The sequence below is a fragment of the Clarias gariepinus genome, chromosome 8, assembly GCF_024256425.1.
Source record: "Clarias gariepinus isolate MV-2021 ecotype Netherlands chromosome 8, CGAR_prim_01v2, whole genome shotgun sequence".
In the NCBI taxonomy this organism is placed as follows: Eukaryota; Metazoa; Chordata; class Actinopteri; order Siluriformes; family Clariidae; genus Clarias; species Clarias gariepinus.
In genome coordinates, this window is record NC_071107.1 from 33,801,856 (window position 1) to 33,946,034 (window position 144,179).

The 144,179-nt window shown below is 38.9% G+C and overlaps 7 protein-coding genes and 1 pseudogene across 16 annotated transcripts; 7 read left to right on the forward strand and 1 right to left on the reverse strand.

The window, feature by feature from the left end:
- The first annotated feature begins 3,220 nt into the window (after nucleotides 1-3,220).
- ldlrap1b (low density lipoprotein receptor adaptor protein 1b) lies at nucleotides 3,221-41,885 on the forward strand. Its single transcript, XM_053502086.1, has 9 exons — nucleotides 3,221-3,521; nucleotides 23,711-23,853; nucleotides 24,706-24,818; nucleotides 25,313-25,427; nucleotides 26,595-26,667; nucleotides 29,916-29,993; nucleotides 32,457-32,572; nucleotides 34,851-34,885; nucleotides 40,749-41,885. The coding sequence occupies exons 1-9, from the start codon at nucleotides 3,437-3,439 to the stop codon at nucleotides 40,891-40,893; spliced, it is 903 nt and encodes a 300-aa protein (XP_053358061.1). The 5' UTR covers nucleotides 3,221-3,436; the 3' UTR covers nucleotides 40,894-41,885.
- Nucleotides 41,886-45,490: 3,605 nt separating this feature from the next.
- LOC128528900 (GTPase IMAP family member 7-like) lies at nucleotides 45,491-49,708 on the forward strand. 2 transcript variants are annotated; one of them, XM_053502085.1, is made up of 5 exons: nucleotides 45,491-45,551; nucleotides 45,712-45,800; nucleotides 46,129-46,164; nucleotides 46,312-46,360; nucleotides 46,436-49,708. In XM_053502085.1, exons 1-5 carry the CDS (start codon nucleotides 45,515-45,517, stop codon nucleotides 47,275-47,277), a joined length of 1,053 nt encoding a protein of 350 aa, XP_053358060.1. In that variant the 5' UTR covers nucleotides 45,491-45,514; the 3' UTR covers nucleotides 47,278-49,708. The 2 variants fall into 2 exon arrangements, with proteins under 2 accessions (XP_053358060.1, XP_053358059.1); XM_053502084.1 differs by having other exon boundaries at nucleotides 46,312-49,708.
- A 6,106-nt stretch (nucleotides 49,709-55,814) lies between these two features.
- LOC128529407 (GTPase IMAP family member 9-like) lies at nucleotides 55,815-59,305 on the forward strand. The gene is made up of 5 exons (XM_053502888.1): nucleotides 55,815-55,831; nucleotides 56,622-56,857; nucleotides 57,675-57,763; nucleotides 58,094-58,128; nucleotides 58,206-59,305. The coding sequence occupies exons 1-5, from the start codon at nucleotides 55,815-55,817 to the stop codon at nucleotides 58,963-58,965; spliced, it is 1,137 nt and encodes a 378-aa protein (XP_053358863.1). The 3' UTR covers nucleotides 58,966-59,305.
- A 107-nt stretch (nucleotides 59,306-59,412) lies between these two features.
- On the forward strand, nucleotides 59,413-66,374 carry LOC128528899 (S100P-binding protein-like). 7 transcript variants are annotated; one of them, XM_053502083.1, is made up of 6 exons: nucleotides 59,413-60,790; nucleotides 61,317-61,409; nucleotides 63,404-64,284; nucleotides 65,329-65,423; nucleotides 65,605-65,730; nucleotides 66,004-66,374. In XM_053502083.1, the coding sequence occupies exons 3-6, from the start codon at nucleotides 63,443-63,445 to the stop codon at nucleotides 66,060-66,062; spliced, it is 1,122 nt and encodes a 373-aa protein (XP_053358058.1). In that variant the 5' UTR covers nucleotides 59,413-60,790; nucleotides 61,317-61,409; nucleotides 63,404-63,442; the 3' UTR covers nucleotides 66,063-66,374. The 7 variants fall into 7 exon arrangements, with proteins under 7 accessions (XP_053358058.1, XP_053358051.1, XP_053358054.1 ...); XM_053502076.1 differs by having other exon boundaries at nucleotides 60,286-60,790; nucleotides 65,605-65,704; nucleotides 66,004-66,369; XM_053502079.1 differs by having other exon boundaries at nucleotides 60,286-60,663; nucleotides 65,605-65,704; nucleotides 66,004-66,369.
- An 840-nt stretch (nucleotides 66,375-67,214) lies between these two features.
- On the reverse strand, nucleotides 67,215-78,722 carry LOC128528903 (zinc transporter 10-like; annotated as a pseudogene).
- Nucleotides 78,723-87,083: 8,361 nt separating this feature from the next.
- On the forward strand, nucleotides 87,084-98,784 carry eif3s10 (eukaryotic translation initiation factor 3, subunit 10 (theta)). 2 transcript variants are annotated; one of them, XM_053502075.1, is made up of 22 exons: nucleotides 87,084-87,275; nucleotides 88,028-88,218; nucleotides 89,979-90,115; nucleotides 90,222-90,385; nucleotides 90,497-90,696; nucleotides 90,786-90,994; nucleotides 91,126-91,297; nucleotides 91,791-91,895; nucleotides 91,987-92,085; nucleotides 92,207-92,323; nucleotides 92,431-92,616; nucleotides 92,785-93,132; nucleotides 93,488-93,592; nucleotides 93,838-93,951; nucleotides 94,323-94,445; nucleotides 94,534-94,687; nucleotides 95,267-95,451; nucleotides 96,744-96,826; nucleotides 96,967-97,517; nucleotides 97,615-97,750; nucleotides 97,845-98,023; nucleotides 98,116-98,784. In XM_053502075.1, exons 1-22 carry the CDS (start codon nucleotides 87,227-87,229, stop codon nucleotides 98,295-98,297), a joined length of 3,789 nt encoding a protein of 1,262 aa, XP_053358050.1. In that variant the 5' UTR covers nucleotides 87,084-87,226; the 3' UTR covers nucleotides 98,298-98,784. The 2 variants fall into 2 exon arrangements, with proteins under 2 accessions (XP_053358050.1, XP_053358049.1); XM_053502074.1 differs by having other exon boundaries at nucleotides 87,085-87,275; nucleotides 96,964-97,517.
- A 1,768-nt stretch (nucleotides 98,785-100,552) lies between these two features.
- On the forward strand, nucleotides 100,553-106,521 carry LOC128529159 (interferon alpha-inducible protein 27-like protein 2A). The gene is made up of 6 exons (XM_053502520.1): nucleotides 100,553-100,631; nucleotides 100,769-100,898; nucleotides 101,619-101,693; nucleotides 101,813-101,842; nucleotides 105,525-105,686; nucleotides 105,782-106,521. Exons 3-6 carry the CDS (start codon nucleotides 101,684-101,686, stop codon nucleotides 105,880-105,882), a joined length of 303 nt encoding a protein of 100 aa, XP_053358495.1. The 5' UTR covers nucleotides 100,553-100,631; nucleotides 100,769-100,898; nucleotides 101,619-101,683; the 3' UTR covers nucleotides 105,883-106,521.
- A 5,253-nt stretch (nucleotides 106,522-111,774) lies between these two features.
- emx2 (empty spiracles homeobox 2) lies at nucleotides 111,775-118,301 on the forward strand. Of its 2 annotated transcripts, none has more exons than XM_053502518.1 (3): nucleotides 111,775-113,015; nucleotides 114,464-114,678; nucleotides 117,173-118,301. In XM_053502518.1, the coding sequence occupies exons 1-3, from the start codon at nucleotides 112,568-112,570 to the stop codon at nucleotides 117,338-117,340; spliced, it is 831 nt and encodes a 276-aa protein (XP_053358493.1). In that variant the 5' UTR covers nucleotides 111,775-112,567; the 3' UTR covers nucleotides 117,341-118,301. The 2 variants fall into 2 exon arrangements, with proteins under 2 accessions (XP_053358493.1, XP_053358494.1); XM_053502519.1 differs by having other exon boundaries at nucleotides 114,494-114,678.
- The last annotated feature ends 25,878 nt before the right edge of the window (nucleotides 118,302-144,179 follow it).

The window sequence follows — 144,179 nt, forward strand, 5'->3', positions numbered from 1 at the left end:
TCTGCACATCTAAGGAGTCTTGCACAAAATCACAGAATTTTGAGGAAACACTAGAACCAGTCTGATTGAGGATGGTGATGTTAGTAATAGTGTTTTGAAAGAGGTTTCTTTGTGTGCATCTTTTTTTTTTTCCTCCAAACACACAAGCTTATTCATTTTGGTGTGTGTGTGTGTGTGTGCGCGTGCACCTGGCAGATCACTTTATAAATGACATTTCTGCACTAAGCTACTCTTAATTGCATGTCTGGGGAAATGTATCCAGAAGCACGTTTTATAATTTATGAGTGTTTCTCCACTTCCTTGATCTATAATGTACTTCACACATTCTCTCTCTCTCTTTCACACTAAACTGCAATGCAGCTGTTACAGCACACTATTTAACTCCTGAGGCCGAAACTTGACTTTCAGAGTGAGTGTTTAAATGCAGAGAGAAAAAAAATATTGAAACATTTCGAGTCTTGACTCTGTTTGCCGTACAGAGCCGGCTGTCGGATGAGTTCACATTAAACCCATTTCTGCAAAGCCAAATCTGTTGCAGAAACCTAAAATCTGTCAACACTTTTAAATGACTTGCAAATTTATCTGTACATCATCTGTGTTATCTTTGACATCAAAAAAAAAAAAGCACTTTAACGTTGCACTACATTTATGCTTCTACTCATAATGCTTCTGCTACCTGCTCATAGTGGTGCTTGTGAGATGTAAGAATGATGCAGCAGCACTTTAGTCCTTTTACTGTCAGTTTCTTATCTGCACACACTCACTAACTGAAGCGAGTCTCCAGCACAACAGTGTTAAAACTGATTAGTTTTAATATAATCAGTATTTATTATTATTATTTCAGCCGACTTACATGTCTGCGTGTCTATGTCTAAGTTATTAATACAAAGAAATTAAATTTTATTAAATTATCTTGCGCCTTGTTTATGCCAAATGCCATCCCTGTTCGGTAATCGGAGGGTGAATCATGGATGAGAAACTGAAAAAGTAGATCAGCTCCGCTGTCAAAAATTGCGGTTTATAATCTGACACAAACTGCTCATAACTTCCTTTTTACTTAAAATTTTGTGTTTGTTTATGGTGCAGGTTAAACTTGGGGCAAATACCAAAGGACTGGCAAAGTTTCATTAAATTCTGTCCAGCCAGTTTTGCTTTATGCTCTGACAAATTCTGTCTGGATATCCAGACAGAAAACGTTCTGAGACTGGTTTCTGGTCCTCCAATGTATGAAACGTAAACACATGACTGAAAGAGTGAGTTCTGACTAGTGTAGAGACAAAACCTTTCTGTTATTTATATAGATAAACATTCTCCATGTGTTCCAGGGTGAAGCTTTGTTGGAATGAATATGGAGTGTTGTTTCTTGAAAACTTTTAAAAGTCAAGTCTCTGCTTTAAATCTTAAAAGAAATCTTGGCGTGTGTTGGAGACGAGTCACAAGCACTCAGGAAGGAATGCTGAAGGACCGGATTCCCTCTGCAGCACCTAATGGCCTGAGCTGAACAACAGGGGAGACAGATTCTTCTGTTCTTCATTGCAGAAAGATTCAAGATAATTTAAAGTGTGGCTCGTGTGGGATTGTCCTACTGGACATCTGATTGACGCACACAAGTCTCTTTCTCTAGGATTATAGCCCTGTATTTAGTTTTTTTTTTTTTTTGGGGGGGGGGGATTTTTCTGGAAGTCACTCATGCAGGGTTTTTTTTTCTTTAAATTACAGTTAAGGTCGAGTGGACGGAAGACTTCTGCACGTCTCGAGGGATGAATATATTTAAAGCACCATTTGATCTGAAGTCATGATGTGAATATGAATAACTCTGGTGCATGAGATTTTAGCTGTCTGTACTGGAGATCTCAGGATCGTTTATTTTAGGGTCTTAAATATTTCACGGAAAGGGAAGCTCTTGTTTTGAGGGCGATGTGATGGCCATGACATTTTGTTAGAAATTGTTGTTTAAAGCAACTAAATCAGATAGCAATGTTTATTACGCTGTAATTAATCAAATGCTTAGACACATCGTCCTATTTGAACTTGAACTTGAACTATATTATTATTATTGTAAAGGGCAGAGACAACTAATGTTACAATTACGTCATATGGCGTATACACTTCCTGTCAAAAAAAGGATCGCCATTTCAGAAGGGTCAAATTATCGGGCTGCATCAAGCAAGGAAAACAACGAAGGAGATCTGAAATTAATGGAACTGCGTTCAGGAGCCTGAAACTCAAATGACACAACTTTGTGTTTCTAAAAAAATAAATAAAAAACAAGTCATGAATGGAGATCACTTAAACATTTTGGGAAGTTGCATTGTAAACATCAACAGTAAAAACCATGCTTAAAATGTTTCTAGCTATGTTTAATAGTAAAACTAAGAGCATATATGTGGTGTGTGTGTGTGTGTGTGTGTGTGTGTGTGTATATATATATATATATATATATATATATATACTTTTTTTAAAAAAGTGGAACACTTAGTCCCGGTTTGACTCGACCCATGCATACACATATGAGTGGTGTTCAAGTCAAACTGGGACTAAGTGTTGCTTTCATTTTTTTTTAGCAATATATAATGTGGCTTAGTGTGTTAGGGTTCTGAGTTACATACACAGTGGTGTGAAAAACTATTTGCCCCCTTCCTGATTTCTTATTCTTTTGCATGTTTGTCACACAAAATGTTTCTGATCATCAAACACATTTAACTATTAGTCAAAGATAACACAAGTAAACACAAAATGCAGTTTTTAAATGATGGTTTTTATTATTTAGGGAGAAAAAAAAATCCAAACCTACATGGCCCTGTGTGAAAAAGTGATTGCCCCCCTTGTTAAAAAATAACTTAACTGTGGTTTATCACACCTGAGTTCAATTTCTGTAGTCACCCCCAGGCCTGATTACTGCCACACCTGTTTCAATCAAGAAATCACTTAAATAGGAGCTACCTGTATACATATATGTATATATACTTCAGAAAGAAATAGTATCCTTCTAGAGAAATCCTTCTTTTTACGTCACTGCTTAACTGTGTACGACTGTGTGTGTGTGTGTGTGTGTGTGTGTGTGTGTGAGAGAGAAGGAGAAATAAAATGTCTATTTTAATATGAATGATATGTATATTCATGAACATGCTTATTGACATACGAAGCCCCGCCCACATCTCTGTCAGTTGCGTCATTACGTCGCCTGGCTTATTTGCATATTAAGCCCTGCCCACGGCGTGTAGTGGAGCGTGCGCGTCTATCCAGACTGGATTCGCTTAAAGAGAAAAAAGGGAGGACAATAATCCAGCTGGGGCACACACACACACACACACACACAGTGAGAGAGGAGGAAGAAGAAGTTTGTTTTTCCGGCTGACTGGAGTACAGAAGACGAGCAGAAGGAGGCTGAGGAGGGAGAGCAGACGGCGGAGACTCGGGGATCTGTCCTCCCGCTATGGACGCTTTAAAATCGGCGGGCCGGGCGATAATCCGGAGCCCCAGCATCGCCAAGCAGTCGTGGGCTTCAGGGAGACACAAAAGTGAGTTCAGATCCGGAAACAGGAGAGAGAGAGAGAGAGAGATGAGGAGGAATACAGGACGGACTGTGTGTGTGTGTGTGTGTGTGTGAGTGAATTAGGGTACGAAAGTTTGGTTTCTTTTTCGGCGCAGTGTTTCCAGATCAAACGAACTGTAACAATGTAACAACTTGTAACAACCTGCCGCGCGCTCGCTACAAGTTGCCGCTGATGTTTGATTATTTATTAATGATAATAATAATAATGGAACTTTAAATGCGGTTTGTTTGAATGCTTTAACCTCCACCATCAATCACACTGTTCATCAACAGGATTCAATTTGTTCTCAGCTATTTGATAGTAATATGTTGGTGAAAAAAAAAACTTGTGCCTTATGTTTGGCTCTTGTGTGACGTCAGAGGCACACATCTGACTGATAGGTCTTCTATCAGTGTTGTCTTTGCTTTCACTCCTCTATAAACACTGCTTTTATACTGATAACTCTATTATTATTATTATTATTATTATTATTATTATTATTATTATTGTGATATATCTACAACACTCTGTCTGCTCCAGTTCACTTGCCGTGAGGTTTTTTTTTCCCCTCAGGCTTTCCTGCGACTCTGCCCAGATTTAATCTGATCCTCACTAATCAGATCAAATGTTTAGGCTTGAGATGTCTCTGTGAGTCCGATCCCTCAGTGTCCGAGACACTTCCTGTCAGCTTGGGTTTGTTTTGTTTTCCTTCTTTTCGCCACGTCACTGAAAACGTCCACAGCTGCTGGAGTGAACTCATTCAGCTCCATGGGTGTGTGTGTGAGTGTGGGTGTGTAAGTGAGTGCACGGCTCGGGCAGTGTGTCAGTGTTGCCTGAGCGGTTTTTTTAGGGGAACCTAGCTAACACATGCTTGGAAGAAGAAGAAGGGGGGGGGAAAAGAAGGAACCAAGTGACATCATGATTTGCTGATTTGCGTATACATTGGCTCTATGTGGTTATTTTGCATATCAAACATATGACATGGGAAGGATTTATTTTTTTCCCGGAGGCTTGTTATTATATATCGCAAAGTAATTTTTTTTCTTCAAAAGTGGCAGCGGCTCAAGCATGGGCGGGGCTTGAACCCCCAATCCTCTGACCAGCACCCGAAAGCCTCACCTGCCTTTTGTTGTTGTTGGCCTTTTGGCTGCTCCCGTCAAGGGGACCACACCATAACTTGGCAAATCCCGGGCCTTCCGCATATCAGACAAGAAACCTACCACTGAGCCACCAATGCCCACTTGAAAGCCTTACCTGTCTTTACTTTACTTAATTACATAGCCATACATAAAACCATAGCTTTGTATAATAACGTAAATATACTAAAATCAGTCTTAACGAAAAATACAGCCATGTTCAATTCCAATCTTTTCCATTTGCTACACGACCTGATTATTTATTTATTTATTTATTTATTCTCCAAAATCCGATCATGAGGATCATACCAGTGCCGTGTCTAGTTTACGGTCATGACACCACAAACTATACAATACCAGTCAAAAGTTTGGACACGTCTTCTAATTCAGTGTTTTGTTTAGGGATTCATTTGATACATTCTAGAACAACCACTGAGCCATATGTGTTATTTCATGGCTTTGATTTATTTTCAAAGCTGTAAAATAACACATATGGCTCAGTGGTTAAGGTGTCGGACTATTAACCAGAAGGTCCCGGGTTCAAACCCTTCCACACCACCATCAAGTTGCCACTGTTGGGCTCTTAAACAAGGCCCTTAACAGTCAATTGCTTAGATGTATAATGAGATGAAGATGTAGTGTAAGTCGCCCTGCGTAAGGGCGTCTGCCAAAGGTTGTAATGTTATTTTTAAGACATGAAGGTCAGAAATCACCAATTAACAACCAGCACCTCAGATAAGAGCTGTTATGAAGGCTTTACAGATATCAACTGTTCAAAGGAAATTATTGTATATCTTGGCCTCCTTCAGCATTCATTTACAATGTCAAAGGAAATAAAAAATTAGGAAAGATCATGGAATTAGAAGGTGTGTCCAAACTTTTGACTCAATGTGTGTGTGTGTGTGTGTGTGTGTGTGTGTGTGTGTGTGTATGTAGTTTGACCTTTTGCTGGTGTTTGTTTGGCCGGTGTTGCTTTGGATTTACCTTGGAAGTGAGATATCAGATCTCGGATTTACATAATTTCCGATCTCTGTGAGGGAAAACCAACAAATGGACGCCTTTACTAAATACGTTTATCTTTTTTCATCAACAGTATAGTCAGTGTTCTAGATTTAAGAGCAGAAATACGTCAATATGTTTATTAAACTAAAGCAAGTTCTTGTATATACAGCATAACTCGTATAAAGGAAAGAAGCGCTGCTATGGCTGCTGCTGATGCTGTGAGCCACCATGTTGATTTGGACGGAGTTTGGGAATTATGATTTAAACCCTGCAGTCGATTGCTGCAACCGGTTCAGTCAGTTTTTACACACCCATGGTACCCCGAGTGAACCTGCTCTCTCAACTTGCATAACCAGCAGCTATGAATAAACCCCCTTCAAAAAAAAAGCAGCGTAACCAGAAATCCCACTCAACATTCCTGAAGAATTCCTGATGTTGGAGTGTTAATAATCCCTGGAGACACTGGAGACTCCTTCCACAAATGCCAGATACGCATCTCTTCACTATAGCTTTGTTATGGACCCGGTGAGATATTTTAACGAGCATGTTAATATAATATTGTGATTTTGCTTTTAAAGCCAAAACCTTTGTTTGAGCTTCTGTTATGGAAAATGAATATAAAATCACCACCTTCCAACCAATCAGATTTGAGTATTCATCAGCATTGTACTTTAGGCTGCAGGCCAGCGAACGCCGGTGCTGTTGATTAACACCGGAAGCGGTAATTAGCTTGGCTGCACTGCGTACTCGCTTTGGAATTTTGTAATCCATGGATGACAGACACAACAGATCAGTGTTGCTAGGCAATGTGCTCTGACCTTCACAGCAGGGCAGTGATTTTACTGACGGGGAAGGGGTGCGAATGCGCACGCTTGTCTCAATATGCTATGTTTTTATAATCACCGCTTGAACTCGCAGCCATCCATCACAAGGGCGAATGTGGCCATGTGTAACCAGCGGGTCAATTCCGAGCTGGTAGCTAGCTTGGAAAACACCGCCGTCCCACAGGGTTCAGCCGCGGCTTTGATCTTGATGCCTGCTCGAGTGTGTTTTCACATTCCGAACAGAGATGCATTGCTTTAGTCACGCTGCAGCACGCTTTCACAGAAAAATCCCCACCGTGCCAGGAGCTTAACTGCCCGCCATCCCTTTTGTTTGACTTTGTAAGAGGGAACACGATGGGTCCTCCGAATGAGCAGCCTGTTGCCAGCACCTGTGCCGCTTTTGGGTCCTATCCCATCTTTTGGTTTGCTTTCTTTCGACCGTTGATGAATGACGCTTGTACTGAGATTGTTATCAGAACAGATCGTGGAAGAGAAATAGTTTCCACTTCCCCTGTGTGTTAACACCTCAGAAAACGATACTACAGCTGGCCCTATAACAATGCCACAAGGAACTACAGGAAGTAGATTGCAGCTCCTCATTGTCATCTTTCCCAGAACAAATGGATGTTTGAGAGATGAGGGATGTCAGGTCTTGTTATTTCCCCATCACCGCAACTGTAGAGTTTTGAAACTAGAGTTGCATTGAATCAAAAACTTCGTCGACTGGAATCGTTTGTCTGGTGCATTTCATGGACGTTCAACTGGGTTTAAATCTGGCGTATTTGAATTGCCAGATTAACAACTTTTGCCTGTTAAGCCCCGAATGTCCAAGCATAGGGTCAGCGGTAGCTCGGTGGTTAAGGCATTGGACTACGGTTCATAAGGTCTCAGGTTTAAATCCCATGTCCACCAAGTTGTCTCTGTTGGGCCCTTGAGCAAGGTCCTTAACCTGCAGATGTATAATGAACTAAAAATGTAAGTCGTCATAGATGGTCCTGTCACTAGCATATGCAATTGGCCTATAATTGAGAATCTGTCTTTCAATCCACCGGGCTTGGTGTTAGTAATGTGGCTGATCATCTGCTTTAACAGTATTCTCTGGATAATAAGCAGAAAATCTCCAAACATCCAGCTGGTCCATGCTCCTTCGACCTGTCTGGACCTGTCGGCTCTTTACCTCGCCGAGGTTTTTCATACAGGAGCGATTCAGCCCTTCAGCACTTACAGTCTCTTACCGCAGCACTGGTGTAAACTCCTATATTTAAAAGCTCTATATTTTAAACCACACGTCCATCACCGTTCATTCCAGTCTTCCTGCACTGTCTCTCCTGCGTCTCGAGAGATGCACGAAACGACTAGTTTGAAAGTCTTGGGTGTTTGTGGCGTTCCAGCCGAAAGCGACTTTGCATCAGTCTGCAGCACGCAAGCATAAGTTAGTCAGCTGTGACAGGAAACATTCCACCACAAACGGTTTCACATGTCTAAAAAGTCTTCAGCGTGTGTAGGATGAAGAAATCTGGCCTCAAGTCTACATTACGCGAGCCGTATCTCAGGCGCGAGTGTGATTTTGCAGTTTTCAAAGAAGTACTTTACAGGTCACAGCGAGCCCGTAAGGTAACTCCTGGGTCTCGATCATGGTTTTGTTTTGTCTTTTAGTTTTGGAGGGGAGAAATATGGAGGTATAATCATGTCTCAGGGTATAAGAAGGTGTCTGATATGTTTTTTCCCTGGTTTGAAAAACGACTTCCTGCTCTTTAAGATGCTCTCTATTTTTAGTGCGGCTCTCTATTTTCAGCAAAGTGTTTGTTTAACGCTGTGCGCTTTTCAGGAATTTATATCCGACTTTATATCAGAGTTACCCGATTCATTATTTAAGAATAATACGGCGTTCGAATGAATTGAATTAGGAATCTTTTTTCCCTTTCTTTATAAATAGATGCTTTTCACAAACCTGTATACAATTTTTTTTTTTTCCTTCGCATTTGGTTTGCCAAGATTCCTGTTCCCGTGGCTGCCAGATTCCTGGTTTCTAAACCGTACTGGAGCCACGGGCCATTAGCAGGAATGTGAAAGCCACTGTAGCATCACCGTCCTGACAGCTCGGCACTTCCAGGCTTGTCAGCAGTTCTCCAAACTGCTGCGGTACGATGCCTTTCCTCTTATTAAATTTTTTGTGTCCGTATTTAGGTGACGTCCTTCAACTTCTTCTTGACCTGTGGTGGTGTTTATTTACCAGCGGAGCCTTCGCTCACGCTGTGCAGTATTCATATATTCATTACCTGCGTACTGTAGTGCTCTGTGTTAATCAATAAACCAAATCATCGCAGTTTAATACAGGCGTCAAGCCTGCCTGAAGCATCGATCGTTCCGGCTGGAAAACTTTACCGATATTAACATATCCAACGTGGTGGTATAGTAACTGCCTCAGTTCACACGTGCATTATAATTGGTAGTCAATCATTTACAGGCAGAGGAGGAGAAGGATCTGTCGAGATCTACACCGAGTCAGAATCGAGCCGGAGTTGGCTTATTGCGATAGGATTGCCTAAGATGCCTTATTTAGGGAGCTCCTGAATCTTAATCTATATTTATACATCCTGCGGTTCGACTTGACATCTGTCACATCTGTTTGCATCCGACAGAGAAATTCCAAACAGAAACCTTAAGCCTTACCGAGTGTCAGGTGAATCTGTTTTTAACCCGTAGCCTTACTGTAGCGCGGTGATCTCTGGCAGCTCAAAGATTTATCGTTCATTTAATCCGTCTGGAATGATGTATAGTATATGCACGTTATTATTTAAAGCAGCGAAACGTAAATTAAATCTTGGTAGCAGATTGAGTCAGATTAATCGATGAAGATCCTCTAAGGATCAACGCAATCCGGGCTTGTGAATTTTGCGTCACAGCACGGCAGACCCTCCTCAGACTCTCCCTGCTGTCGTCAAATGTCCTTAATCACAAAGGCCTTCCAGTTTTCATCATGGAACCAAAGAATTGTTGGACACACCTTTTAGTTCCATGGTCTTTCCAAAAGGAATCCAAAATATGCAATAATCTCCTTTTAACAGTTGATACTGAGATGCGTCTACTACTTCTGCTCTGTAAAGCTTTATAAGGCTCTAATCTGAGGTGCTGGTTGTTAATTGGTGATTTCTGAGGCTGGTGACTCTAAATGAACTTCTCCTCTGCAGCAGAGGTACGTTTTGGTCTTGCTTTCCTGGGTAGGTCTTCATGAGAGACAGTTTTATCACAGAGCTTGATGGATAAGAGGAACAGGGATCAGCGCCACTGGAGCAGAAAGGGATAAGGGCCCTGCTCAAGAGCTCAACAGTGTCAATTTGGCAGTGTTGGGGCTCGAACCCGTGACCTTCTAGTCAGAAACCCAATAACCTACAGCCTTAACTGTTTGATCCACCACTGCCTTGACCATATTGTTCTTGCAAAAGGAGCTGACCTTCTTCTTCGAGTCTTAACCCATAAGAGCCCAGGGACATTTCTCCTTTGATGGACATTATGAAGGATAAACTGTAACACAGACCAAACCGACCACATCAAATGGCTTTTTCTCTGACAGTTTTATATAAAGTTGTTCAAGAAATGCAGCCAGAACAGGTCAAATATAGAATCGTAAAATAGGATTAAACTTACTGGACTTTCAGTGAGTAAAAAAAATAACTTAGCTCTGTCACATGTGCTTCCCGGGCGCATCATAATCATAATCATAATCATTTTGGAAATGATGTCATGGGTAGACTTTTTTGTTTTTACAGACGGTCATATGATTGCACCAGGAGGTTCACTTCATGAGTTAAAGCCAAGCATAAAGCTGAATGTGACACCTGTGTCCCCGTGGGTCCTTATGGGCTGGAATAACAACCGACTGTTGGTGTACCCAATTTCATATGTGTTATTTTACAGAAAATTTAAAAATATCTACTACTGAGGGTGTGTCCAGACTTTTGACTGCTACTGCAGTCTGTGATGCCAGGCTTCAATCATTCAGGGTAGAGCATTTGATGCTCCCTGCCTTTAAGTACTGTATGACCAGACGGGGCTTGCATATCGGCGTCACAGACGGTCACGCTGGTGTTTAAACACGGACACACCGCTAGCCGTATTCGCCTATTTGCACCGTGAGAAGGCCAGCAGCAAGCAGTGCACCATATGACCATTGTTTCCAGGAGTGGGATTTAAGAAAACCGGATCATTTCAGCGACTAAAACGCAAATTATCACCGTCTTTGTGGAAGCGCCCGACAGTAACGTCCCTCTCAGAACTCCAAGTGAGAATTCGTCCTTGTGGGATTCGTTCCATCCTTTTGTCATTTGCCATCAACCTGCTTTGTTCAAATCTCTCTCTTTTTTTTTTTTTTTTTTTTTTAGATGGACATACAGTAGCTCTTAGATACACACATTCCAGATAGGACTTGGTTGGGTCTTGTGTCTTGACTTGATAGTACTCTAGTACATTTTCAAACAGAAAAAAAACGCACAAAAGAAGGTGACGTTTTAGCCTTTCTCACGCAAGCTCTCAGTGCTGATAGAGAACATTACATCGACCCACAGCATCTTTATGAACATAAAAATATGCGGCATATAACGCCATATGCGTTTGAAAAAATTTATATATACATGGTTGCATTTTTTCATACCACTGTTAAAAAAAACTAAATAGTCCCCTCTCATCTCACTACATTTTACTCACCAGTGGCTGCCAAGATTTCTGTTCTAATGACTGCCAGATCCTGAGATTTTCTGCGGCGATGGAGCCACGGTATTGTTCGGAACCCAACCTCGTGAACATTGAGGTTTTATATTATTTTTAGGCGGAGGATTTCATGCAGAAAAGCGCAGCAAGGTCAGAATCCTAACCATAAATAGAAGGTTGGTTTAAATAATTACCGACCACGTTGCTAACATCGTGCAGTGTTGTACAATGGAGCTGATATCTACTGGGGATAACGTAAAAACAATAATAACAGTTAATAAAACACAGTTTCGACCAAGTTTATTCATATATTCATCTTCTGTACCCCTTATCCTTTAAAGGGCTGCAGGAACCCTGTATGCTTTCCCAGGAAACACTCTGACCGGGGTGCCAATCCGTTGCACGGCACACATGTACACACCGTACAGTCACACACTACAGCCAGTTTTGGAACACCAATTAGGTTAATCTTCATGTCTTTGGACTGAGGGAGGAAACCGGGAATACCCGAAGGGAACCACCAAGCATGGGAAGAACATGCAAACTCAATGCACACAAACCCAAGGTGGTAATCGAACCCGGACTCTGGGAAAGCAAGACCACCGTGCAATGCGGCAGAGCTTTAATGCGTTCGCTTTTGCTACCTCTTAGTGTCGTCCTCGCCGTTTCATAGATTAAGAATCCGTCCATAACCAAGTGCAACCGCAGCATCTTCTGAGTCTTTAATATCTAACGATTGCACCAACAAACAAACTCCATCTCATATGAGAATTTACTTTAAATCTTTTTTGTAACTCATGAGTCCTTGTTGTACAGTATGTAGTGTGTATACAGTACGCAGTGGATGAAGGTTCTAAAATGAACCGCTAGCATCTGGCAAAACCAACTGTGGAGCTTTTTCCTCCTTTTAGGAACGCGTAATTAAAGGGTTAGGCTTCGATGCCGCTTGTTCAGCACCCTATAAGAAACCACACACTTGGCGCACACCTTCTCACATTCTCATACGCTATAATTTAGTCAGAAGCAGCTTTTAGTCTAACGCCGGATCAAAACCTTTACCAAGTCAGGGCTGTTTTTGTCTTCTCATGACCTGTTTTCATGACCCAGCAGATGTAAGTCTAATGAGTATCTTTATACTCATGATGTGTGTTTATACATATTTGTTACAGAGACTGAAGTTACGCCTAGCTCCAACACTTACATGATACTGAGTCATTATACTGTGTAGATAAAGAAAGTTTATAGACTACTTTTCTCCACTTCTTTCTAGGACCTCGTACGCTTCTCTTTTTTTTTTTCGGTCTTGTACGACTGCGTTTGGATTTCATGCTCGGTGGAGATTGTTTCCAGCCGTACTCCGCTGCCGATTTCTTTGATACTTCAGTGGCTAATACGGGCCAGTGCGTAGTGTGTGTGTGTGTGTGTGAAGACTAAGAGTGCAGATTGCAATCTAGGGTCAGGAAGAGATTTAAGAAAGGTAAAAAGCCCTCCAGACGATCTCTACTGATCGTGTTTAACTTTCTATATTGAGGTTGTTCGTGCAGACCCGGACTGTATTTGGCCGAAGCGCTGAAATCGGAGATCGGTTATCTTCAGACGTGTAAATTATTTAAGTGTTTTAAAGTGCACAGTGTGATTTGATTTCTTTTTGAAATAAAGTAATAGAACGACATATCCTTATACATAGAAATCTCCGTTGAATTTCAATAACAGAAAAATAGTTAGAGGTGCAAATCTGAAGCCCTGAAGCAATACAAGTTGTCCAGTCGGGCCTGTTCCCATTAAAGGATAGGAAGATTATTTATAGAAGGCTTTACGCAAACATATCTGCTTCGTCTCATGTCTCCGCCAGCCTCTTTTGTGCCTCTCCAAAATCTCTGTAGGGAATGTGATTACCAGGGAACAGACGATACGACACTATCACCATCCCATTGGATTTGTAGTGCGATTCTGTAAATATCACAATTTTATAACGATATTTCTTTATTTTATTATTTTTTTTCGATTTCGTCAAAAAACATAAGATGAAACATATGATGAATGCTGTCCTGTCTGCCAAGGTGTAAATAGTTTAGAGTGCACCACCTGTAGGGCCGTAGAGGAACTGCAACCTTTTACCACCTCAAATTAAAACCTATTTTAATTCAAAAATAATTTTTAAATATTAATGTTGGATTTCAAAAATAAATCACCATACCTCACTGAATCAAGTTTTTCCCCACATCTCTAGTACACAGTAACATGTATGTAAAGAGTAAGTGTCTGATCGATTCAGACATCACATACACCGATCTCCGGTTCAGAGCTGATGAATTCTCAAAGCCAGTTGGCCAGAGTTTGTCTGATTGGCTGCACCGAGAGTAGTTTGAATGTTTGTTTTTCTACAAAAATTCAAAACAGAAGGGGTTTTCCTATTTTGAAATTCCCACTCTAGGGTCTATTACTGTGTGAAAAACACACAGACACACACATACACGAACATTTAATTCTTATCTTTGAAAATGGACGTGTGTAATTCAAGATGTTTCACTGAAATCATTACATGGAGAGGAGAGCAAGAAGACCGCAATAAAGTGATGTCATCAGCATGGGACGATGAGACAGTATTTCGGGAAACACAATTAACGTCCTTGTGCTTTGGGAATCACATTTCAGGAATGATTTCTCTCGAAGACAGGAGAGCTAACATCGAGGCAAGGCAGGAAGATGTTTTTACAGAATTTATCAGAATGAATCTGACCACCGACTTTAATACACGCGTCCTAATTCAATTAAATCGAATCAGATTTAACCGGTTACTCTGGGTTTATTCTGAAAGCTTTTGTCTGGATGCTTTTTTGGTATCCGACAACTCAAAACCGCCACTGCGTGTTGCATTTACTGTTTTCAGAGGAAGTGCGAATAGTTCATCTCGACTAACAAATGAATAAAGAGAACCTATAAGTATGCTGTACATTTGTGGTTTTTAAACATGTTGCTGGTGGTTGAAACCGGGTCAGCGATGGAGCCACAGAGAAGCATCGCTGCTATCACGCAGGGCTCTTCAAAATCATGTTTAGGACTGGCATGCTAACTGTAATAATGTAAACCTATACTAGTTGATGGATAAAAAGAAGTTATTTTCTATAACTATACATTCTATATAGTAAGTTATAGTATAACTATATTCTATAAAATATATATATTTATACTATAACGTGCTATATAAAATGTATGTTATAGTATAACAATAAACATTCTATATTGTAAGTTATTATATAACTGTATACATTCTACATAGTAAGTTATAGTTTAACTATTAAAATTTTATATAGAAAGTTATGGTATAACTATATAAAATCCTTAGAGTAAATCATAGTCAAAATATATAGATTTTATATAGCAATAAATTTTATATAGCAAGTTATAGTATAAATATATAGATTTCATATAGTATGTTATAGGATAACAGTATACATACTATATTGCAAGTTATCGAATAACTAACTATAGTATATATATATATATATATATATATATATATAGTTATTATATAGTTTATATAATAAGTTACAGTATAACTATATACCTTCTATACTGTACTATATAAAGTGTATACATATTATTTATGATATAACTATATACACTTTGTATAGTAATTCATAGTATAACTATATACCTTCTATATTGTAAGGTATAGTATAACTCTATACATTTTATATAGTAAGTTATAATAGTTAATTAAAAAGTATTTCGGTAAACCAACATTGTTAAATAGTCTTAAATGACCAACTTCCTTAAAGCTTTTACTGACAGACTTTTTACTTTTATATACATTTACATAGTAAGTTATGGTAGAACTTTATACCTTCTATATTATAAGTTGTATTATAACTATATACACTTTATATGATAACATATAAAGTGTAAATAGTTATACTATAACTTATCATATAAAGTGTATATAGTTATACTATAACTTAAGTTATAGTATAACTCTAAACATATAGTAAGTTATAGTATAACTATATACATTTTATATAGTAAGTTATAGTATAACTCTATACATTTTATAAACAGTAGTAAGTTATAATACAACTATATACCTTCTATATTATAAGTTGTATTATAACTATATACACTTTAGTAAGTTAATGTTATAACTATACACACTTTATATGATAAGTTATATTATAACTATACATTTTATATAGTAAGTTATAATAGAACTATATACCTTCTATATTATAAGTTATTGTATAACTATATACACTTTATATTAGTAAGTTACATATACATTTGGTATAGTAAGAGGACGTCAGGCCACACTGCACCCCTGAGTTGGTAATTATTTTCCCATAACAGCACTAGCATGTCCACAATCTCGCCTTTTCCTGAACACATAAATGTCGACGGTGCAGAATTTCTGGCGGGACGCTGGAATCGGATTAGCCCCCAAAGGTCCTCAGTAAAGCTCGTGCTGTGTTCAGTGCCCAGGCCGGTTTGTGCTTGGTCACGTCGAGTCTGAAAGACACACCCAAATAACGGCAAGTCATACCGCGTCATACTCTCTGAAGATACACGGTGTGGTGTTACGTGTCGTATCCATTGTATGTTCACTCCACAGGTCTACCTGTCTGTCTGAAATATTACACTCTGGCATTTAATTAATTGTAATTGGTAGTTTTTAGACACAGTATTAAATAACACCACATTACTGTAGTAATCAGTGTTTAATCCCATCTGAGAGGTGGAGGCAACGTTGTCTGGTACTCTTTTACGAAGAAAGGGACAACAAAGCCATGGTCACTTTACAGTAGAATGTCAGTTTAATTAAGATTAGTGCTGTGTGATGATGATTAAAGTCTGATCCTCAGCCGAGGCCTTTTCTTAGTAACAATTCAGATTTTTTTTGTAACCTAATGTGACAGATTTTAGGGTTGTTTTTGGATCAGAGAAACCCTAACCCCAACCCTGAGTCACTTTTGATGACGGGAATGCGAACAGTCAGATGAGAATTCATGTGACTTGGGCACTGATGTCATCATTCAGCACCCGCAGTGCGGGGATTTCATAGCAGTGCTGGGAACAGCTGCTAAACCTAGCCGTCTGGCTTTCATCCTTCATCTGGACTTCAACAAATACGGTTAACTAACCACTTGCTATCCTCAAGAGCAAAACCCCAAGAATATTTTTTTTAATATAGCGCGATTGCACAAAATATGACGTGTTTTAATTCAGATAATGTAAGCAAAGACGTATCGATGATGCGTTTAATTTACAGTCAGATGAACGCAACTTGTGATGATAATTTTTTTTTTTTAAAGTGTGTCGAGGTTTTGAGTCGAATAATTGATTCAAAAGATAATTAACAAGTATTTCGGTAAACCAACATTGTTAAATAGTCTTAAATGACCAACTTCCTTAAAGCTTTTACTGACAGACGTTTTACTTTTATTCACAAAGTGCTCACACAATCATATCGTTTAGCAAAATTAGCTTCTCTTCTTCTTTTGAGTTTATGTACAATAGGTGCAATACTGCCACCTACTGGACTGGAGCAGGAATCAAAATATTTGCAGTTAATATCAATGTTAAACAAAAAATAAAACAAAATAAATAAAAAAAAAACAGTAAATATTTTTAAAGAGGAATTTAAATCAGTTTCGTTTGAGTTTTTATGTAAAACTAAACGAGCTTGTTAATACAAAAAGTATTACAGATGTATGGATTTGAGATTTCAACTGCATTGTGGAATAAAAAGCATTACAGACTTTTATTTCCGTAAATAAACCGGTATATAAGGAATAAAACAATTTGTTTCATATCTGCTTTAAGGTGTAGTAACTCTCTCGCATCACACCACACTGTTGTTGATTATTTTCCTCTTATGAGCCCCTATGTGTGTGTGTGTGTGTTTGGCACTGTAGAAACATGTAATTTGATTTGATACGCCAAAGAATTCTCATATCTGTAAAGCAGAATTTTTTTTTTTTTTTTTTTTTAAATGAGGTCAAGGTCAGGATTAGAAGTACTTATCCACAGAACCGCGCAGCTTAATGGGAAAGCCTGACAGATAGTAATTCAAGACGGTGTGTGTGCGTGGTATCAAGTTGTGCCGAGCTGAAAGTAGCATTGTGTGCAGAGCGGGTGGAAGACGGAGATATGCAGGTGGGCTGATGGCCACACACAATGTCCCATTCAGCGTCTGCCGTCATTCCTGCGCTCGTCCCTGCTCTCGTCTGTCACTCGCTCTCTCGGTTTCCTCCTCTTTCTCCGGTCACTGACCTTGTGTGTGTGTGTGTGTGTGTGTTTGGAAGTCGGGTTTCGCTTCCCGGATCCGCACCGCTTCGGGCTGAGTGATTTCATCGAGCAGGGGACGTTCCTCTATCGGAGACATTGTTTGTCTCGAGAGAGAGAGAGAGGCGGAGGAAGGACGAGGCGTAGTTTGTTAGTTTTAGACAATCAGGACTCAGAGATTGTTTTCGAACCCTCTGTTTGTTTCAGAGTTACATCTGTGTTTGTTTGTGTGTCTAGTAATTGACTCACACTGCCAATAACCCACTGATTCACTAAAACACATTACACACACACACACACACACACACACACCATGTGATGAGCATTGCTTCATTATTTTAGCACAGTGTTCATTTTATTTGTCTGTAATGCAGTTAGTGAGTCGTCACTAGTCTAAACGGTTCGTCTAATGTGTGTGTGTGTTGTCTTGAGGAGGATTTCCTCTATAAACTAATTTGCCTGCTCTCACAGCCAGCTGTGTGTGTGTGTGTGTTTCTTCAGGGATTTGAAGAAGGCACCTGCTCCCATCTACCTGGCCTCTCTGGGTTTGAAAGCTTATGTGTGCATGTGTGTGTGTGTGTGTGTGTGTGTGTGTGTGTGTGCACGCAAGTCTTCATCTGACCTGTTGACTGATACACACCCACTGAGATGAGAGAAAAAAAGAAATATCGCTCAGAACAACAGGCAGTTGTTTGGCCTCCTTGATTTCGCCGTGATTCCTCTGACTCGGTTCAGCGACTCGAAAGAGCCTCACGTCCAGCAGCACGCCCTCGGTTTCACATGATAGCACTTCACCTTGTACACACAGAGAAACACAGAAGGAGAGGGGGTGCAACGCTTTCATTTCCCATCTGATCCCAGCTTTCAGGGCCGCCCCAGGGAGGGACTTTGATGTCTGAGGATGAGGCTCGGGTAAAGGAAACAGATAAATCCTGCGATTGATCTCCGTTCTCTTTCTTGCCGTTCGGTCAGGGGTTTGATCTTAAAAGCTTGAATGAATGAATGAATGAATGAATGACATACGTTTGTTCATTCTTGTTCAATCAAGTCTGATAAGTAGAGAGATTCAGTTTCATCATCTGATGTTCAGTGAACCAGATTTTCTTTTGATAATAAACATGTTTTTGTTTTTGTTTTCTGATTAGTCAACATCCTTTGATCAAAAGTAAAACATAATCCAAGTGAAGATTTCTTCACTTCTGATCATGACTTTTAAAATACAGTAAACATGTTAAGTGCATACTTAAAAACAAAACAAAAATAGCAATCAACATTCACAAACGCTCGATCATCAGTAAAAGCTAAACTGTGATCTCATGTCTTTTTTCCCGGCGTCGCTCACGTCCCGGTTCTGCTTTTAGATTCGCTCGTGTTATTTTTAGTCGTCTTGAGACATGTGTTTTATGAGGCTGATAAATACCAAGCAACTGCCAGGCTGCTCTTCACGTGTCATTGCTTTTAAAAGGTCAAAAGGACGACAGGAGCTCACACGCCGGAACACGAAATAACCCGCTTTCTGAGAAAACACATGTTTATCTTTGAAAGTGTGCAGCAGGTGAAAAAGCGTTTCGTAGGTCAGCCGGTGTGAATCCGACCTTCCCGTGAGCTCCTGTAAAGAGAAGCTTTTTATTTCACACTTGGGAAAGAACGAAATGAGGGAAATATGGTATCCTTACTGAGGTTTAAGTCGACTTTGTAGCTCTGTCATTGTTGCCTTGAATCAAATAAAAATGTTTAGCAATTTCACGTGCGAATTTATGAGTGGGTGGATTCCTTGTACTTATTTCATGGTCATAGGACCAAAAGACAACAGTGTGTGTGTGTGTGTGTGGTGATGGGATGTTTAAATCAATTTAGTGACTCGGTTCTTTGAATCTCGTTCATCAAAATGAACGAATCTTTTTTTGAGTCATTTAGTTCATTTCGTTCTTTTGATCAGAAATAAAATAAAATGTTGCATTTTCAATAAAAAAGACCCCTAACTTGTCTACAAACACATTTTTGGCTGTAGTCGCAGTAAGGAAAATATTACGACGCAGCTAAGGACATATTATAATAAACAGAATGAGTAGCTCACCTCTCATATCTTCTAGTCTGAGTCGTTCGTTCTTTTGAGTCTATTGCATCGCCAAGCGTCTATGGGGGTCACGTGACAAAAGAACGAACGATTCGGACCAAAGACTCAAAGGTAACTACTCATTTCTGTTTCCTGTACATAAGCTACGGAGGTTTTGCAATGATTTGCGCATGCGTGCCCAGTAGGAAATGAACAAATCACTCTGCAAGACGACTCATTCTTCCGAGTCACGTTAAAGAATCGTTAAAAAAAAAAAAACTAATTGTTCATGAATGACCCATCACCCTGCCGCATATCTCTTTCCTCTCTTTTTCACGTTGAGTTTGACTCTTGCATCATGTCCATTCCAAAGCAGTTTCTGATAAAATTATTGACAAATATCGACTTTCACTCCGACCGTCTGTTAAAACCGTTCTGGCCTCAAGAGTCGCCTTTTAGGGAATTTTATTTTTAAAACTGTTCAAGCTGCGGTTGGAGTTTATTTATGTTTCGAAAAGACTGAATTGAATTAAGGACACACACAAAAATAAACATATTTATTCTGAACTGGCACAGGGAAACATTTTACATCTACGCTCATCCACGTTGTCTTTTACTTTAAACTGTTACAGCATTTTAAACGTGCAAAGATCAAAAGGCTAAAAGTTTTGAATGTTTAAAATCTGAAAAAGTTATGTAAGGTTAAAGTGTTAAAGCGTTGCCGTGAGATTGCTGTTTCTTGTGGTTGCTATACTTGTGCTAGATGGCGGTTGCGTTATGTGAGTTGGTTACGAAGGTGTTGCCAGGTGGTCGCTATGCTATGCTAAGTGTGTTTCTAGGTTGTTGTGTGGTGGTTACTAGGGATGGGAGATTTGAATCATTTTAGTGACGCGGTCATTTGAATCTCGTTCATCAAAATGAATAAAAAACGAATCGTTCTTTTGAGTCATTTAGTTCATTTCGTTCTTTTGATCAGAAATAAAATAAAATGTTGCGTTTTCATTAAACAGACCCCCAGCACGTCTACATACACACATTTTGGCCGGGTTTCCTCCGGGTACTCCGGTTTTCTCTCACAGTCCAAAGACATGCAGATTAGGCTAATTAGCCTTTCCCAGATTGCCCTGTAGTGTGTGTGTGTATGTGTGTGTGTGTGCGTGTGCGCGCCCTGTCCAGGGTATACCCTGCCTAGTGCCCTAAGTCTCCTGGGATAGGCTCAAGGTCTCCTGCGACCTGTATACAGGATAAAGCGGTATAGACGATGAGTAAGTGAGAGAGTTTTCCAAATTTTCCTTTGTCCCCCTTTGTCTTAGCTTACACTTTTTGTGTAAGAAAACAGAGTGTTGCTCTGTGGCTTTCCTAAATGTACAAACACCCTCACACACCATGTACGTCTTGACCAGCAAAAATGGTACAATTATTTCGATTTGAATAATAAAAAACAAGAAGAATGATTTTATAAACCACAGTATGTTGGATCAGTCACATGGTTTTATGTACAGTAGGTATGGATTTAGGCTGCGTTCACATTACAAGCCGGAAGATTCAATTCAGATTTTTTTTCTTTTTTTTTTAATTTAATCTTAATGTGACACAGATCTGTTTTTTTATTATTATTATTTTTTTATATGTCTGTCTTAATGCACAAATCAGATGTCCTAGAACGGATAAATATCCCAAATGTTGTTATGCTTTTTTGTTGTTGTTGTTGTTGTTGTTGTTTTTTTAGCTAAAATTGCATCCATTGTTTGAAATTAATGAGTTTGACAAATATGGTGTGTTTTAACCCAGATAGGGTGAAGCAAAGAAAATTTCAATGCACGTGTCTACTGTTTCAGACGGCTGTAATTATGAATGTGAACCGTCATTACAAGCAAATCTGATCTGACCAAAAAATTTTAGCTTGTAATGTGAACGCAGCCTTATGTTCCTTAAAGTTCTGCTTTAAATAATTTTCCGGGAACTTCTGACCGCTTTTCGCCTGGTTGTGCTTCTGTAGGGCGCTGCAGAGTGTAGTAATGATCATAATGAAGTGTGAAGTGAGGCTCTGCTTCATGATGCTGTTCGAGAGGCATATTTTATTAAAACGGTTATACATTCTGCTTACATAATGCGTATGCCTTATTTATGTTTTCACATATTTTATTCATTACATGTCAAAATTTGCATCTCATTGTGTTGGAATTCAACATTAATGTTGCAGTGGGAGTTAGTGTATACAGTAGGTTGTTGTGCGATGGTTAAGATCGAATCCCAGGACCGAGTCGTCTGAGCCCTCGAGCTGCTCACGTCTGTGCTGGAACTTTATTCCCAGTCATCATCTGCAGAATGAAGTGCCAACCTGGTTATTACAGAATTGAACTTCTACTGCAAATTCCGTGCGGAGGGTACGAGCAAAAGTGGACGCCCCACTTGTGATTTCCGCGGACGAAGAGCAGCGTGTAGCGATTTGTTTTCTTGTGGTCTGAGGGTGTGCATCAAAACGGTATAAGTTTCTAAAAGAGAATCATCCCTGGGTACGAGACACGGATTCCTTACTATGAACCTGAGAGTAAACGGCAAAGTATGGAACGCAAACATTCACAATTACAGACCAAGAGAAAGTTCAAAGGTCAACCATCAGCTGGGAAATCCATCAACGCTTACAGTTTTCTGGGTTACTCTGGTGTTATTCTCAAGGGCCAGTATTGGAAGATGATCAGGAAAAAGGTTCAACAAGCAACAGTGCTCGTTACACTAAGACGCTTATAGATGCCTTAATTAAGTCGGATTGAACGAGGAGGACGATGCTCATATGCATACTCCTGCCCACACTATCGACACTCTGCAGAAACTTCTTTTGAGGCTTTGAAACGTTCTCACTATAGTCCTGATCTCACTCCATCCATCTTTCACCTGTAGGCAGCCCTACAAGGACCAAGAAAAGTGTATTGAAAAGCACGGCGATGATGTTGAAAGATGATGTGTTTGTCCTTTTTAAAAAATGAATTCACATAAATAGAACAGTGAAGATGAACATAGTGTTGACGTTTCATCACCGTGATGTCTCGGCTGTCTGAAGTGGCCCAAATCTCTGCTCCATCAGAATTACAGTTCCTGAGCTGATGATATTTTTCATTTGCTTTGATGATAAAGCAAAAACTCCCATGCCGTAGACTGATATTTTTTTTCTTTTTTTTCCTCTTTTTTTCCCTTGGCAGTATCAGTAGTGGCATTTCGAGCGTTTTTCAGTGGACCAAAGTGCACAGTATTATAGGGAAGGGGCTGATTTGTGTCCAGTCTTTGACCTTGCTTTGACTCGAGGTGATTCTGCTCCATATATATATATATATATATATATATATATATATATATATATATATATATATATATATATATAAAAAATTTTTCTCATGTTGAGTGAAACCTGTTCGTATCGCTCAGACTCCTCTCTCCATGAGCCGAACAGGTTTTGTCCGCTCTGTTCTAAACAAAACACCTTCCAGAATTTATTTCCTCCTGAAAAAATAAAATGTCCTGAAACATGACTGGAGTACAGTACATCATGTTATTGCTGCTTGTTTTCTCCATCACAGAGTGCCGCCTATGTTCCAGGCGCTACCTCAAACACGCCTGAAATAAAGTTTAAATTGAAACGTTTAGCCGCTGGTCCTGGAGGACGGAGTGCGGCGAGCGAAGCGCCAAAGCGTGCCGTTTTCTTCTTCTTCTTCTTCTCTTTTTTCTTCTTCGTCTTTTGTGCGGAACGCGTTTGAGGTTAAATGGGGTCTTTATGGAATCAAAAGGGATTGTGCTGGAACAGAGGTGCTGATTGAAGCGCGTGCGCGTGGCGCTCGGCTTTGTTTCGTATGTAGATGGTTCCGCTTGTCTTGCACTCCAGTGCTTCGATTGTCAGAGCTGCAGATTTCACGAGCCGATCTGTTGCCGCAGGAGCGGGGACGGATTTAACTTGGTTCTGAAAAAGAAATCATGAAATAAAAATAAATAAATAAATAAAAAAACATCATGCTTTAAATGATTACATGGGAAATCTTCAATAAAAGAGTGTTTAACCAGTCTGACTTTTTTATCCACATAAACCCATCAATGCTATAATTTAGTACTTGTAAAGCAAAAGTGTATTCTCGGTTTTAACAATCGATTTTTTTTTTTTTTCCCCAAACCCCCCCGCAGAGCTCCCGGAGAACTGGACGGATACGCGCGAGACCCTGCTGGAGGGCATGGCGTTCCAGCTGAAGTATCTTGGCGTCACGCTGGTCGAGCAGCCGAAGGGAGAGGAGCTGTCGGCTGCCGCCGTCAAGAGGATTGTTGCCACGGTGAGACCCATGTTCAAACAACCCCCGCCTTCACAAAGTGCCCCAAAATGGGTGCTCTGGGCCTGTGGGGCCGAGCTTACGGTTAAGATCAGAATCGCATATCAGAACTAGAATTAGGCCCTGAAAATATGATGATTGAGTTACTAAAGGGGGAACAGTGGCGTGGTGGTTAGCACTGTCGCCCAAGATTGGCCATAGTGTGTGTGCGTGTGTGTGCGTGTGTGTGTGTGTGTGTGTGTGTGTGTGTGCCCTGCAACGGATTGGCAGCCTGTCCAGGGTGTACCCCGCCTTGTGCCCTAAAGCTCCAGCCCCGCTGTGACCCAGTATACAGGATAAGCACTATAGAAGATGAATAAATGAATTTCTGAACATGATTTCAGAAGTATTGGCAGCTGATGAACGAACGAAATTCACATTTTTACATAATATTAAATATCCATGACCGGGCTTGTGCTGGATAATAAGTGTAACCTCATACAGTATTCACTGAAACAAACGTCCCGAAAGGACTTTAAAAGTAAAAAAAAAATAAAGAATGATTGCTTTTGTTTTTGGAACTCTTTTAGGGCGTCAATAATTTTTGTTACACATATGTACATTGTCCTTATAATAAGGGAAAAGTGAAACGTAACATTTTCTCTGAATGTTTTGTGCTCTAAATCCAGGTGTTTGTCCTTTAGGACTTTTTTTTTGTTCATTTCCATTTCGAGTCTGTAAAGTCCTGATCAAACAGTAGTCAGGGTATTAAAATAGTCTCAACTCCAAACCACAGAGCAGGAGTTTCATCATGGACAACATGAATGTGCAGCTTTGTTAAACACCCCCCCCCCCCTATCTCTCTATCTCTCTCAGGCCAAAGCCAGTGGGAAGAAGCTACAGAAGGTCACGCTGAAGGTTTCCCCGAGAGGGATCATCCTGTACGACTGCGCCTCGAATCAACTGATAGAGAACGTCTCCATTTACAGGTCAGACGGCTCATCCGTTTCCTTTCTCTCCATATTCTGCATGCAGCTGTTCCTCTGATGTCCAGGTGACGGACTGCATTCTCAAATTCGCCCAACGCGAGACATTTGAACCTTTTGTTGTGAAGGAACGGTCAGCTTGAGGGTGGAGGGCGTGTAGACCGCCGCATTAAGTTTTGCTTAAGAATAAAAAAAAAAAAACAGTATATCAGTTGACTAGATGATGAAGAAGAGAGAGGCGTGTTGTCTCTTGTGACGTTAGAGTGCAGAACACAGCTGTGTCTGTGATGTGAGCTCATCGTCTTCTGCTCATTTGTAACTCAATACAAACGCCTTGTTCCCGAAGATCAAATAATAAACTGCAATAGTAGGATGCCGCAAATACAAATAAGCAAGCGGATAAAACAAGAACGAGAGGAAGCTGCTGCGTTTTTCTGTGTGCGATTTTAACTCGCTCGTCTCCGTCTAACTCGGATATTTTGTCCCCCTCTGCGCAGGATCTCCTACTGCACTGCTGATAAGATGCACGATAAAGTGTTTGCCTACATCGCTCAGAGCCAACGCAACGAGACGCTCGAGTGCCATGCCTTCCTCTGCACCAAAAAGAAAGTGGTGAGTTGCTTTCCTTCCTCTTGGCAGACGTGGATGCGCGGTTGGGCGTCCCTCGAGGGATGAGCGCACGGACACGCCCTGCCTTTCCTTCCCTCTGGTAATTTGCTCTAACCCCTGAACACACTTCCTTTCACAAGAGGGCAGAGAGACGAACGATTGAAACCAAGATGGACGTACAGTGCCGTGCCGTGAAAAAGTATATGCCCCCTTTTTTGCATATTTATCACACTTCATCGATTCATATCATAACCGCTGCCTGGCCCAATGTGAAAAAGTAATTGCACCTGCATACTTTATAATACAGCGTTATCGACATACGAATTTTATCCTTTCCAGAGGCATCAGTTCATATTGCAAAACACATTTTCCCATAAGAAATAATGGAAATGCAGATAATCCGTTCCAGCCACCCAAAAATATTACCAGTATTACCAATTTTTAACAGTATAACCATATGTTGTATATCAAAACCTTTAGAAAAGACATGTAAATAAAGTCAAATAGGAAATAAATAGACATTAAACCTCACTTAATGTTCATTTATGATTTCTCTCGACCCTAGCGGCTTTAGAAACCCAAATAAAAGTGGCTCCCTTTTCTTCTTGCTACCGTCCTTGCTAACATTCTTGAGACCCGCGGTGCGAAAGTATGTCCTCATTAAATCTTGCACATAATGCAAAAAAACTAAAACAACTGTATAAACTCTCTTCGCTTTGCTTTCCACTGACGCAAACAAGTTTTAAACGACTCACGGACCTACGCGCAATTTTGCCGCCGTTTGGCTCGGTACAGTCTCTCGTACGCGAAAACACTTACGGTGGGCCGTTCGTATGCCGAGCTTCCATTGTAACTCATGTGAAAAAGTAATTGCCCCATCCCTTGCTAAATCATGATAGAACTATGATATAATTTTGGAAAGTTAGATTCTTGTTCTTTTTAACGGTACTGTACGTGCACGAAGAACAGACAGATAGAGACGGATGATTAGTCGGAGACAAATGGACGGAAATAGTTGATTCAAATCCATGTTGTTTGCATATAGGACGTTTAACAGGGTCACAATTCTGCTTTGATATAACGTCAACATATGAAAGTGTCTTAACAGTCTCACTGTCTCTCTGTCTCTCACTCTCTCTCTCCCTCACTGTCTCTCTCTCTCTCTCTCAGGCACAAGCGGTGACATTAACAGTAGCCCAGGCCTTTAAAGTGGCTTTTGAGTTCTGGCAGAACGCCAAGGAAGGTAGGATTTCCTCTCAGTTCCCTTCTGTGTGAGATATACAGTGTGATGGACAGCTTGTGTCCTTCCTGACTTGTACCTTATTGTTGCTTCACCTTAAAGTAAATGCTCTCAGATACAAATATTGCAGAAATCATTTCCTGTCACCAGCTCCTCCAGTGTGTGGTCTGGCATGTGCGTGTGTGTGTGCGTTCGTGTGTGTGTGTGAACGTTAATGTTTAGTGCTTATGACCCCACCCACATTTCCTGTATTTTCAGTATTTTCAGAAAAACAATGTGCTCCAAGTGCAGTCTGTACATGAGAACATCTGCGTGTGTGTGTGTGTGTGTGTGTGTGTGTGTGTGTGTGTGTGTGTGTGTGTGTGTGTGTGTACGTTTCACATACTCCCCAGGATTCTCCCAAGTCAGAAGAGCTTTGCTTGTACAGTATGAAAACATGACGTGTGCATTCTCTCGATGAGTGTGTGTGAACGACACACACCCATCCTGCTTAACTCTATTCATTGCTTTTCAATTTCTGTAGATTTCAGCCCTTGTAAATGGAGAGATGGTCCTCTTCTCAGATTTTACAATACTACACAAGATCTAACGGACAAAAGACACGTTTAAATTACAGTGTTTAATTAAATTACAGCTTGTGGTTCCTCCACACAGACACACAGGCTATGCTTTCTGTTATAACTACGAGATTCAGATTGTGTGTGTGTAAAGGTGAACGTGTCTGTGTGTGTGTGTGTGTGTGTGTGTGTGTGTGTGTGTGTGTGTGTGTGTGTGTGTGTGTAAAGGCAAAACAGAGACAATAATATTTTGACGAGATGGCAGGAGATAGACAGGGAAGGTGCACAAAGTTTGAGAGTGTGTGTGTGTGTGTGTGTGTGTGTGTGTGTGTGTGTGTGTGTGTGTGTGTGTGTGTGTGCATGTGTGCAAAAAGAAAATGTCAAGCCTCGCTAGCGGCTCTCCTCACATTGATCTCTCACTCAGTTTGGGAGCTGGAAAGTGTTTACTTATCCTTTAGCAGAACACACTCTTTTGCCGGTTTTAAATCTAAGCCATTAATTCGGTTTTAAGATCAGATCGACTTCTGTTTAATAATTAATAGATCATAACCGAGCTGCTTCGAGCTCCGTGCCGAGGTTCTAACCTGTTAAATATTCCGATTCATGCTATTTTGGAACGTCGCGAGTGTTGCAAGTAAAACTTTTTAAAAGCACCTAGAGCCTCGGTGGGGAGGGGTAGTTAGAGAAGAGATCGTGGGTCTTGGATCACTTCTACTTCTACACAAACACGCATACACACTTCCTCTTCGACTGCACGCCTTGGCGTGTTTGCTTAAGATTCCACGTTCGAAAATAAAGATGAGAGAAACCGCAGATGCGAGCGGCGATCGCTGCGTCCAGACACCACACGATGAAAATGACCAAATGATGAAACCAAATTTCGATCCTTCGGTTAAACGCTAATCAGATGACCTTGTTAACAGATGTCTTCACTTAGTCTGGCAGTTTAAGTGTGTTTACATGTACATCATTCAATTCGAGCTATCTGACTGGCACGACTCCAGGAGTACACCAGTTAGCCGAGATTACGAGCGAGATATAAGCGCACCTGGTGTAAGAATTGAAACTCCCTGCCTCTTTTTGAAGCGTTGTCCCAGGTCAGAATCGTTTTTCTGTCCAGGAGCGTTCCTGTTGGCGTTGAAGAGGCTTACATTCTTGCATATTAACTATGTGTAGGTGCCAGTATTTTTGAAACCAGTTACCCAAACGACGGTTAGTCATTTTGGTAACTGGTTAAAAAAAAAAAAAGAAATCTTGCCATCCCTCCTCTACAATTTGGGGTTTATTGGGGGGTGCCAATATTTTTAAAAACAGTCACCCGAATGACGTTTAGTTGCTTTGTTTATTTATTTATTTTTAAACAGTCTATGACTTCTGGGCTGACTGTACCACTTGTGAAAATAGTGTGTAGTGTGTGTATATGTGTTCTTCGAAATTGCTGTTATTACGTTTAGTAATGTTGGTAACTGGGTTCAAAAATATTGGCACACCCTGCTACGCAACCTGGGCTTTTATTTAGGGGTGCCAATATTTTTGACACCATCTACCCAAATGACGTTTAGTAATTTTGGTCACTGGTTATTTATTTTAGGGGTGCTAATAAGCAGTGTATTAAAGTGTAATAAAATTACTAAACGTCATTTGGATAGATGGCATCAAAAATAATGGCACCCCTAAAAAAAAGCCCAGGTCATGTAGCAGGGGGCGGCAATATTTTTGAAACCTATTTTTTTTTATTATTATAAAACTCATGGTGGGCCGTTCGTATGCCGAGCTTCCATTGTAACTCATTTGTGAAAAAGTAATTGCCCCATCCCTTGCTAAATCATGATAGAAAATATATATTTTTTTATTATATATATACATATATATATATATATATATATATATATATATATATATATATATATAAAATCCTGGCACCCCTTCTACACAACTTGGGCTTTTATTAAGGGGTGCCAATACATTTGAAACCAGTTACCCAAATGACGTTAAGTCCCTTTATATTTGTTTTTGCTTCTTTTCAATAAGACAGTCTATGACTTGAGCATGTGTGGAAATATTGTGTAGTGTATATGTATTTTTCGAAATTATTGGCGCCCCTATCTGTTTTATAAGGCGTCTTCTGGAGAAATGAACATCACTAATAAATACAGACTGGTAATCTGGCAGGGGTGTGTTTGTGATACTTCCACACATTCTTAGGTCCTGTTATTGCCATTAAATATATTAAATATAATAATAATAATAATTATTATTATTATTATTATTGTAATTGTATAGATATTTCAGTTCAGGCAGGATTTTACACAGGCAAAAAATCCACCACATAATGTACTGTGCGCTTTAGTGAAAGCTAAATTTTCCACAGCACTTACGGAAATGGCTTGGTCGCTATAGCAACAGTCTGTTTTTTTTTTTTTTTAGCATGTAGTTACCGAGAATCATTATTGTAGTAAAAAAACAACAACAAAAAAAAAGCTTTAGTTGTCAGTTGCTGTAGTGTGTTCACTCAATTTGGACTTTTATTTTCTGCAGACCAACACATTTTACACAGCGATTATACATTATGTATTAGAATCAACGCGATTATTGATTTACAGTTGGAATAATCCGGTTAATGTTAAACACATTGAAGCTTTTCGATTGATTGTTTCTTTGGGAAATGCTAACAGCGCTCTTTTACTTTGCTAGAAAAAGAGAAGCGGGTGAAGGTGGAGGCGGTCGGACCGAGCAACTCTGAACAGAATTCTGAACATGTGGAGGAAGGAGGTGAGCGATGGTTCTGTTTCTTTCCTCTACTTGTGCTCTCTCTATCTCTCTGTCTGTCTGTTCGCCCATGCGTTCTTGTTCAGGCCGTGTCCAGTACGTCATGCCTCGAAACAAATGGTTGCATGTTCACGCTGTGTGCTGGAACACTGACGATGTTATAATTTCAGGAAAGGTCCCTCCAATCAGATAACAGATGTCATTTCGAATAGCAAGAGGATTCAGCATGACAAGCCTGCCAGCACACACACACACACACACACACACTAATATCACACGCACCCACATTGCTGAGATTGTGTAACGAAATATGCGTCATGGTTAAACTCTATATAAATACTTCTTTAGAGGTTTTTGTCACAATTGTGAGTGGGTGAGTGTGTCAACCTAGATGTTGCTTTTTAATGCAATGTACCAGCTTCCCCTGTGTGTGTGTGTGTGTGTGTGTGTGTGTGTGTGTGTGTGTGTGTGTGTGTGTGTGTGTGTGTGTGTGTGTGTGTGTGTGTGTGTGTGTAAGAGAGAGAGAAAGAGAGAATGCGATGACAAAAATGCCCATCTGAAAGTTCATGGACATGCCACCCCTTACACACACACACACACACACATATTGAGTATCACAGTGTACCATAGATAATTGGTCTGCTTGTGAAAGAGGAGACGGTGAATCCGGGGCAGAAAGGCAGACGGGTTTAAAAATCGCACGGCGACGCACTGAGTGAAAAATAAACCACTTACACGGGGAAATGTAATCATTTAGTTCGACAGGCCCGTAGTGTTGTTTTTTCCTGCTCTGACTTCTGGACGTTATATTAAACGCTCTCGTGCGATCGAGGGTTAATTCTGACATGTAATCAGTCTGTTAGAAGTTTACTCAGCCGCTCACTAATTCACTAAATGCCTGCTGGCTAATACAATCATTAGCAGCTAAAAAGCAAAAGGTCGTTAAGCAAACTGGATGACAAACTTGGTGGATGAGTTGCGTATATGTGCCTGATCTGGAGAAGTGGTCTCCTCCTTGGTCTGTGTCCACTGAAGCCAGCAGTGTTGGACTGTCTGCCTTGAGATGATGCCACCAGCAGAGCCCAGATTCATCAGGATGGCCTGGGTGGTGATCCTTGCCACCATTTTTTTCCCCTCTCTCACGATCCTCCTGACCAGCACAGGTCTCCCTTTTGGCTTCCGACCACGTCCTCTGAGCCACTGGAACTTCAAAACATTTGGCTCTGGTCTTATAGCCCTTTCCTGACTTGTAAACAGCCACAATGTGCAGCCGCAGGTCCTCAGTGAGCTCCTTTGTCTTAGCCATGACTGTCCACTAACCAACAGCAGAGAGCTTCTGTTTGTCACCTGTTGAGTTGATTAAAAACAGCTGTTCCCAATCAATCAGGGTTAATTAGGATGCTTTAGAACAGCTTGGACTATTTGGAACGGTATAGAACTTTGGATGTTCCTATAGACTGTGACAGTTTGCGAAGGGTATGAATAATTTTAAACATGCCACTTTTTGTTCAAATGTAAATAAAAGCTGAGAAATATTTGTTTTCCACAATGATGCCTCTTGTACATCGGCTCATTATCTTTTGAGAGAAGCTTTCAAGTGTCATTTCCGGTTAAAAAAAAACAAAACAAAACTTGCTGGTTAAATAAAAGTATTTCCCAGGGGTATGAATAATTACTTTGAATACAAATATATTAGTTTAATAGAACCCCCTCTATACAGTTGCAGTTTAGAAAAGTTATATATACATGGATCAGTAAGTTTTTAAGTAAATACTTCAGCCACGTCAGGAAAAGTATTAATATATTATATTATAATATATTAATAATATATATTATGGAAAAAAAATATATATATTTTTTTCCCCGTAATGTATATTCATATATATATATATATATATATATATATATATATATATATATATATGTGTACATGTATACATAAATTATTATATATAATAATATATTCATTAATATATATAATATGAATATATTATCATATATAATAATTTTTATATATATATATATATATATATATATATATATATATATATACTGCTCAACAAAAGTGTTTTCTTAATTCTTATAAAAAGTTTATATATATATATATATATATATATATATATATATATATATATATATATATATAAATATAAATGTATAATGCTATGTTATATATTATGTTACATTTCACACACAAACACATACATATATCTTAACCAGGGGTGCCAACAATTGTGGAGATATGATACTGTAAATATGTCTAAATTCTTGACTGTTGACTTGTGGATTGTTTGGTTATGGTGGTATTGATGACAGTCATGGTGGTGATGATAATGATCCTGAGTGATAGTGGTGACAACGGTGTTGGTGGTGATGATTCTGGTGATAAAACATCTAACTGAAGGCCTCTATAATAAATGATGATGTTCTTTGTTAAAGTGTTTCTGTGTGTTTCTGTGTGTGCAGAAGTAGCTACGGGGAATCTGTTAAACTTAGAAGAGAGTGCAGTTATACATTCAGGACCTGGTGATGAAACGCATAGAGCACAGAGCATCAGCACAGAGAACAACAACACTCTTTGGGTACGTACGAACACACACACACACACACACACACACACACACACACAAAAGACAAAGAAGCATAGTGTAGTAGAAAGCACCAAGAGCTGGGTGAAGGATCACAGTGCTGTGATTTGTACAGAATCCAAACTATTGTAATTCCTCCTTTAAACTGGGATAAAGGTGAACTATTCTGTGCTTGCTAGAGACAAACAATTCACTGTGTGAATCATAGACACACACACACACACACACTGGGGAACTGATTTACTATTGTTTAACGTGTAACAACACAAAAGCGAGGGGTTATGCTGAGTGCTTTGTTGTTGTTTTAAGGGCTAATCAGTGGGAGCCGTTTGTGTTTAATATGCGGTGTGGGAGTGCCGACACACCAGGTGGGATCAATTCATCACGACCGACACCGTTTAGCGCGTAAAGGCCAACCTCGAGTGTTGTAATCATTCTCTGCTTCTTGCCACGTGTTCAAGTCCGAGAGTGACTCGACCGTGTGAATCAGATTCTGCCGGCCGCATCACCAGCACTTCTGTCCATCCTGTCAGGTTAATTAACGATCCGCAGCACTTCAGCACGCCTCGCGCGTCCTCAATAAGCCGCATGGAATTCACCATAGCTACATAAATCATTCGTGTTATGAGAAGTTCACTGTTACAGCAACAGAGTCCAGTCGAGTCATGTTCCGCGTGCCTGAGTCTTCATTAATGCGCGCGTGTCGGATAGGCATCATGTGTCAGGCGCATCCAGCTTGCCTGTTCATGCCTCAAAAGGAGAAGATGTGGAAAAGGCACATAAATAAGACCGCTTGTTTAGTCTTTGTACGTTTAGTTAAAAAAAAACTAAAGTGTTTCTTTTGAGTTAATGCAAGAGCGGATTAGAGACTCACCAGGTTCCTGTGTGTGTGTGTGTGTGTGTATCATATTAAACATTCAAGCATAACCATTCCAACAAACTTGATATTCACCTTTTGGAAAAGCAATCATGAAATACATGCTGTACAAGATTGTCATATGAAATTTCACCCATGAAACACTCCATCTTCATGTGCTGTCTAAGCTGGAACGACTGGCTGCCGTGGCAAATCCATTACTTTTCAATCACAACACGTTCCAATCTTACAGCAATTAGCCGATGCTAACAATTATATACAGCTCCTTAGAGAAAACCATATCCACGACGAGAAAATTTGTCTCTGGACACGGTAAAGTTTCTAAGCAAACATGTATGAGGGTGTTCAAGTCAAACTGGGACTTTTTCCATCATGCGGAATAACAGATCACAGATTTCTCTCTACTGTATAATCATCTGCTACACTAATGCCAATCCTCCCAGCGGTTCAATAGTGCTTGGATACCATCAAGGTAGAGGTTGTTGGGTTTTTTTTTTAGTATGCCGGAGCCATGATCAGACTGCCTGCTTCACGTCCTAAACGCTGGCCTCCCAGGAACACCTTTAGTGGCCCAAACATGAGAAAACGATGGATGTGTCTCATCGGCAAGTTGTTAACAAATAATTCATCGATTTTCAAGAATCAGGCGTTCTTTAAAACGTTTGCACCGTTCACAAATATTTCATCACGAAACTCGATTGTGCTTAAAGTCCTTCCTGAAAATTTTCATCACACGTCCCGGTTTGACTTGAACGTGTTGTAGTTTAAATTGTAGCCTCTGAGCTTGTAGGACATCTTTTGACCAATCGGAATAGAGAATTCAAAAGCACAGTGGCCTCATGGATAGCAACGTGCCATAGCAAAACCTATACAAATAAATCATTCACTCTTCTTTTACCACTATATCATATATTGTCTTAATAAGTAGCTTATTTCACGTAACATTCACTTTTAATGGTTAAGATATGACTGTACAGCAAATACACCTGTTTACTCTTTGCATATAGTTATAGGAAACCCCTGGTCATGGATTAATCATGATGCCCTTAAAATACTCCTGATGAGCTCATATACATCTAATAATTGTGCCAGTCCTCATGATGGTCTCACCTCTCTCTGCTATACAAGTTTGCTGTTTGACTGTCTAGACAGGACACTTTTTGCAGATTAAATGGGATTCGTCCCAGCAGGCAGAAATAAGTGATCATGATTAAATGAGGAGCTCGGAGTATTACCCCAGTCAGGAGTGAGATCTGGAGAAAAGGGATCAGGTTAAAGCATTAAAGACGTTGAAGATCAACCCGTAGTGTTGCGACGGCAACATGAAATCTCATGCTGTATGATTCTCTGATTTTATTATTTATTTATTTATTTATTTATTTATTTCTCATTCAGGAGCTTGATGACGGTCTGGATGAAGCCTTCTCAAGGTTAGTGAGGTTTTATTTTTGTGTAGAACATTACATTTTTTTCTTGACTTTTAATATTAAAAAGTGCAACAACAAAAAAAGGTCCTCATGGTCCAAAGTCCAATATGTCATGATCCTATATATGAACTAGGGCTAACGATTATTTTAAATAATCGATTAATCTGCTGATTAGTCTGCCAATCGATTAATCTGCCGATTAATCGTTTAATCGATTAATCGGGAAAAGGCAGAAGCCCAAGAAAAGCATTAATTTCCAACCCTTTATTTAAAATCAGAACTAAAATCTTTAGGAAGTGCACAAACATGTTGCTTCTTAAGCTGTTATAATAATAATAAAATAAATAATAATGGACTTACAAAAAACATAGACATGTATAAACTCTGCTAGAATGAGTGCGCAAGACCGAGTGTGTTCACTACGCTCCGCGCTCAACAATTTTTTTTTTTTTTAAATCGCGTCGCGCGACACAACAAATCGATTATGAAATTCGTTGCCAACACTTTTAGAAATCGTTTTTTGTTGCAGCCCTAATATGTACATTATTTTCTTCGTTTAAAAAAAAAACATTTTTCAGGTTCATGTAGAGATGCAGTATTTCCATGACTTCCACGATATCTGGAACAGTGAACAAAAACCTTTAAAAAGTTAAACCAGGACGTGATTTACATATTTGTCCAATAATTTATTGACTGATACATCTTTATTATTTTTACTTGGAATAAGTTTTGTTTACTTTTTCCCCCAACACCCAACAGTCCAATTATTATTATTTTTTTGCTCTTGGATTTAAACCAAGCGCCGAACGGTAAACAAACCGAAACTCTCAGGTTTCATTCTGATTCAGACTTGGCAAAACAGACTAACAGTTGCTTTATAAGTACGTGTCTGTTCGACCTCGCTCCGAGCTGGAAAGTTGGAGCTCCGACTGGTGCCATTTTTAACCTCAGTGCATTTGAGCTGCAACGTGGGGCTATAAAACCTCGCCGGCTTTTTGTTTGTATTCCGTAGCCGTCTGCTAGCCAGCTAACTATAATAATCCATGTATATATTCAACTTTTCAAAACTGCAACTGTATAGAGGGTGTTCTATTAAACGAATATATTTGTTTTCAAAGTAAACCTGTGTGTACTGTATATAGAGCCGTGGGCAAATATTTTGAGAATGACACAAATATTAAAGCATCCTGAGGCCATTATTAAAGAATGGTACAAAAACATCCTGGCGAAACCATCCAAGAACAGTTTGGTTATGAACACGGCCTTTTCCAGCATGTTGGAGCTCATTGTCATGAGGGAAAAGTGAGAACTAAGTGGCTCAGGGAACAAAACATCAAACTTTTGACTAGGAAACTCCCCAGAGCTTAATCCCATTGAGAATGTGTGTTGAATCCTCAAAAACCCACAAATTCTGACAATCATTGATTATGCAAGACTGGGCTGCACCATCATACAAGTTGATTGACAGCATTCCAGGGTGAACTTCAAAGGTCTTGAAAAAGAAATATTGGTTCTGTGCATAAACTTAATGTACAGTAATTGTCAATAAACGCCTTTGACACTTACTGTATAAAAGGCTTATATAGTAAACCAAAGTAACATCTAACAAAAAGATCTAGAAGCAGCAGACTTTGTGAAAATCAATATTTGTGTCATTCTCTAAGCTTTTACTTCTGATGGTGTGACCGGCCATTTTGGTTGACGTCACTCGGAGGGTATCTTCGAGACAGAGGTTTAGCATTTCGTTAACACTTTGCACATTGTGTTTAGTTTCATGCATACCTTTAACGTTCTCCTGATTCCTACCACAGCGAAGAGCATGAGTTTTTTTTTCTTTTTTTCTTTTCTTAACCAAATCCTATCCAACCTTCCCCAATTGCACAACTTTGTTCCTAAGTTACATGAAAGGGAGCTGGTTCTTTGACCACGTTGTGCACAGTAACACTGCATATTCTGCTCTATAAATTGAACCTAGCTGTGCAGAGTCGAGAGATGTTTCGAGAGATTCATTTCTGTCCTTCACACGATGCTCTAAAAATAGATTGCAGGGTTGTGGTGTTGGTTCTTTTGCAACGACACCACACCCATCTCAGCGCTTGTTTTCTGTGGTTTCATGTAGGAACTGTGCTGAACGTGACGAGTTATCCAGTGCCCTCATAATCAGAAGACTAGAAGTTTGTGCCTATCCAAAACTAGACTAAACAACACCCAAGCTAATTAAGTCATGCGCTGGTCTTCATCAGAAATATAAAATGAAAGGTGTGAACAATTTGAATGATTCGAGACCAGCTCCTACTGTAAATCTAGTGTGAGCATAAAGATTTCCTCACTTCATTTTATTCGGAAGCTGGAGGCTATATCTCTTTTCACCAAAGCTCACAGCTCAGAGCCCTAAAGCTCTAAACACTACAGTATGTTATTGTGTTTATTGAGTGCTCAGCCTGGACAAATCCTACAAATTCCATTAGTCACACCCAAAGATAATTAAATCAGTATGATGAGAAGCTCAGGTCCATTCCAGTTAAAGCTAAAGTTATATCCAGGCATTTCAGTTGCTGCTGGGAAGTTTCAGCTAGTTTATCCACGCGCGCGTATGTGTGTCCAACAGCGGATGTTTTCATATCTACACTTAAACCGTTAGGAGGTTATATATTTAATTGTAATAGGATTGTTTATGAGCTCATAAAAGTGCATTACGCAAGATTAGTCAAACTCTACAGTTCCTTTAGTGTTAGCATTGGCGAAGACAGTGTCAGTACTGAGCGCTTTCAGCCGCACTTGATCTGTTTCAAAGTCAGATTATAGCACAAAGCACATCAAATTCAGCTCCAGAGAATTGTTATTGTATAAGTACTTTCACTATCCTCTTCTGCTTCGTAATGAGCTTTCATGAGGTTTTCAGCTGCCGTCTCTGGGTTTAGCATTGATGCCATGCCAGGCTATTCAACTGATTAACAAATTATAGCTCTTTTAATATTAATTATTAATGGTAAATATTAATTATAATTAATTATATTCTCCATCCAGCTTGTTAAACTAGTGTTTGCTCTAGTGTCTGTTTTTTGTCTTTATATTTTCCTTTAGCCGGCCTTGTTTTTAAAGACAAGACAGACATACTGTATTTTGTGCATGGAATCAGTATTAACAATCTCTAAACAGTGTGCATTGATTGAACATATGAAGGAGGCTCATTTATATTCATAACGTACAATCACGTGCAAAAGTTTTTGCCCCTATTGTTCGTTCGTTCATTCGTTTATCTTCTATATCGCGTTTTTATCCTGTGTACAGGGTTGTGGGGGCCTGGAACCTATACCAGGAAGCTCAGGGCACATGGCAGGGAGGGTACACTCTGGACAGGGTGAAAATACATTGCAGGGCCCACATCACATACATGTTCACATTGGGATCTAATCTGCATGTCTTTGGACTTTTTAAGGAAACCCACCAATCATGGAGAGAACATGCATTCAACTCCACACACACACACACACACAGCCCTCGAGGTGGGAATCGAACCCGGACCCTGGAGGTGCAAGGCGACAGTGCTTACTTAATCCAAAATCAAACACAAAAGTTTTTTAAATATGCTCCAGTTTAAGCAGTTTGGTCAAACTAAACCAAGTTAAACGATCAAGGTTTGCGTCTGTCGTTCTTTATGCACAAAGAGGACGAGAGCAGCTGTAGCAGGTTCATATGAGGACAAGATCACCTTTAGACCTTCGTCTTGAGCCTGCAGGTTCACTCTCGGACATTCGAGCAGCAGGTCTGAGGGTCAATATGTAATGCGTTTTGCTCTGTTGCAAATGCATTTTAGAAACCGTGATGACTATTTGGAAACTGGGAAACGCTAGTATGGGGTTGAACGAGCATGTGGTTATCTAATGCACAGCACGTATTGCCAAAAAGGGTTATTTTTAGATGGCGCTGCGAATAACATGGACTCGGGTGTAAAGAATTGTCCAATCGTATACAAATGAGACAAATTCGAGGGGACATTTAAGGGGAAAGAATGCTTGTTTCTTTCTGATGTAATGATCTATCTTGAATATACAGTATGTGAATGAAACACTCGGGTTGCCAGTGATGTGGTTCAGGTACAGTCAGCGTGTCTTAAAATCCAAGCTGTGTTTTATTCTGTGTGTCTAAACTCTGGGCGGTGTCCTATTCCAGGAAAGCGATCGGTGTCAGGGTTGGGTAATGATGCTTGACATGATGTAGAGTTACTGTTATTACTCTGAGTGGCTTATTTTCCTATAACTGCACACACCGATGTGTTTTATTTCTCTCATATTACAGCCACTGATTCCTTTTTTATTTAGAACGTCACACTTAATTGGTGTGTAGATATATTTAATTTTGTGGAGACGTTAATTTGTGTGGTTTTTCCCCCTTAATTAGTGTGGGTGTGAGTGAACCCACACAGCTTCACCTTTTTACTCAGCACTGATTGACCTGTAGAGAAGCTTTGAAATGAGTGCCAGCATGTAGTCCAGCCTGTAACAACCACACAGGAGTCTGAAGAAAAGCTGACTGGCGCCACCTACAGGAAAAAACATGACAGTCCCAGACTGTAGCTGATTAATTATATATATATATTTTGGTCTGTAGTCTTCTGTAAACTTTTTTTCGCGCTCACTGCTTTATTTTGTGTGATGATCTGTTTCTCTCCAGCCGCAGTTTGGATAGTTTTGAGTCGTGTTCAGGTAAAGAAGTGCATCATTGAGTGTATAGTGTCTGTCCCAGGCATGTAGTGTCCTCCGCTGTCCATTTTGCTCCATATACAGCCACACCCATTGCGCCTAGTCTTCATCGTAGCTCATGCGTAGAGATCTTAGCATGTAGTGTTTATTTGCATTTGTAATATTCATTCATTTATTCATTCATTCATCCTGTTGTCTAATAGTAGTAAGTCAAATTGAAATAACACGTGATTTTCAAGATGCGTTATCACTGTATCAGTTGGAAGGAGTTAAAGAAGCTTCTTATCACCTGCTCTGTTTCAACCTGGAGTCTTCACCCTGAATTTACACGTCACGCTCTTACACATGTGAGTAAATCACTGTGAAGCTCACAGTTTACTAGGAAGACCCTGAGATGATTGAGAATGCTTAAACAACACGTATCCAGTCTGACTTACTACAAATAGACAGCCAGTCCAGTATGTTTTTACGAATCAGTGCAGTTTGTCATCTTCAGTCATGTATGTTATAATGCTGTGGTTCCTCGAACAGTTTCCTTAAACGACCCACAATGCCTCCAGCTTGCATTGTGGCAAAAAGTTTGATTAAATTTACTCCAATTTGATTGGTCAGTATGATGGAACGTCTTCTCCGGGAAGTCCGATCGGATTTCATGATTTGATTGACATCAGGCAATGACAAAACTGTCACGGAATTTGTGTAAAATCATCTAATAACGTGAGTGTCACAAACAAATGCATCTGGTCTTCCGGGTGAGACAACTTTAACAGTTCCAGCAAAGTGCTTTTTCTTGTTTTATCTACAAATATTATTTTAAGGCTTAAATAGTAATTGAACTGTAAAATATGTTTTGGCACCCCTATAGCTTTCCTTAACGATTTCAGAGATCCAGGGCTGGAATCCATAACCTCTGATTGTGCACCTGACACTTGGGTACAATAAAATAGATGTTAGTACATGTGTTATAAAAGATTTTACCTGACTAAGCATGGAGGAAATAATGGAGCAACATCCTTCAAATAATGCTACGGGTTATGAACCTAAAAGAACTCAAGTATTCCTTCTGCATGGAGAAGATCCAGAAAATCTTCCTGCTTTTTTTTTATTTATTTTTTTCATTTGCATGTTTTTTGATTGTTCCTTGTTGCTTTCCTCACCTGCAGACTCGCTGAGTGTCGCGCTAACCCCCAGGTCCTGGACACTGGGCTAAACCCTCAGGATTACAACACTGACGAGTGCCTGTCACCCTCCAATTGGGACAAAGCCGACGGCGAGGCTCCCGACACCGAGGATGCATTCGGCTTCTGAAAGCACAAGAGACGATGACGGATGGAAAGGTGAAAAAGGACAAGGAAAGGGGACGATCTTGTCACTGACTGATGGACAGGACCGAGTGGAAAGTGAACCGATGCTGCGTCGTCATCATCAGAATACAAGAACTGCACAGACCAAAGCAATAAACGTGTTTGTTTGTTTTTTACGTGAGAGGTATTTGCTTTAATCTGCTTGTGTATTATGATGCTCCCTGTTATGGTCAGTTTTGTATTTTTTGATTTCCCTTTGTTGCGTGTGTGTATATGAGGTATACAGTATGTATGAGACACATGTATGATAACTGTATAAATGAGAGAGCTGTGTGTGATATGATGCGTATGATGTCTCGAGTGCTTCAGGTCAGAATTCGGCTATGCAGTATAACACTGTAACGATGTTCTCTCGTTTAGAGAGTTTAACAACTTGGGTTGTTGTTTAACACTTTAACGTATCGTTGTGTGAGCGATCCCAAGTTTGGTTAACTGGTGATGAAATATTTTAAAGAGATGTATGAACCTGGCATGACGGGGTGTTTTATCCGAGCTTTAGCATCTTGGAAAACCAAAAATAAGAGGCGAGAGTTTATACTGATTTTCTTATATTTTCTATTGGAAATGTATTTTTGTACTCCCTGCCTAGAATGTTTTCAAAGCACACAGTTTAATTTCAGGGAAATAACATTCATAATTAATTTTTTGATTTGTGGCTAATTCATGTGTGTTTAGCCCTAAAGTGAGGTCATGTTCATTAGCGGATTATTACATAAGGAACGTGCATAACGATCCTACCACCTGGTGATCTGTCACTTGCCTGGTGTTACATGCATCAGCCCTGGAGGGTTTCAGACCTTTTTTTTTTCTCCAAACTCCAGTTCACCTCTCAGTGTTAAACTTTACATTGTTTAGATTTAGCTTTTCTCATTTCAGTGCTTGGATTTTTGACTGCATCCCATAATTCTGTTTTGTATTAAAGACCATAACCTTCCAGTAAGTGTGTGGAATATAATTCAATAATTATGCAAAATGACCAAAATGTTTTATATTCTAGTAGATCAAGCAGTAAAACGAAAACCCACACCTGTTAAAATGATGGTTTTATATTTAATTTTGAAAATGCATACAAATTATATTAGTCTAAACATGAGTGTATCAAAGACGTTGCACATGCAAAGATTTCCTTCATTGATTACAGCACACAATGTGGTGGTCGTTTCATGTGTGAAAATGATTCTTCATGTTCCCAGAACCACTCTTTTACAATTGAGATCTTGAACATGGCCATGCAATCAGGAAGATGCGATAATCTGGTCATTCACTACACGATGGGTGCATTGCTTCATGCGGTTCCCTTCTTACCCTGACGCACACCTTGCTCTGGAATAGGCCCAATCTGATCTCATCAGACCACTTCGTAACAAGATTTGGCCCAGCTTATTTTGTCACGATGGGCCGATTACAGCACAGATCTGCCCTGCACTAGTTCACCTTTTTATTTTATTATACTTAGCACAGATTAGACACAGAAGTAAAACTACATTGGCCTTGATCTAGCTCAGACTTTTCCCAAAATCTTTAACAAACCTTTAACAACGGATAGACGCCCAACTTATTTTTGCACAATAACCCAAACTGGCACAGGTGTATATCTTATGTAAATGTAGGCCAGAACTCAGACCCAGAGATCATTATCACATCTGGTCCAAATGGGGCACAGAACATGTATAGTTGCCCAACTTCAAACATTAAACTCCTGCTTTTTACCCCTACTAAACCAAGACAGATGTGGCCCACTTTTTACCATTTTGTAGCTTGTTTCATAATCCAAATACTTAACAGGATATTTTAGTAACACACATTATCTTGCCTATTGTAATTACCCAAGAGGTGATCCAATAGGTTGTTCACCCCCTTCCACCCTCCCCTTTCCTTCTCTCTCTCTCTCTCTCTCTTCCTCTCTGATGCACCTTACAATGTGTGGCTCCTCCTTATTAGCGTAACGGCTATTTTTTTGGTATATATACAAATTTATACTTGCTGACAAGTGTAAGCCTGGTAACTAACCGTGAACTATAGTGTCTTCAGTAAATAAACAAAAGACAGCAGTATTTTCTTCAAGTCCAGCTGAGTTGTCTTTGTTTTTCCAAGGCACGGTCAGAATAAATATTGGAATCACGCACATACTCGCACACTACGGGCAATTTGGGAACACCAATTAGCCTAACCTGCACGTCTGTGGACTATGGGCGGAAACCAAAGGAAACCCACCAAGCACAGGGAGAACATGCTAACTCCATTCACACAATCGAACCTGGCTGGGAATCGAACCCAGACCCTGGATGTGCAACGTGACAGTGCTAACCATCACACCACCATGCCGCCCAGTTCATACACATAAATTTATTTTACTATTAACTAAGCATCTTAGAATTACTCATAGGAATTGGGCTCAAAGTTCATTCAGGACTGAAAATATTCCACCAGATTTATAACAAAACCTCAACTCTCTCTCTCTCTTTCTCTCTTTCTCTTGTCCCTCTTCAAAGGCAGTAGGAGACTTGGAATCTGACCATGTGCTTCCATGCAGCTAGCTCAAACATAGTTACCCAAACATTCCTTCATATTTTACTACGACAAAGAAATAACTATTAACCACATGTTAACAGTCTTCTAATGCTTTGTGGATCCTAAATAAGGAGACGTAGTGAGGGGAGAAGGGTGGAAAAAAGACCCACATGCAATACCAAGCTTTTCCCAAAGACCCATGAAGTGGTCTCATGCTCATGCCAAGGCCCCTCCCATAAATTTTTTCAGCATGTTTTGGTTTATCATTTCTGTTATTATTATTTATTTACGATTTAGCTTGTTTTATATTTTATAAATATGAATTATCCTACTACGTACCTGTTTGTGTGTAAGAAAAATATAAATTTAAATGGCTGAAAACCTTTTTGTTTAGTGAAGTCTTTTGGTAATAACTATGTGATGGCCATTTCATTGGTGAAAAAGATTCCTCATGATCCCAGACTTACTATTTTACAATATAGCCATGCCATCAAGAAAAAAAGACCTCCATTGACATGATAATCTGGTCATTTAGTGCATTCAGGTTGTCAGCTGACTTCATTTTATTGCCACATTTGTAACATTTCGGAGTCTAGACCTGAGCGACTGAATCAACCCCAGACCATAACACTGTCTCCAGGGGCTTGTACAGTGGACACTACGCATGATGGGTGCATCGCTTCATGCATGTCCCTTCTTACCCTGACACGCCCATCGCTCTGGAATAGGATCAATCTGGACTCATCAAACCACATGACTTTTTTCATTGCTCCAAAGCTCAAGGTTTATTTTCCCTAGCAAACTGAAGTCCTTTTTTGTCTGACGAGTCTCACTAATAAGAGTTTTTCTTATGGCCACAGAGCTGTTTAGTCCCAATCCTACAAGTTCTCATCACATTGTGTGCGCGCGTATGGAAATGCTATTACTTTCACAACTTAACATAGCGCTGACTTCTATAATTTTTTTTACAATGCAATTTCACCAAAAATGTACACACAAACATTGGTGTATAGATACACGGCCAAAAAAAAGCTTGCGTGAGATGCTCCATCAGTAACGCTCTCAGAGCAAGAGAATGTTCTGTCTGGCTGCTCATCTGCTCCAGTTTGTCCGTGTTAATGTGCTGTGTATATTTGTGCATTTGTTTCCTCTAAGTTTAGTTTAGACTTTTTTATTTCACCGCTTCATTGTTTGCTCTTCGTTTGTTTTGTACCTGTTTGGGCGTTGGTGATCTAACGCGCCGAGTACACTGGTTATAAACTGAGCATATCTCACAGACAGACCAAATAAATTTTTTAAAGTGTTTTTTTTTTTGTTTTGTTTTTAACATTTTTGTTAACATTTGTGGCACTTCTCTATTTAGAACAATAAGAAGGAAAAATAAAAGCCTAGTTTTGTAGTTTATTTTGCTTTTTCTGCGCTTGCGTCGTGGCATAAATGCAGGAGGCAGAGATGACAATTTGGATGTTTTTTTCATAGTAAAGTAAAGCAAAACTGAAACAAAACGTTAGACTTTGAGCACAACAGAATATTTTACGTTAACCAAACTAACAGCACCAACACAGTAACAATAATAACAATAGCAAATGCTGGACAACCTAAACTGAACTCAAACAGGGTATTTATAATAATCCTACTAATGAGTCACCTCGATTCAGGTGAGTGCTCCCCTTACCTGACCGAGGTGCAGTCTGGGACATGAAGTCAAAAAACTACAACACAAAAACACAACAAAAAGAGTCTTTGGGCGCTTCGGCGCCCTCTAGGAGTTAACCCTTACACCAACTCCAGGAATTGAAAATCTCTTTAGGTGTTTTCTTTGTATTTTCGTTTAATTTCTTATTTTTCTTTAGGTTATACCGGCAAATTAATGTGTATTTATGTACAGAAGAATGAACCTGTCTTTCCTGTTTTTGTTTCATGATTTGTGCCACTTCCAGGGTGCACTCCTTTAATTGCACAATGACCATGGGTCTGCATGCTGTGTAAACTTTCGTTTTCCGCTTGCTTTCGACTTCTTACTTGTAAAACAAAACTTACACTCTGAGAGACAGATGCAAGAGACTCCAGTGTCCACAAGCAAGATGGCAGGTGAGACATGTCTTTAATGTTTTCATGTTATTTGTAAGAATATACAAAATATTTAAAGTAACTCAGATGTGTTTAAACTTTTATTTACAGTGTTGTTACAATGTTGTTTATTGGCATATTTTAAGTTATTGTATTTAATCCTTAACATAAAAATTCTTAGGACAGTTAAAGCGGTCCATGGCCTGGTTTCTTTCTTCTAAACTGCTGCTGCTGGCATGTTTTGTGGTTGTGGCAGCTTTGCTGTTTCAGGTAGGCTAAACTTTTACTACTGATGTAATACTTCCCTCGTTAAGTGTAAATGTACATATGAGCATGAAAGAGTTTTGTATTTTTGTATTTTTTCATATTGTACCCTGGGATGACTAAAGTGAAAGGTAGAAAGAAATAACATTCAATAACATACCGCAGTTATTGAATGTTGGATAATTCAGTTATTGATATTTTTTTTTAAATGAAGGAAAATGATTCTATACTTTCTTCAAACATCAATTAATGAAAATAATCTTTTATTGCTATGTTATAAATTGCTAATGTGAATGTCTTTGACTGTGTGCTAATCACAAATCACTATTTGTAGAGAACTGAATACAACATAAGTGAATTATCAGTGGAGGTACGTGCCCATACGTATATGCACCTATATGAAATAATTACTACTTTATGCTTCTATATTGCACCTATGTTATTAGGTCATTTATTTACATTGTATTGTTATATGTATTTATACCTATAATATAAATCATCCTAAATTTTCTCACAGATTTTCTCACAGATTTTTAAGCAACAGAGCAACGTCTTAAATGAACATGGTATGTACTGTATTTTGACATTAGCAAAAATATTTGCAACAACATGTAAAACATTTAATGTTCTATTAATAACAGAATTAGGCGGTGAGCTTCGGATCCTGCTAATCGGGAAGACGGGTGTAGGCAAGAGTGCAACAGGAAACACCATCCTTGGAAAAAAGGTTTTTGAATCTGAGATCGCCTCTTCCTCTGTAACCACACAGTGTGACAAAGCCAGGGAAAGTGTACATGGCAGGAAAGTGCATGTTATTGACTCTCCAGGCCTGTTTGACACTCAGTTATCTGAAGATGAGGTGGTCGATCGCATTAAGCTGTGCATTCCACTCTCTGCTCCAGGACCTCATGTTTTCCTAGTTGTGATTCAAATAGGTAGATTTACAGAAGAAGAAGTACAAACAGTTAAGATATTTCAAACTATTTTCGGGGAAAAGTCTTCCAGGTACACTATGGCTCTTTTCACTCATGGAGATAAACTCAAGAAGAAAAATATTCATCAATTTATTCGCAATAACACAAAGCTTTTGAATTTCATCAGAAAATGCAGTGGTGGATACCATGTGTTCAATAATGAAGATCCGAACCCAAAACAAGTCATCGAGCTACTGGACCAGATTGATAAGATTGTCACTGTGAATGGTGGAGAACCTTACACTACAGAGATGCTTCAGGAAGCAGAGAGATTAGTAGAAGCAGAGAAACAGCGGATCCTGAAAGAGAATGAAGCAAAAAGACAAAAGGAGATAGAAGAACTAAGGACTAAGTTTGACGGGGAAGCACTTGAGAGAGAAGAAAAGAAACTTCAAGAGGAACATGAAATAAAAGCAAGAGCTCAAGCTGAACGAAGCTCTTCAGTGACCGGATTTATTGACAATATTTTAAGAGGAATTGTAGGTTTTATTCAAAACATTTTTTCTTAATCAATATGTAAAATTCAATTTACTTTGAAAGTATCAGGGTTAACCCCTAAAGGGTGCCTTGCTCTTTTGGTTTAGATGTTTTGAAATGCTGTTTGGTTCGGTTCATCATTTAGTTTTTTCATAGATTCATGTTTAGTTTGTTCATGTTTGTTTTCCTTATTAAAATACAATTTAAGTCTTAACCTCTATGCTTATGCCTCGCCTGCACCCAAACTATCGTGACAGAAAGTAATAATATTGTCCCCCCCTTTATACTGAACGAGTGTCAAAAACAAAGTTAGAAAAGATTATGTGATATGGGGGTTCTCTGATCCCAGCCGGGAAAGCTGTCCAGCCGACGGCTGCACAAGAGAGACTCCCGCCTGTGGCCGCACCCAGAGAGAGCTGGGAGGGGCCGGTTTTGGCTCGTGTCAGCAACCATTGAAGCGTGCAATAGTGCTACCTCCTTGTGATCGCATGCCAACTGGGCACTGACACCGGACCTGCACGTGCACACCTGACATTAAAGTTAAAGTGTGTGTAAAGTGTGTAAAGGTGTGTAAAGTTACATAAACACCTTTCCAGCTAATCACTGAAATGTTATGAAACTTTCCAAAGTTTTTAAAAACAGCTTTTAATATCTCCTTACATTTTCAATAAATGGAACTGTTCTCTTCCTTTGCTACTAAGTAAAAATTCTGAACTCCATTATATTTTTATTTTAAAACCAATTAATTACCGATTTAACCAAATATAAATATTTACAGTATCTCAGAAAAGTAAGTACACCCCTCACATTTCAGCAACCACTTTATTATGTGCTTTGCATGATTAAAGATGTACAGCTGTTATCACTTAGGGTGTACTCACTTTTTTATTGCCAGCTAATTTGACTAAAAAGGCTGTACAGTATGTTGAGTTATTTTCAGAGGACAGTAAATCTGTACTGTTATACAAGCTGCACATACTCTAAATATATTTATATATCTATATCTATACTATTGTCCTTTGAGAAGATATACTAGAATGTTTGCTGAAATTAGAGGGGCATACTTACTTTTGGGAGTGGGTGTGTATTCATGTATTCCACCCACTCACTCACTCACTCATCACTCACACGCTGTAGCCTGTATACAGGGTTGTGGCAGGCCTGGAGCCTATCCCAGGAGACTCACGGCATGAGGCAGGGTAGACACTAGATGGGTTGCCAGTCCATCGCAGGGCACAAACATACACACTTGCACACACACACACACACACACACACACACACACACACAAAAAAAAATGCTCATTCACACATTCACACATAACTGGAGTACCGGCCATACTTTTTAATTTTCAGGAGATGGATTGAACAGTGCTCCGTCACAACTGTATCCCTGACCTGCCTGGTGTGTTCCTTGGGCTTAACCATGCTATTTGTTTAATAATGTTCTCTAACAAACCTCTGAGGGTTTTATAGAACAGCCGTGTTTATACTGAGAGTAAATTACACACAGGTGGAATTTATTTACTAATTTGACTTCTGAAGGCAATTGGTTGCACTGGATTTTAGTGAGGAGTATCAGAGTAAAGGGGGTGAATACAAATGCACAACACACTTTTTAGACATTTATTTATAAAAAAAAAAGTTGAAAACAATTTATAATTTGCTTTCCATTTCACAATTAAGTTTTACTTTGTTATGAAAAATCTTTGCTCGTCTTGCAGAACACTCGCAAACTGCGTTACTCGCAATCGGAGGTTCCACTGTATCTAATTCATTGAAGCATCCTTTCTGACATCTTTTTGGCACAACAACCTTCTAGATCTTGTATGTATGCTACAAAGATTATTGATTTATTTAGAAAAGTCAATATGTTCCCTAGTTCTCCCACATTATTCACGGCTCTACAGCCAATCAGGGGCGTCTGTGAGCTCATGCAAGCGGAAGGAGCGGATAGCGCTGTCCTCCGAGTGTGTTACTTCGCCCCAAAAGTGCGTGAGTGAGCATTTCGAAAAGATGCAGTTGGCTGGCGTCACGTGGTTCAGACAAAACACATGATAGTCTTCATCCCTCCCGACTGAGTGGTAGTAGTAGCCTTAATGTGGGAGCCCCCTAGTGATGGGGAGGAGTTGGACACGACTAAATTAGGGAGAAAATCGGGGGGAAAAAATTAAAAAGCATATAATCGTAATACATAGTTAAAAACTTATTTGCAGAGTTTGATCTATATTCAATTAATTTCAATTAAATTTTATTTGTATAGCGTTTTTAACAATTGTCATTGTCGCAAAGCAGCTTTATACAGTCAAAAGTAAATTAAGGAAATTTGTATGAAATGTGAAAATTATGTATGAATTGAAATGATTAGATAGTCCCTTATAAAAAAGACAAGTTAAAACTCCATGAGATGGCAGTAGGAAGAAACCTTGGAAGGAACCAGACTCAACAGGGAACCCATCCACATTTGTGGGATACTGGATAGCAGAGATTAATCTACAGTCATACTGTGTGTCAGGCAGCTGGAAGTTTAATGTTACAGATAATGTCTTTAAGTTAATATGGAGTCCAGTTTGTTACTGGGGGCTCAGGTAGATTGTAGGAAATTTAAGTCCTGAATTATGGAGCGACTGCGGTCACAAGTCCTCAGAGAACAGCTGTCTGCATTAGCCAAGGCCAGGACCATCTTCAAGGTAAAATGGGACCATCCCCAGTCACCACCCGGATCCCAAACAGACCACACGGGGCATCTATGCGACCAGATCGCAGAATCGGGGCACCAGGACGAGTCAGACAGGTCCAGAGGGCAGAGGGCAGCTCAGGAGCGACATGTGTAGCTCATCAGAGAGATAGAGAGAGGGAGAGAACTCTTCCAGAACTCTTCTCCTAGCCCAAGTGGCGCCATCCCGATTACCTTATCTCGTCTGTAACACAAAGCAGCAGGAAGCCTAACCCAATCATGGAAAGGAAGCCCATGTGTTTGGAACCAAGTCATCACCAAATGGCTAGGGTTAACTAAAGTCTCACTACTACAGTGGAACCTTGGATTGTGAATAACCCGGTTTGCGAGTGTTCTGCAAGAGCAAGTCTTGGTTTACGAGTAGCTAGTATCATGTAGCACACACTTCAAAACTTCTTGTTTTGACGCCAAGCGTTACTTGATGACAACTGAGCCAATGTTTTTTCTCTCTCTTGCGCTGTGGAATTGTGGGTAATCGTCTCCCCTGCTCGGTCTTAGTGCACGTCTCTCACTGGTATATAAATCCGTGCATAAAACATCTTTTATTTTGTGTTTGTATGTGTGCGCGTGTGAAAGTCTCACAAATGAAAACACTTATCTGTCAGGATTTATTTTTACGTTTTAAAGGTGAATTCCACCCGGATAACCAGGTAAATTGCAGGTTAGTTGCAGGTTAATTTGTTTTATTTTTACTTTCTATTTTGTATTAATTATTTTTATGTATTTATTTTTGGCGGCGGTGGAACAAATCATTTGAGTTTCCATTATTTCTTATAGGAAACATTTGCTTTGATGTTCGTAATCCACTGTATATTTAATTTAGAACATGTAATAAAGTGGTTGCTGAAATGTAAGGGTCTACTCACTTTTGTGAGTATGTAGTATCAGTGTATCAGGGCCACAAACGGACTGCCTGCTTCTTGTCTGAAACACTGGCCCCTCAGGAACTCCTTTAACGGCCCAAACATATGAAAATGGCTTGGAGCGAGATATTGGTGAATGTGTGGGAATAACTCCCAGACGAGTCCCTGTAATGTGCAAGTGGTGCTGGTGAATGATTGTGTGTACAGTTCCCACAGACAGATGCATCTCTTCCGAAAGTGTGAGAGAAGTTATCAGTTGATTTTCAAGAAACAGTGTTCCTCTTGCTGAATGTTTATTGGAACGATTACAGTTTGATTTTAGGAACCACCTTTCCTAGAATTTTCATTCACAGACGTGCAGCCTTCTTTAAAAGGTTTTTATATGTAGGACAATTTAATTTAAGTCATTTCAAATATCCTTAGTTGTTTTCTGTCCTTGGCAGGCCAGTACTTTGACCCTTTTTAAACGGCAACTTTTTTTTTGTCCAGGCAGTAATTTATTAGTTTAGTCTGTATTTACTTTTTGGGGTTTTTTTGTTCTCTTAAAATTTTTTTTTGCCCTTTATACCCGAACTATACCTGTACTTGTAGACTTTTTTGTATAATCTTTATGTTTATACACATGGTATGGGCAAAATAATTCGTGATACAAGACCTAAAATATCATTTTAAGTATTTGGATTATGAAACAAGTTACATGATCCCTGGGTCTGAGCAAGATGAGTTGTGGCATAAATTTACATAAGATCTACAGAACACACCTGTGCCAGTTTTGGCCCATTGTGCAAAAATTCAATTCAATTCAATTTTATTTGTATAGCGCTTTTAGCAATTTTCATTGCCGCAAAGCAGCTTTACACAGTCAAAAGAATTATTTAGGTTTGTATGAAATGTGAATTTGTATGAATCAAAATGGTCAGTTTGTCCCTGGTGAGCAAGCCGAGGGCGACAGTGGCAAGGAAAAACTCCCTGAGATGGTAATAGGAAGAAACCTTGAGAGGAACCAGACTCAACAGGGAACTCATCCTCATTTGGGTGAAACAGAAAGCAGTAAATGATCTGCATTTATACAGTGTGTAGGGTGGGAGGCAGTTCAGCTATAATAGCTGATGTTAATTGATGTTAATATGGAGTCCAGGTAGTTATTGAAGACCCAGGTAGACTTGTAAGAAGTTCCAGTCATGAACTATCGAACTGTCAAGTCCCCAGAGAAACAGTTGCCAACACCAGTCAAGGCCAGAACCATTTTCTAGGTAGAGAGAATCATTCCCAGACACCAGACGCATCCCAGAGAGACACACGGGGCATCCATGTGACGAGATCTTCAGCCAGAAGCGGGGCACCAGGATGGGTCAGACAGGTCCGGAGGGCAGAGGGAGTCTGGATCACTGGCAGCTCAGGAACGACATGTGTAGCTCGACAGAGAGAGAGAGAGAAAGAGTGAAAGGGGGGGACAGGAGGAGAGAGGAAAAAGAAAGAGGGGGGGAAAGAGAAGAAGAGGAGAGATGGCAGTTAGGTATGGTCACAGTCACACAATGTATAATGTGAATGTATATTAACTGTAGAGTGCAAGCAGAGACTCCGGCAGGACTAACTGTGACAGCATAACTAAAAGGGAGAGCCAGAAGGAAACACAAACATGAGGGCTTCCTGACATGTAAAGCAAACAATCACCTCACCGTCAGCAAACCTGAGTGATCAATGAGAGTGAGGAAGACAGCATCCAAACATACCAGTTCACCATAATACTCTACGTCCATAAGTCCCCCAGATCTGCTCCTTTACCTATGGAAAATCTATTTATAAAAATGCAGGGCTAAATAAATAGGTTTTTAGCCTGGACTTAAACACTGAGACTGTGTCTGAGTCCCGAACACTATTTGGAAGACTATTCCATAACTTTGGGGCTTTGTAAGAAAAAGCTCTGCCCCCAGCTGTATTTTTCATAATACGCGGTACTGACAAGCAGCCTGCATCCTTTGATCGAAGTAGGCGTGGCGGATCGTAAGACACTAGCAGTTCGCTCAGGTACTGCGGCGCGAGACCATTTAATGCTTTATATGTCAAGAGTAGTATTTTAAAATCAATGCGAAATTTTACAGGGAGCCAATGGAGTGAAGATAAGATAGGGGTGATGTGCTCATATCTTCTGGTTCTGGTGAGGACTCTCGCTGCTGCATTCTGGACTAGCTGAAGCTTATTTATGCATCTAGTTGAACAACCAGACAGTAAGGCATTACAATAGTCCAACCCAGAGGTGATAAAAGCATGAATTAGTTTTTCTGCGTCGTTTAGCGACAATAAATTTCTTATTCTGGCAATATTTCTGAGGTGAAAGAATGCTATCCTGGTAATATTATCTACATGTGCTTCAAATGAAAGGCTGGAATCAATAATCACACCAAGGTCCTTCACTGTTGCATTTGATGGAACAGAAAGGCCATCTAAAGTTACGGTGTGATCTAAAATTTTACTCCTAGCTGTATGCGGTCCTATGACTAGAACTTCTGTCTTATCCGGATTTAGCAGAAGGAAGTTAATTAGCATCCAATTTCTTATGTCCTGCACACATTGCTCAATTTTAGTAAGCTGTTTTTTCTCATCAGGTTTTGCTGAGACATATAACTGTGTATCGTCAGCATAACAATGAAAACTAATACCATGCTTACGGATTATGTTGCCCAGAGGAAGCATGTAAAGGAAAAAAAGCAGTGGACCTAAAACTGAACCCTGCGGAACGCCAAACTCCACTAGAGAACATGTAGAATAATCACCATTTAAGTCTACATACTGATAACGATGGGTCAGATAGGATCTGAGCCAGGAGAGGGCTGTACCCTTAATTCCCACTACATTTTCTAATCTGTGAAGAAGAATAGCGTGATCAACGGTGTCAAAAGCTGCACTGAGGTCAAGTAATACAAGCATAGTTACACAACCCTGATCAGAGGCCAATAGAGTGTCATTTACTACTTTAACGAGCGCTGTCTCTGTACTGTGATGAGGCCTAAATCCTGACTGATACAGTTCATGTATGCCATTTCTATGTATATATGAGCATAGCTGCTCCGCTACTATCTTTTCCATGATCTTAGAGATAAAGGGGAGGTTTAATATTGGTCTGTAACTGGACAGCTGACAGGGGTCGAGGTCAGGTTTCTTAATTATTGGTTTGATAACTGCTAATTTAAAAGATTTTGGAACATAACCAATGCTGAGTAAAGAATTAATTATTCTCAACAGGGGTTCTGTTATTGCTGGTACTATCTGTTTAAGAAAATGTGTCGGTACAGGATCTAATATACAGGTTGATGAATTTGAAGAAGAGATGAGTGAAATTAGTTCATTCTCTTCAAGGGGAGTAAAGTATTCTAGGTTCTGGTCTGACATGGCTAGATTAACATCTGCATCAATTACATTGTTCGGTTTCAAAACCTCAATTTTATGCCTAATATTTACAATTTTATTATTAAAAAAGTTCATGAAGTCCTCACTATTGCATGATGTTGTTGTGGAGATTTCTGCAGTGGTCTTATTTCTGGTTAATTTGGCTACAGCATTAAATAAGAATCTAGGATTATTTTTGTTATTTTCTATAAGAGTGGAGAGATACGTTGATCTAGCTACACTAAGAGCTTTTCTATAGTTCAGGATGCTCTCCTTCCATGCTATTTGAAATACTAGTAATTTAGTTTGACGCCATTTACGTTCTAATTTCCGAGCGGTCTGTTTTAAAGTGCGCGTGTGATCGTTATACCAGGGAGCAAGTTTTTTATCTCTAATAATTTTTCTTTTGACTGGAGCTACATTATCTAGGGTATAGCGAAATGTCGACTCTAAATATTCAGTCGCCTGATCGAGTTCTGTGGGGTCAGACGGTGATCTAATCGAAGTTGGGAACTCTGGGAGATTACTGATAAAACTCTGTTTGGTAGTTGATGTGAATGTACGTTTCATACGGTAGCGCGGCGCTGTGTGTACATTATTATTGTGACACACTTGAATTGAGACAAGATAGTGATCTGAGATAACTTCAGATAGTGGTATTGTGAATAAATTTCTTATACTTAATCCAAATAATATTATTAAATCTAAAGTGTGACCTGCTTTATGAGTGGGTCCTACTACACACTGATTTACTCCTACCGAGTCCAGTATAGACATAAATGCAGTTCTCAGAGGGTCTTCTGGGTTTTCAAAATGAATATTAAAATCTCCAGCAATTAACACTTTGTCTACAGAAACGACTAGGTTTGAGAGGAAATCTGCAAATTCACTAAGAAATTCCGAGTACGGCCCTGGAGGTCTGTAAATGACAATTAGCGGGATCGACTGAGCTGACTTAATATAGTTAAATACACTTATGTTACTATAAAGAATTTCAAATGAATAAGCTGAGCGTTTACCTATTTGCCAAATCCGTTTGCCAGGTTTGTTAAAGATTTTGGGAAAAGTCTGGGCCAGATCAAGGGCACCATAGTTTTGCTTCTGTGTCTGATTTGTGCCAAATATAATAAAATGAAAAGTTGTACTAGCCCAAATCTGGCCTAGATTCACATTAGATGTACAGGACAGCTCTGTGCTGCATTTGGCCCATTGTGCATGAATAAGCTGGGAAAAATCTTAGGAAACATCTAGGCCAGCGTCAGAGTCAGTGGAGTCAGGTGTGGCTTCTGCTTCTCCATTTATTTTTTTTACATACTATTTACTTAGGTTTAAAAATGTGTTGATGGGTTTCTACCTCAATTCCAGGAATTTAAAAACTTGTTTGTTGTTTTCTGTGTATTTTCCTTGAATTTTTTTATTTTTCTTTAGGTTATACAGACAAATCAGTGTGTATTTATGTACAGAAAAATTAACCTGTTTTTTTACTGTTTAGTTTTTGTATTGTTGGAGACCCAAAAATGGAAAACGTTTATTTAATGATTTATGCCACTCCCAGGGTGCACTCCTTGAATTGCACAAGGACCATGGGTTTGCATGCTGTGTGAGCTTTCACTTTCTGTTTGCTTTCTTCTCATTACTTGTAAAACAAAACTTCCCCTCCGAGAGACAGATCCAAGAGACTCCAGTGTCCACAAGCAAGGCGGCAGGTGAGACATGTCTTAAATGTTTTCATGTCAGTTCCAAGAAAATACAAATATTTAAAGAAACTCACGTGTTTAAACATTTATTTTATTTACGGAATTTAAGAATAACGACCAAATTGTTGTTTATTGGCATATTTTGAGTTATGGTATTTGGGTGATTCTCATGAAATCTTGGTTTAAAAAATTTCAACCACAAAAATTTAAAAAATGCTTAAATTTACTTTTTTTCCCCATACATTAGCAACAAAGTGTGAAAACAATAGATTTTTTATGGTTTTAATTTTGTTAATTGATTTCTTTCATTAGCGCATTTAAAATTTTAAATCAACTTACTATCTTTCTATTAATTAAATTAACATCTAATCAACATCTGCTGCAACAATGATATACAGTGAAACCTCGGATTGCGAGTAGCACGGTCTGTGAGTGTTCTGCAAGACAAGCAAATATTTTTAATAAATTTTTATTTGGAAAACGAACAAGCCTTGGTTTACGAGTACCAAGTATCATGTATCACGTGATCACAACTGAGAGAGAAATGATTTTCTCTCTCACATTGCGAAATTGTGGGTAATCGTCTCCCCTGGTGGGTCTTTGTGTGCGTCTCTTAATGGTATGATCAACATCTCTGCATGTGTGTACTGTTTACTATAACACTGTGACCACGTGTGTGTAAAACATATTTTATTTTGTTTCTGTATGCGTGTGTGTACAGCAAAAGCAAGTTTCATTAGAGAGGATAAAGTTCTATTTACTCTGCTCAAGGCTCAGCCTGCTCTGTGTCTGTGTGCGCGCACATCATTGGACACCGTGCCACACACACACAGACTCCTCCTACTTTTGCCTTCGCAGACACAGACACACACACACTCTTTCTTTCTGCTCTACACAGAAACACTTCTCTGTCGAGATTCTTTTCAAAGGTAAAGGTACAGGTTAATTTGTTTTATTTTTACGTTACAGCAGTGATTCTGCTAGTATGTCGCTCAATCGAGTGTCATTGGAAAGATTTCTTGTTTATTTTTCCGATAATACAGTGTTTCCATTGTGTGTGGGAAAAGAGTGGAGGAAGGGTACGACATGTAAGACAAGAACGGGGAGAGGGGAGCTTACTTTAGATTCACACACACACACATACACAGCGCCTGCACGCACAAACTGAAACACTTATCTGTCGGGATTTTTTAAAGGTAAATTGCAGGTTAATTTGTTTCAATTTTAATTTATATCTTGTGTTAATTATTTTATGTATTTATTTTTTTGGCTGTGGAACGAATAATTTGTGTTTCCATTATTTCTTATATAAACTTCAACTTGGTTCACAAGTGTTTTGGAAGGTTTCGGTAATGAGGTTAATTATTTCGGTAATGATAGGAAGTACAGTTATACCTTGGATTGGAAACACTGGAAATTGGAAAATAATTTTCTGTCATCTAAAATAATCAAGTAAAACATACAATTTTTTTTTTCGGTTAATTAGTTTAAATTACACTATAACACACATTCAAACACTGCTGGATACATTGTGGTAATGAGAATTTTAGCAGGAAATGCAATACAATTAAAAAAGAATTAATACTCATGTTAAAATTACACATTGCGCAAGGTAGAAAACAATATTGTCTAATTCTGATGCTTTTTTGTATTACTGAATTACACATTTTAATGTGGTATGGTGCTGTGGTGTTTTGATGGTTTCATGAGAATCACCCATTTAATCCTGAAAATAAACATTCTTAGGACAGTTAAAGCGGTCCATGGCCTGGTTTCTTTCTTCTAAACTGCTGCTGCTGGCATGTTTTGTGGTTGTGGCAGCTTTACTGTTTCAGGTAGGCTAAAATTTTACTACTAATGTAATAATTCCCTTATTAAGTGTAAATGTACATATATAAGCATTTACAGTACACTTACACATTGCTAATGTGAATGTCTTTAACTGTGTGCTGATCGCAAATCACTATTTGTAGAGAACTGAATACAACATAAGTGAACGATCAGTGGAGGTATGTGCCCATACGTATATGCACCTATATGAAATAATTACGCTTCTATATTGCACCTAGGAGGTTATTAGGTCATTTATTTACATTGCATTGTTATATGTATTTATACCTATAATATAAAAATCACCCTAAATTTTCTCACAGATTTTCTCACAGATTTTTAAGCAACAGAGCAACGTTTTAAATGAACATGGTATGTACGGTATTTTGAGATTAGCAAAAATATTTTTAAAAATGCAACAACATGTAAAACATTTAATGTTCTATTAATAACAGAATTAGGTGGTGAGCTTCGAATCCAGCTAATCGGGAAGACGGGTGTAGGCAAGAGTGCAACAGGAAACACCATCCTTGGAAAAAAGGTTTTTGAATCTGAGATCGCCTCTTCCTCTGTTACTACAGAGTGTAAAAAAGCCAATGGAAGTGTACATGGCAGGAAAGTGCATGTTATTGACTCTCCAGGCCTGTTTGACACTCAGTTATCTGAAGATGAGGTGGTCGATCGCATTAAGCTGTGCATTCCACTTTCTGCTCCAGGACCTCATGTTTTCCTAGTTGTGATTCAAATAGGTAGATTTACAGAAGAAGAAGTACAAACAGTTAAGATATTTCAAACCATTTTCGGGGAAAAGTCTTCCAGTTACACTATGGCTCTTTTCACTCATGGAGATAAACTGGAGCAGAACAATATTCATCAATTTGTCCGCAATAACACAAAGCTTTTGAATTTCATCAGAAAATGCAGTGGTGGATACCATGTGTTCAATAATGAAGATCCGAATCCAAAACAAGTCATCCAGCTACTGGACCAGATTGATCAGGTGGTCACTTTAAATGGTGGAGATCATTACACTACAGAGATGCTTCAGGAAGCAGAGAGATTAGTAGAAGCAGAGAAACAGCGGATCCTGAAAGAGAATGAAGCAAAAAGACAAAAGGAGATAGAAGAACTAAGGACTAAGCTTGAAGGGGAAGCATTGGAAAAAGCAAGAAAGAAACTTCAAGGGGAACAAAGGAAGAAGTGGTGATGGTGGAGTCACAAATGATTTAATTTTAAATTAAGCTAAATGATTCTTCTACTTTAGTGTGATTACAAACGCACAATTAAATTAATTACCCAATTGTGGAAAAACGTTTATTGGCCTACAATTGTATTTGAGTGTGAAGTACAAAATACCCAGAAGGCCTCTGTTCAAGAGGCCTTGATCCGCTCGTTACAATAAAGAAGAAGGCGCCTGCAGGACAAATTGGGGAAGTGAGAAATATACAGGTAGAAGGAAAAGTATGCAAAGTGTGAACAAAGAACAACCCGTACACACAGAGTGCAAGAAATTGAGGAACTTTAATGAAGTGGAAAAATACAGAAAATTCAGGCAGAGATCCAAAAAAAATAAAATAAATATATATATATATATATATATATATATATATATATATATATATATATATATATATATATATATATATATCCACCTTCTGCCCATTGTTTGAAGGTTAGTTTTAAGCTGGTAAAGTCTCCAAGGATAATAAAAAGGGGAATCTGTATATTTTTGTTCCAGGCCAGATATTTGGTCTGCCTGATTATTCACTCACATTAGCCTGGGGTGGAATGCACATTAAACACTTGCCAGAATAAAGGACGAAAATTCTTGCAATGAATAAAAGGGTTACGGTTTATAAACAATGTTTTCAGTTTATGTAGAAACATTGATGAATAGCACTGATTAAGTATAATAATGTGTTTAAACTAAGGTATGCTTATTAAAAGATACATTTATTTTTGATGTCTATTAACTTTATCAGCAGGACAGAAATGTCATTACTGTAAGCTTTATGTGTAATAAATCTAATTATATACTTTTTTAACTTGTGTGTTCATGTTGAGTGGCATGTAAAATTAAACGTAAGTGAATCTTCTTTTCTTACTTTTATTCTATTATAATTCCGTACACTTGCTCAATATGACTGTGACCACTTTTACAGGTATATGTTATATAAAGATTGAAATGATCTTTCCAGCTAATGGTCGAAACATTATGAAAACGCTTTTGCAAAAAAAGCAGCTTCCAATTTGGCCTTACATGTTTGAAAAGCATTTTAAACAATATTTTGCCTGTATGTGGCTTAACTATTTATGATGTTTAACAATGCACAGTTAAAATTCTGGGATTAATAAATCAGTGCCCAACACATTCTTCACCATTAATATGTAATTTTTAGCTCTGGGTCAGACGTGTATCGAATCTTTAACAATTCAGGTTAATTTGATTAACTGAATAAAAATGTATAATGTACACTTTGTGTAAGGGTCCACCACCAGAGGTCACTGTTTTTTATTTGTAGTTTTTGTTGGCTGACTCTTTTGCCAAACCTTCTGTTCATTTCAGCCATGAGGGTGTCCACTAATTTGTTAACAGGTTCTAGACAGGATGGATTTTTCTGAAACCTGACAACAATCTTCTGAAGACCTTTTGTCATCAAAATTTCTCATTCTCTGTTCATGTCTCTCTCTCTCTCTCTATCTCTCTGTCTTCCCCACCTTTTGGACACTTCCTGTTTTAGACACAGCGGCTCCTGTCCCATCTGTTTCTGTGTGGCCTTGGGTCTGTCTGAAGCAACTGTGCTTCTGTGGAAGTATTTAACAATAGATTTCACCTTTTGCAGTACATTCTCGACCTCCTTCAGTGCAGCTTTGACAATGAGGTTTAACATATGAGCAAAGCATTGTATGTGGTCCCAGTGGAGGTGTTCTCTCAGAGCTGAAACAATATTGCTGGCACTGTCAGTTACACAAGCTACAATTTTGTTATCCACATCCCATTCATTAGTAACTCTGGACAGCTCTCTTGCCAGGTGAGAGGCAGTGTGTCTTTCTGTCAAAACAAAGCAGTCTAAAAGATAGGATGTCATCTGATGAATCCCCTATGAAATGACAAGTCAAGCCATATAACTTGTGGCATTCACAGACGTCCAGCAGTCTGTTGTCAGACATACAGCAGAGGCACTCTTGATTTTATCCATTATTTCTGCCCTTAGCTTGTCATACAACGTAGGCAGTATGGTTTTTGACAATGTTTTTCTACTTGGTAGAATGTATGATGGGTCCAGGAGTTTTGAAAATTCTTCCCTTGGAGATAGCTTTGAGTGACAGTTAAACTTACTGGATACACCCTGAACTTTGTTTGACCCCAACACTTTATATTAGTATTTAGGTGACATTTGTTTGACCCAATCATTTGTGATAGAAAAATAATTTCTGAGTACATTATATTTGTATAATATTTTTTAATAAATGCAAAAGTGTACATCATTAACATCATTGACAAGAGTTTACACTCGATACACTTATTGTAATTTTTTTTGCATGCTTTTTTATTAGATCACGATAAACAATAATATCAATATTCGGACAAAACCTGATTTGGAGTCACGTGACAAAAGAACGAACAGTTCGGATCGGAAGATATGAGAGGTGAGCTGCTTATTCTGTTTATCATATATCTTTAGCTGCATTAAAGAGTACATCAGATGCAATATTTGCTTTCAGGATGCTGGTGGAGAAGTACAGAGAAAGTAACTAAGAGTTGCATTGTGTCTTTGTAGATTTAGAGAAAGTGTATGACAGGGTGCCGAGAGAGAAGCTGTGGTGTTGTATGAGAAAGTCTGGAGTGACAGAGAAGTATGTTAGAGTGGTGCAGGACATGTATGAGAGCGCTAAGACAGTGGTAAAATGTGCTGTAGGTGTGACAGAAGACTTCAAGGTGGAGGTGGGTCTGCATCAAGGATCGGCTTTGAGCCCCTTTTTGTTTGCTCTGGTGATGGACAGGATGACAGATGAGGTAAGACAGGAGGCTCCATGGACTATGATGTTTGCAGATGATATTGTGCTTTGTAGCGAAAGCAGGGAACAGGTGGAGGAAAATTTAGAGAGGTGGAGGTATGCTCTGGAAAGCAGAGGAATAAATGTTAGCCGTAGCAGGACGGAATACATGTGTGTGAATGAGAGGGACTCAAGAGGAACGGTGAGCAGAGGTAAAGAAGGTGCAGGATTTTAAGTACTTAGGGTCAACGGTCCAGAGCAACGGAGAGTGTGGAAAGGAGGTGAAGAGGCGAGTACAGGCAGGTTGGAATGGTTGAAGAAAAGTTTCAGGTGTGTTGTGCGATAAAAGAGTGTCAGCGAGAATGAAAGGAAAGGTGTACAGGACAGTGGTGAGACAGCGAGGCACTGAAGAAAAGACAGGAAGCAGAGTTGGAGGTAGCAGAGTTGATGATGTTGAGGTTCTCCTTGGGAGTGACAAGGATGGATAGGATTAAGAATGAGTTCATCAGAGGGACAACCCATGTTAGATGTTTTGGAGATAAAGTCAGAGAGGCCAGATTGAGGTGGTTTGGACATGTTCAGAGGAGAGATGGTGAATATATCAGTAGAAGGATGCTGAGGTTGGAACTGCCAGGCAGGAGATCTAGAAAAAGACCGAAGGAGATTTATGGATGCAGTGAGAGAGGACATGAAGTTAGTTGGTGTGAGAGAAGAGGATGCAGAGGATAGGGTTAGATGGAGGCAGATGATTCGCTGTGGCGACCCCTGAAAGGGAAAAGCCGAAAGACAAAGAAGACGAATATGATTTTGGCTGCATTGTAATATTTTAATTACTGAGACTATAGCCAAATTGTGTGTATGCAGTCGTGTTCGGGGTCTGAAAATTTAACACTGTATATATATTTTTTCTGATCAAAAGAACGAAATGAACTAAATGACTCAAAAAAAGATTCGTTCATTTTGAACCGAGTCACTAAAATGATTCGAACTTCCCATCACTAAAAAGTGATCTTAATTGACCTTGTGAATGCCCGTGCACGGACAGCCCGCGCAATACGAATTAGCCAATCACAGAGCGCTCTGTGCGCCAAAACCTATAAATAGGAGTCACACCGCATCACGTGCGTCAGATGTTTATACTTGCGTCTTAACGGTTCCGATGTAACGGCTGAAGAAGTGGTTAGCCTGCTGCTGTGTGTGCGTTTAAGGTCGGTGAGTTTTACAACACACACAGTCTTACTAAACCTTAACCGGAATAAACTTCAGGTAACATTTAATGAATTATTATTTTGTTAAATTAATTGTGTCCTTAACAAGCTTGCTAGCATAGATTGTCACAATATAAGCAGATAAGGATCTCTTTAAATGTTCAAAATCCATCGACACCAGCGCCAATGGAAGACATGTCAACTGTCATAAAAAAAAGTTTTAAAAAATCACTTAGTTTACCAATTTTATTTCGCTAATAAAATTTTCCCGAGTTTTAAAACCGAGTGATGATTATTGAATTTAGGTGTTTCAATCAGCCCCCTTATCTCCAGGAAAGGTATTTGTATACAATGCCATTGCAAGTTTGAACAAATACTTTTAGTATACCATTTTCAGTATCTGAACTATAACTCTGCTTTTATTTTTTTCTTTACAAGGTCCACCACTCCTAGAAGTAGCACATTATATTTCCCGTAATGGAAAAAAACAGAAACAAGAAACCCATCAAGGCTGCTTCCTCTAAAAAGCCAAGAAGTGTTCCACATTTGAAGCCCCTAACCATATATGGCTACAGAGTCTTTAATAAAGACTTCAATTTAAGTTGTCCTAGTCCATCTTGGAGTCCTGACTGTCCCTCCTGGAACTTGGACGTTGAATTAAACAACATCAGGACGTCTGTTGGACAAAAGAGGCGATTGAATGTTTTGTGCCTTGATGAGAAGAATGATATGCCGCCGAAAAAACCCTGCCGAGTTTCCTCTGATTCAGGATGTGTTTTAGATTCTTTTATACAAAGTGAAGACAGTGCAAATGGTTTTGTGTTAGATTACAATGTGGAAAAGATCATGTGTCTGAGTCCAATTGACCGTGCTGATATTGGCATTGGTGGTGTGGAGGATTTCAGTCCATGTGCTGATACTTATTACGAGGATTTAGAGGACCACAGCTCTAGGTATAACTCCGGACAAAAACAAGAGAAGGTTTTTTGTAACATTGAGGGTTATGTTACAAATTCATATCGCATAGCCAACCCAGGGGGGTCAAAGCCCATGACGGAAAGCAGGGTCACAAAAAGTGGTGAGGTGCATTTTAATGAACCATATAAAGTTACTGTCCCAAAGTTGTCATGTGACAAAACGCGACCCGTGTCCACACCAATCATGTCCACCCCTTTAAACAAATCTAAGGACCTTGTTAAGCGACTATATCACAGACTAGACTTGGACAAAGAGAACTGGTCCTCACCTTCAGAAATCAGGGTGAAGGAGGATGAGGCAGCATCTGGGAGCCAGAGAAATGTCTTCATAGATGTCCCAAGGTACTTTAAGCTCTGTAAATTCATTTATTTTAAATATGTATGGAGTAATTCTGTATGACAAAAACAGACATGTTTAACTCTTCAAAAACTTTTTTATACGGTTTTCTAAACCGGTTTAGGGTTAAATTTGCAAGTAAGTTCAGTATTGTGTACTAAATACCTGGAAATCAGAAGTTTCTTTTTTTAACCAGTAGGGGGAGTGCTGATGCTATTTGTAATAATTTCCTCCCCAGCAGTTCTAAGCTTTTCTTCAATGGATTATTGGCTCTGACTTGAAATGGTGTTTTAAAGTTTTCTGCCATCGTTAGCCTTTCCTGTTAGCGTACCAGTTCAAAGACTTTAATTATTTTGCATTAAGTGTAGTGTGTACTAGACCTGGGCCATTCGACATGATATTGGTCTTGTGCTGAGGATGATTTATTATTTTTTTATTTTTTTGAGCACAACTCTAAAACGAAACTAATAATTGATTGGTTTCTATTTAAATGATAATATTCAGATAAGATATAATATAATATACCGACAAGTTTTTGATCCCCGGATATTACACCTATTTGAACCCTGACCCTAGCCCTACTCAATACCTTTGGGATAAATTGGAATGCCATTTGTGCTCCTGATAAGTGGACGATTATTATAAGATGAAAGAGGTACTGAAGAATTGAGTGTAAGTGAGTTGCTGTCCACAAACTTTTGGCTATATAGTGTACTTTTGACGCATCGAGTTTGAATGTTTTTTAACCTGAATGCAAGTTTAGTAGGATTATCGGGTTGCTTTTTCTGTCCTTTTAACAACATCTCAATATATTTTTTCCCCTCTTTTTTAGGATTTTTGCATCAACCATTGCAGAAGATTGTTGACTACAGTGTTGCACAACCAATAATTTATAGTTTAATAACTCTAACAAATTGCATATAAAAACATATAAAATCATAATGTAACTAGGTCATAAGCCACTGAGTTTTGTTTTGATTAGTCTTTTTGGATGCCCACCATGTTTAACCTTTTTATGAATTAACTTATCCATTTTGTGTGGCTTGCAGACCTGTGCTGTTGTACAGAGAGGAAGACTGGGAGAAAGAGAAGAATGTCTATGTGGAGTCTGTGAAGAGACACATGACAGATAACATGCAAAACGGTAAGATTTCGATTGTTGTTTTTACTGCCATAACATAGAAACATCACCACTAGGCTTATTGTTGTAACTTCAGAGATTAACAGCATTTGTAGTCATATAATGTTTTATTAGTGATTTTATTAGTGATTTCTTCTGTAGATAAGCCCATGCTGACGTGTTTTTTCTTCTTGTTTCCTGACAGGGGTAATGTCTGAGCTGTTGCACCTCATGGACACCGTAGCCAATCGGGAAAGAGGAATTGATGGGAGAAAGTGGCAGCACCCTTCTGACCTCACCAGAAGGTATGCTGGCACTGTAAGAGGCAAAGGTTAGATTGACTGGTATGTAGGTGATGAAACATTAAAAAAAAAAAAAAAAAAAAAACACTATGGGGTGCAGAACTTTATTATATAAGTATGTCTATAAAATATGAATTGCATAAATATGGTCACAAATAAAATCCTATGTTTAAAGTAGGACAATTTAACGATCCACTGAGCCTATTTAATAGGCAAGTTTGTGAATTATTTATTTATTTATTTATTGACATTTTATATTGTATGTTATACAGTGATATATATAACGTCTTTTATTCCTACAGAAATTACCGGTCACGTACCCATGGTCGTTTTTTTTCACTGGGTGAGTGGAAGAATTTGAATTGCCCTAACTATCGTCGCTTCAATAAACTGCCACAGATATTCACGCAAAGCTTTGTGGATTAATACTCTGCAGCAAAGCAAACATCAGGAGAGGTTAGAAGGGAGCTGCCCTCCCCAAAATCTCTCCCCAAATGTTTTTCTTCCGATACCGTGTTGTTTTTCAATTCAGTGTCTCTTGCACTTATCTTTGACACTTTGTGTGTTTAGAAAGTAAATTGTTGTGGATTATTTTTGTTTTTTTCTTTTCTTTGTGTGTTTGTTTATGATGCTTATTCTTTGTGCTACTAATAAAAGAAAAATATTTAGGCTAGCAAAACCAATCTTGTTTTTTTCTTACTTCTCATCATTAGTATTGTTTGTAATAGAGGTCTGCATCTGGACCTCAGCAGGCAGGTGGAAATGAAGCTTGTAGTACAAAGAGGTCATGGTCTTTAGCCTGATAATGTATTAGAGTGCTGGAGTCTCAGCAAATGTTTTATCCTTATAGAGCCAACTATTTAAGCAAGCGTTATAAAAAAAAAAAAAAAACGTTAACTATCAGGATTGTAAAATTATCATGGTTGGTTTTTTAATTTCTTTTGAATTAAATAACTGATTCAAACCATGATTTAGTGACATGAAGGCCTAGAAGGATGTCACCAGAATCAAAGTTAAAATAATTTGCTGAATTTGCACTCTTTTTGCTAACTTGAATTATTTTTACCTAATAATTCACTTGTAAGTGAAATGGATATTTCAGGTTTGGTTATGTTTCGCACACACATTTAGCAAACGATGTATTATGTTAAAGAATGAGAACTTTAGAACTGCCAGCTGAAGTTTGTTCACATAAGTGTCCTTTATTTACAAATTGCTTTGTTGCATATTTCTTGAATTACAACCTATAATCTGTGCCCACATCGAAAATAACAGGCTTTAGCCCTGGTGTCAGACAAGACTCGGACAATGCCCAGGTGTCGAAGTGCCAGCTCCAAGGTCATTTGCCAAGGTTGGGGTGGAAGAGGTTGAGTAGCCATGTAGCATATCAGAAAGAATCAGTGCATGTAAAGTATTTAAAAACAAAGTGCTTTAAATAATCATAACCATTTACAATGCACAAAAAAACGAATGTCTTTTTAAAGCTTGCATCATTAAAAAAAGTTTTTTTTTTTTTTTAATGTGAATGTACATGTAATTGTGAATCCTTGTACATTCAAGAACTTCATTGGTCATTAAAAATGAAAAATGGCATTTTTCTCAATAATGTGTGTCTTCAAAATTCTTTACTGACTGATGACCTGAAAAAAAAAATACAAAAATATAAATTTAAAAAATGTGATTTTCCAGCAAAGCCAATTCCATGTAGTCCAGGAATGTTTAGTATATTGGATGTTGAATTTTACTGTAGTAACCCAGTTTACGATACATTGGATAAAAAGCATCGATATTTTAAACCTAAGTAATTTAAAAAAGGTCTCAACATAGAATATTATCTCTTCTGTTTTCCCTAAAATGACGTTCATTTTCTGCTTCAACTCTCTCGCTCTCTGGCATTTCACTCTGACCCAAATTAAGCCTTAGGCTTTTGCTACAGTACGAGTTAAATAAAGTCATCCACTGATCATTTTAATCAAGTGGCTCAAAACTTTGTGGCTGTGCTGGGGTCTGTCGATGAGCTTGGTGCTTCTTTTTTAAGGACGCTGATTGTTTCATACACGGGTAAAGGGAATTCTCCCGTGTGAGGAGGCAGGTTTGCTTTACATAGTGGAAATCCAGTAACATCTGGTGGGCAACAGGAGACTTTCAGGCAGGAGGGGGACAAACACGGGGTGCTGCAGTGGCTCTTCTCCAGGCTTCCGTCTCCGAATTCCAGCTGAACGGTCACGCTGTGGATGCCGGCGTCGTGGAGGACGTTCCTGATCTGCTTATGGAGCGTTTTGATCCCACTGAGAGAACTGTGGAGCTCGGTGGAGACTCGCACGTGCAGCGAGGACACGTATCGACCCTTTGTCAGCTCCCACAGGTGGGCGTCGTGGATACTCAGGACCCCGGGAAGACTGCACACTTCTTGCACTATGGAAAGTATGCAAAAAGAACCTCATTAAGATGTTTTTAAAAAATGCACAAGAGCAAGAACAAAGACTGTCTATGTATCTGTAGATAAAAATCTGTTGCTAAATGCTTAGAAATTCCTTGTTAAGTTGGCTGAGGTTATCAGGATTATAAAAGACATAGAGTAGACTCAAATTTTTTCTTGAAATTAAACCTGAGCCTGGTGTGTAACACAGATTTAAAAAAGATTCTTGTTTTGCATAGATTTGACCATGTCCATGCAAAACACTCTAAAGAAAAAAAGATCACCATTTCAGAAGGGTCAAAAAACTCACCAGCATCAAGTACCAAACAATTATGGAGATTAAAAGTTATTAGAGTTGGGTTGAGAACTGTCCAGCCAATTATTAAAACCTTTAAAGACTGTGCTGAACTGTCAACTTTGTGGAAGAAATACAGTCAGAAAAAAATCCCGAACTAAGATAACTTAAATGATTAGTAAAAAAAAAACTGACAGTAGTAATCAAAGCCATGTTTAATAGTGGAAGGAAGAGCATTTACAAAATGCACAATGTGACAAGAACTAAACAGCTGTGTATTCAAAAGAAAACCACATGTTAGTGAAACTAATTAGACATTAAACATTGGATTTTGGAGCAATGGGAAAAGGTCACGTGATTTAATGACTTTAGATTGATCCTATTCCAGAGCGATGGGTGTGTCAGGGTTAAAAAGGGAAACACACCCATCATACATAGTGTCCAATGTACAAGCCTCTGGAGGCCGTGTTGTCATCTGGGGTTGCTTCAGTTGCTCGGGTCTAGGCTTAGCTGATGACCTGAATGTACTAAATGATCAGTATTTGCGATGACTGCACACACAGTAACCCTCATACAATCCCATCACTGTCCTGTCATCTGGAAAAAAGCTACTAAAGCGTTTGGGCGCTCAGAGTGAGACCATTCATTCTCCTTGTAATTTTTGCATGTCTTTCAACTGCTGCTAAAACCCCTCAAGCAAAATACTGTATGGACCACTCATGGACTAGTCATTGTACAGTCTTGCACTGTCTGCAGTTGGTTTAGTCATCATTAATATCATCATAGCAGTTGTGATGATGGTTGAAGTGACAATAAAACCCACTTGACTTTATATTGTGGAGGTACAGAACAAAACTGCTCTGATTTGTCAAGGCATGACTCCACAAGATCCTGAATGTGCTGTGCAATCTGGCACCAAGACGTTCTCAGCAGATTCCTTATACTTTTTGTGCTTTCAGATAACTGGGAAATTCGGAGGCCAAATCACCACTTTGAAATCCAAATGTTTTTTTTTGCAGTTTGGCAGGGAAAATGATCCTGTTGAAGGAGGCTACTGCCATTAGAGCATACCAGTTCCATGGAGGGGTGCACTTAATCTGTCACAATGTGTAGGAAGTGTAAGTGGTGCATGTCAAAGTAACATCCACATGAATTCCATTGCCAAAGGTTTCAAAACATGGCCCATAGCATTACACTGTATCCTGATAATGCATCCTGTTCTCCAGGGACACGCATTCGGCCATCCATATAATCCACATAATGTAAAAGAAAGTGTGACTCATCAGACCAGGCCGCCTTTTTTCATTGCTCCATAATAATATTCAGATGCTCATGTACCCCTTGTAGGTTTTTTGGTGGTGGCCAGGGGTCAGCATGTGGAGTCAGTAGCTTTTCTGTGTGAATGAACCAGACAGGCTTCAGTCCCCACATGAATTGATAAGCCTCAGGCTGTTGAATGCTCACCAGTTGTCCTTCCGTGGACTACTTTTGCTAGATACTAACCACGGTATACGATGCAGACCCCACAGTCCCTGCTGCTGTAGAGATGATTTGCCCCATCTAGTCATCACAATTTGGCCAGAGTTAATCAGATCCTTATGCTTGTCTGGGTATTCACTTTCTGCCTAATATATCTCACCCCTTGAAAGATACCAATGTGATAATCAATATTGTTCTGTTTTTATGTTATTGCTGTGTAAAATATAAATTGTTTTGAATTTAATAGCAATGATGAACATCAGCAAAAAATGTTTTATTTCTGCATGCATTTAGTTGTTTCATGTTTGAACCGTTGATTGCTTAGCACATGACTGCTCTATATTTAATCCTTTTAGAGAACGATCACATGACTTTGCGTGTCAGTAATGCCTTCAGATTAATGTAATGTACAGTAGATGTGCTGTTGCTAAAAAAAGGCATTGTTGTCTTTTTCACTGTTTAGATTGACTGCATTTGTAAAAGCCAGTCGGAAAGTCTATTTAATGATTTTAATTCAGTTCCATAAACCTGCAGCCACACCTTTGTTAACCAAACCTAAAAAAAATATGCCATTAGATAGGACAAACAAAAATATATGTGCTGAATTAAATTTGTTTTTCCTGAAGGCACTTTACAGAACTTTTTTTTTCCTGGTCAACAATTCCTATTTATTAAGCATGGTTATCTATCATGGTATTTTCTTTGTAATTTTTGTTACAGTACTTACAGATTCTGTTGAAGGGCATGTTGCGAGGGAGGATCTGCAGTAGGATGGTTGCTGTTTCTCGAGCCAGGGGAATGGCAGAGGGCATGATGATGACCACCATGAGCAGAGTCAGACTTGGATCTACATAGCATTGCCAGTTACAGGGAGCATCCTTGTCTTTTGGCCAAACATAGAATAGAGCTGCGGTCACGACTACCACTACCGATCCCAGGGCATCGTTTAGCATGTGGAGTAGCACTCCTAGAAAGGCAGAAGAAGAAAAACATGTCTTTAATATGGCTTTTTGGAGAAGAAAATTTACAAAACAGTAACACATAGTAAAATCAGTAAAAAGGAGAAATCTTTAAGAAACCATAATCATATGTGCCATGGACCCTGTTGTTGTTTATGGACAGACATACCTCTAATGTTAAGGTGGTGTCCTTCATCCTCAAATTCATCCACTTCTTCTGACGTTCTCTGTTCTAAGCCTGTGAACAGAGCACATTAACTTCACACATTAGTCTAATCACCTTTTACGGCATATTAATCAGTTACACTTTGTTCACCAGTAGTACTGTAAGCACAGGTCTTAACATTCAGCCTAGTGTTAATGGTCTTCTACAAAAGACAAAAGCCTATCTGTCATTTCTGTAACAATGAAATCTGGTTAAGATTGTGTGCCTAGGAAGTGACCTCTAATCGCTGAGGTGAACTGATCAGTTCCTTGTTTTTAAAAAGGGTTTAAACGAGTCAAAAGAACAGGAGAAATGAAAAATGTGAATATTTAGCATTAAATTACTTAAAATTAGTATTTAAGCCTGGTTATATAATGCTACTTACTGGTTCTTTGTCCAGTTCCATGGATTACTTTATTGTATAGAATTATTTAAAACATTAATATTGTTTGTTTGTCTGTCTCTGGCCTATATATATATATATATATATATATATATATATATATATATATAGGCTACTATCTCCAAGCAACCAGAATCATTAAAAAATAATGTATACTGAGGTAAAGTAATTGTTTTATACGAGTTCACAGTATTTTTTATAAACAAAGTAAGATTAAAGCACAAGTAATATTTTTGCCAGTGAATGCAAAATACACAATGCGTTCATGCGTTTAAATGTTTAGATGCGTTATTTTAATTAATTATTATTATTATTATTATTATTATTTTGCTGGTTATTGATACAGTTTATCACAACCCGATTATATACAAAATTCTGTTTGCATGATTCACTTAATGTGGTACTGTTTTCGGTGGTTACTGTTCTACGTAATGTGTGTAAACCTCTTTTTTTTTTTCCCCAAGTGAAATAGATTTGAACTGCATTCAAGCATAAATCTTAAACTGCGCACATTCAAAGAATGCGCAGAGGATGACCGCCCTTTAGTATTATTTATGAAAATGATTTCTTTTACAAACGCTGTAGTCAGATGTAACCATGTAAAGCATCACAGCTCGTGCTGTCTCCACCTGCTTCTGTGTCCGTGTCGCTCTTGCGCGCGCTGTCGCGGTGCGATGTGAGCGCTGCTTTCTTGCGCAGACACCTCCAGTCCTGAAAGACAAGCAGTCCTATCACGTTGATGCAGAGTCCGATGCTGCCGACGATGAGCACGACGTTGGGTTTGTCGATGCCCTCAGGTTCTGCGAGCCGCTCGAGCGCTTGGGCCGACACGGAGAAGCGCACTGCGGCCAGGAACACGGCGTTCGCGAGCGCGCCCAGAACCTCGACGCGCACGAGCCCGTACGTGCAGCGCGGAGAGGAGGCGCGGCGGCGAACGCGCGCCGCCACGAGACCGACCGAGAGCGAGATGATGTCCGACAGCATGTTGAACGCGTCCGACACCAGCGCGATAGAGTTCCCGACATAACCGGTCACGATCTCGGCCAGGAAAAACAGACTGGTCAGGGACAGCATGAAAATCAGGCGACAACTTTTACCACTATAGCGACCCATTTGTCTTTGGGGACAGTGTGTCCTTCACTCTCAGCTGATGATTAGAAAGACAGCAGATTATTCAGGGCAAAAATAAACACCAGTAATTGTTTCGACTCGAGATCCCTCTTGACTGAAACCACTCAGTGACTCTAATGAACCCTGGACTGCTTCGAGCGGGATGATGTCTCTTGACTAATAAATCAGGCAACACACACACTTACTGTATTGTATGTTATAAGAACGATAACGATAGTGATAACATTGAACTTTGAGACGCGTTCGTGGTCTTTGAAACCTTTATATGAAAACATACACACCTTATAGACACACACACACAACGTTACATAACAGGATTCAAGTAATTAACACGACCATGGATATGTCTGTTGTCTTTTTTACCCATTTAAGGAAGACTAAGAGATGAGTAATACATTTGGTATTATTATTATTATTATTATTATTATTGTAGTTGTTGTTCGATAAAGACATACAGGTGAAATTATTAGTTCAGGATTGATGGCTGTAGTGGCACCACTCCACAATTTACCTCTAAATAATAAACATCTGATTGAATTTAGTCTAATAAGGCATTTTTATGACTAATACAAAAACATAGGTTACAAATAGACCACTTTCTTGATTCTCTTGTATCACTAATTCCATACTTCCATCAATTATGGCAAGTAGTCCAGGTCCTGAGGCTGCAAAGTAGCCCCAGACCATCACACTGCCACCACTATATTTGACTTTTGGTATGATGTTCTTTTTATGAAATGCTGTGTTAGTTTAATGCTAGATGTAACAAAACACATCTTCCAAAAACTTTTCTTTCATCAGTTTTGCCCAAAATTCTTGGCATAATCAAGATATTTTTTTGACAAATGTGAGATGAGCCTTTCTGGTCAGAGTTTGTCTTGGAACTCTCCTATGGATGCCATTTTTGCCCAGTCTCTTTCTTATTGTTGAATCAAAAACACTGAGGAATAAGAGGGCTGCAGTTCTTTAGATGTGAACCATAACATAATACAATAAACATAACGTCGATTAGCAACAATAATGCGGTGTGATTATTGCAGAATGACTAAAAAAGCAAATGACGAAGACATGCTTAGGCTGACTGGCATTCCCAAATTGCCCTTGTGTGTAAATAGGCATGTGAGTGTGTGTGCCCTGCGATAGATTGGCCCCCTGTCCAGGGTGTACCCCGCATCGTGCCCCAAGGCCCTGTTTACAGGATAAAGTAGTTTAGAGGATGAGTAGGAGTGAGTGAGTTGCTATTACCGATTTTGACTTTGAACAGCAGCTATAATCCTGCTTGACCATGCATTTGAGTCCACATTGAGTTCAACCAAGGAGGTAAATTTATGTTTATCTCACCAAATTATCTGTGCCCCATATGTTTTTTTTAGACTGATTATTAAAAATGTTTCATTAGGTCAGATTGCTAAAATTGACTAATATTAGCAAAAAAAAAAAAAAAGAAAAGTTAGCTAGCAAAGAGCTTGCTTAACCTGTTAAAGAGCAACATTGAAGAGTTTTTCACCTTCGTAAAATTTATTTAAGGTCATCTTATTGTTTTTACTTATTTACCTTTATTTAAAACCTTTTTACAGGTATAAGCTGGACTATTAACAGCACACCAGTTATCCAGCTTATTTTTTAAATGCGCAGTTTTTGAAATAAGGTATGTGCCAATTATAGTGTATACAGTAAATTTGCTTGTACAACCACAATCAAGAAGGAATGGAACAAAAAAAGAAACCTCAGGAATTGCCAAAGTGTCTAATTCACTTTTAATTCACACTGTGTACGGTGTATTCCATTTGAGTAATGTTTATCTTTCTTATTTAGTTACTTTGGAATGGATGGTGGGAAAAAAGTGCTAATCAGTTTTTCATTACTGTTGGTGCTGTTTTTATTCAGCATCTGAGGTGATGTTCATGAGTTCAGTAAAGCCTTTCATTAATGATATTATGGGAGAAAGTTTAAATAATGGTAATAATGAAAATATGGTAATGCAGTACTTATCAATCATGTAATACAAATGTTCAAAAGGATTATTTGTCCTACAAAGTCAGCAGAAGAATGCATTGAGGAATGCATCAATATTTTATGGAAAGCAAACCGTCTTGTTCATTTCATGTTTTTATTTTATTTTATTATTATATATTTTTTCCATTTGTCGTATTCTGCAAAACAATATCTGGTAAATAAATTATAGTAGATATACTTTGAGACAGCAGTAAAATACTGACGTCGTAGTTTATTGTTATTTTACAGTGAGTGTTATGGCATGAACTCTATGACAATGGAACTGGGTCACTGATCGTTTTTTGTTTTGCTGATAGAAGCAGCAGGGTGAGTTCTTAAACGTATAAAAAGTTGTATTTTCCGTTCAAAATCAGATTTAGTCAAATGCTGCAAAACGGATAGTATAGCGCTTCACAGTACAGATCTATAATGGCACAAAACATACACAGTTCCATGAAAGCAACCGACAGCAAAATTCCCAGTGTTGAATTAGTCCCAGTCTCAGAGAGTTAAATTAACACCATACCATGTTTATATTCGTCTAGTTGGACTCTAAATTAACTCTGTAACATGAAAGTGTTCTATCAAAACCAGAGATTTTACTGTGCAAGAGATTTTTTAAAGCAAAGAAATAGAATGTTCTTAAAAAGCAGGGGTAGTCACCTGACCTTAACCCAGTTGAACTTTTTTTCAGTTATGAAAGACAAAACTGAGGGCAACTGCAGTGACGGTCTGACAAAGCAGCTCAAGCAAGAAACTCAGACGTCCATGGGTTCAGATTTTTATCACTGACTGCAAAAGTTGCATCCAAGTACTATAAATCCTCCTAATACAGTATTTAGTATTGTGTTAGTTTGTTAAAACATAAAGTTTCAACTTGACTCACATCTTAAGTGCTTCATTTCAAATTATTTCAAATTATTTCGTCCTTGTCTAAATTATTATGAACTTGACTGCATATGCTATGAAGACTGAATGCAAATATAATGGATTATATGATCTCTTACAGCCACTTATTTTTTCATACGGTTTGTGCTGTACATGGTCATGGGAGGTCTGGAGCCTATGGCAGTGGACTTGAGGCATTAGGCAGGGCCCCCCCTGAATAGTCTATCGCAGGACACGCACACACACACATATTCACACTAGGTGCAAATTGGAAATGCCAGGTAGTCTAATCTGCATGTCTTTGGACTGTGGAAGGAAACCAAAGCACACAGACCTGAAGCAGGAATCGAACCCTCAACCCTGGAGGTTCAAAGCCACCATGCTAACCTCTACACCCAAAAATGCTACACTGTAATTTCCCAGCCCTTATTTACAGTGGATCTGTTTCTTGTTTTACACCTCAGCATAATTTTTATTAGTTTGTTCTTTAAAAAAATGTGTAATAATAGCATTTAATTTTTAAAATATTTTTTTATAACAAAAAAATATTTTTGAGTGCATCAGGTTTGTTTTTTATTCTGCTACAATAAATACCATCAACTACTTCACCTTTTTATGTGTGGTTAATAATTGACAGTTACAGTATCTGTACTGTAAATTATACTGTATCTGTTGTTATCTTTACAGTTGATAAGCAGAGCTTTGTGACACAACTTAGCTCGAAAAACCTACGCTACTGTATGTAACAGACAGAAAATTTACCTATAGTTCCTGGTTAAAGACAAATTCTTTCCGGGAAAAAAACAAAAACTTGTTTTACAACAGTTTTGTTTTTTTCTTAATTTTATTTACAGCTTTATTTCCTGTTAAGTTATTTTAGATGTATTGTTTTATTTATTTATTTTATGTATCAATTTAAATAAATTTATTTAAAAAGCATGTTTTTTTAAGTTTTCTTTTTTTAATAGTAATGTTTACATTTACCTTCTTTTACATATTGATGTCTCTTTCTGCCTCTGTACTTAGTGGATTATAATAATGGGTATAATGTCCTTTATTGAAATAAAAAAATATATATTTTTTCATTGTTATTTTATAGTTTTATTTTATTGTAATTAGCGCCGTGTAATTGTGGTTCTGTGAACTGGTTACTTTAGTAGCCATGTGTACAGCCCAGACTTCCATCAAAGTCATCAAATAATGTGTGACATACATAGATTTTATATATACAGTATATATATATATATATATATATATATATATATATATATATATATATATATATATATATATATATGACTGAGAAATGAAGTAAAACAGTCTTGCAGCCATTTTCCACGGTACCCCTGGTATTGGTTAATGATTATGTACACATGTATCTAATGTTCTATTGCACCCCTTCTAACTATAATAAGCCATAAGAAACCAACACACCTTAGGACTGACTAGAATGACATTTAAAGATGACCTCCACATTTATAGCACTGCTATGTAACCTTGTAAACCCTGGAAAAAGAGTATAGTGATGCCGAAGGTTTAGCACTACAGATCTTTATCTCTGGGGGCAATACTGATGACATCGAACTACAGTGTAATGGTCCTCAGGGAACAGTGCAGTGCAAGCAATCAAGCAACGCATCAGAACCAGTTGTGTGACGCACACAATGATCCCATGGACTTGAAGGTGTTCATCGGCTGCTGGATCTGAGCCTTGAATCATGAACACAGCAGATCTGCTTATGGAGCAGTTCAGACCTCTAGGGAAAAAAGCCTTTTTAAACCATTTCTTTAATACGCTTTATTTTGTCCCCTTTAAGAGAATGTTTTTTTTTTTTTTTTTAAATATTAATTGTTTTTTCTTGTATAAGTAATGAATGATGGAATCTTGTACAGTAATATTTTCACCAAAACTGCATTAGTTTTTGTTTAACTAACACTTGTTTTTTGGTATGGACCCTCTTTTGTCTGTGCACAAACATACCTTTAATATTAGTCTGGTTTACTTTATCCTCCAATGTTTTCACATGTAGTTCTAGCTGTTGGAAGCCTGTGAACAGAGAGCATAAGAGGTTAAGACAATGTTTTTTACAGCATATTAATTATAACTGCAGTTTGTCCACTAATGTGAGTAACATTAACAATGAGCAGGTTGTCTAAAAGGCGGATGTTAAGCCATTTTCATGATAATGCACTTGGGGGAGAATCTAAGATGTGTGCCTGGCAAACTCAGATGTGTAAATCAACCCAAAGGAGATTTACTAGAATGAATATTTAATTTTTCATGCCGACTCAGGACAAAAGAAAAAGAGAGAGTGCCAACCCAATGCATTTAGGTACATAAAAATTGCATTGAAAATGTTAGCACAATATTTATGTATACTTGTCACAAATTATTACTTAGAGATGCTGCTTTCATGCCATGTCTACAAAATATTATTTGCTGTTATTTATTGTGTGGCACTTTACAAAATATATTTAAAGAAATTAGTTGACAAAATTAGTATCAATAAATACAAGGTTACATTATACACATTATACTAACTAATTATACAGGGTGGACTCATGGGCATTTTGTCTATAGGAATCGGCCCAGAGTATCTTAAGCTTCTTGTATATTCAAATATATATGGTTCTGTATATGCCAAAAAATATTGTAATGCAAAGCGTTGGCTCATTGTGAACTCGGTATTGTCTAAAGCATCACAGCTCGTGCTGTCTCCACCTGCTTCTGTGTCCGTGTCGCTCCTGCGCGCGCTGTCGTGGTGCGGTGTGAGCGCTGCTTTCTTGCGCAGACACCTCCAGTCCTGAAAGACAAGCAGTCCTATCACGTTGATGCAGAGTCCGATGCTGCCGACGATGAGCACGATGTCGGGTTTGTCGATGCCCTCGGGCTCTGCGAGCCGCTCGAGCGCTTGGGCCGACACGGAGAAGCGCACTGCGGCCAGGAACACGGCGTTCGCGAGCGCGCCCAGAACCTCGACGCGCACGAGCCCGTACGTGCAGCGCGGAGAGGAGGCGCGGCGGCGAACGCGCGCCGCCACGAGACCGACCGAGAGCGAGATGATGTCCGACAGCATGTTGAACGCGTCCGACACCAGCGCGATAGAGTTCCCGACATAACCGGTCACGATCTCGGCCAGGAAAAACACGCATGTCATGGCCAGCATGAAAATCAGGCGACAACTTTTACCACTATAGCGACCCATTTGTCTTTGGGGACAGTGTGTCCTTCACTCTCAGCTGATGATTAGAAAGACAGCAGATGACTGAATCTCAGCAGATTTCTTTATGTTAACAATAAGGAGGGCGATAACGATGACCTTTGACTCAGTCGCGTGGTGCGCATCGTGACGCGTGGGGTTTCAGACTTCTGTAAATACAAACCAAACTAAAGACTCCAGTGCATCTTTTTCTTCTCTTAGAAATGAGAAGCCTGGAGAAGCCTCTTTTTTTTTTTGCATTTTTTTCCTGCTCCCCAAACCCCAGGTTTAAATAAGTGTGTGTGTCAGGGTGTGTCAGGGAAAAGAACAAAAGGTGAAGGATACTGATTATTCCATCATTGTGTGATTTCAGGTAATGTGGGACATTTTTTGGCAGATGCTCCATGGGACTGCCAAAACTCTGTTTATTTAACCCAGATTTTGTATTTATTTTATTTACTTTTAAAGCTGTATTTTTTAATAAGTTTTAAATTATTATTATTTTTTAAATAATTTATATAATTTATATACATTTTATCTATGTAACTTGCTAATCACATTTTTTCATAAGCTACACACATTCAGACAGAACATGATATCCTCTTGCACTTTTATCATTTTTTCAGGTAATTTGCAGACATAATTTGTTTCACACAGTTTGTTTGGTAATGTGGGACATTTAAAACAGGCTACTTTACAACTTTGAAGTGATTTCACAACCTTTAATTTAACAAGAAACAAACAATATTATTCAGTGACACAAAATGTGTTTGTTTGCAGGAAGAATTTCTAATCATGTTATTTAAATCTCATCAAGTCTATTTAAAATGTTCAACATTTACATTTATTTAGTTGCAAATGTCAAATTTTAAAAGTAAAAAATATATTAATATATTATATTCTGGGTATACAGTTTCATTTGTATTTATGAATACTAATCATGGTGATATTTAGACTTTAACATCCGTTTGAAGAAAATTGTAAATGTTCGATATTTTTTCTTTAAGTGGATGTAATATTTAAAAGTAGAATGTGAACTAAGTTGTACAGTATATTATCAATCAATATATAGGCAATATGTAATTTCATTCATATTTATAACCTATGAATTATGTGATCAAAATCATTTGAAGTTTATTAAATAATGAGCTGCAGTGAAATAGTCTGATATACTGCGGTGTAATACTATTCGCACTGACTGTATGTTAATCAATGAGTTTTCAAGCCTGTAGTTACATTTGGAATATTGTTGAAAAGTTGTACTGTAAATAAATATCAAAAATGCAACATAAATCAACATCCGATATAACCTAATTCAGGTACAGTGTTTAAAAAAAGTGCTGTTTTATTTCCTCCAAATAATGCTTCGATCCACGGATAAAATACTTTAGAAATATTTATTCTACATCCAGAAAGACCTTATCATTGAAAAGCAATTTGCCACATGTCACTGAACTTAGGCATGCTTTAACGATAGATCCTTACTACTCTGGTTATCACAGACCAATTAAAACTATTGTTTCATGACAAGCGGTGTGTAGCAACAGTCCAAGATATTTTGCACTGATTGTCTGCTGATTTTCACAGTGCAAATGCTTTGAAAGCTTAAAAGTCCCAGTTTACGCGATATGACACTTGAACTCATTAATTACTACATTAATCCTTAGGGGTTTTGGGGGAAGTTCAGCAATTTCAAATTATTTTCTATTTAGTGTCATTCCACTCAAACAATCATTTCTGGATCTACGGGGGCACAAAGTTCAATTTTATTTGTATAGTACTTTTAACAATGGTCATTGTCGCAAAGCAGCTTTTTCAGAATCAAAAGATTGATAACAGATAGCAGAGATTGTTTTGTAGTCAAAAATACTGTCAATAATTCATACTGTGTGTTAGGCAGCCGGAAGTTCGATATAACAGGAGATGGGTTTAACTTAAAAAGTCCAGTTTCTTTATTTGAGACTCAGGTAGAAAAAGGGTAGGAAATTCCATTCGTGAGTGACTGCAGTTCTCAGTCTGCATCAGCCGAGGCCAGAACCGTCTTCTTGGGAAAATACCATCCCCAGTCACCACATGCATCCCAAGCAGACCAATCTGGGCCTCCATGAGGCGAGATCTCCAACTAAAAGTGGGGCACCAGGACGAGTCGAACAGGTCCAGAGGACAAAGGGGGTCTGTATCACTGGCAGCTCGGGAGCTGAACGCATACTCTACAACTGAAAATATACCAAGGATGGAGTGTTTCTGCACTACCACTTGCCTCCTTAAAATGCCATTTGCCCAGTCAAGTACTCACATTCCTGACTATACTGTGGGGGGACTTGGGTGACGATGCATTAACGGAATATTGGAAGTGTGTTTGGTTTTCTAGCGGAGTTCCTGGACATCTCTGTGGAAGCACAAGTTTTTTTCTTTAATATGTGGTAAATAATTAACATTTACAGTATCTACTGTACATTAGACAGTATCTTTAAGTTATATTGTGTCTATTATGTTGAGAGCTGTTAAGTCAGTTTTAGATACTGTAACTATATGGGTATAGTTTTTTAGGTAACTATAAACACATATGATACAATATTTAATATTTAAAACTGGCCCAATATTATGTGTTTAAAAAAAAATCTATTAACTCTTAAGGGTTGTGAAAATTAACTAGATTATGTATAAAAACAATGTCATAAGGAATTATGATGTGAAACATTAGGGCTAACTGGAAAGTTGTTGGGAAATGACCACACACACTACTGGTAAGGTGATGGTTTTCATGTTGGGTCTGGGGAACGGACATAGTGGCACCCATCAAGCAGAAGCGCAGAATTCTAAAAGCACTGTAAAACACTGTAAAAAAAAAAAAGTGAAAAGAAAGTGTCTAATCTGTTATGATGATGATGATGATGATGAAGATGATGATGTCCATCACCCAGTGCGCCAGCACCTACTTAAACACGGAGGCTACTGTGTCTTTTCCTCATGACAGATAAACAGTTGGGCTGACGGTTGGAAGCTACCCAGGTGCATTCGTTTCTTCCTGGAATGCTGCAAGGTCGGTCAACCACCTGATCTGCAAACCGGGTGATAAAACTTAAGGCACAACATTTGGGTTTAACCACAATGTCATGGATGTCATCTGGCTGCCTGAATGCAAGGAAAACTTGCTATGGCACATGGATGGCAACTATTGCAGTCCTGTTGCACTTATAGGCTTTAAGTACTAGTGGACTAGGGGGACTTTTTTTTCAGGGGATGTTTTTGTAATCCTGAATTGCAATCCTGAGTTGGTAAATCATGGTGAGGCTTCCAAACCCAGGTTGCTTAGTTCTGTGCAGTGTGGGAAGAATCAGCTATAGTAGATGGGGTTGAGGGGGCACTTGTGGTCCAGTGTATCCTAGTTTTTTAAAAAACACCTGACACTCTAGAAATTGACTGAGGGTTCGGACAAGGCAAATGGGAAAATAAACATTGTGCAGATATGTAGACATGGGACATAAAGCATGAACTTTATCATACATAAAGATTCCAGAAAATCTAATTCCTCTAATAAGTTGCTACATAAGCAGTCTGCTTAGCAACTCTTGGTGAATTTTCAGTTACATCATATGAAGCTATAAAAGACCTTGGTGTGATTATTGACTCCAGACTCTTGTTTGAAGTGCATGTAGATAATATTACTAGTATACCTTTTTCTGTCCCTCTCAGTGCTAAGATAAGGGATATGGTGTTGCATGCAGCTTTTATTGCATAGCTGATCTGTTGTAACACACTGCTGTCTGCATGTTCTTCTAGGTGCTCCATAAAATTTCACTTTTGATTTTGGCCCTGTAGTTTATTATGATATACTAATCCTGATTGGATCAAAGCGTTCAGGTTCTCTATCTAATACGTATTATAGTTTAGCTTTTTCACCTACAGAATAGACGTCCTACGTGCTTTAATCAGCCATTTTTTCACATACTGCATATTGTCTATTAGGTAAATGCGTTATCAAGGATTGATACGGTAAACTGGAATGTTTTGATGCTTTTACCCCACCCTGTCTTACAAGATCACGTGATGGTGGACTAACACCTGATTGCCCTCATGCATATGTTACCTTTTGGCTCTTGCTTTTAATTGTGCTGTCATAACTAGACTTGCTGGAGTTCCTGCTTGCACTCTGATCACAATATACACCCTTTAAAATCAGGGTCTGATAAGAGCTTGAATAATAAACTTGTCTGTTGCCTTAGGTGATCCCGGCGTCAAATCCTGACTTGCCGACTCGATTGGCCTGATGCATCCTTATGCATTTCAGCTTGGAGCATTCTCCACTTGGGACTCAATCTTTGCAGCTGGGGATGGTCTGCATGAATACTGTAAAGAATCTCCAAAACTATTTATGCTCATGATTCATTTAAGTTCAGTGAATAATTTAAGAAATACCATAACCGTCATTACTGTATGTCATATGCTCATCCCAGTATAGGTTGCTTATCTATACGGATGATCGTCAAACTCTTCTTCAACATTAAATCACAGATCTACTTCTTTATTGTGGCTCAGAAGTGCTGATTAAGGCTTGATGTCAGCTTACGACTTCACAAAAGCTGAACCTTGCCTGCCATATAACACTACACAGTGGGATCACAAGAGTGACTTTTTGGTTTAAAAAATGATTTTATTTATTGGTTTTTGTATAATAGTTTTATGTATAATTTGCCTTTAGGTTATATTAATGTAGCAATAGCCCATACGTATCCTTGATTTTCTTTATATACGATATATTGATTTTAAGTGACATTATTAACCCACTACATGGGTGGTATAGTGGTTCGCACTGTCGCCTTGCACATCAATGGTTTAATTCCCGTCTCTGTGTGCATGGAGTTTGCATGTTCTCCCTGTGCTTGATGGGTTTCCTCCCACAGTCCAAAAACAGAGCTAATTGGCCTTTCCAGATTGCCCGTAGTGTGTGAGTGAGTGTATGTATGTGTGAGTGCCCTACGATGGATTGGCACCCTGTCCAGGGTGTACCCTGCCTTGTGCCCTAAGTCTCCTGGGATAGGCTCCAGGCCCCCAGCGACACTGAATACAGGATACAGCGGTATAGAAGATGAGTGAATGAGTAGGCCTAATTATTTAACATCTATTTAAGATTTATTTGGGCAATGGCGATTCATGTTTAAAAATCATGTTAAACAAGTAAGGATTGGTTAATTATAATAATAAACATAATAATATTAATAATAATAATAATAATAATAATAATGTTTGACATATTCCACAATAAATGAATGTGTAAGATTTGTGTAAGATTAAATGATTAGCTGAGGAATTGTTTATATAAAAAAATGTGAAAAAAATTATCCTTGAAAAATCACATTAACTGTGTCATATAAAAATATCACATGAAAAACAACATCATCTGGGGGAAAAATATTTATGGGAAAATGTCACATCTGAAAAGCATTTTAATAACCCATGAAATTAAGTAATAATCAATAAAAATATTAAATAAAAAAATATTAAATGTTGAAAAAAATCCCTCAAAGCAGAAAAAAATATAGAAATGCAAAACTATGGGTAATTGTAGTAAAAAGAAATCACATACTTTTAGAAAATAAGAGAATCATGTGTGTGGGGGGGGGTATATCAAAAGAAAGGGAAAAATAAAAATGCTGGCATTTAAGGAGGAAATGTTTAAAACAACAAATGCTGTGCCTAAAAACATGCATTGTAAAGCATGTATTCACATTTATATATTATAGACTGTATCATGTTTTTAGTTCCATACTACAGTAATATTGTAATATTCATAGTTTCTTCTTCGTATTATTATTATTATTATTATTATTATACTCTTTTTAAAAAGAGATGACTGTGGTTCCCCCTAGTGTTCACGTTTGGTAATAACACCCGTCTCGAATGAGTGACTCCAAACAGCAACACATTAAATATTGGTGTGAAAAGATTCCTCAGATCAGTCAGGTGGTTTAGGAGGCACGTGGTAAGTTCATATTTGTAGTGTGAATAATAATGCATTTGGGTGATTCCCACACAACAAGAGAAAGACTTTTCCATATTTGTGTTTTCAACTCTTTTGCATTGTCCAGTCAATATGGTGATGAATATGTGATGTTAATTTTTTTTCATCTGCCACTTTACTACTTTTTTATACTGTATAAATTAAACTTGGATGTACACTGATCATGAACGGTCAACAAGTCTCTAATGCTAGATATTAGATATTAGACATATATTAGATATGCATAATGAGTGAGTGAATTGAAGTTTATTTAAAGCTTTTTTTTTTGTTTGTTTGTTTATTTTTTTACCAATTGTAGGACATAAATAAAAAAATATCTAGTACATTTAGGGAACATTTGATACTGTTTCACTTAGGAATATATAATAAGCCTATAAATATTTATATTTATGTTTATGTATATTTATGTTTATAGCCTTCTGTCAGTTTTTGTTTTATGCTATAATTTATGTATACAGTGAGGTTGAAACATAAACTATATTATATAACTATATTGTATAGCCATATTACGGGGTCACTTACAGCCTTATGTTTGATATTTAACACTTTATCTAACTTTATAGCCCTGTAATCTGTGTTCGAGATCATTACAGGCGGGTTAGCATGAGGCTGATAAAAGTTAGCGACAATACATTTAAACACAAATTTTGTGCTTTCTTTTTTTATTTACCTCACTCTAATTGTTAAAAGCATATTAAACATGATCAAATGAGCAAAAGCCGCAGTAAAATTGGCCAGAATTGATTTTTTAAATTGCTTTAACAGAAAGATATGACACTACGAGCTTTATAGCGTTACTATGTTTAACTCAGGTCAGTAACTGTGCAGTTAAAAACAAAGGGAAAATGAGGTCAAGAGCTTAAGTGTCCTTGAACCTTCACAGAACAGAAAAAGTGGGTGGAGGTACTGTATATAAAAAGAAAAAAAAAGAATGTGCATATAGCCTACAGTAAATTCACAGACGGCCAGACGGGTTCATAAAAAGTTGAACCTTGACAAAGTGATTTTACTTGTCTACCAATTTTTTACTGGAGTTGAACTTGAATACTATGAGCTCAAGGGGCAGGCTTCCAGCTTTGATTCAAATGTGTTACCCGCTGATTATTTCACTTAGAAGTAAGCAGATAAAATGTCTTGATTATGAATTCAAGTGTGATTTTGCATTTGGAATCTGTTGCTGCAAACTCTCCTTATGAAGTCTAAAGTGACTGTCGGTGTCAGTTTAGCAAACCATCATCAGGCAGAAAAACAAAAGTGAATCTTAATTAAATATAGGTGGTAAAAAAAGAAGGGTAAACAAAAAATAGAACTTTAAAAAATGGAACTCTCACCCAAGTTCGTAGAGTTTGCAGAAAACATTGAAAAATCCTGCAAACTTCTAATGCAACATCCTCTGAACAGATGAGACAAAGATTAGCGTGTGTTAGAATGATGTGTAGATAAGTGTATAAAATAGTGAAAAAATATCAAGCAACTCTGTCTTCTTATAATGTACATACTGTATGTGTGGCTGCACATACAGCACATATCATTAGCACCAACTAATACTACTGAAAGATTATTGTTGTGGCTGCTGCAGATTTTTAAATAAAAATAAATCAATAAATGAAATATGGAATGTGTCGCCACGGTGGCTTAGTAGTTGACACTGTCGCCTTGCACCTCCATGGTCCGGGTTCGATTCCCACGTGGGGTCTGTTTGTGCGGAGTGCACTGGAGTGCATGTTCTCCCTATGCTTGTTGGGATTCCTCTATGTTCTTTGGTGTTCTTCCACTGACCACAGGATAAAGTGGTATAGACAGTGAGTGAGTGAATATACGGAATGTGCAGAATGTGCAATATTAAAGAGTATAAAAAGGTAAAGATATGACAGCAGCCTTAGTATAATAATGAAATTAATAATAATAGTAATAGGTTAATGGTTGTTACATTAAAACAATATCCACTTAATGTCATTTAGATAGAAAATAAAAACAAATTAATTAAAATAACCTTTTTTACTTAACTGTAATAATAATAATAATAACCTGAGGGTTGTTATGATAAAAATATTGTCCACTATATGTCATTTAGACAACAATAAAAATTAAACAATCTGTTATAACTGTTACTATTAATCAACAGTAAACAGGATAACAATTCTGATAATACTACTACTACTACTGTAATAATAATAGGAAGAAAAAGAAGACGACGATTAGTTCATTTAATTTTATTTGTTAAGAATCGATTCTGCCATAAGACTCTTTGAATCCAGGCTAAGTACTGGGAATCAACTCGGTTCTTTTTTTTATTCGATTCAGTGAATCATTTTAGGCGGTACATACTGAGTACATACGGGTCCTCATCCTGGTGACGTCACAGACACGGACCGCTTTCACGTGGGCTCTTTCTTTTCTCGGCTAGCTTTGCCGATGCGGTGAGGGCTCGTCTCTGTTCGCGCGCGGATGGACGAAGAAGATCGAGTAATTTCTCAATAAAAATCTCGACAGCCTCGAATTTCGCCCTGCGAAGCAAAAGACACGACAATGCCGGCGTATTTTCAAAGACCGGAGAACGCTCTGAAAAGAGCGAACGGTAAGCGTCCGCGCGCCGTGTTTCTTGCCCCGGTTACGCTGCATCATGGCGCGGTCGCCATGTTGATTTTCAGCCCCCCCCCCCCCATCAGCGTGAAACCCAGGGCGCGTCCTGATTTGCTTCTGCTCGCGCTACACTAGAGCACTACGAAGGGTTTAGAATAATGGCGGGTGCACCCTATGAAGTGTCAGTGTGTGGTATTTGGGATGCAGCCTGTGTTTCAGCGCTAACAGGCCTGCTTAGCTTAGAAAGCTAGCGATTAACAATGATTTATAGTTGTAGTGATGATAAGATAATGTTTCTAAATGTAATTGTTGGTATTGTAGTGACGATATAATCGTGTTATTCCCCAATGAGAAATAATTTGCTAACTGGCTGAAAACAGCGAGTGAGCTAGCTAGGTTAGCTGCGTAATGACGTTTACTTAAATTGTGTAAAAATAAACAAGTAATATACAGCATATATTGAATAATTTGATCCTATACATTTACTTTTCACGTTCAAGTTTCACCAAGGCACATTTTTTTTGAATATTTGTTTAGTTTTTAATTGCAATATGTCTGCCTGCTCGTCAGCTAATAAGCTCCATCAGTGCTTTAAGCACATACGTCATCTGTATAAACCACTAGAACTTGTATTTTATATGCATGTCATTTTGAGCATGCATGACTGAACATCTTGGTGAACAAAAAAAGGATTTAAACCCAGTGAATCAAATCAATGTGTTTTTCTTCCTTAACCCCCCCATTTAGAGTTTCTTGAAGTTGGTAAGAAGCAGCCTGCTTTGGATGTTCTCTATGATGTCATCAAGAGCAAAAAGCATCGAACATGGCAGAAGATCCACGAGCCGATCATGCTCAAGTACCTGGAGCTCTGCGTGGACCTGCGCAAGAGCCACCTGGCCAAGGAGGGCCTTTACCAGTACAAGAACATTTGTCAGCAGGTCAGTAACAAAAAAAAAAAACACCCCAAAAACGTTTGGGGCCTCAGTGCGTTACTGACAATACGATAAATCATAATATAGATGCAAGTCTACATTACATGGAGAAATGTATTAGGTCAAACCTGGTAATTATTAAATTCAGGTGTTTCAGTTTCAAGACATCTTGGACAATGCTCTGCTACCCTTTTCTATTTCGTGCCCCAGTGCACAAAGCAAGGATTATAAAGACATGGTTTTTGGTGTGGAAGAGTTTGACTGGCACTGATCTCAACCCCATCAAGCACCTTTGGGATAAATTAGAGTGGAGATTGCGAGCCAGGCCTTCTCGTCTAATATCGGTGCCTGACCTCTTAAATGCCCTACAGGACGAATGGGCACGAATTCCCATAGAAACATATTTAAATCCTGTGCACAGCCTTCCAAGAAGAGTGGAAGCTGCTGTAGCTGCCCAAGAGAGGGCCAACTCCATATACATGGTCATTGCAAGTTTGGCTAAATATATTTGTCCATGTAGTGTATATCATGTGTGTAAGTACGACGTTAATGAACACCCCAAATTCTGTGTGCTTCAGTAGAAATTTTGTATCCTGTCAAAGAGGCTGTCTTTTTTTTCTTTTGTTGCGAAACCTTAAATCAACTCTAACAAGGGCTCATATGTGTGTGGCAACACAGCATTGGTTCATGACCAATTCAAACAAACAAAACATATAAACAGCTGGTTATGAGGGGCGGTCATAAAATGCATATTATCATATGTGGTGGAAAAATAATATTTTTTCCCAAATTGTATCTCTGAAAATAAGTAGATTATGTAACATTTCTTCTTGTCTAAAGAGTCCATGGTATAATTTCACACGATGCTGCAAAAATGGTGCATCCAGTTGAAAAGTTTGAAGTGTTTATTCTTTATAACAATGCACCAGCCCATTTATCTCACGAAACGGTGAAACTTATGGCCAACTTGTGGTGCTCCCACAAGACTACTCCCCCCGTCCTCGCACGGACGTCTTTTACTTCCATCACTTATAGAAACCACTTTGTGGCAGCCGTTGGATGATGACGAGGTGGAACTTTTCCCTCAAGTGACAAAGAGAAGGCTTCTTTAAAGACCGTCTCCTCCACGTCATCCATCGTTTGGAGAAGTGTGTTGCCTTAGATGTAGAGAAGGACTAGGCTCACAACCAAAATTCTCCCTTTTTTTTTTTTGTGCCTTGCTGGCGAAAAGAGGGAAACTCTACAAATTTATCAGCTTATGTACTCAATAGAGCACTGCTGAGTGTAGAGTGACGTGTCTCAGTAATTATGAAGGCTCTCTGCTGGGAAAAACAGACGTTACATCATCTTAATTCTAATACAGTGAGAACTGTTTTAAAGGTTTTTTTTCCCCTCTTTAAGACTGCACACTTTTGTAGTATTATCTAAAAGTCGGGTTCCATTTCAGCTCTTTCATAAAGTATCTGCTCAAAGGAAATGTAATGAGGCAAGAGAAATGATGTGGCTTTCTGTTGTCTGGTTAATCATAATAAGGAATCGGCTGTCATGTTGCTTGTTGATTAAGAAACCAGGGTGTAGCAGCGCAGGCAGCGTACACGTGGGTGTTAGGGTGTGAGTTTACAGATAATGCTGAAGGGAGGGAGGGCCTGGGTTTTGTTTTGAGTAAAAAAAAAAAAGAAGGAAAAAATGAGCAGGCTTTATCTTGAGGAAATCTTTATCTCTGTACCTGGTTGTTGTTTAGTAAAAGATGTTGCTTTGTCTTTCAGGTGAATATCAAGTCTCTGGAGGATGTGGTTCGCGCCTACCTGAAACTTGCAGAGGAGAAGACCGAGACGGCCAAAGAGGAATCTCAGCAAATGGTGCTGGACATAGAGGATCTGGATAACATTCAGACCCCTGAGAGGTACATGACCATGTCGTCTGAATTTTATTTATTTATTTAGATTATGATCTGCTGTGATGATGAACTGCCAGTATGATGCGATCGGTTTTTTTTTTTCTTGTGTCAGTGTACTGCTGAGCGCCGTGAGCGGAGAGGACACTCAGGACCGTACGGACCGCTTGCTGCTCACTCCTTGGGTCAAATTCCTGTGGGAGTCATACCGTCAGTGTCTGGACCTCCTGAGGAACAACTCCAAAGTGGAGCGTCTTTACCATGACATCGCGCAGCAAGGTCTGTGCGTGACGTAGATGTGTCTAACTCCCGAATTTAACATCCATCAGAACTGCTTACATGTTTGCTGTCTTTAAAAAATATATATATATATTTCTTTTATATAAACAGCATTCAAGTTCTGCTTGCAGTACACCCGCAAGGCCGAGTTCCGTAAGCTGTGCGATAACTTGCGCATGCATCTGGGTCAGATCCAAAGACACCACAACCAGAGCACTGCCATCAACCTGAACAACCCCGAGAGCCAGTCCATGCATTTGGAGACTCGTTTGGTGCAGCTGGACAGCGCCATCAGCATGGAGCTCTGGCAGGTGAGGCTCTGAATGTATCAGGTTGTTGATTGACAGGAATAACAGTGGGGAAGGAATCTTACTAACCCCAATAACCAATCGCGTTTCAGGAAGCTTTCAAGGCTGTCGAGGATATCCACGGACTGTTTGCGCTCTCTAAGAAGCCCCCCAAACCCCAGCTCATGGCCAACTACTACAACAAGGTGTCCACTGTGTTCTGGAAGTCAGGGAATGCTCTGTTCCACGCTTGCACGCTGCACCGCCTCTACCATCTCTCCAGAGAAATGAGGAAGAACCTTACCCAGGAGGAAATGCAAAGGTGGGTGTCTTGTCTTTTATTTTTCTTTATTTTTCTTCTTCTTTTCATCTATGCATTCAGGAATGATAATCTGAAATCAGATGCTCAGTATGAGAAAAATGCAAATGTTTTACGCGCAATGTTTTTTACAGGATGTCGACACGTGTGCTTTTGGCCACTCTATCCATCCCAATAACCCCCGAGCGTACTGATATCGCCCGCCTGTTGGATATGGATGGAATTATTGTGGACAAGCATCGCAGACTGGCCACTTTGCTCGGCCTGCAGTCGCCACCCACTCGCCAGAGTCTCATCAATGACATGGTAATTTCAATGTTGATTAACTTAAGCTGCCAGCTGTTAGTATTTTATACAGGTAGTCTCCGAGTTAGACATTCGAGTTACGAATTTCTCGACAGATGCGGACAAAACGCAGACATAGCTCAGGTATATTGTACAGAAAATAAACACTGCAGTGCACCAGATACCAATATTTACAATTGCATACAATATTTTCAGTGCGTAAGTGAATGTTATAAAATTTCTAAGGTCCTGAAGGTGAACAATCCTAATATCCAATACGGTGGAAAAAAACAGCTCTGAGACTAAATGGTGTCTGAGGTTCCCCTCTTGACACCACTGTGAGATAAAGTACTCATTAGGTGCAGTTACGGTTTTGGCCACATGATGGGGACAGTGTGGGGAAGGGGACAGATGTTGTCAAGGTGATTGGGTATGCTTTACATTCTAGCTTTATAGATATATAATTATGGACGAATCTGGCACCACATTTAAAAGGTCTCTAAATGTCTTGCAGGTGAGGTTTAATCTTCTTCAGTACATCATTTCTGAAGTAAAGGAGCTGTACAGCTGGCTGGAGGTGGACTTCCATCCCCTCAAACTGTGTGGCCGGGTCACCAAGGTACAGCGCCGGCATTTGTGACATTGAATGGTTTAATCAGTGTTTCGGAGGTGCAGGCGTTGTTGTAAGTTTCATGTCTGGTTGTATCCAGGTGCTGAACTGGGTGAGGGATCAGGCAGAGAAGGAGCCTGACCTGCAGCAGTACGTTCCTCACTTGCAGAACAACACCATCCTCAGACTTCTGCAGCAGGTTGGTTTCCTGACTTCACTCAGTCACACGAGCACCCAAAAGCGTAACGTTTCACTGTGGGAGCTTCTTTGTCTTTAAACAACACTTAAAGTGTGCAAATCCTCCGGTGTGATGGTTTCAGGTGGCTCAGATTTACCAGAGCATCGAGTTCAGCAGGCTGGCCTCTCTCGTGCCGTTTGTGGACGCTTTCCAGCTGGAGCGCTCCATCGTCGACGCTGCACGTCACTGTGACCTGCAGGTATGTTAATTATAGTTAATTTTTCTACCTCCTAATTTTGTTCAAAAAGGAGCTGCATCACAATTGATCGTTCCTGTTTTTAAAAAAATAATAATAATCTTTTTAAGGTGCGCATCGATCATACGTCCCGAACCCTGAGCTTTGGCTCTGATCTGAACTACTCAACTAAAGAGGACGCCCCTGTTGGACCTTTCCTGCAGAACATGCCTTCTGAACAGATCCGTAACCAGCTCACAGCAATGTCGTCCGCTATGGCCAAGGCCATTCAGATCATCAAACCTGCTTCTATTCTGGTAAGGACGCAAAATAATGCCATAGGTTCTTGCACCTGTGTCTTTAACTTGCTTTTGCGTTAATTACGGTACTTAAAGCTCTCCATTAATAAGATGATGTTCAGGTAAGCAGTATTGCATTTCTTGCTCTTTCACCGCTCTAAATTGTTAAATCTCCTCCTCTTGCAGCAAGAACGGGAAGAGCAGAGTCAGCAGGCCATCACTGCCTACGTTAAGAACGCTCGTAAGGAGCACCAGCGCATCCTGGCCCGCCGCCAGACCATCGAGGAGCGTAAGGAGCGCCTGGAGAGCCTGAACATCCAACGTGAGAAGGAAGAGCTGGAGCAACGCGAGGCCGAGCTCCAGAAGGTGCGCAAGGCTGAGGAGGAGCGTCTGCGCCTCGAGGCCAAGGAGAGGGAGAAGGAGCGCATCATGCAGGAGCACGAGCAGATCAAAAAGAAGACTGTGCGCGAGCGTCTCGAGCAGATCAAGAAGACCGAGCTGGGAGCCAAAGCGTTTAAAGACATCGACATTGAGGTACAAATATATGATGAGCGTTACACAAAACTTTCATCTTTTCTTCCATTAGACCACGTAGTGGAGCATTAAAGAGCTTAATTAGCATTTTTTATTTGTTTAATTGACTCATATTTATTCATTATTTGATTGTATGATTCAAAGGCTTTTAGTTTGTTGGGCGTAAATTACAAAATATATTATGTTTGTTTGTTCCGGGGAATTAAACTCTAATAAATCTAGAAAACATCTCGTGTTTTTGTTTTTTTTTTTTTTTTTTTGTCCATTTTCCCTCTTGCGACCCGAGAGTTATCTGTGAATATTTTTATTTGTGTATTGTTTGTGTGTTGACCTGCATCTCTGTTTATCCGTGCAGGATCTGGAGGAGTTGGATCCTGATTTCATCATGGCCAAACAGGTGGAGCAACTCGAGAAAGAGAAGAAGGAGCTGCAGGAACGCTTAAAGAATCAGGAAAAGAAGGTAGGGTTGTAGGTTACATGGAGACAAATAACCTCATTTAGTTCACGCGTTCTGATATTTGATCTCGCATTCCGTCTTAAGCACTTCGGACAGGGGATTCATTCTTCAGGTTTTTTTTGACGCTTTAAACCTGGATTCCATTTTCCAAATATTTTAATGTCTGTGAAATTGTAGAACAAGCGCATTTATTTCTAATAATAATTCATTTGATACATGAGGGTTTTTGTCTGTTAATGTGTTTTCAGATCGACTACTTTGAAAGGGCGAAGCGTTTGGAGGAAATCCCCATGATCAAAAAGGCCTATGAGGAACAGCGCATCAAAGATATGGAGCTGTGGGAGCTTCAGGAGGAGGAGAGGGTAATGCCTTACAGTTCATCTCAACAGTCTGACTCGCCCAGAAGATACTCCTCTGCTTTCTTTTAGAAGTTCTGTCGAAACGCTGCATGCTTGGAAACAATACTTTCTAACAAAATTTTCTGGCTGGAGAAAGTTAAAGCTCTTCTTAAATTTCTCTTACAGGGTTTTTCAGAGCCGGTAGTCAGAAATGTGTTTTTAATAATCTATGTTCTAAATAATCATAATGCTTGCTCTTATAATAATGACGTCTCGCTTCGTAAGTTAAAATGTATTAGTCTGGATGTGTTAAACTGGAAAGAAAGGTGACATGTTTGTGTGACTAAAGGCACCTCTGCTTATGACTGTTATTTCTTAATGTGCATCTATATTAGATTAGCAACATGCAAGTGGAGCGTGAGAAGGCTCTCGAGCACAAACAGAGGATGTCCAGGATGATGGAAGATAAGGAGAACTTTGTGTCTAAAATAACAGCTGCCCGAAGCTTCATCTACGAAGTAAGAGTTTTGTTGGTGGAGATAATTTCGTGCTTTGCGTAGAGTTGATTTTGCTCCAAGTGACTTTTTACACTTTATTATCTCAAAGGAAAAACTGAAGCAGTTCCAGGAGCGCTTGGTGGAGGAGAGAAAGAAGCGTCTCGAAGAGCGCAAGAAGCAGCGCAAGGAGGAGCGACGGAGCGCTTTCTATCGCCAGAAAGAGGAGGAGGCTCAGAGGATCCGGGAGGAACAGCTGAAAAAGGGTACAAGAGATTTTCATTTTTTTATAACCTACCCCATGCTTTTTTTTTTTTTTTTTTTTTTTTTTTTAAATGCCTATTAAGGGTTCTGTTAAGACACCTATTTAGCTGACTAGCTGAGACAACCTAAGTACTATACAAAAAGATAATGTTTAGTTTGTAACTACTATATAAATAATGGTGTTTTAAAATAATCAAAGCTTCAGGATGAGGTCACCGTGAGTGTGCCAAAACTGCTCTTGTGTAGTGTGTGTTTTTTATTTATTTATTATCTTTTCATCAAAGATGAAAATCAAGAGCTCTTTAACTGCAGATAAATTCCCCGATTATTTACCCGACTGTAGCATGTTTAAATTTTTTAATATGTACAATAGTACAGAAAAAATGTGTCTGTTACTGGAGAACATCATGTCGAGCTACACGTGTCGTTCCTAAGCTGCCAGTTGATTCAGACATATTCACATTTCATACAAACTTCCATAACTTTGATTGTGTTAAAGCTGCTTTGCGACAGTGACTGTTGTTAAAAGTGCTTTTCAAATAAAAGTGAATTTAATTTCGTCGCTGATTGGCGTGTTTCAGAGCGCGAGGAGCGTGAGCGTCAAGAGCAGGAGCAGAGAGAGGAGGAGGAGCGCGAGTACCAGGAGCGCCTGCGCAAGCTAGAGGAGCAGGAGAGGAAGCAGCGCGCCAGGCAGCAGGAAATCGAGGATCGTGAGCGACGCAAGGAGGAAGAGCTAAGAAAGCCACCGGAAGAGAAGGCCACCAAGGTAATAATATAAAAAGAGGGAGAAAAAACACACACACATTCAACCATTCTTGCCTATTCCAAGAGAACTTGGGGCACGAGTTGGTTTACTCCCTGGAGTAGCTGGACTTCCTGGACAGGGTGCCAATCCATCGCAGGGCGCACACACGCACAGCCACACTCTCTCACACACTATGGGCAATTTGGGAACGCCAGTTAGACTAATCTGCATGTCTTTGGATTGTGAGAGGAAACCGGAGTACCTGGAGAACACCCAAAGCAGAGGAGAACTGCAAACTCTCACACACGCGCACAAGTGGGAATTGAACCCGGACCCTGGAGGTGCAAGGCGACAGTGCTAACCACTACACCACCATCCCACCCACACACATACAATCATCTGTATCTACACTTTGCTCTCTAACTCTCTCTGGTGCTTTTTGTGGTGTATTTTTTTCCCCTCACAATTAAAAAGCTGCAAAGCAAAGTTTTGTTTTTTTTTAAGCAGAACTTGCTCAAGGCCCACCATTTTTTCAATTAACAAATTTCAATGTCGTACCTAATGAAGTACGTAGAATATTTAAAGAAGTTTGGTATAACGGTGCTACATTCCTTAATGGAGTAAATGATTCTGGACTTTTTAAACATTAAAATAAAAAGGTACATAAGAGTAAAGAAATATATATATATTTTATTATTTTCCCCCATCGCTTTTTGCCTTACGTATTCCTCAACAGTGTTGTATTTTCATGTCGACATGATGTCATTTAGAGGCTTTACAGTTTAACTTTGAATTAAATTGGAGCACTTGTGAATCCAATATTATGACTTGAATTTAATTTGGTTAGTTCAGTTTGTTTACAACGTAATTGAAGCCAATAGATGCTGATTCTATAACTGTGCTTCACTGACTTGAAAGCAAACCCTGCAAACAAAAAATCTCGTCAAACTTTAAGTAACAACCAAAAAAACCTTATGTTTCTGACTCATTTCCACTTCCTTATACTGCTGACGGTCTGAAAAAAGAAAACCTCCAGAGTAAATAGTCTTAGAGCTGGCTGTTCCTTTTTTTTCTCCCCCTCCCCCACTATCCTTGTAATGATGACTTGCAAAACCCTTTTTCTTTTCTGCTCATTGATGCATAAATATAAAGACCAGCTTAAAGTGTAATTTGCTCTAATGACCGATAAGTGTCATGCACAAGCACGAGTGTGACAGGTTAAATCTAAATAGACAACTAGACTAGACCGTTAACGTTTGGTGGTGTAAGTTAATAGCAAGGTCGTTCCAGTAAATGTTGGTTTGTTACTGCAGGACTGGGCTGAGAAGGACGAGGGCGCGTGGAGGAAGCGTACGGAGACCAATGATTCGGAGTGGAGACGTCCTGCTCCTGAAAAGTGAGTGGATACTAATTTATATTAGGATTCTTCTGGAAGGTCAGACATTGTGCGAACACTATGAAGAACTAGTAGGCCTACATTTTATTTTGTAAAATGTGGTTTAGGTGTTTAACTTTTTGGTTTAACTTTTGAAGCAGGGATTGGCGTCAGGAAGGACGTGAGGAAAATGAACGCGAGGAGCGCGAGCCACCCTTCAGAAAAGGCGGTGAGGGTTCACGTCGCGGACCTTCGGATGACCGAGGCCTTCGTAGAGGCTTCGATGATGACCGTGCACCCCGACGCGGATTTGACGACGATCGCGGCCCCCGACGTGGCTTTGACGATGACCGAGCACCCAGACGCGGCTTTGACGACGATCGTGGCCCCCGACGCGGCTTTGACGACGATCGTGGCCCCCGACGCGGCTTTGACGACGATCGCGGCCCCCGACGCGGCATGGACGATGACCGTGGTCCTAGGAGGGGATTTGATGATGACCGTGGTCCTCGCCGTGGAATTGACGAGCCCAGAGCCTCCAGACGCGGCGCTGATGATGACTGGGGTCCTAGGAGAGGCGGCGGTGATGAGGAGAGGGGTGGAAGGAGGGGTGGCGATGAAGAGAGAGGAGGCAGAAGGGGCGGCGATGATGAGAGAGGAGGCAGGAGGGGCGATGACGACGCCAAACCTTGGAAACCTTTGGGCAGGCCAGGTGTGGATGGTGTTTTATAATTTTTCAGAAACAACAGCTGCAAAAATGACTCATTAAATATTATAAATGACTGCCTTTTTTTTTTTTTTGCACACAGGTGGCTGGAGAGAGAGGGAGAAGGCTCGTGCGGAGAGCTGGGGTCCTCCTCGTGAATCTGGTGACCAGGATGATGACGAACGCGATGGAGATGATGGTCATGAGGAAGAACGTTTCAGAGAGCGTCGTCCACCCAGGTACTCGTGCGTAATCTGCAGGAACCTGAGATGTTTAGTGTGTGTGTTGTGCAAGTAACCTGGAACCAATCTGAACCTTGAACCTTGGTTGTAGGGAGGAAGGAGGCTGGAGGAAGGGCGGATCTGACGAGCCCAGCAGTTGGCGTGACAGCCGCCGTGAGGACTTCGATCGTGACGATCGGCGTGAACGGCATGATGTCAGAGACCGTCGCGATGACAGGGACCGTGATCGCGATCGTGATCACAGACCCGCAAACCGGGACCATGAAGAGGGTGAGGCACTTGTTCATATTTGACAATATTTGTTATTGGTCATTTAAAACTATCGCGTGTATGTGACCTGCCGTGCTTCATGCATGATTTAGGCGGTTCCTGGCGACGTGCAGAGGAACGTCGAGACGATCGCAAGGAAGACCGTGACACTCCACCGAGACCTCGCGACCGCAACGGTGATAGAAACGCCTGGCGCTCCGATAAAGAAAAAGACCCCCAGCGACGCACCAAGAACGAGACGGACGATGACGGCTGGACCATGGTGCGCCGCTGAACGTCACCGGCCGTCTCCCAATAGCCTCCACAACCTCGATCTATTAATTAATTACATTGATATTGTGACAACAACTTCTGACATAATTGTTAACCAAATTATCATATAGAATTTTATGAAGTTTGACTTGTCATGCCAAACCTGGTGAGAGCCAGTCATTCTTTCTTTGGAAGTCATTTTGATCTGCTCTATCTCTACATCGTTTTGCTTTTGTGCATGCATGGAAGATTTAATCGATCTCTCTGGGGGGAAAAAAAGAAAAAAAATCATTGTGTTTCCTCGAAACAGAGTGGGTGAAGAGATGCAATGTAAAAAATACACAAACGATTAGAAAATCCTGAGATACTTAATGAAAACAGCTGGCAGGGAAGTTGGCTTTGATAAATTTTGATGGCAGTTGATTCCTCACTCTGGCTGCTGCTCCTGTCGTGGGTTGTGTGCTTTTTAGAAATATGAAAACTTTATTAATAAAGTCATTTGCTCAACATGTAGATTCTTAGCTGTTATTCAATCATGATGGTATGGTAGACTAGTAATTATTTATTGGTTTATAAATTGCTAGAGATTGGTGGATGACAAGGTCACTGTTTTGGATAGGCTATTGTTATTTGGAAATGTTTTGTCATTATAGGTCCAGCTGTATGAAACAAGTGTTCCCTACCGCATGCTGCTATACAAGTCATCCTTTTCCATCTAATCTTTCTTTTGGAGGTTTTCAGCTTTTTTTTTCCTGCGCAGTGTTTTGTTGTATAGTGTACAGCACCTGAAATGCCTTCAGGATGCTCCAATGCAGCTTTCCTGCTTTCACAGAACTTTCACATCACAGGACCTCTGTGTTCGGCAAAATATGGTAGGTCACTTTGTGGGGGAATTTTTACTTTACATATGGAGACATGGCTGATCCGCACTGGACTATGATCACTGACGACCTCCGCAGTTATCACAAAATACTTAAGGTCACCAGGTAATACTAATCCTGTGCGAATATGGCTTAAGTGACGCCGCTGCTCTGTTCAGGGGTAGTTTATAGAAGTTGTCAGATGATGAGTAAGATGCTTGCTCTTATCGGACAACAATCGACAACTTGTAGTAAACTGCAGCCCGAAGTGAAGATGATTGTTTTCCCATGAGGGTGCATTCAGGTGCTTTGTTGTTTCTCTTGTACGCAGACAATGTGCTAGTGATTACTACTTGAATTTATTCCTGAGCAAGAAGTATTTATAGTTCTGTTTAATGTCTTGTTCACAAGACTGGCTGTCACTTCCTTTATAGCAACGATGTTCTGTTAATTAAGTTTCGAATTTTTGGGGGGTCATGGTTCAGTGTGGATGCTGGGAAAGCATTTTGAGAAGGCGTCCGTTTATGCTGGTTTTAGATATCGATCCACTAATCCTGAAAATATCGAAAGAAAAAATGTTATTGTAATACGAGTCCTCATAAAACATTATGCTTTAAAAAAATTAGTAAACAAGGGGTGTGGGTAGTCCACCTGACCATTAAGACAGAAGTAAGTATTTACAGGTTTTTGCTGAAGATAAATAAAATGTTCGGTGCTGAATACAAATAGGTTACTGATTTCAGTATTGATGAATGTTATAAAAATAAATACTTTTACTTGAATTTGATTAAATAATACTGAGGCATCACTAATGAATGAAATGAATTGTATGATCACTGTAGAACAATTTTTACAACACGAATAATTGCACAGTATAGTTGCCATTGCAAAGCCTAGCAGGAGACCACCTTCTCCATGCTTTGTGATGGTTGAGTCACCACAGGAAAGAAGATTGAAACCTTGGAAAAATATATTTCTTGTTTGCTGTTTTAACACTTGTATAATATAAAGCTAAACCATCAAACATTACTTTGGAAGGTAGTTTGCCAAATGTTATGGACGTTAAATAGATTTTGTAATTACTTCTTCAGCTCCTCAACATATATTTATGCCTAAACCGTAATAGTCACAATTCCAATAGTTTAGTGGTGTGTAAATATTGTTTAAAGAAAAATCAGAATCATGAAAAAAAAAAAAAACTTTATCCACCGTTGTACATGTAGAACGCCTGTTTGTGCTAAAGCATTATCAGAGCAACAATTAATGTGATTATTCATAATGTGTAAATCCTGGGTGGTTAAGATGGTTATAGAGAAAATGTGTTACCTATACGTACATGCAAAGCGGTTTAACAGAAACTGGATGAAGTCAGTGCTATTCAAACAGTGATGCCCTGGTGTACTTGAAAGGTCCAGGCTGTTTTCTGTCAGCACCTGTGGCTTAAGTGTTTGGTGAGACTGCAGATTTTTGCTGAGGTTCAGGGGTTTGATTCCCAGGTAGGGCTGTTCTTAGTCTCCATGAAAAAAAAATATGTATAAACATAAGTGAGTGTGTATGTATATATAAAAAAATCACACCAATTATTACTGGCTCATTGTCCAGAGCAGCATAACCCCTCCTTTCACCTCTCCAGGAGCCCCAGGTGGGACAGACCAGCTCTTCTTTCTCTTTCCTTCTTTCTGCTGGATTTAGTGGCCCACCTGGTCCCAGCACCTTCAGCTCACCTTCAGGCAGTCTCGATCCTGTGTGTCTCACAGTGACAGGTCAGACCTCACCCTCAGACCACTGAGCCACCGGTGCCTTCAAACAGCAGTGCTGTCTTTGTACTTGATAATATACAAGCTAATTTTAAGGGTTTAGGCAGAACTAAAAACTGCTTAAACCAAGTCCAGGGTATTGAACCTAAGTGATGAAGCTGTGAGATGCCTTTTTACACACACTCTTTACAAGCTGAGCCACAAGTCACTTCATGAAATTAACTCTTTTTTTTTTTCTTTAAGTCAGTACTTCTTTTACATTGCGTCACCACTCTCTGATGAGAGATTTAAAAGGAAATACACAACAAACTCCAGTTACAGTGTAGCAAAGTGGTAGTGTCGGTGACTTCAAAGGGCAGCGCCTGCAGTTCGAATCTGTCGGGGGAGCAGTTAGGGTCTGTGTGACGTCATGTTTCACGTGCACCCTTGCTTTGAGTTGATCTCACACACGTGATGTCTGGTAATAAATTGCGGTAATATCTGTTTAGATTATTGGAATTATGCTGTTCAGGATGGAGACTGGTGCGCTAGTGGAATTAATGAAACAGGTTGTACCTGTCTTAAGGGTGGGAACAACGAATAAACAAATGACACACAGGGACTGACAGCAGGGTGTACTTGATCAGGAACTTGTTAAGACATATATAGCTACTCAGCAAAAAAAAAAGAAAAAGAAACGTCCTCAGACGATTTGGGTGGACAGTAGGTTTCGTTTCTGTGCACCAGCTCCACCCCTCAACCCTCCCTGTTATTTGCTTCATCATCCAGCACCGAACCGCAGTGTTGACATCATGGTTTCTCGTAAGTATGTCTCCTCTGAACCTCTCAGATCTGATCAAAGGGATTTTTAAGGATCAATGATGAATGATCTTATACGCTCACATGGTATTGATGTGTTTCTTCTCTTGTCTGTCGCACAGCGGGAATAATAGCAGCTGTAGCCGGAGCAGGTAAGCCATCGCTCTCCCTGGTCTGTCTGCTCTTCTAGACAAAGACAGGAAGCTCATTGTTTGGTGCCGATTGGTCACATTGTTGTGCGTTTAGAAGCTTTAAAAGCTTTCTGGTATCTGATGTGTTGTGTAAATTTGATATATATATATATATATAAGAAAAATGCACAATGAATATGACGGCCAGCTATGAATGCTACACGCTACATTTACGTACTGTTCACTGTCTATACATTTTTTTAATTATGGTTCATTATTGACTCTTTGTACAGCAGCAAGCGGACAACGTCACTGCTAATCTGCTCTGTCATTGGCTAAATTCCCAACTCTCTCTATCACACACACACACACACACACACACACACACTAAATCAGGCTCCTTTGCCCCCTGACTTTGCCCCTCTTGATATGGTGCCAACACTCCTGCATCAGATCTGCCACCATATCAGGAGGGGCCAAGTCAGCTCAGCTCAGGGCAACTTCTAGAGTCACGAGTCGGCAGCGCGCGCGCGCGTGATTCATTTTCTTTCTTTTTTTTAATGCACAAAGAGAATAATTTGGTGGGAATGGAATTTAGAAGTTGTTCTCAAGTAGGCTGTGATTTATATATACGTTTTATAATTTACTCAAGGTTTGTTTTTTTTTGGTTCATGTTAACAAAAAGTTATCAAGGAGTGCACCCTGTGTACTGTGTAATCATATTCAAATTATATTGCTCTAATTAAACGTACCTGTAATAAAGTTCTCATAACTTTCAACTTTGTTTCCCTGCTTGTTGGTGAGTGAGACTCGAACCTATAGAGTATGTGGTCTCATCTACAGACAAGATGTTACAATAAGCAAAGGATTTTATACTTGGCTTTTTCATAGCAGGGCCAATTTTTGTTCATTGTTTTCTTCTGTCACTTTTGTGTGACGTGTCAGGAATGGAGAGTGATGCTACACAGCATGTAAGGTTGTGGGCTGGAGTCACTACAGCAACCCGTTTTGGCTTCAAAATTGAGCTTCAAATAACCAGGGCACCACCAGTGGCATGTAGAAAATAGTATTAGAAATGTAGCAAATTTACTGAATTGAGTTTCACAGCGACTAAGTCGTATCGTATATCGAAAAGATAAAAATGTTCTTTATTAAAAATGTGGGTTGTGCTAGAAAAACAGTTCTAATTCATGGAGACCCCACCTCACATCTTACCGGACTTAAACAATCTGCTACTGATGGGCTGGTGCCAGATACCACAGCACACCTTCAGAGGTGGAGTCCATGCCTCAGTGTGCCAGGGCTGTTTCCAATGCAAAATGGGTGGAACTACCCACTATTGGGTGGACGGTCATAATATCGCATCCAAGCTCCATTTACTTGACTTAGCAGTTTTGTTTGCGATTGTGTCAAACACTTGTATAAATGTGTGAATAAGCATAATGTCACATGGACCTCCTAGCTTTGCACAAGATTAATTAAAATATAGCAAACAAATTAGCACAATAAATATTAAGCAGATTAAATACACAGTAAGGCTCCTAATTCTTTGGATATTTAAGGTTAGTGCTAGTTTTGCTGATTGTCACAGTATACTGCAACTGAAAATAAATGATTTGGTTTGCAGGTATCTGCATTCAAATTAGGTCAACTACTGTATGTAAGAAATACCACACTATTTATATACAATCCTTCATTTTTTTTAAAGGACCAAAAGTAATTGAATATTGGGCTGCATCAAGTCTACATTTAAAATGTGGCATTTGGACTCTTGCCTGGACTTCCTTTTTGAGAATTAGCAGCAAAAATCGTTGTTGTTGAAATTTCTAAAACCGATCAAAAAGATAAAAACATCAGGTCTAGTTAAATCAAATATTTGGTGCATTATTAAAATAAAAGAGTGCACTGGAAAGCTGAGGAACAAGAATGTCACAATGCCTAGAGGACCATAAACTGGAGGATAATTCAAATAAATTCAATTAAATTTTATTTGTGTAGCACTTTTAACAATTGCCATTGTCCCAAAGCAGCTTTACACAATCAAAATAATTATTTAAGTTGATGTTAATTGATGTTAATATGGAGTCCAGGTAGTTATTGGAGACTCAGGTAGACTTGTATGAAGTTCCAGTCCTGAACTATCGACCAGTCAAGTCCTCAGAGAAACAGCTGCCAACACCAGTCGAGGCCAGAACCGCCTTCTAGGTAGAAAAAATCATCCCCAGACACAAGACGCATCCCAAAGAGACATACATCCATGTGACGAGATCTCCAACCAGAAGTGGGGCACCAGGATGGGTCTGATCGGTCCGGAGGGCAGAGGGAGTCAGGAACACTGGCAGCTCAGGAACGACATGTGTAGCTCGACAGAGAGAGGGAAGAGAAAGAGCAGGAGAGAGAGCAGAAGAGAAGAGATAACAGTTAGGTCTGGTCACAGTCATATAATGTATAATGTGAATGTATATTTACTGTATAGTGCAAGCAGAGACTCCGGCAGGACTAACAATGACAGCATAACTAAAAGGGAGAGCGTTAGGGAGGACAGCATTTAAACATACCAGTTCACCATAATACTCTACGACCATGAGTCCCCCAGATCTGCCCCTTTACCCAAGGCAAATCTATTTATAAAAATTCTTGATTAAATAAATAGGTTTTTAGCCTGGACTTAAACACTGAGACTGTGTCTGATTCTCGAACACTAATTGGAAGACTATTCTATAATTTCTGGGCTTTGTAAGAAAAAGCTCTGCCTCCAGCTGTAGTTTTGATAATACGCGGTACTGACAAGCAGCCTGCATCCTTTGATCGAAGTAGGCGTGGCTGATCGTAAGACACTTTCAGCTCACTCAGATACTGCGGTGCGAGACCATTTAATGCTTTATATGCCAAAAGTAGTATTTTAAAATCAATGCGAAATTTCACAGGGAGCCAATAAAGTGAAGATAAGATAGAGGTGATGTGCTCATATCTTCTGGTTCTAGTGAGGACTCACGCTGCTGCATTCTGGACTAGCTGAAGCTTGTTTATGCATCTAGTTGAACAACCAGACAGTAGGCCATTACAATAGTCCAACCTAGAAGTGATAAAAGCATGAACAGTTTTTTTTTTTGCATTGTTTAGCAACAATATATTTCTTATCTTGGCAATATTTCTGAAGTGAAAGAATGCTATCCTGGTAATATTGTCTACATGTGCTTCAAATGAAAGGCTGGAATCTATAATCACACCAAGGTCTTTTACTGTTGCACTTGATGGAACAGAAAGGCCATCTAAAGTTACAGAGTGATCTAGAATCTTACTTCTAGCTGTATGCGGTCCTATGACTAGAACTTCTGTCTTATCTGGATTAAGCAGAAGGAAGTTAATTAGCATCCAATTTCTTATGTCCTGATAAGAGAGTTTGTTCCTCATAAAACAGCATTACAGTTGGCCAGATAACGAACACTCTCCAGGACGTATGTGTATTTGTGTAAAAATCAAAAACAATCAATAGAAGCCATCAATTATCACCAGAGTACAACAAAGGGTTAGAATTTGTTCTTGTGCCAGTTTGTCCAATAACTTTTGGTCTATTAAAAAATTAGGATAAGCATGCATAAAAAGTGCTGCAAGTCAATATCCAGGTTGCTTTAAGCTTGCTCCCTGTTACTAGTGACTCTCTGTGATGTATCTGTTTACTCTTCCCCATGTCTGTTTTAAGCTGGCTCCTTGGTGTTAGCTCCTTTTCTGATTTCGGCTGCTGGTTTCACCTCTGGTGGCATTGCTGCAGGATCTGTTGCATCATCAATGATGTCATCAGCAGCTGTCGCTAACGGTGGGGGTGTGGCAGCAGGAGGCCTTGTCGCCACCTTGCAGTCTCTTGGTAACCACAGACAAACTCTGAAATGCACACAACAATGTATTTATTGTTTTTTTCTCTAAATTATTTATGTTGTTATGCATAATTATGTTGTTTAGGTGCAGCCGGCCTCACTAAAGCTGCCACAGTTGCTGTGGCATCTGCGGGAGCCGCAGTTGGTGGAGCAACCGAATGGCTGGTCAGGACTCTCAGGCGCTGAAACCTTGTTTTCAAAACAGGAAAAACATGGAAAGACATTGTGTGCTTGCTTGAAGCATAAAAAAATATCAGACATCTGATCAGTGTTGATCTTTTTATTACATTCTTGTGGTTAAACAAATACACCCTTAAACTGGCTTTGATTTAAAACTGATTTCATGATTGCAGTGCAATTTGGCATTTATTTAAAAAATAAAAATTCTGTGAACATGATTTAAGTATTTAAGAATGTAAAAACCTGTCTTTGGTTGAAAACAGTTGCATTTTGCTTTAATCTAGTGTGGGAGAATTTTGTCTTTCATTGTGATTAAATGTGTTTATCTTAAAACATGCTTACACAAGTAGCAGCAATGAATTTTTAATTCATAAACAATCCAAATAAAGCCAGGCACAAAAACAGAAAAAGGACATTAAATGTCTATTTTAGTAGTGATCAATAAGAGGGGCGGTGTAAATCCAAACACCATTGCCCTCAGTTGTCACCGTCACAATCGGCTTGCTCATCAGGGACAATCTGATCATTGTGATTCATACATATTTTCTCAAACTTTTCATATTAATTTCACTAATTTTCTTTTGATTGTGTAAAGCTGCTTTGCTTTGTTAAAAGCTGTACACGAGTAAAACTGACTTTGAATAATGTCTTTTTTATGTAATGATTTCTTCTAATCTATGCATTGGATAAGTTCAAAATTACATTCAATACCACTAAATGGAAAGGGGGCGGGGGGAGACTTGGTGTTATTCTTTTCATGTTATTTAGGTGACATTAAATATTGCAAATCTTTTTAGACCTAAATAGGTCCAGGGAAACCAGCTGACATGAATCATTTTAACGGCTATATATATACACACACAATATTTGATCAATGATCAGTAATTATGATTAATAGTAAGTTAAATTTCCCCTTCCAAACATAATTGTAAATGCAATATCAATGGTACATTAAAAATGGCAGCACAGGAGTGGATCCACCCAATGTTAGGTCAAAATATTGTGACTGACCGCATCTAAGCATTTACCAGGCTTGGCATTTTTGTTTAATATTGTGTCTAACACTAATGTAAATGTGTCAAAATGATATCACATGAACATGCTAGATTTGCAACAGATTAATTAAAATATGGCAAACAAATGAGCACAATCATTAAGCATGTCAGATACACATACAGGCCCCTAATTCTTTTGATATCCTTTGGAAAGAATATTCCTATTTTTGCTGTTTACCACAGTATATTACAGCTGAAACTAAATTAAGATTATACAATCCTTCATTTTTTAAGGACCAAAATTGAATATAGGCTCGCATCAAGTCGCATCAATTTTGAGAAGCAGCAGCAAGAATCTTTGGGCTGAAAAATCTAAAACCTATCAAAGAGATCAAAACATCACGCATGGTTAGAGCAAATATTTGGTGCATTTTTAAAACAAAAGAGTGCATTAATAAACTCAGGAAGAGTAATGTTACAATGCCCAGAAGACCATAAACTGGTGGGTGAAAGTTTCACACCCTTTAGGACAATGATGTGTGTTTTTATGGCTCAAAATTACCAACATTCAACAGAATTTTAAATGACATTAAAAATAGCAGTCCAGTGATGGAATACACACCCCTATAGCTGTATGGCCTATGTCTTCTGCAGTAGCTCTCTATAGGACCACCCACATATTTAATCCTCCCTTAAATTCTTCCCTTTTCAAATAAGGTAGGGGAAAAAAACCCGCAAAATGAAACATTTAAACGTACAAAGCGTGACGCATTTTTTTCTGTTCGCCACGTTTCAAGCTCTAGCTGGTGACAATTGAAGGCCTGAATTCCCACGGAAGAGGTGATGAACTTCCCAAACTGGATTAAAGCGCTGTGTTTGCTCAGAAGTCCTTCACTCTGGATCATGGGTTTTAGTGCACAGACTTGCCTGTGACCTAACGAGTGGCCATTACATTCATAGACTGGGACCTACCGCTGTTTAAACCCCGCCATGAAAGCAGTAATCAGCAGGATTCTCCACCTTATACACTAAACAATAGAGACTTTTTGCTTTTAAAGAAATTCGCACGTGCTAAAGATCCGTATATTAATGCAAAGCTTACTATATATATATTTTATATATAATTAGACGCTAATAATAAAACTAGTAGGCCAAAAAAAAAAAAACCGAAAATGTTAATTTGTTGAGTGTTAAAGCATTGCCACTTGTCCAAAGATAAAAGCATAAGTCTAGATTAAGCTACTTAACAAAGTTGTTAAATAAACTACTTAAACCCTTTGTAGTATTGTATTAGTTCGTGGCAACGGTGCGGTCCACTGGGTTGGATTAACAGGATTAACAATTTATTAAGTAAAAAAAAAAAAAGCATCATGGAAAGATTTTTTCCCCTCCCCAGACAGATGCCCATCGGAGGCAAAAAGAAATTCTTACAATTCGACTAAATTCCAGTACATTTATATTCAAGCGTTTGGTTTACTAGTTAATAGGAAAGCTGCAAACGCAATGGTGCCTAATTTTCTTACATTCTTACGCTGTGGGCTAAAAATATGTAACAAAAATATGTGTAAAATTTTTTTTTTTTGGATAATACAGTAAAATTTCGACCTCAACATTTTATATTAATAGCGACAAAAGTTGCATCAAGAATCAAGTGAAGAAAAAGTTTCTTGGACGACTAGTTTTCCATTCTCTCTCTCTCTCTCTCTCTCTTACACACACACACACACACACACTCCGAGCAAACTAAATAGTTAGCAGTCATATCGTATTACCGGATGTTACTTTATTTGCGTTGATTCGTTAAACCACTCTAGCAGCACCTACGATTCGTTGCATTTCCACCCAAATCTATTTTCGCTTTTTACAATTCTCTTTTGTCCGTGATAAATGTCCATTAATTGAGAAGTCCCTAAATATTATTGATAATGACTACAGTGTAGTGGCTACATTTTGACATTGTTATTAATGGAACATAAAAGTGAAAAACGATAAACTATTGAGAAAGTCAGACTTGGAAGCCTATTAGAGAAGGGAAAAGACCCCAGCAGGGGATGTGCTTCTTGGTCTGTAGCGATCGTGTATCTCAAATAAAGCAGCTCATAGACTTATTGGTAAACATGCTATACATTAGCAAACACAAGCACAAACAAACATGTATTATTAAACATTAACAATTTTCTACATAGCATTTAACAACAAAAGTCATCTGCGGAAATAAACATATTACACATTCAGTGATATACGCAGAGAAACACGCATCCGCATGCACTATAACCCGCGCAAACACCTTATATAGACAGACAGACAGACAAAAGATAAACATTTCCATCTAACAAGCATGACCAGACAGGGAAAATATTTAGACACAGTGGACTAAATTTCTTTAAAATAAGAAGTTACAGAACACATTCCCTTGCAGCAGGAGAGAAGACACGTAACCTAGACCTTTTCGTTTATAAGCTAAGGTTTTATCAACAGTTTAAGGTGTCCATTTGTATATTACATATAAGTGCAAGTCATTTGACAAGCCTCACAATAATTGTTAGACTAATGATCTGTTGTTGATCTTGTAGTTCTAATGCGTTTTGGTGAAACCCAGTCCACTTTTTTGCGCTTTTGTTGATTAATGTATGAAAAAATGCAAATCATCCCAAAGAGTGTGCAAAAAAAAAAAAAAAAATGTCAACCAAATTACGTGACAACCAACTCGTAATATTAAACTGTATCTATATATACTATATATATATTATATATAGAGTATAATATAAACTGTATCTCTATATATACTATCTATATATTATATATCACTAGGCTGCTTTCGTATCGATTTCCGTATTTAAAACTGTATAGTTTTTTTTTTCTTTTTTTGCTGTGATCCACTTTGGAAAATGTCTCGGGTTTCTTTGTCCCACTTTTAACCCGCGCAGGTTCATTATTATCAATCAAACATTTTTATGACCACTTTTAACACTCATTAACTAACATGTGTCTATTAGAACAAGAAATAGTTTGGTATCACAACTGTGGTTTCTATTCAAAACAGTGAAGAAAGTTGCGGTAGTATGAGCAGAATTTGCCTTGTTTTGGAGTGTGGGTGGATTCTTTTGCACTACGAGTTCATCAGATGAACAAACTTTCGGGAAGAATGATGTAACAACTACATTTATTATATTCTATATTTATTTATTTATATGAAATAAAATATTCTTACCTCACAACACAGCTGAAATATCACCCATTCTCGAAATATCACCCATTCTCAAAACAAAAACCTATCCAGAGATCACCCCTTTCTGAAGCACGGTGTCTCATACAAATATGTATGAAACAAATATGTATGAAACTGTTGTGCCTTGATTTTTCTCTTTTGGAAGAATAAAGTTGTTTTTTTTTTTTTTTTTTGGGGGGGGGGGGGCGTAAATACCTACTATAGCTTATTTTTTCTTCATTTTTTTCTACCCCTTTTGGTATGCAATTCATAAACACACCCACAGGCGGCGCCCTTAGTCTTTTTTCGCGCTCTTAACACCAACATCACATTGAATCGTCTTTAGCAGTTTAACGTCAACGTTAAGTAAATGGGGAAAGCACAGAGCAGAATAAATAATTCCTAGTAGTTCAAAATATATCAATTGCTAATACTACAATATTACTAGCGCTGCATCAGCAGTAGTAGCATTAATAATAATAATAATAATAATAATAATAATAATAATAACAATAATAATAATAATAAATAGTAATAATAGTAGTTGTAGTAAAAGTAGAGAAAATGCTTATATGAACTGCCTCCTTTTATATTGTTAGGGAGAAAAAGTTAGAAGCACGGGAACGCAGCAATGCCCTTAAACAAACAAACAAAAATATATCCTATAATATAAATACTCCATAAAATTTTGCTTAAAAAATAGACTAAAATAAATTACAGATTAAAGCCAATTTTTTTTTTATTTAAATGTTTGCTTGCATTCAGAATAAACCATATCAAGAGAAACTGATACTATTGTAATGGTATTTTTTGTCCTATCCAAAATCCAAAAGACATGAGAAAATAAAACATCAACATGTGATAACACTAAAGGCTTATTACTAGCGCTGCAATAATAATAATAATAATAATAATAATAATAATAAACACGTAAAGAGAAGTGTGGAATATTTAAGCAATGAATATACATTTTTTATATACAATATAATAATCTACTTGGATAAAGCTAATCCGCGTGAGAGGCAGGGAAAAAAAACATCTTAAAAAGGAAGTTACTATGCGTATAAACAGCAAATGTATCTTAATTCGGTTTATTTAGTTCTATATTACACATACGGGTTATAATAAAAGGTACTTTAAAGCTTAAATTCTAGAATGACTGAAAATAGTGGAGCCTTTTTAAAAAATGGTTAAACCGCTTTCAATATGCAGTCACTATAAATGTGTAAAACAACAACAGGGATACAGCACGTTCCTTTATTCATTATCGCCTTATCCTGCTTTTGAGTCAGTAGCACTGGGCACACACAAGGGATACATCGAGGATGGGAATTTACTCAAATCAGAGATTGTGCCTAATATATATACACAAATGGTTAATAATAATAATAATAATAATAATAATCTGTTGTATAAAACATGCAGCAGATTCTGTAAGAGTTAATAAGTCGTACTGTTCATAAAGTGACTCAGGCTTATGGGTCAGTTAATAAGCGTTTATAGAACGTAATGGACCTTTTAACAAACGGAGCTGAAAATCTCGCCTGTGTCTAATAAATGTGCCTCATCCCCCATCCTCCTGACCAATAGAGAGAGAGAGAGAGAGAGAGAGAGAGAGAGAGAGAGAGAGAGAGAGCGTGTGTGTGTAAGAGAGAGAGAGAGAGTCTAAACTTAACTCATCACATTGGGAAAAAATGAAAAGGCGGAGGGTCGCAAAGCAAACGCCGGAGAGGCCGCACAGAGTGCAAAACTCGCTGATCTGATGAGTTCAGGAATATCTCGAATTAGCGTTTTGTGTTGTTCTGTTGTGCAGCGTTTATCAAGTTGTGTAATTTAGTAACAGTTATTTTTTTTTAAAGTATAACAGAAGCATAACTATTACGCAAAACACAGAAAAAACATTCTTTGGCCTGTCAGACAATTTAACAGTAAGGCGCACAGGTACCTTCGGGTCTCTGCAACGGGATCAGCGCGTGCATTTCTTCGGTTCCGGTGGAGGGATGCGTAAGGGGTGAAGAGGTGGGGGGGCAAATCCGTTCCGTTTCTCTTCTTGAATCCGCCTCTCTCTCGCTCTCCCTCTCCCCGGTATCCGCTCGGTGAGAGTATCCACGCGCTATAGAGACACTTCTTTCGTCCTCGGACCCTTTAAGGCAAACACCAGCGAGGACCAATCACTGAGCCATCATCATCATCATCACCACGGCGGCTCCGCAGAAGAGGAAGCTGTTTACAGGAGCTCGGGTGCTAATTAGACTGAACAGAATCTCCGGTACAGCTCGGACTGGACCTGCGTCCATGGAGCGCGCGGAGCAGCACAGCGCGTCCGCCCTCGTCATGAGCGCATTTTCTACAGAGTTTTGAAAAATCTTTCCGCTCTCCCAAATCGACACTGTTTTCAACTCAACTTTTTTGGTTGGAGTATTCTTTTCAACAGACTTCACGGTAACTGTGAGTGGCGGAAATATTTTCCCCGGTATTTTAAATCACCATGTTTCAGCCGACACCGAAGAGATGTTTTACCATAGAATCTTTAGTAGCGAAGGATAATAATCCTCCTCCTGCTCTACCGGTATCCAGATCAGAGGAGCCCACGCGACCCGCGGCGGCGCTCAGTTACGCCGCCGGTGCGAGCCACGTGAGTCCGTTTCTCAATGGCTTCACCACCGGCGCGAGGGGCGTCTATTCCAGCGCGGACCTCGTATTCGCCGAGGCCATGTCGCACGCGCCCAGCTCGGCGGTGCCCGTGCACCCGGTCGTCCCCGCTCCTGCGCATCATCCGCCGCCGCCCCCGCCGCCGCCGCATGCGCTCGCCGCTCACCACGCGCTTACCTCCTCGCACGGGCCGCACGCCCTGTTCGCCAGCCAGCAAAGGGACCCCGCAACATTTTACCCGTGGTTAATACATAGATACAGATACTTGGGGCACAGATTTCAAGGTAAGTTTAAATTATTATTATTATTATTATTATTATTACTATCTTGACATTCGTTCCTGTTTTTTCTATCTTTATTTTTTCATTTTTAAATTCATCGTATCGCAGATGGAATTTTTTTAGCATGTGTCTTACACTTTGTCAATTCATAATGCATATAAATGAAAAGATTAAACGAATAAGAAAACGACCAAAACAAAAAGTATCGTTTTACATTTTGTATATTGTATATTTGACGGGTTTTAAAAATTTGTAAAATGTATCCATTTTTTGTTTGTTGTCCAGTTTTAGTGAACTGTCAGTTTAAAACTCGACTAGCGAAAGAAATAGTTTCTAAGCTGAATTTTGATGCATTTCCTCCTGTAATCGTTATAATTACAGGTCTATTAAAATATATGTATATAAAATATAAGTATATAATAGTAAAAAAAAAAAACAATGGTAAATTTATTGCTTAGATTATTTTATTTCATTTAACTGTTGCCTGTACAATAACAACAGGCCTACTATATGAACGAAGACCAAGACAATAATAATAATAAAAAAAAAACAGGAGCTGATAAGTAAAATAGAAATGCTTTTCCCCTCATTAGATGTAAAATTATGGCCCAAAATGTAATACAAGTGTTATTTCATCCGAAATAAAACTGTGAGGCCATCCATCCTGTTCTCTCCTGTCTTTCAAACAAAGCCGTCATAAAGATTATGTCTATGGGAACAGGAGTTGTACAGTGTCAAAGTATTGGCATCAAAACAACGGAAAATAAACAGCGCCTGTAATTATCCAATCCAGTTCTTGAATGGGCAAACAAGCATAATGCAACGCTATTATTAAATGTAGAATAAAAAAAAACAAAAAAACAAAAAACGTTATGTAGGTGTATGCATGCGCGCAGGATACTAGCCAATATGTTACTTGGTTGACTTTTTTTTTTTTTTTTTTTTTACACTTTAGTGTTTTAGTTAGGCGATTGTTTTTTTTTATCATGTTTTTTTCTTATCGAAACGATGCATTTGTCTCACGCGGTTAAAATGTTTTGATTAGAAATGTGTCGCAATTGCTGCATTGCCAGGTTAATTAATAATTTCACGAGAACGTAATAGCCAACATAACTCGAAAAACATGTCGCTTTTTGTAATTATTTAAAATTCTAAACAATCATTATAATTATTATTTTAGTGCTAGTTTTATGATTAAATGTATGCTTAAGTTTAAGACTCTGTACTAAGCAAAGTGCAAAGCCTGGGATAAGGAGGTGAAGTGTATATTTGAAATAAATTTGCATCGACTGCACGGTGCTCGTGTTGCTACTCATTTCCTGTTGTAAATTTGATTAATTTAGCGTCAGCTCGGGTGTTTTGCTGCGTCAATACAAAGGCCTGTGTGGTGATATTATAGGGATGACTAGCTTATAAATGTCTTATGGCTCATAACAGTCTTTTACGTGCAGGAAACGATATTTTTTCGTGCAACATTGCAGGAAACGAAACGAGTCCGGAGAGTTTCCTTTTGCACAACGCGCTCGCCAGGAAGCCCAAACGGATCCGCACGGCGTTTTCTCCGTCGCAGTTGCTCCGGCTCGAGCACGCGTTTGAAAAAAACCACTACGTGGTGGGAGCAGAGCGGAAGCAGCTAGCGCACAGCCTCAGCCTCACAGAAACTCAGGTAGGTCCACATCTACCGCAAGTTTGCATTTTAATTCATGCAAAATAACAATGATTAGAAGCTAAGCCTTGGTTAGATGTGCATGAAAAAAGTGCACGAGCATGCACTGCATAATTTTTTTTTGTTTAAATCTGAAATGTATGAACATGCGCCTTCTATCATAACTCACTGCACAGCATTTTTATTATTTTTATTTTTTTTACAAACAGCGTGATCTAATTTCAAGACGAAGCGATTCTATTATTATTATTATCATTACATGTCAGTTTTCTTTATTCCTACGTGCGCGGTTTTCTAACCTGTAAGAATCTGAACTTGAAAAATAAAAAGTTTAAACGAACCCTAACCCAGGAAGGTTTAAGATTTCTCATGACACTTGGCGGAGACACTTGCTTCTTAATTATAACAATATAATTATAGTTAATTTTCTAAAAAAAAAAAAAACAATATAAACAAAATACACAACACTGTCTAGTGAAGCACAGTTAGTATTTAGATATTAACTCATTTGTAAATGAAGTGTTGATTTAGGAATACAAGTTTACAATTAGCCCAATTACCGCCTCAAACATTAGGCTATTTATTTGCTTATGTCATTGTTGAAGTGGCTTACGGTTCTATTCGTGTTGACCCGTAAATGGGGTGAAAGTCAAACTGAAAATGAAAGTTTGGTTAGGATCAGGATTTACTGTATTAGGTAAGCTCGACTGAACTCCTCATATTAACTCCTTTTAGAAAATGTCTGGCACTTATCCGGTTAACCAGGTTAAAGGGGACACTTCAGAGAGGCGCCATATTTAGAATCGTATTTGTGTTTATATGGCTCGGTGGCTGTATTGTGCCCAGTGTGAGCACAGATCCCCTTTACTAAACGAGGCCAAGAGGGAGAAATGAACTATAGGAGCCACTTCAACGCTTCAATTAGCGTGCTGAAAAAGCGCATTAAATGCACCTCGCTGGCCAAGCTCGTTCTGCGGCTGATATGAAGGATAAAAGATGACGAATTAAAGCTAACGGGCCAAACGAGAGAACAATCGCAATAGAAAAGTTTCCGCTTCTTTCTCTGCTCATTTAATGTTGCTGGCTCAATAACCTGTGCCCCTCAAATGCAGAAATCCCTCAGGGGGTACAATCACTCTGGACGAATGTGTGAAAATAAAGGTGCTGCTTGATTTATTTTTTTTAGATTTTTATTTGCACTGTTACATTGCAGCAATTATTCTCTGAAGTACATTTGTACTGTCTGAATGAGCAGAAATAACTGCATTAGGTGTGGAACCGTATAATGTACACTAATGTTTACACCGTTCTATTTAAAATGGCGTTCACTTTATCATCCGGACAATTATTGAAAAATGGGTTACTTATCTCTGAACTCACCTTTCGCATCTTTATATTCATTGTTTACCTCAAAATACAGATCGAAATGCTAACTTAAAAATTTCGTGTGCCTTTTAAAAATAAAATTAACGGTACATCCACGTGCCCAGGTAAAACTTAAAAAGATAAGAAAAGATAAGGGTCCCGCAAAGTTTTTCTGAGCTGGAGCTAAACCATTATTATTGACTTTTTCTCCTGCATTTCCATGTTTGAGTTTCGTTTTTGCGATGGATAAAGAAATACGGTTGACACCACAATGTAACTGATAGTTAGATATTACATATAGGAGTGATAGAATTTATTTGTTTAAGTTATTAATATTTTAAATATGTGTCATATTACACTGTGTTCTGCTGGACTATATTATATAGCGTAATCTATGAATGATTTATACACACTTACTACACTTTTGTTCATGGTGCTCGTTTTTTTATTCTGACACTATACAGTATATAAGCTGTTTTCCAATATTTTATTTACAAAATGGTTCTACTTGCGCATTCGGAAATAAAGGCACTTGTCATTGGGATGGTACCATTAAGGGAGTAGAGTGCGTACTTTTTAGGTCCTTAGGGTCCAATTATATAGATGGAATTATTTTTAAAGGAAGACTTTAGGAAGATAATACACTAAAGGTCTAAAATCTGTCCTCCTAATTAAGCGACAGTACAGTTTGCTACCTTTATTTCCAAGTGCAGGTTTACAAAGCCATAATTTTTAATTTCTGAAATGTAATCCATGTTGTGTACAAATGCTCTAGAAATAAAATTAAAACGGAGAACTCGAAAGATCCAGCAAAAGGAACTTTTTTGTCGGTTTTAAGCACACTTTGGGATATATTTAGACTCTGGTGTTGTGTCTCGTCAGGAAAGAGCTCGCTGAATCAAATGAAGACTCGCTATTTAGACTGCACTCTCGGATAGAGTGACAGAGAGCTTTATTCCTTGTATAAGGCTATTCATCTTTTTCCAGACCTGTCACTGATACTAAAGCTGAGAGGCCAGCTTGGTTTTGGCAACGCAAAAAAAAAAAAAAAAAAAAACAGGAGAAGGTTTTATGATTTTATTCTATACATGTTTTTGTGTTATTTATACCCTCTTCTGCTTCCCAACAGGTGAAAGTTTGGTTTCAGAACAGAAGGACGAAATTTAAACGTCAGAAACTGGAGGAGGAAGGCTCGGACTCGCAGCAGAAAAAGAAAGGCACGCATCACGTGAACCGGTGGCGGCTCGCAACAAAACAGGCGAGTCCCGAGGAAATAGACGTCACGTCGGACGATTAAAAAGAAACGACCCAAATAAACAAATAATGCTAAAAAAAAAAACTCGAAGAGCTTTTGAAGCCTGGAAAACACGACCTGGAGTGAAAAGTGTGACACGGATAAAGGACGGCGTGAAACACCAGAAAGAGAGCAAAACCAAATTTCTCTTTTTCGGATCTCGGCAGCTCGAGGGTGAGAGAATCCTGTCGCTGTCATCACGAGGAAACTGTCAATACTGTTTTCCACGTTGCCAAGGCAACATGATTGACAGGTAGTAGACGGCCACGCCCCCGCCCCACCTCGCAGTCAAAATACAACTCCTAACGCGCATAGGACATTTGCACTTCTGAGAATATTTTTCCTTAAAAAGTACCAAAATACCTGCTTTTGGCAAAACTTGAATCGCATGATAAAGAGCAACGATTTTTTTTCGGGGCGCGTAGCCGCATTAATTTAACCCTTTTTTTGCAAAGTAACTTTATTCGGATTCTCTTTTTCAAACTGGGAAATGTCATGTGTGTTTTATGTTTTGTTTCTTTTCCTAAAAAAAGAACAGTGTGCAGTCTTTGAATTTATAATTATCGTGTCCAAGTGGTTGTGAAAATGATATGAAGTAGCAATGCTGCGGTAAAGTGTTTTGTTTTTTTAATAAGTAAAAAGAATAATAGAACAACTACTCTTTTCAAATTTGGTGACATGGATTAAAATTTTTAGCTTTCTTAGCTAAGGAGAGGGTATCTCCCTCAATTTCCCCACAATATACCAAAAGGAAAAAAAAAAACTACCTGATGACCGCCAAGCAGCAAAACTTCAAAAGCACTGAGCGTATATATTCCATGTACAGAGATACTTAAAATGTTTGTTTCAAAAAAACTTTCACCAGAATGTAAATAATTTGTGTTATTGTGTTAAGTTTGCTACAATTTTAACACAAAAAATATACTTCCAAGAAGTATATAATTGTCAATATTTTGTCAATAAAGTTTTATCATGTTGCTCAAAATAATAAAAAAAAAAACAGCAGAAAACTTCGCCGAGTTTGTGAGCGGTAAAGCTAAAGCTTATATTTTTACTCAAACAAGTGTGGACGATCCCGATTTCAAAACATTCCTAGACATTAGAAATCATAACTAGCCTAAATACTTAACACAAATAAATAAACAAATAAATAAATAAATACTTAATACTTTTACTAGTTAAACAAAATAAAAAAATAGCAAAGCTATTTACGCAACAAAATAGGGTGGTCTCTGATTATAGAGCATACAAATATACATATGCATACATATGATTTCATATCGAATACAAAGCTATGAAATATGTGTACAAATAATCTGATCAAATATTATAGGTGCATGATTTGCGTATTTGCATATTGATAGGAATTCCATCGTGTTGGGTAATACATTTTTTTTAAGTAAGGTTCGTTTATCCAGTAGAGAAACAAAATCAAGCACAAAGTGGATGCTGTTGCCAGATAGCTACTTTACCGGACGAAGTGCTGCTGCTTGTTGTTTTTTTCTTTGCATTATTTTTTCCTCTCGGCCTGGTAGACGCCATTAATCAGTTTTATTTCCACGGACAGAAAAAGCAGTGTCTGGCCCGTTCAGGCCACAAAGAGTCCTTACAAGCTTTTGTGAAAGTGCAAATCAGTTTAGGCAATTATCATACGAGTAATATGAAGGAAAGGGGAGGAGGGATGCATTGCCCACTGGTCCACTTTAATCTGTTAATCCGTGGATCCAAAGGGGGCCTGGTTGGACATAATTTAGGACAATCCGACTGCCCCGCACAAAGCCGATAAGGGAAAGCTGCAATGTGTTTAAAATGGGAGCTTTGTTTTAAAAATCGTGCCATTTCTTGAACAAAGCATATTTTTTTGCAAGCATCCAGGTCTAATAATTTCTAGTTTTGACACCCGGACGATGTCAAATGTATACATTATTCAAACGTTATTATTATTATTAAAAAAATTAACCACTGGTCTTTTTTTTTTTTGGAAAGACTCTGGTCTATAGAGTAGGATATTTGATGGCCTGTGAACTATAACGGCAATAAAAAAATCTACAGAGAAGCTTTGGAAACCCCCACCACACAACTCCCTTAAAAGCTTTATTACAAACCCAGCTTTGAAATAGAGGGATTAGGAGGCTGAAAGGGGGGTCCCACAATGGCTGCAAGAAAAGGTTTCATGCTAATGAGGTTAATGCCCTTTTGTATCTCTGGACTGCACAACTTCATTACTCCTATCTGGAAGAGCTCAGTCCACTCGAGCTCCCCCCGCCCTAAAAAAGGGAAGAAGGATTTCATAGCCGTCCTGTTCAAACTAGATAATTATATCTTTTCAAGTTGGCACTGAGATAAAGACAAAGTGCCTTGATCCGCTGCAAACAAATCTGCCACACCATAGCGGCATATTATTATTATTATTATTATTATTATTATTAATTTATTTTTATTTTGCACAGCCAGTTTCAATGCATCAACGATGATTATTTAGTTTAAATTAATAAAAAAGAATACATACACACACACTGTATATACTTTTTATTATTGTATATAAACAGAGCTGCGTAGTTTTATGTCTTAAAAAAAGCGAACTTTTTTCTTTATTAAAAAAAAACTAAAGAAAGGTGAATATTATAAAGCACACACCACTATTATTTTTTATGAATTGAGAGTTAAGAATTATCTTAAACAATTCAACAATTATAAAACGGAATTATAAGAAAATTATTAATAATTTCTGAATTAAGGGCACAATTATATATATATATATATATATATATATATATATATATATATTTATTTACGAGTCACAAATAATAGTATTTATTGATTTATCACTTGTGAAGTACAACATAGGATCACTCTCATTTTTCCAATAATAGATCAGATAATCCTAATCCCTCGTCCCTATTTTGCACTTCAAAATAATTATTCCGTCATAGGTTCTCCAAATAAATTGGATCATAATTATCCCTACTTCCCTTTTTATTATTCTATTATTTTAGACTTCTCTATTCGTTCGCACGCTGGAAACATCGAAAGGTGGATTATGAGCTCGACCTAATGCGCTATGAATATCCTGCCACGACTTTTCTTTTTACCAACAAGCCTGCTGGGCCGGTGACCCCGTGACCCGCTTACCTAACCTCATAGTGCGTTAACACGTCGGAGGGGGAACATTAACTGCAACGCCACGCTTATGGAGTAAAAGAACGATCAATCACGAAGGTTCCTTGCAGCATGGCTTCATGCATTTTACAACTAGCTCTCAAATAGCACAAACACTACACATACAGAGAGAGAGAGAGAGAGAAAGAGAGAGGCGATGCAAACCTTGTGCCCTTCTTTGCGCGAGTGATGCTTTATAGCTAATTGGTCGCCTCTTAAAAAAGCCTACTATCAAATAACCCCGGTGACCCAAACCCTCTAATCGGCAATTACTAGCTTTAATTACATCCGCTCATCCGAGTGAATAGCACTTTTACCAGGACGAACGCAGGACGCACTCAGGGCGCAGGATGAAGTCACGCATTGACGCACAGCACCTGTAAACACGGAGATGAGGAATAAAATGGCATTAATACTCGGCGCTGTGGTATTTGGACAAATTAAGGATGTGCATACCAAAAAATCAAAACTTTGCAGTGGCCCATCGTCGTTTTAACTCCACCAAATTATTCCTATTTTAAGCGACTTTATACAAGTCTGAGCAAACCCAGACATAAATATTCAACTAAAAATGCCTAAAACGAGTAGTTACTGTAGGTAGAAACACGCCTCTGTATCGCATGCTTTATTTACCAAAATAAACTTTAAATAATGGCAGCTACATGCAATATTTTTTATCGACTTACTTTTACTCGAATACTCACTGAGATCAGATCTCTAAATACTTTTCTGGTGACAAACTCACAGAAATGTTTAATATTAGAGAATACATTAAATATTAAATATGTCAAGCGATTCATACAGCGACGGAGAAAATAGCAAATGTCACTTTTCCTGTCCGTGAAAAAAAGAACCACTGAATGGCAACTTTAATTATTCGCAGATTCTTATTTACCAAAGACAAAACTTGGGATACGGACATTTAAGGGGCATCGAGACGCTACAGACTATTTTATCTCAGCATCAATTCAGTTGCTGTCTAACATGGCAAATATTAGCTATTACAAAAGTAAAAAAAAAAATCACTTAGGCTTGTAGTAAAGTGCAAAACTATAAGAAGCCAAAATATCTGCAAACTTGTATTTAAAATATTTTACTACGTCTAAAACTCAAAAGCAAGATCTGTTTATAGACTGCGTTTTATAGTATCTGTTAAATATACAGTAGACGCCAACATACAACAGGGTGTTCATTTTTCCTTCTTCCTATTTGTTTACAACTGTTCATCTAAAAACGCTTTTAATTAGTGTTTAATTAATTAGCTTACGTGTTTGCCCTGGAGCAGCCATTGTGCGTGTTTTTTTCTCAGTGTATTTCATTGATTGCACATATGTTTTTAGACTCTACTGGGCTTCCCTGAAACTAAGGATTCCGTCTCAGAGGGGTTTTCCCCTTTAAATAAACAATAATTAAATTAAAGAAGCAGAATAGAACACAGACACAATGCAGATCGACAACAAACTTGCTTATTTCCGTTTCACCAGCTGCTCTAAAAACCTTGAAATTTTAGGTTCAGCAATAAACATTAAAGGCTAAGAAGCAATTAACACCCAGCCATCCAACAAACTAACAATACAGCAAATAGATGTTTGTATTTTTTTTTGTTGACACAACTCTACATTTACTTTCTATATAAGAAATATTTTCTTTAACTTCTGATTTTGGATTTTTTTTCCCCTCCAGAAAGTCAAGTGTGTGTTTACCCAAACACAAAAACTTTTAAACTTCAGTTTATAAAATGCCAGGCCTTCAAAGTTTCCCCTAATTTTCAAAAGAACTTTTCCACCTCACAAAGAGCTTGATAATTAACTAACTATTTGGATCATGCAAGCATAATGAAAAGTTCAAACTCTACAAGGCAGGGAGTTCCTGAGACTGGAACAACAAACCAATGATCTCATAAACTATCCAGCTTTGAAAATTAGGAGCATAAAATGTTGTTTATAAATATCCATTTGATTCTCATGATAACACAGACGCTTCACATAATGCACGATTTAATTCATATAATTTTCTGGATTGCATTTAATCATCAGCTGAAATACCTGATACTGTGGAATAGTTATTTCAACAGGCATTAATTAATTTCATTATTTTATCAATCATTAAAAATATAGTTAGACTGGAGGTAACCCGTGTCTCCAACGACCAAAAAGATCCAGCGATTGGTTTTTTAAATATAATTTGTATGTAAAATAGCAAAGCAAATACACATTACAAATGCAGATCAACCCCCTATAAAAACCTAAGATAACTTTTAAAGCTTACATCTAAAGCTCCCAAATTTAACTGCTATCAAGGATATAATTAGGTCAAGGCTTCAGTGTCATATGGTTTGGCCATGTCAGTGAGATCAATCACGACTAATTCCAATGACATTATGTCTAGGCAAAGCAATACAGTACTTTTACTAAAATTCCTTATAAATGATTCCTTATAAAACAGTTCCTTCTAAAAACATTATCCAACTTGTACACACTTAAAAAAAAAATAATAATAATTAGAAGCCTAATGTTTGGTTGTCCATATGGGGAAAATGTTAAAGCAAGGAGCCAGTCTTAGCTGCAAAAAGCCTGCTGTGGCCACAAGCCGACACATTAACCAATAAGAAGCAGCAAGTATTCAGTACATATCAAAATGTTTAGTCAACGAAAAAAAAGGTCTTCATTCACTGCATTTTTGATTCAATCAGATGTAATCCGAGATTCTTTCTTCCATACCACTGAGTTTAGGAATGCTTGAATGTGATTGGTCAAAAGGCACTTAGTCTAACATGGCTTCCTTCTAACAACATAGGGTTTTATAAATACTTTTAACATTCAACATTTACAGTCAAGATGTGAAGCTGGGTAAAAGATTTCTGGAATTTGTGCTTTCTCAAGATGATGTAGTAGTAGGCAAATTATGCAACAGAAGTGTTTTTTTTTTTTTTTTGGTCACTGATAAATTTACTGACTTTTGCAAAACAAAATGATGAATTTCATCTTAGTTTCATCAAGGATCATTATCGGATTGCACACCAGCACCCCTTTAGTTTGTGAAATCCAGTACAGCCATCGCTTATAAAACCTATAACCAAACATTTTTGATTTATTGGCTAAGCTAGATGGTCTGGCAGCTCAAAACAGTTCAGAAAGTTTAAAACAGATAGCAGACGTAAGTTAGGATATTTTTGCGGTCCATCATTCTGAGAAGGGTATGATATTTAATAAACCATGAGCCATTTACTATTTTAACATGACTCCAAAACGCGCGCCTGAAACCAAAGACAAGCCAAAAGAAACTGTACACATGGCCACACCAGTTTGTGATCTCAGAGTTGAACAGCACACTGAGGTTTAGATGAGAGGATTCATTTCTTCTACAGAGTGCTTAGAAATCACAACCAATATCTGCCATGCTTATGAAATTAAAGGCTGGAATCAGCTGTGCCAGTTAGCACTGGAAATCTCTGTTAGCCAATAATAGTGAAGTAGTGCAAGCCAATGGGAGGTTCAAATTCCATCAGGGGAGTGTTGGGACAACATACAGTATTACACAGCTGCTGACGTGACATGGTGGTTATATTTTAATAAAGTGTAGCCATGAGTTAATATACGGAGACCATAAGATTAAGAAATGCTTAACTCGTAGCAAATATTTGAAAAAACTTTGAAAGACATCAGGTCGATTAGAGCATTCTGGCACCATGAGCACAGACTGAGGACTGATTGATATGCATGACTTCAATAAAGAAATGAATCGCTGCTATTGAGATATGTCTATACCATTATCCAACGTCATCTTAACCAAATCGTCTGTCCATCCCTTCCGAGGAATGAACTGGAGGCTACATAATGAGCATGAGGTTTCATAAAATATGATATTGTGGACTCCAGTTACACAATTTGTGGCCACAACATAAGTCATGACTAGGAGATACTTAGCTTGTGGCCTTGAAATATTAATTGGAGGCTTTGCTATATTAATTCATGGTCACACCTTGTTAAAACATAACCCTCAATGACTCTAATATAAATAGAGATTATTTTCATGGTGCAGATTTCTATTATTTCTTTGTATTCCAGTTAAATCCAATCATAATTGAACTGTAGCTGTGTTTAAAAAGTAAAGCCTCCTATAAATTTAGCATATTTGTTAAGGAGGTGTCAGACTGGACCCGTTTTAACTCAGACTGCAAAGAATTCTAATAACCCATTCAAGACAAACATACTAAAAATATGTTTTTCAGGTTTTAGCGGCAGACTTGAGAGCAAGCAGCAGACTTGAATTTTTCTGCATATAAGAACTTGGTAAGAATTTTTGGGCGAGTGAGCAGAAGCTCGCTAAATCTGAATAGCACTGGATTGTTTTGTCTCAAAGCGAGGAGAGAGCAAATCAGGCCAATTCACACAAGGGTTTCTGCATGTGTGCGTGTGTGTGTGTGTGTGTGTGTGTGTGTGTGTGTGTAAGTGAGAGAGAGTGAGAGAGAAAAGGAGAAAAGTGTGTGTGTAGCTCCTTGTTTCTACTGTCCAGTCACTTGCTGTCCTTTTGGGGGGGGGGACTCCAGAGGCTAGTTAGAAGGTGTCTCGTTCTCACCACGAATCTAATTAGATCCCTGACTGAGGTCTTAACATTTCCTTGAAGAGAGAGAGAGAGAGAGAGGGAGAGAGAGAAGGAACGCTGTTCAAAAGGGGGAGAAAAGGTGCTAAAACACCATCTCGCTTCCCTTTCCTCACTCTCCTCCACCCTCACCCCATCCCGCCAGCCCCCTCGGAAGAAAAACAAAGAGCGGCGAGCTAATGAAGTTGGTAATTAAGAAGCTTCTGTCAGGCACAATAGGTAATTAGACATTCGCTTCCCTCGGGTGCTGGCAGTCCAGTCTCATCAGTGCTTGGAATGACCAAGCATGCTAGCCTTTCAGACCCCTCTGAAAAGAGAGAGGAGTGCTAATTTTCACCTCCCCCTGACCTGGACCTTCTATATCTCCTCAGGCACAGAGTGCACCATTTCCTCCCACATTCAGTACCGTGGTTTACCCTGATTGCCAAGTGTGTTACGAAATACACACCAGGCACTTAGAGACATGGTCAGAACACTAGAATTAACATGCATCCTGTGTAGGGTTTTACAGTAAACCGACAACGATTATTTACATAAAATCTTAAGACGTAATGGTAAAAAAAAAAGCAGGATTATGAGGAGAAGCTCCTAAACAGCTCCATGAGCATCTCTCACCTTTCGAAGCCACTCTCATTGCTTTGTCTATGAAATGCCATAAAACGGGCAAAACGCTGTGAAATGAGTGTGCATGTGCCTCTCTCAGCATTCTGAGGGAAGCCATTCTAATTATCACGTTTCCTTTAGATTGCTCGGCCCGTGGTGGAGATAGGGAGAGTTCACTTGGCCTCAATTAAGCATATTTATCTCTGATTATCCGACGGTGAGATTTCTGTGCGGGCGAAGAGATTATTCTAAAGAGGCGGCGATACGCGGGAGGAGCGAAATGTTCAGACGAAGTGACATCTTTCAGTCGGAGAAGAAAGGGGGAATGAAAGAAATGGAAATTGAATCAGGATGAGACGCAGTTAAAACTCCCTTCTGTGTTTCTCCATACCGGTGTAAACATAACCAATGGCTTTCGCTTTTTCCCCCCTGACGGGAGAATAACATGACGCATGAGGAGACATTTTCCCCACGAGACAAGTGAACCAAGAATTGAAAGAAAAAAATCTTGTATTTTGTCCCTCAGATATTTAAGTGTCTATTCCGTTATTATTGAACATCTCCTGTACAGTTTAGTCACCACTAAACCCTTGAGGAACCCTTCCAGTACACGTGTAACCAGTGATGGCTGGTCAAGATTTGGAATTCAAGGAAAATTCTATTATCTGTTACAGTTTAGACTTATAACATAGGGAAAGCGTAAAAATAGGTTTGTGTCTTGTAAAAAGCAAGAATTATACATAGAAAATTGTGCTGAGAGCCAACACACCTATTGAATCCAAACACAAATTATGTCTCTGTCCTTTATCTCCTCGCTTAATTTGGATTTTGATCAGACATCGTGTGCTTCATCATCTATTAATTTCTTTTCCGAAGGCATTTTGTTATGATATGGTGCATGAAACTACTACTTTATTTTTTTCATTAAAACAAACAAACAACAACAACAACAAAACCCCCCCAGTAAATTACTATTATATAGTGACAATATTTGTTTCAGTCTCCAAATACATTCAGTTTATCTGGACCTATAGTTACCTACATATTTTAAGTTCCTGGACAGACATGATGCCAAAATCCCTAGCCAGGAATTCAGCCTTCGTGAACATGAACAAGCACACTCGACCTTGATCTGACCTTGACCCTATTTGGGTCAATTCCAAAATCAAATCTGTTTAACTGCTGGTTAATGTCCGAACATTATTCCAAACAAATACAACAAACATTCAAAGAGAATCTAGGATGGACAAAAACAATGAGTTTATCTGGGGGTAGAGGCATAACCCACCTAAAGCCATCTATTAAAAACAAATTTGAATAATTGGGATACCAAAAATATAATGCAACCAAAAATACGACTTTCCTTATGTTCAATGTGTTATAAACTGCTTACCAGTGGCAGAACCCAGATTTTGTAATCTGCTGCTCTCTTACACACTCAAAATCCAGATAGTCAGTTTCATATCTTAAGTTTTTAATAATCGTTCAACATAATGCTTACTCCACGACTTAAAATGACTATTTTTTCAGCACTACAGCCCTAAACTCCATGCCAATCTCTCACATACTGTATGTGTCATGGATCTGGTGCTTACTGGGGCCCCTTTGATCTGTGGGTTCATTTTGACATTCCTGGTAACCATTTACACTGTTTAGACGAGACGTGCCCTGCTGCAGGGCACAACACCTGGGATCTGAACCGCTGACCTCACGGCCGAAGCTCGGGGATCAGCACGGACAGACAGAACCTCTGCTTCATATCCTGTTGGGCCCCCGGCTGTGCCGGAGCATGTAGTCAGCCCTTGAGACATGTCACCTGTGCCCAGGTAATAGCAGTCATAACATAGGAAAGGGAAAAGGTCGGAGGAAGCGGTGCACAGCTGTGTCCACAAATGGAAGAAAGCTCACAGGCCACATTGTCATCTTAAGCCATGATGTTCCTCAGTTATCCAAGTAAATCTGAATGATCATACTGGATCATTTGTCTTACATACAATAATGGGGTGCAGCTCAACTGCAGGAAGAACCAAGTAATGGTTTCGGTAATTCAGGAAGCCTAAGGGAAGACGTTCTCAAACGAATAATCCAAAAAGCATAACCCACTATTTTCTTTCTGATTTAAAGGAATTATTAGTCTGTTTAAATAAGGGAGTGAGATCTGTTGTGGAATTGCTTATTAACGTTTTTACAGTTATAGCAACTGCGAGCTTCCAATGAACAATTAAAAAAAAAAACAACAAGTAGTGGTATTTATGTAATGATAAACTAGCCAGGGGAAGTGTTTTAACATCTGGATACGTTGCTTGCGCTCAATGAGCACAACATGTTGAGACTTTTTGCACAAGGACTTGTGGCGAACATATGACACTATAAAATGGAATACGCAATCGCCATCAATAACTTTGGCACCTTTTCGCAGAGTTTGCATTCTGAGAGATTGTGAACGCCGGTTTTCATAGAACAATGTGTACATGCGTTCTACTTTAGGGTCTGGTTTCACACATCCTAACCAGAGCGGCTGTTTCAACACGTGGATAGCCTGTACTAGGTTATGAGGAACTGAGTTCACTGGGAGAGCGTATTTAACTTAAGAGTTTTGAGTTTTCCCCAAGTGTGAAAACATCAACCATGCTGGCGATGAGAGGCGACACTTCAGGTACTTTCTCCTGAATCTAAACTGGAGAGAAGCTTCGATTTCTCGAATCGATTTGTCCTGCTTCTGTTACTCCTCCAGTAGCACATCTTCAAGTCCTAATTTATCTCGTTTAAAAGTGACATTAAGGCTAGAATCGTATTCACACAACAGAAATTCGTAAAAACAATAAAAAATTTTTATATCAGGCTGAATGTTTAATATGCTGCTGTAATCGCCAGGCGCCATAAATGTTACGTTACTTCTCTCAACTCTGTGTCCACATGTGTGTCTGGAACTCCACTTCCTCTTGAAACCTCTTTACAACATGCTCTTCTTTGATACATGACCTCTGATGCATGTGGTTCCATAGGTTCTAAAAAAAACCCCATGCAGTACGTGTCTTCTCTCTGTACCCCACCCTTAAATCACGTTTTGATAAGCTCGGCTGACGAGCCACTCCTCAGGAGGAAATAAATGAGTCATTCTGAGCTCAGCGTGCTTTCCAAAACAAAAGCTGAAAAGGAGGCTGGAATTTTTGGAACGTTGTCCGTTTCCCAGCAGGTGCCTGTCAGCTCCCTAACAGATGTTCAACATACTGCTTCCTCCTCCTGCGTTAGTCGATGCCAAAGTGCCGCAAGTGAGGGAGCGAGCGAGCCAGTGAGCTAGGGCGGCGCTCATCCCTCAACGTCCGGCCTCGACCCTGCACCTCTCAGCGCCACCGCCACGGGGAAGATAAAGAGCCTTGGACTGCCTGCTTAAAGGAATCCTAAATAGTAGTGGCTGTAAATCAGGCTCCCATGGCCCTATGGGTAGCAATTATCTTTTTTCGCACTAATAAATCCCCTCCCCATTACTGATAAGGTGGTGCTCTTTCTGAACCGCACAGAGGAAAGAAAACAAAAGCGTGCGTTTAATGAGGGAGGAAGAGTTGGATGGCGTAGACGGGTTTTTTTCCCACCCCCGGTACGGTTTCTCGGTTCACTGGAAGCCGTTCAGCATCTTTAAGGCTCCTTCTAATATGCTTTTGTTCCTGGTTAATTTATATCTATCGCGCACACACAAGACTTTAAGAGCCAGTTATTCACTGCAGGTGCAGAAAGTCTTTGAAAGTGTGAATTTTGATATAGATCCTCCTCAGACTTCTTTGATAGCCAAGATAATGAAGTAGCATATAAACTCTTAGTAACGTTTAGAGCTAGACTAGCTCTGTGGAGACTTAACGTGTTAGCTTGGTGAGAGATGAGAGGGGACGACTGATCAGATAGCAAGGTTCTACGATTGTATCTTCCAGGTTGATGTGTTCTTGGATGTTGAGCTGCGTTTTGCAGTAGGAGCTGATGATAGACTACTGATATTTATATTCAAAGTTTTCTTTTTTTTTTTAGCCAAGAAAAATCACATATGAGGATAATGACTGGCAATGACAGAAAAATAATCCTCGACTATATATATATATATGCAAGTTGTGCAAAGCTCCCACTTTCCAATTTTATAACAGGACTTTTTAGGAAAATGATCGATGACAGGATGCAATAACTTCAATTGTTATTGGTCCAATTGAGTTACTGTTAACACCTGAACGTTCAATATCTCCCAATAACGGCACAGCCAAGGTCTCAATTGTCAAATTCTTAAAAGGGCACATTTTTTAATAGCAATTTTGATGTTTTTGTTCGATATAATGGGATAGTCTGTTCATTCATTTAAAAACAGCTATAACGGTCACTTTTTTTAAACCCCTCTGGACGTTAAGACAAAAAACAAAACAAAACAAAAAAACACATAACTGCTGAGGTACCACATATCGATCAAAAACCCTTCTCCGCAAAGGAAACCGTAAGAGTACAGCGCTTCAACTTCTGATTGCTGACACTGGAGACTCCTTCCATAAATGCCAGAATACTCTACCATACAAACAATTAAAAAGTACAGCCTGTGTAGTGGTTCAGGTCTCATGAAAGCTGAAATTTGGTTGAAGTTGTACATCTTTGTTTCTTGACTAAATAAATCTGTGTATACGCTATGAAGACATCAGTCTTGTTCGTCCCAGACCCAGAGAAACTTCTCTATCAGATGCATGACAAATGATGTGCTCCTTATAAAAGCACTGTGCTACTTCATGACCTAATTAACAATTGCACGGAATGATTAATAGATAAATAGTCCTAATCTCTTCCTTATTGATGCAGATCTCTGAGCACAAAGTGAGACCAGGTGTGTTTGCCAGTGCAAGCCACAGAGAACAAACATCAATTAAAAAGAGAAGGATGGAAAAAAAAAAAAAACAGCACAGTAACAAATTCTGCTCTCTTGCTTCTTCACAACTTCTTAGGTTGGGCCCTTGTTCTTAGTGAAGACTTAAGTTTAACCTCATTAGGAGAGCACACACTAGATACATAATTATTCCTGAGAGGATCAGCCTCACTAATACAAATTAGAGTGATAATGAAGCCACTGAGACTGGCCACTGCTGCTCCCCGAACATCACCTACGGTGAACTATTATGTGGAATTAGAGCGTTTGTTTACGTTGTGCGCTAAAAGCCTTTTTTGCCTTTTATAAAAAAATAAAATAGAAAAAAAAGTCCAGGTTCTGCAAGTCCAATATAATCAGCATTACGGAATCTGTTTAGAATTTAGAAATTTATGTTCCAAACTATTTAATTCAGGGGAAACAGTATTCAGTATTCTGAAAATAGTAGAAAGCCCAAATGTTGTGCATCATAAATTCCTGCTTTGGCTAAGCTAAAATAAGTTCTCCTTATTGCATAACTGCTGTGAATTTCGGCTGAAAAAGCTGTTAGGCAGAGGAGCATGTACAACGCTGTCGGGCGCTTGTAAAAGTTCTGTGTGAGAAGACAATTCACGTCCGCTATCTGAAACGCATCTGGCCTTTTTATGCAATGCGGCAATTTGAGCGTGCTGAAAGTCTACTTCAAAAGATGTTCGAACGTCTCCTCGGGCAGGAGGAAATAATTCCTTTTCTTACCATTTCAAAACTTCACTCAAACATGAACTATAAATCTGGGATATTTCCACTCGTTTTGTGTTTTTACAGTGACCGAGATTCTCCTTGAGGTACATTGTAAAGCTCATAAACTGCTAAAAAGACTATTGTGGTGTAGTACTGCTATCTGGAAAGCAAACAAACAGAAATAAATATCACACTTCATATCATTTTGTAACACATGATTACATGGAAAAGGTCATGAAAGTGCTGTTTCAACATGTCATGCCCTGAACTACAGTAAACATGGAAGATATCAGTTAAATACATGAAATTAATATGGGAAGAAAAACATGAAGAATGAAGGGGGGGGGGGGGGGGTTGTTAAAATCAGAAGAAAAATGTATCACATGACTCAAATTACATTATATTTAGTAATAAATAAGTAGAAAATGAATCCTATGTTATTAAACAAATAAATAAATAAACAAATAAATAAAGCATACTTGAAAAAACTAATTGCGCAAAAATCCCAAGAGGGGATGGGGGGAAAAAAGTGAAAGTTAATGAATGTCAGTTAAAAAAAAAAAAAAACTACATCATGCATATGAAGTGTCTAATAAATACGCGCACATTTTTGGTATTATTCTCTAATTATGTAGCAATAAAAAAAGCAATATAAATTTTGGCAGAAACACTACAAAAGTGATTGTGTAGTGCGTTCGAGGCCAAAGCTGTGAATTAAAAAAAAAAACCCTCCAAGAACAAAAAACAAAAAACACCACACCACACAAGTAGATGTTTCACATGCGTGTTGTTTGCTAGCTTGGACACACGCCAAAACATCACTCTGTGGTTTCACACGGTTTTAATAAACCTCTAAAAAAATGAGGAATTGTGTTCAGACAGCTCTTTCCTTGAGCTGGTGCAGGTTAAACAAACCTTGGTGGTTTTTTAGAGCGCATGCTCAAGAATAATAAAAAAAATAGCTCTGAGGTTTAAAAAATAAAATAAAATTGCAAAAGGAAGTCGACAAGAGAGACAAATGATGGATCTCACCCCACCGAAGGGGCTTGACATTTTAGCCAGAAAGGTTGATCGGCGCCATTGGCTGCCAATTAAACTGCGTAATAAAGTCTTTAGAGAGGACGAAATGAAAATCCACACCCTCCTGCAGTGGTGCTGTCAGAGTGAGGCTGGAAGGACGGGTCTATTAAAGCTCATGTCACACGTATGTTCGGCACATTTGAAAGCCATTTGGCTTCCTTTGTAAGATGCCTCTCTGGTTAAAGGGGAAGGACAGGGAATCTGGTGTGTGTGTATGTGTGTGGGAGATGAATCCACCTCCAACAAATCCAAGCCTCATATAAACTGCAGATAAAAGAGCCAACAGAGGCAATTAGAGGCATCCTCTGACCTGGCGGGTGCTTCTCTTGAAAGCCACAGTTCCTGACAGGGAAAACTCCCAGAGCTGATACTATCTGTGGGATAGCGCTAAATAACCTAGTTATATATTTCTCCGGGCACCACAGAGTGATTGAAAGGGAGTGAAGGAGCAGATTTTGGCCAAAGGCAAAGATAAGCACTAGGGGTGTGTGTGCGTGTGCGAGTATGAGACGAGTCAGGTCCAGCAATCAGTTTGTGATCTGGGGCGGTGTTTAGTGGCGTTGTAAGATCGGCTAAACTGGCCCTAATTTGCCCTGTTGTAGGAGGTGTGTGATGAGGTGGAAAAGGTCCAGAGGGGGGAAAGGAAGAGGCCTTTCGTCTGTCAGAGACGGAGTTAAGCCTCGCCCCGGGGGCGGCACACTCGACCGAGATGAAGCCAGAGATAGGAGAGGGGAAGGAGGGAGAGCAGAGGATGAAAGATTGTCCACACCTGAGAGTTACGGCTCACTCAGCAAGCGCTCGCGGTTGCGAGAGTTTTTGTTTCTTTATTAAACGCGTCACTCACCAAGTGAATTATCCATTAGTGCACCATGACTCATTCCACAGGTGTGCAAACTTTAGCACTTTCTTTGAGACGGTTAAGTTTTTAACATTCTAACATGAGGCAAAATACAACAGCGATTGTGTGTGACGTTTTTGCGGTGCTAGTCCCTGGCCGCTGTGCAGACATCGGAATGGTTTTGGCCATCAGCTACATCTTTTATACGACTATCCGTTCTGTTTGCCGGATTTTTTTCCCCCCCAGATTGTAAAAGTAGACGTGACAATGCCAATATAAGAGAAAGAAACATTTTATTGCTAAATATTAAAACACACTCTGACAGCTCAGTGGTTGAATGCTTAAATGATTATGGAGTCCAAGTCCAGTGAGGATCTGGAGCGGGGTCTTTATCCATCTCCACTCTGCCCGAACGCCAGTTTTCTTAGTGCATTTGTGGATTTTACATTCTAATTGGTCTCAAGTATTAACAGACTATAACAGCGGCTCTGACTATAGTGTAGCTACATAAAGTGATTAATAACACTAACCAAGTCAGTCAATATTTAAACCATAACCCCTCTCCAGAGAGTCGGCACACACACACACACACACCTTACACAGTGTCACACAGAAGATACTTACAGTGCCCTGCTTAAGCTTTACACACATCACTTAAACGTGAGTGGTCAATGTTTCAGACACGAGTGAGAACCCTGTTGTATTCTAGAACCACAAACATTCACACTGACACATGAATGTGTGAGTGTGTGAGAGGAAGAGAAACAACCTCTTTCCTTGGCAGGTCAAATTTGGGTTGGCAGAACAGCCGACCACAGAACAACCTGGAACTGTGTCAGAGAGCGCAACAGAGAACCAGAGGGAGAGATGGTCAGTTAGAGAGAGAAGAGAGAAAGACAGGAAAAATAATAAAAAAAGAGCAATTGATTGTGGGGGTGTTTATAGTACATGGATGATTTGGGTGGTTTTATTGTACATGGAAGTACATTTCTGTGTTAAACACTGATTTAATTTTTATCTAATGAGCAAGACTTCAGTTTTATACACATACACACAAGGCTGAGTGTGTGAGTGTACTTGACCAGTGTGAATAATCTTGTTTTAGTTGGTCTGGATACACATCAGGACCTCTGAATGGGACTACAGGCGCTTGGTGATGTTGCGCTGTTGACTAAGCCAAAGCAATTATCCTGACTTTTAAGCTGTGAGCTGCATTTATTACTGCATAAAAGCCCTCATTCATTTAACATATATCTGATTATTTATTTAAGACTCCTATGACAGGCGCTCATGTCTCTCGGCATTATGCGGTCGTCATCTCAGCGCACGGTTTGGTGTCTGATGAAAAGGAAGTTGCTGCGTCTACAGTAACAGGTGCCGTAACATGATGTTTAGGCAGATTCCTAATGAATGGTTATTTAAGATGTAAGGGGAAAAAAAACGTGCACATGTGCTTGATATTACCGTATACATTTGCTAAATTCACATGAACATCATGGAAGCTTGACTAATGAGGTCTTAAAAACCCTCCAGTATGAAATAGCCCAGAATAGACCAGAGCCAAGGTTGGTGTGGCCATGGCTCCAATGCCTGCGGGTGGAGACCGCTGAAATCCACTCTGGACTGTGAGGCGAAACAGACCAGATTTCACAAGCCACTGTATTCGTATTTAAGAGTTCAGGCTGTGTTTATACTACAGGACCAGGGAATGCTTGATTATGATTGGTTAAAAACATTCATTTTCTGTAACAGCAGCTCTACTGACTGTAGTTCCCCCAGCAAAGATTATATTTCATCTTCATCCAGCTAGCAACCTCTATAGTCCAACCAGGGACCATGGAGGCCAATGGGGACCACTGTATTTATTCCCATTTTGTACAACCAGGGCAGGACCTCTGGTCAACAATCACACACACATTAAAGAGGATATTAATAAAGGTCAGTTTAAATATGGCGAATTTCTGAAAGTTCCAAAAGAACTTCTGTAGGAAGCATTTTGGAAAAGTGTACAGCGTCAGATCTTGTGCATTTCTCACCGCTGGTAAAGGAAAAGCAGTTTATAGCTAATTTAGTACACCATGTTAAAATTAATTGGACACCAAGGACAACGTGCCGTGCTTTACATAATAACCGGTTCAGTGTGGTAGGTATAACTACGCTTTGCGATGGGTCACATGACCATCTTGGCACAGATTGTTTCCCTAAGTCACCCAATAGTGTTTTATTGTTACCTAATCAGCAACTCCACCTACACTCATTCAGAATCAGAATACTTCACAAGACTCGGATACAAATCATAGTAAAATCGGTGTCAAGCACGGAAATCAAAAAACCACCCTGCCATCTGGAGACCTGGAGACGAAAAATCTTGTATTCATAAATGCGATCCCATTCGCCAAGATTTACTGATGTTAGCCGAAGTGTTCTCTTTGCGCGTGCTGGATTACAACACAAAATCCTTTCATTAGGCTCTCATACTTTTAAAGCACGAAGGTGTTTTTTCCCCTTCTAAGCTGGTCCAGAGGCGACCCCGGGGTGACAAAAAGGTGTTGCTTGGATATTTCACCACACGGGGCGAAAGACGATTGCCTCAGCGGCGCCATCTCCGCGGGGACTTCTAGTGTCATTAGGCGTCCACAAAGCGCCGTGGCGGTCTGAGGTCCACAGCCTCGCACTTGGCTCATTAAAGCAGAGCAGGAGTCGAGCCTCTGCTCCAATCCTCCCTCTCATTAAACCGCATTCAGCTAATAGGCCAAATCCACACCAGCACCACCGCTGAGGCGAGAGGCCGGAGGAGTAAACGAGTGTGCTCACACCCCTCTACCCCCTTCCTCCATCCTCTCAGGCCCCTAAAGGCCCACCTGAAGCCCTTTAAAAATAGCAATTTAACCATGTAGCTGAAATTGGGACTGGTTACAGCGCTAGGATTCTCAGGTGAATTCTGAGCCATTAGTACAGTTGTTTTTTGTTTTTTTTACCCCCCAGTACCAGACAAGTCAGCCTCTTGAGCCACCACATTAAAGATCATGTTTCATGTTGGGAATGTCAGCTTGGTTGGGTCAGTTTTAAAAAAAATCTCCATGTCTAGTCAGGTCACTGTATTTATACAATGTTTTAAAGGCGTCTCAGTTGTGCTTTGGGAGATCTATTGCACATCGCTGGGGTTGTTGACAACAGTTAAAAAAAAAGCATTTATATGATTAATAAGAATCGAGAAGAAGTAAATAAGGACTGAGGTAAAATCTGTTAAGATTCGCTAGTTAAGATTTGTTTCTTTTTGAAGATTTTTTTCTTTAAGATTTGTTGCTTTTCCCAGCCCACTATGACTACACTCATTAATGCCAAAAAAACATGATTTTTGGAGAATGTGTGAATCCTTGAAACTTTTTTTAAAATTTATTTTTCTTTACCTGAAACATTCATTTTTCTATGACTCAACTATGCTGTGGAAAAGTAAAATTGGTAGTTCTTAACTTTTAGTTCTCAAACCTGTTACCTGACCACACATACCCCTGGACGATTTTTGGCATTTTGCACAAATCACATACACGATGCTTCATCCTGAAGATTTCCTGAAACTCATGAGAAGAAAAAAAGATTTTAATGATACAGTGATACTGATGGACACAGTCACTTTAAAACTTCAAGTTAATTATAAGAATGTTTTGGAAACTAATGCTAGCTTGTGCTTGAAAATTCCATAAACGCCCCCCCCCCCCTCAAAAAAAAAAAAGCCCTGCATTTATTTAAAATCAAGATTTTGAACCAGAAATGGGTTAGCAAATTCCTGAACAGTTATACAAATATTGTCTAAGATTCTATGCTGGGAAATGTATATACAGCACTGTGCAAAAGTCTTAGGCACCATATTACTGTATATGCTGTACCAACTTAGTTATATATGTTTATTATGTCTGAATAATTATGTACAAAATCATTCAGTATTTCCATATATAACTTACAAAAACATTACTGCATAAAAGAAACTTCTATAAAGATTAATAAAATAATCAATATTTGGAGTGAAAACTCATTGCTTAAAATCAGGAGTTTTAGACACAGATTTGTGCAGTTTTATAAGAAAACAGCTGTTAGGTTTTACTGAGCTTGCTGGAGAATATGAGTTCTTCTGGTAACTTTGTCACACTCGCTCCTTTCTATTTTTATGCAAATCCCAGGAGCATACTTTATTTTTTTTTTTTCCATTTGAAACTTGTCGGTCTTGTACTATACAGTATATTTGTTTCTTTACAGCCATGCGTATATTCTCCTGTCATGTTATTTATTTATTATTTATAATGATGCAGACATGATGAACATATATAACAAAATTGGTACAGCTTATAGTATAGTGCCTAAGACTTTTGCACAGTACTGTATATAAAAAAAATAAAGCTGGTTAATGATGCTAAATGTTACCACGATCATAAAAAAAACCCTGGAACATTCCACCAATTCCGCAGACATTGAGAATGGATAGCTGCATTCATATCCTCTCCTCTTTATGTAATAGCTGGCGTAATGTAAGCGAAAAGCAGGGGAGTAAAATCAGCTTTTTTCCCCTTCAGTGCCAGCACCTCATGGCCGAGGGTGTCTAATAAGGAAGCGGATGGTAATTATTGCCGAGAGTCTTTGTGATAACAGGGATCAGAGCTATTGCGCTGCAGTTCATTAAAGCACTGAGGACTAACATGGGAAAGGTGCTGAAATTAGAAAATGATATCGCTTTGTGGCCTTTCCCCCAAATACGATGTTTTCATCATTACGGATCATAACCTTTTCTCGAGGTAGAACAACTTCTTACCTGATGTATATTAATGACCACTTTTTTTTTTTTTTTTTTAAGCTTTAAATATAGCTGTGAGGCCAGGCGAGTGCTAGTACTCTGCAGAGAACTAATGTGCATTAGAGTAGAAAAATTAAATGAGGGTTAATTCGTGGTTTGTTAAATGCGAATGAAAACGCGCACTTCGTTTAGTTCACATCCCTAATGATTTAATAAGTAGTTTTAAAAACTAGTAACAAAGCATCATTAAAAAAGTAGCATAAAGGAAATTATAATAATCACTACACTATTTTTTGCCAGTGTTTTACAGTAATCTAGTTCGCCAATTGCTCATCACGCCTCTAATTACGCAATTTTGCATGGGGGGGAAATGTCAAAACTGTAATCAGTGACAAACTCTGAAAACTTTAACCTTAAGCTTGACAATGAAAAAAAAAAACGTTACTTACGAGGAGTAAGGCAGACAAGGAGGAGCTCATGGCGGAAAGCCTATAACATGCAAAAAACAAATGTATAAATATTTTTTATAATATAATATATTATATATGATAAATATGGAAAAGATCTGGTGGAGTCCCTATCTTGTATATTATAACACGACGTCACGCCGATGGTCCTTTAACAGTCTCGTCATGTTTATAAGATTAAAAACACAAGAAAGTTACTGAGAAACTTGAAAATTCACTGTCCTGAAGATTTCTCTATGGTGAAAAACTGTTACAAAGTGCTGACACTAGAGAATCACTCCATAAATATCTTCATGTGTACGGTTATACATCTTTGTTAAAGGGGGAGTCAGCAATACTGAAGAAAGACTGTTGAGATTTGAACTCGATAGCCAAATTAATACACCGCCTCCTTCAGTAGTTCAGCCTCTTCCAAAAATTTACGGACACGCTGCCAAGGCTCACACTGAACCCCTCGTCACCCCATCATAGGAATGATGTACGGGATATAAACCATGAATAAAAAGGTGCGGATGTTGAATTAAGATTGCTAGAGGCTAAAAGGTAAAACTAGAAGGAAGTTTTCTCAAGTTTTTATAAAGTTAAAGAACAACCCAGCCTGTCTTCCGAGTTGTTTTCCAGTTATTTCTGCTGCGAATGTGTGTGTGTGTGAACCGAGCAAGTCTGAGTTGGCATTAACACCAAATGTTCCAGATGAGTTCGTTTAACTTATTCATAATCACAACTTTGTGGAAAAAGACAATCCCGGCTCCGGTCCTAATAACACAAGCAAATTATGGATGCGAAACCAAGTTCATTAAAGTATGCGTGGCTGTGCACTGATAATCATCATTATGTGCAAATTACAACTCAAATGTGGTTAACATCAGGGGAAGATCTTAATGGCGCATTCAGGCTAAAGAGAACCAACAATGGTAATATGTAAATGTTTACAAAGAAACTCACATGCCACACTGACCTTGGGAAAAATCAGAGTTGTGCAATGTAAGTATCTACATGTGTGTCAAACTTCCTGCCAATCCAGAGAGGACATGAGCCAGAAGCAAAAAGAGGAATCCAAGCACTGGCTTCGGGGAGCGTTTTCCCTTCTCGCCAGTCCTAATAAACACACAAGCACAAAGGTTTTAACTTCATCAGCCAGTAAAACTACGTATAGGCATTTAATGAACGATTAAACTCGCTATATTATTCTGATGTTTGATGTCAACATAAAGTTCTTGACCCAGACATGTGTGATTTTGTGTGTTGTGATGCTGCCACTCGATTGGATGACTGATCAGGCAGGTGTAAAGTACATACAACACAATTTCTACATTTGTAAATATGCATCAATACAATATGTATACAGCAGAAGTCAAAAGTATGACATCAGTGTTTTTTGATCTTTTTGTCAGACATTACAAAAGTATAATTACAACCATTTCAAAAGTGTCAAGGGCTTTTATCTAGTATTAGGTTTATGCAAAGTGTCAATATTTGACCCTTCCTTTTCAAGACCTCTTCAATTCGTCCTGGCATGCTGTCAATCAATTTCTGGGCCACACCCTGCCTGATGGCAGCCCATTCTTACATATTCAATGCTTGGAGTTTGTCAGAATTTGTGGGTTTTTGTTTGTCTACACGCCTCTTAAGTACTGAACACAAGTTCTCAATGGGATTAAGGTCTGGGGAGCTTTCTGTCCATGGACCCTAAATTTCCATGTTTTGTTCCCTGAGCCACTTAGTTATTAATTTCGCCTCATGACGAGGAGATCCAAAATGCTGGAAAAGGCATTGTTCGTCACCAAACTGTTCTTGGATGGTTGGGAGAAGTTGCTCAATGAGGATGTTTTTGGACCATTCGCTTCTCATGGCTGTGTCCTTAGTCCAAATTGTTAGTAAGTCCACTACCATGGCTAAAAAGCCACCCCACACATGAATGGTCTCAGGATGCTTTACTGTTGGCATGACACAGGACTGATGGTAGCGTTCACCTCTTCTTCTCCAGACAAGATTTTTTTTTAATGCACCAAACACTCGTAAAGGTGGTTCATCAGAGAAATTACTTTACCCCAGTCCTCAGCAGTCCGATCCCCGTACCTAGTTTCCTCTAGAGACGTGGCTTCTTTGTTGCCCTTTTTGAAATGTATAAAGGTGAGCGCTACCATCAGCCCCGTGTCATGCCAACAGTAACGCATCCTGAGACAATATTATGTAAAGAAAATTAAAAGAACCAACATCAAAAATTTTGTTTCTGTTTCTTTAACTCTTGATCAGTGCATAATTCCTTACATCCTAAATTTAAAATTGTAATCTATTAGCATGTGTGTCCAGAAGATAATGTGTATCAGAGATCCACGAAGAATTCCTTCATGTTGAGTTTACAAGTTTCCTGTGAGAGAAGAGAGCTGGAATGAGAGGAAGTGCGGTTGTGGTAATAACTTCTGAAATCAGCCATTAGGTGACTCTAGCCTGAAGCTAAGTGATGCAGGAACAATGGAGATCATTATCCAAGGTGATCATATCTGATGGAGGATGTTAGATTAGAGCTTTTAAACATCAAACAAGTGTCTGGCATTCCTCTACCTACTGCTTTTGAAGCTTTTCACTGTCCTCCTTCAAAGCGCCGTTTTCATATTGCCATAAAAGGGTCCACATTACATCCCGTAAACAATTCACCTTTCTGTAGAGAGAGAGAAAGAGTCTGGTAGGGTTTTCCACTGAGATGAACGGACTGGGACAAGGAACTTCTCTAGGTTGGGATGAAGGATCAGTGGTTCTTGTTTCTTCTCATTAAAACACACATAAGAACCAACTTTATCTCCACCAATAAAGAATTTTATTTAAATTAACTTTATTCTCTAAACTTTCTTCCTCACGCTTCCCTTATTTTCTGCCTTTTTTGGTTTTCAATGACCCATTTCTACTTTTGTTTGGCTTTCCCTTCCTTTAATCTTTTCCCTCACTGCCTCCCTCTTTCATTTCCTTATCTTTCACTCTCCCTTTCTTTCCTCGATTTTCCACCTTGTATTCATTCTTGCCTCCTCTCAGTTTTTCTTCTTCTTCTTTCTGTTCAATCCTTTTTCTCATCTTGACAGACTACCCGTCTTTAATTCCCTTTTTTCCTTTCTGTATTTTGTGCCTCTCTTTTCCTTTCTTCCTTTACCTTATTGCGTTCCTCTTTTCCTTTTGCCACTCTCCCTTTCAACCTTTTATTCTTTCTTTACTCCTTTCTTCATTTTTTCATTTCTTTCAATATTGCCTTCATTCTTGTCTTTTCTCTCCCATTATTTTCTTTCCCATTTTTTTACATCTTTGTCATTCTGTATCTATATTTTTTGTCCTTTAAAAGTGTTTTAGCAATCTTTTGTGTCTATCAAAAATTGTGATGTGACCTTGGGTTGGAACAAGGTGCTACATAAAGTTATGAACGCCAACTATTATAGCCATGTTGTAAGAAAGCAAAAGAATGTCTTTAAAAAAATAAATAAAAAAAGTGAAATAAAGTAAAAATATTGTATAATACAATTGAATACCACAGGCAATGACCCGCTGTTGTATTGTATTGTGTAAGTGCTGACTGAGTTCATCTTGCATTTAAATCGTGTCCTATAAAGTTCAGAGTCTAAATAAAGTGAACTTAAATGTACTTTGATCATTATTCACCCCGAGTCTGTTTTAAAAAGTGATCTATTTCTAGGTAAATGGCTCAGCTTGTAATTGGTCCTGTGCAATTACTGTCAACATTAAATAGAAATGTACGCAAAAAAATTTATTCTGGTCGCTGCTGTTTCAAGAGTCGATCCCAAGACCTTTGGGCAGGATGATGGAATACACAGTGGGTGTGAAAGTCCATCGCAGAGATCCAAGCAGGCCCTTATTCACATGTAGGAGAAATTAACAGCAGCCTGCCTGGCTACCGGCACATTTCTGCGAGGTGGGAAGAAACCCGAGCACCGAGAGGAAACCCATGGAGAAATGGTTTTCTCTTTAGAGATCTGAAAACCCTGTATGTTTAGAAACACCGCCTGCTGTGCCACCATGCAGCCCATTCACATGAACAATCAATTTATTCAAGAGGAAAAGCTATGGAATAATTTACTAGGTGAGAACGGGTGCACAAAAAGCTCCCTCACTTCAGAAACACAGCGATGAGTGCGATTTGGGCAGCGAGTGAAAAAACAGTGCTTATTAAATCATGTCTTTTCTTCTCCTTCCTTCATGCTTTTCATGGGTGGTCAGCTATAATCAGTTTACGGCGTGGCTTTTCTCGGCGTGTTAAGTTGGCCTGCGCTCATTTGCACAAGCAGTATGAGAGTTTTTACACAGCCGTTCTGCTTAATCTGCCTGTAAAGTTGTGCTGGCTCGCTTCCGTGCAGACTGAGGGATGGCGAGAGAAACAAAACGCTCAGCTCTTAATCCACCAAGGCCTCGATTTCCTCGTCAAACCCTCCCCAAAAGGGATTTACCCACAGTACTCTCCTCTCCCCATACCTTTTTTTTTTTTTTTTTTAAACGCACAGGCGCACACACACTCTGTATAATTTATAAAGCCTAAGCTCTTTCAATACTCCAAAATGGCAGATAAACTTTTCTCATTTGCCCCTAATTTGGTCACGCAAGATAATGCAGACATCTGAGGGCTTTTTAAACTGCTTTTTAAAATGCATTCCTGAAAGGAGCTGGCTTTGGCATCTTGGCACCTTGTTAGTCTCCAAATTATTATTTCGAATGCAGAGCTGTCCTTAATGCGCTGATTAATCCTGCTCCCTTAAAGAAAAAAAAAAACTCTTTCTCTCAGACCTAACTCAGAAAGAGAGAGGAAGAGAAAAAGGAAGCGGCTATTCACGTCTACGCCAGCCTCCATTGTGCCAGCTGTCAGATCTGGCATCTCTCTAAGAAACCACGCACCAAAATGAGAAAATAAAAAGAAACTTTGTGGTTTTGTGCCAACACATGCCAAATCACTGTGACTGCCACACCATAGTGGATAGCCTAGGCATATAAAAAGAACTGACGTGACCAAGACATATCATGTGGATGAAAGATTGAAATATTGAGCGGGAAATGATGATGTAGCTGCTGCCAGATCCCACTTCTATAAGAAAGTCCACTTTAAAATCACTATAAAGCGTCACTACAAAGGGCTCATTCAAAGTACAGTAAAAGGGGGTGGGGAAAAAAAAAGGAGTGCACTACAAGTAAACTGTTATTATTGATAATTCTGTAAACTCTAGTATACCCAGTACACCATTCTATATGCCGTCACTCTTCGAGTGTCAAATCCGATGGGTCAGATAATGATCAGTTGTCTAGAACAGCAGCTCTAAATATATTTCAAGCTGCCAGGCAAATCAAAGGTTTATATTAATAGACATTTACTCTAATGTTATCATTTCTACAGTAACAACAGACTTATATGCCGCATGATTTATACAATCAAAGGCTAATGATAATAATAATAATATTTTATTCTTAAAACTATAAACAAAAAATGTATTAAAAACAAATATGCGTCATAAAGCAAATAAACCTACAACTGTTGATATGCTGATGCTTTCTGTAAGGAAAAGTTGCACTATTAAACATTTATGGAAGGAGTCTCCAGTACAAGTGCTTTGTTAAAAAAATAAAAAAATAAATCCTAAAATCCTAAATCGTTTTTTAAGACAATTTTAAGACAGAGGGGGAGAGGTAAGAACAAAAACAAAACAAACAAA

Bases quoted from the DNA above. Each gene is read 5' to 3' on its own strand.
- ldlrap1b (XM_053502086.1), top strand. From the start codon at position 3,437: ATGGACGCTTTAAAATCGGCGGGCCGGGCGATAATCCGGAGCCCCAGC. The intron at 3,522-23,710 runs GTGAGTTCAGAT...ACCCCCCCGCAG, and splicing joins GGCTTCAGGGAGACACAAAA to AGCTCCCGGAGAACTGGACG. The intron at 23,854-24,705 runs GTGAGACCCATG...TATCTCTCTCAG, and splicing joins TCAAGAGGATTGTTGCCACG to GCCAAAGCCAGTGGGAAGAA.
- LOC128528900 (XM_053502084.1), top strand. From the start codon at position 45,515: ATGCAAGAGACTCCAGTGTCCACAAGCAAGATGGCAG. The intron at 45,801-46,128 runs GTAGGCTAAACT...CACTATTTGTAG, and splicing joins TGGCAGCTTTGCTGTTTCAG to AGAACTGAATACAACATAAG. The intron at 46,165-46,311 runs GTACGTGCCCAT...ATTTTCTCACAG, and splicing joins TAAGTGAATTATCAGTGGAG to ATTTTCTCACAGATTTTTAA.
- LOC128529407 (XM_053502888.1), top strand. The intron at 56,858-57,674 runs GTAAAGGTACAG...AAACATTCTTAG, and splicing joins TGTCGAGATTCTTTTCAAAG to GACAGTTAAAGCGGTCCATG. The intron at 58,129-58,205 runs TGGTATGTACGG...TAATGTTCTATT, and splicing joins AGCAACGTTTTAAATGAACA to AATAACAGAATTAGGTGGTG.
- LOC128528899 (XM_053502076.1), top strand. From the start codon at position 63,443: ATGGAAAAAAACAGAAACAAGAAACCCATCAAGGCTGCTTCCTCTAAA. The intron at 64,285-65,328 runs GTACTTTAAGCT...TGTGGCTTGCAG, and splicing joins GTCTTCATAGATGTCCCAAG to ACCTGTGCTGTTGTACAGAG. The intron at 65,705-66,003 runs GTATGCTGGCAC...TTATTCCTACAG, and splicing joins CCTTCTGACCTCACCAGAAG to AAATTACCGGTCACGTACCC.
- eif3s10 (XM_053502074.1), top strand. From the start codon at position 87,227: ATGCCGGCGTATTTTCAAAGACCGGAGAACGCTCTGAAAAGAGCGAAC. The intron at 90,386-90,496 runs GTCTGTGCGTGA...TTATATAAACAG, and splicing joins CCATGACATCGCGCAGCAAG to CATTCAAGTTCTGCTTGCAG. The intron at 92,324-92,430 runs GTATGTTAATTA...AATCTTTTTAAG, and splicing joins CACGTCACTGTGACCTGCAG to GTGCGCATCGATCATACGTC.
- LOC128529159 (XM_053502520.1), top strand. The intron at 101,843-105,524 runs GTAAGCCATCGC...GTCTGTTTTAAG, and splicing joins AGCAGCTGTAGCCGGAGCAG to CTGGCTCCTTGGTGTTAGCT. The intron at 105,687-105,781 runs GTAACCACAGAC...TATGTTGTTTAG, and splicing joins CGCCACCTTGCAGTCTCTTG to GTGCAGCCGGCCTCACTAAA.
- emx2 (XM_053502518.1), top strand. From the start codon at position 112,568: ATGTTTCAGCCGACACCGAAGAGATGTTTTACCATAGAATCTTTAGTA. The intron at 113,016-114,463 runs GTAAGTTTAAAT...TTTTACGTGCAG, and splicing joins CTTGGGGCACAGATTTCAAG to GAAACGATATTTTTTCGTGC. The intron at 114,679-117,172 runs GTAGGTCCACAT...GCTTCCCAACAG, and splicing joins TCAGCCTCACAGAAACTCAG to GTGAAAGTTTGGTTTCAGAA.